This window comes from Indicator indicator, chromosome 29 (genome assembly GCF_027791375.1).
Source record: "Indicator indicator isolate 239-I01 chromosome 29, UM_Iind_1.1, whole genome shotgun sequence".
In the NCBI taxonomy this organism is placed as follows: domain Eukaryota; kingdom Metazoa; phylum Chordata; class Aves; order Piciformes; family Indicatoridae; genus Indicator; species Indicator indicator.
This window is the reverse complement of record NC_072038.1, coordinates 7799553-7925695: the sequence shown is the minus strand read 5'-3', so window position 1 is coordinate 7925695 and position 126143 is coordinate 7799553. Positions and strand designations below refer to the sequence as shown.

The 126143-nt window shown below is 56.9% G+C and overlaps 5 protein-coding genes across 5 annotated transcripts; 4 read left to right on the top strand and 1 right to left on the bottom strand.

The window, feature by feature from the left end:
- Positions 1–2147: 2147 nt before the first annotated feature.
- On the top strand, positions 2148–5261 carry ACTG1 (actin gamma 1). Its single transcript, XM_054393846.1, has 6 exons — positions 2148–2196; positions 2590–2722; positions 2819–3058; positions 3369–3807; positions 3959–4140; positions 4229–5261. The coding sequence occupies exons 2-6, from the start codon at positions 2600–2602 to the stop codon at positions 4370–4372; spliced, it is 1128 nt and encodes a 375-aa protein (XP_054249821.1). The 5' UTR covers positions 2148–2196; positions 2590–2599; the 3' UTR covers positions 4373–5261.
- Positions 5262–9506: 4245 nt separating this feature from the next.
- BAHCC1 (BAH domain and coiled-coil containing 1) lies at positions 9507–32915 on the bottom strand. Its single transcript, XM_054394044.1, has 26 exons — positions 32738–32915; positions 24769–24948; positions 23539–23661; positions 21435–23144; positions 21254–21359; positions 20927–21135; positions 20648–20806; positions 20065–20258; positions 19391–19748; positions 18538–19299; positions 17141–17325; positions 16879–17015; positions 16572–16673; positions 15432–15534; positions 15125–15326; positions 14689–14853; positions 14254–14579; positions 13826–13933; positions 13479–13744; positions 13306–13381; positions 13118–13226; positions 12884–13006; positions 12621–12794; positions 10711–11861; positions 9832–10068; positions 9507–9743 (listed from the first exon to the last, which is right to left on the bottom strand). Exons 1-26 carry the CDS (start codon positions 32913–32915, stop codon positions 9537–9539), a joined length of 7650 nt encoding a protein of 2549 aa, XP_054250019.1. The 3' UTR covers positions 9507–9536.
- Positions 32916–45874: 12959 nt separating this feature from the next.
- On the top strand, positions 45875–84157 carry SLC38A10 (solute carrier family 38 member 10). The gene is made up of 17 exons (XM_054394073.1): positions 45875–46177; positions 46223–46444; positions 47705–47822; positions 51583–51628; positions 53505–53598; positions 54819–54962; positions 56645–56769; positions 60038–60140; positions 60928–61110; positions 62965–63076; positions 63186–63292; positions 70045–70198; positions 77189–77356; positions 78059–78517; positions 79105–79212; positions 82079–82258; positions 83001–84157. Exons 1-17 carry the CDS (start codon positions 45875–45877, stop codon positions 84155–84157), a joined length of 3783 nt encoding a protein of 1260 aa, XP_054250048.1.
- A 3957-nt stretch (positions 84158–88114) lies between these two features.
- TEPSIN (TEPSIN adaptor related protein complex 4 accessory protein) lies at positions 88115–92357 on the top strand. The gene is made up of 13 exons (XM_054393897.1): positions 88115–88156; positions 88487–88559; positions 88754–88845; positions 89013–89106; positions 89306–89373; positions 89520–89598; positions 89982–90053; positions 90253–90459; positions 90563–90737; positions 90957–91070; positions 91267–91345; positions 91462–91596; positions 91881–92357. Exons 1-13 carry the CDS (start codon positions 88115–88117, stop codon positions 92355–92357), a joined length of 1707 nt encoding a protein of 568 aa, XP_054249872.1.
- Positions 92358–94715: 2358 nt separating this feature from the next.
- CEP131 (centrosomal protein 131) lies at positions 94716–111182 on the top strand. The gene is made up of 26 exons (XM_054393744.1): positions 94716–94892; positions 95487–95572; positions 96844–96958; positions 97117–97235; positions 97746–97859; positions 97970–98119; positions 98497–98614; positions 99379–99495; positions 100951–101119; positions 101263–101363; positions 101485–101667; positions 102268–102459; positions 102605–102742; positions 103556–103681; positions 103782–103898; positions 105395–105424; positions 106503–106605; positions 106902–107091; positions 108295–108402; positions 108557–108674; positions 108819–108893; positions 108973–109115; positions 109197–109374; positions 109479–109675; positions 110956–111016; positions 111108–111182. Exons 1-26 carry the CDS (start codon positions 94716–94718, stop codon positions 111180–111182), a joined length of 3300 nt encoding a protein of 1099 aa, XP_054249719.1.
- Positions 111183–126143: the final 14961 nt, after the last annotated feature.

The following is a 126143-nucleotide window of genomic DNA, read 5'->3' as shown; positions in this document are numbered from 1 at the left end:
CGGGCACCGGCGCTGCCATGTTTGGGCAGGAGGAAGAGCCGGGGCTAGGACCCGGCACCGCCCTGGCCACCCCCCGCTCCCCGGTATCGATGAGATCCTTCCCCGCAGCGCCGCATTCGTCCCCACGGTGTGTCCTGCCCGAGACCCACCCATCCGCAGTGTCCGTGTCCACGGGGATGACCTGAGTCCTGTGGCTGTGGACCCCGAGGCGTCCCTGCCGCTGTGTGCTGTGTGCTGTGTGGAGAGGGTCCAGCCGGGGGATGTGACTGCACAGTCTCCCCGCATCAGACCCCCAAGCAGATGTGCCAACACCCACCCAGCCACCAGCCCCGAGGTCTGGCTGGGCTACAGGGACGCTGAGCCAGATCAGTTACAGGGCATTGGCATGGGAATATGAGACCCCTTAGGCTGTGCCAGGACCCCTGCAGGAACCACCATCCCTTTGTGACCCACTCAGTGCCACTACCCTCCACCCTTACTCTCCTAGGCTGCTGCATCCCTGACACGCCTCCATGCCACCCATCCCAGCTCAGCCGTTGGTGGTACCAGGGCCTGTCAGGGAAGGCCTGAGCATGTGGCTCTGCATCCCTGAGCGATGCTGGGAATTCCTTGGAGAATGGCAAGCTTCACCTGCTGTTCCTGGCGTGGATGCAGGTGATGGGAAGGCCACCAGTCACACTTCCATGTGGCCAACTGGCACAGGAGCCACGCTGGGTGATGTGGGTCTCTGGTGTAGTGCATGGCTACATGACATGGCGTATGGCTACCTGGCACAGTTCTAGCGTAGTGCACTGGTGTGAGCTATGCCCATGACACGTAGCAGCAGTGTGGGGCACATAGCCCATGGCACTCCCTGACAAGGCTGGAGCAAGGCCCCAGGCTGGTAGGGGCTGCTGAGGCCGCGATGCCTGCTGGGTGATGTGGTTCTGGGTGAATCAATGCAGTTGGGAGCTATCCACTGGGGATGCCATCCCCAGCCAGGATGCTGTCCGTGGGGTGCACAGCACCAGTGGTGGGGAGTCAGCACCCTCATCAGGTGCACAAAGCTGCAGCAGAGTTTTTCAGGGTGCTTTGTGCTGCTGGCTGGTGCTGTAGGTGGGTTGGCACTGCCAGGTTGTGCTGTCTGAAGGGTGCAGGGTGCTGTCTGTAGGGTGCAGGTGCTGCACTGGCTTCAGGGCCTGTTATAGATGGTGGCAGGAGCATGGATGGTCAGGGGGTGCCCATAGCCGTTCAATCCACATGCCAGTGCCCTGTGAATCACCTACGGAATGCACGGTGTTACCCATGAGGGTATGATGGCTGCACAACACTCTCAGGGGCAGCAATGCCAGACTCTGGGGCTGCAGCCAGGGACAGTCTGAGGTGCACTGCACTGTCTAAGGGGTGGTGGGCACTAAGGGTACCCAGCCCCAAGGGTCGCCCAGTGCTGCCCACAGTGTGCAGGTGCTGTGGGTGGGGGATGCAGGTGCTGCCCAATGCAGTGGGTGGGGGTGCCCGATGCTGCATGGGGGATCCTGGGTGCTGTGGGTGGGGTGCAGGTACCAGGGGTGGGGGATGCATTTGTTGCCTGAGTAGTGCCCGGTGCTGCACGGGGGTGGCTGGGGGTGAGGTGCACACACCGTTGGTGGGGTGCACATGGAGTGGGTGGGGTGCACGTGCTGCCCAAGGGGTGCACGTGCTGCCGGCGGCTGTCCTGCCCGCGGTGGGGGGAGTCTGGTGCTGCCCCGGCAAGCGAGATGGGGGGGATGCCACCTTCGGGGTGCGGGGCCAGGCCCGGTGAGGCCCGCGGGGTACAAGGCACTACCGGAGGGGAACCAGGCGCTGCCTGGTGGGATTTACGCGGTGCTTGGCGGCGGGGTGCCCGGGGGGTGCTGCCGGGATGGGGTGGGGGGGTCTCCACTGGGTCCGGGGGTCACTATCGCCCCCCCCACCCCCCTAGCCCCATGCAGGTTCCGGGGTGCCGCGGGGCGGAGGCAGCCCGTCAGCCACCCCACGTGGCCGGGTGCGCGCCAGCCAATCAGAAGGCGTGTTTCTGAAAGATCTCCATATATGGCGATGTTCTCGGCCGGGTGGGTGGAGCCGCCGCCCCCTAGGTATAAAAGCGCGGGGCTGGGAGCCGGCCGCTCTCACTCAGCCGGCGGCAGCGGACCAGGCGGCAGCGTTTCGTTAGCGCCGAGAGCAGCCTCCCCCGCACAGGTACCTGCGCTGGCGGCCTTGGGGCCTGGGCCTGGGCCTCAGCACGGCTGCCCCTTTTCCTCTACAACCCCCGGGGGGGGGGCGGCGGCGGCGGGCACGGTCCTACTCGGGATGGGCTGCGGCCGTGGCGTCTGCGTGTGTCCGGTATCTCCCCCGCATCGCAGTGGAATGGTCTCGCCTGTCGGAATGGGCCCGTGGTGGGGTGGGGAGGACGCGGCGCGATTGGTGGCGATGGCGGGTGACGTCAGCGCGCGGGAGATTCAAACGGCGGCGCGGGAGGGTCCATTCTGCAGGGGGGGTTGGACGGGGACGGGCGGGCCTGGCCCATCGCCAGCACGGCCTCCGGGAGTGGCCGCTCTGACCCAGTCCTCCGCCCCCCGCTCTCCCCCGCAGAGTCTCCGCCATGGAAGAGGAAATCGCCGCTCTCGTTATTGACAATGGCTCCGGTATGTGCAAGGCCGGGTTCGCCGGGGACGACGCTCCCCGTGCCGTGTTCCCCTCCATCGTCGGTCGCCCGCGGCACCAGGTAGGCGGGAGGAAAAGCCAGGGGAGGGGGAGGAAGGGGAGGGCCGGGGCGGTGCTGCCGGCTGGCGGGCGCTGACTCAGCTTTCGGCTTTCACAGGGCGTGATGGTGGGTATGGGGCAGAAGGACAGCTACGTGGGGGATGAAGCGCAGAGCAAGAGGGGTATCCTCACCCTGAAGTACCCCATCGAGCACGGCATCGTCACCAACTGGGATGACATGGAGAAGATCTGGCACCACACCTTCTACAACGAGCTGCGTGTGGCTCCCGAGGAGCACCCTGTGCTGCTCACAGAGGCTCCCCTCAACCCTAAGGCCAACAGAGAGAAGATGACGCAGGTACTGTCCCTCACCCAGCAGCTGTGCCTGACTTTCATCTTGTTCACAAATCTCCTTTTGTTACGACATCTTAAACCTGAGTTTTGTTTTTATTATTTTTTCTTTTCTCCCGATGTATTTAGGGTTCTGTACATCTGGCATTTCTTCCTTGACGCCTCAGGTTTCTTTCATTTGTGTTTTCTGCCTGCATTCTTTGGTTTTTTTCCTTCACACACTGGTTGTTTTTGCATGTCAGCATGCGTGTTCTAATGTTGAGTGCAGCTGACCCAGCTCGTTACTCAGTGCTAATTGATTGTTCTCTTCCTTTCAGATCATGTTTGAGACCTTTAACACCCCAGCCATGTATGTGGCCATCCAGGCTGTGCTGTCTCTGTATGCCTCTGGTCGTACCACTGGTATTGTTATGGACTCTGGGGATGGTGTAACCCACACTGTGCCCATCTACGAGGGTTATGCTCTGCCCCATGCCATCCTACGTCTGGACTTGGCTGGCCGTGACCTGACAGACTACCTCATGAAGATCCTGACAGAACGAGGCTACAGCTTCACCACCACAGCTGAAAGGGAAATTGTCCGTGACATAAAGGAAAAGCTGTGCTATGTTGCCCTGGACTTCGAGCAGGAGATGGCCACTGCAGCCTCTTCCTCCTCTCTGGAGAAGAGCTATGAGCTGCCTGATGGTCAGGTCATCACCATTGGCAATGAGAGGTTCCGGTGTCCAGAAGCCCTCTTCCAGCCTTCCTTCCTGGGTAGGTGTGGGCCAGGCTTGGTGGTACCTCTGTGGTGTGGGGTTGGCATGACCAGGAGGAGGTGTGGGGTTGGTGTGACCAATAGGAGGTGCTGCAGTGAGTGCTAATGAACCTGAGGTACTAACAAGCCTTTGACTCTTCACCTCCCCAGGCATGGAGTCCTGTGGCATTCATGAGACCACTTTCAACTCCATCATGAAGTGCGATGTGGACATCAGGAAGGACCTGTATGCCAACACAGTGTTGTCTGGTGGTACCACCATGTACCCTGGCATTGCTGATAGGATGCAGAAGGAGATCACAGCCCTGGCACCCAGCACAATGAAGATCAAGGTAAGAAAACAGCTCCTTGGTGAGGGGGGAAGGTGGAGGCGGTGGAAGTCCACAGACTGCTCTGACTGCTGCTGCTCTCCTCTTGCAGATCATCGCTCCTCCTGAACGCAAATACTCCGTCTGGATTGGTGGCTCCATCCTGGCTTCGCTCTCCACCTTCCAGCAGATGTGGATCAGCAAGCAGGAATATGATGAGTCTGGCCCCTCCATCGTCCACCGTAAATGCTTCTAAATGGACTGCCGGTGGGCACGCAGCCCAGCCGTGCCCAGTGTGCCCACCACCCGAGTCGTCTCACTCTAGTGTATGTTTGCCCAGGCAAATCGAGACACCTCATGCTAGCCTCATCAAACTGGAATAAGCCTTCTGTCAAAAGAAACTTGCCCTTGGAAAGTCTGTACCTGATGTTAGACCAATGTCAGCACTGGATGGTCAAGCTGTCACTTGATGATTTTTTTTGTTTAATTTTTTTTTCCTATTTTTTTATCTTGTTTATTCAAGTTTTAAGCATTTTCCCTGAGCAAAATACTCTGTACAGCTCCACTCCTGGGCCTGGGGGAGAGAGCCTGTGCTGAGCAGGGCTCCTGCAAGCTCCTGACACTGACAGTGGCCTGTCCCTTTCTGTGCCGGGACCGGACTGGTGTGTACAGGGTATTTTGGGAGTCAGACTTCACCATGCATCCAGTGTGGAGTATTCCAGGTTTTCCTTGTCGAGGCTGGTAGGAGTCCATCAAGAATTCACTTCTGTTGCTGCCGTTCTAGCAAGGTTGGGGAAAAAAAAACCCACACAAACATATCATGTCCTCCGAGCCTTACAAACCAGCTCTTCTTCATTCTCCTCCTCCTTCCCACCCCCCTCCCAGGCGACATCACCACGGGGCTGAAGTTACTCAACTTTTGAGTTGCTGAAACTTTTTTTGCATTTACACCTGTAAATTTACACATCATTTTAATTTATGTCAGATTTTTTTCTTTTTTCTTTTTTTTTTGTACGTTGCCTTAATGTTCTCTCACCTGACGGTAGGAAACCAAAATTTGTAAACTGTCATCTGAAAAGTTGAGAAAATTCTAATGCCCGACAACACCTCATTGTGTAAGGAAAATAAAGAAAAAAAGCGCTGCAGTAAACCTCCACCCGTGGTGCCTCTCTCTGTGTGGCTGGGAAGGGGACAAAAGGAAGGGGTGGGGTCTTATGGCCTGGGGCTTGTCCCCAGTAGGTGACAAATGGGAGACGACTTGGCACAGAGCTGGTGATTAGCAGAGCCTCTGGGTGAGGCTGTGATAGCACTTCTGGGATAGAAATAGTTGGGTGACATGTCTGGGATAAAAATTAGTGTTTAGGTGCCAAGGAAGTGGTGGAGAGGTCATGATTGGTGATGCCCTCCTGGCCCTTATCCCTGTGCTGCCATCCCATCCTAGGATGCTGCCAGAGGAATGGGTTTGGCACAGCTCTGCCTGTTTGTTAGTGCTGTTGTGTAGGGCATAAGTGGGGGTGTGGGGTGGGAAGCTCCTCACAGCCTGGCACAGGGCTTGGCACTGGTCTGTGGCATTCCACAGCTGTGATGCTGGTGGGGTTTGGGGCTATGGGTTCCCCCAAGGTGTAATCTTTGCCATGGGGAGGGTGTGAGTCCCCTGGATCCAATGCCCTGTGGCACTGCCAAGACCCTCTCTCTCCCTGACACCTGCTAATTAATAAGCACCCTAAGATTGGGCATTGTGGCAGTTATCTGCTGTATCTGCTGCCAACATGGCACCATTCATCCAGGCCCTCACCCAGCTCACACTGGTGTGACACTCAGCCGCATGGCATAGCTGGGCACAAGCTGCCATGTCCTGGTGCTGGGCTGGTACTCTGGGCTTCTCTTGCCCCATTCCCAGGCACACTGCCCAGCCTGGAGACACTGGGCACACAGCACAATGGGGATGCTGCCCATCAGCCTGTCCTGGCACAGTGGTCTCCAGCTCTTCTTCCTCTTCACTATGAACCAAGGAGGATGGGGACACTTGCTAGGAGTGCCATGTGACCCTAGCTGATGGTTTAGGGGTACAGGGGGAGGGCTGAGGGTGTACCCCTCCTGTGTGTGGCAGTTACAGAGGTGTAGGATAAGGCCATGGCTGGGCATACTGGGTGTTCATTGCCAGGGGTGAAGCAGCCTGGGCCAAAGCGAGTGGGTGCAGACCTGTGTGCTCCTCAGCAACACCCCCAGCGGCCTCTTCCCCTGCTGCTGCCTGGGGCACAGCGTAGGAGTCCCCTGGGATGCCTGCATTCCACCCCCCATCACCAAGCACCATGCCCAGCAGTCTGACCGTCTGTCTGTCCATCTCGGTGCACCCGTCTGCCCAGCCCTCCCTGCACCTGTCTGCCCGTCTATCCATCCGGCCCCGCAGCTGTCTGTCCCTGTTCCATCCCTGCACCAGTCTCTCCATCCCTCCATCCCTGCATCCATCCCTACTTCCATCCATCTATCCGTCCATCGCTGCACCTATCCATCTGTCCATCTCTCCATCTGTCTGTCCAGCTGTCCATCCCTCCTTGCACCCATCTGTCCACCCGTTCATCCCTGCACTGTCCGTCTGTCCCTACAGCCGCCCAGCCCCTCTGTCCTCCCAGCTGTCCGTCTATCCTTTCTGTTGTCCGCCTGTCCATCCACACACCCCCATCTCCCCCAGCCCTCTAACAGCCCCAACGCCCCCCGCGACCCCTCTCCTCGGGTTTGTCCTGTCCCAGTGTGGCCACCAGGGGGCAGCAGGGCCCCGCCGCGTGACGCGAGTTCGCGCGGCCTCAGCTCGGGCGGTGCCGGGGAGGAGGGGGCAGGAAGGGCCCCACTCAGACCCCCTCCAACCTCTGCAGCACCCCTGTAAACCCCTCCTGCAACTCGTCCCCGCCCTATTGCGTCTGTGTGTTCCCGCACTCCTGTGTAGCGCCCCCATCCGCTGCACTCCTGCTCCCCGCAAGCCCTGCACACCATGCAACCCCCCCCCCCAAACACCCACGCCTCGCCCCGCAATTCTACCCACCCCCCCCCCATCCCGTCACTTACCCGGCGCACATGAACGCTCCCAATCCATACACACCTCGTCGCAGTCCTACAGCCCCCCCCCCCCCCCCCCCCATTCACACCCCCGTGACTCCCCCCATCCCTCCCCGCACCCAGGCACGCCCCTACCGATCACCTCCCCCCCCCGCAGCTGCTGGCAGGAGCGAAAGGGTTAACAGCACCCGGCTGCTGAGAACAAAAGGGCTCCCCGCCAGCTAATGAGAGCCCGGCTCTGCATCCTCGCACCCTCTGATTGGCTGCTGCGAGGCCAATGGCATGAGAGCTCTGCCTGTCCGTCTGTCTCCACGTGGGGTGGGAGCGCTTCCTGCTGCCTGCACCCTTCTGCCTGCATCCTGCCGCTGCTCTCTACATCCTCCTCCTTTCATCCTGCTGCCTGCACCCTCCTGTTGCTTACTCTCCTGCTGCCTGCACCCCACTGCTGCCTGCATAATAGTTCTGCCTGTATCCTTCTTTTGCCTACCCTCCTGCTGCCTACATCTTGCTCTTGCCTGCATCTTTCTCCTGCCTGCACCCTCCTGTAGCATTCTTCATACCCTCCACCCATTCCCAGCCTCCTTTCCTCCTCCCTGCCCCTGCTGGCACCCTCCTCTTGCCTGCATCCTCCCCCCACCTCCCACAGGCTCCTGCATCCACCCTCCCCATCCTTGCATTGCTTCTGTAACCCCTTCCTCCTGCCTACCTTCATCACATCCCCCCATCCCTGCTTGGCTCCACCATCCCTGCCTTCCTGCATCCCCTGTGCCACCAGGGCTGGGTGCCACCAGGACAACGTGCCCAAGGTTTCACTCTCACCGCATTGCCCTTTGGCCTTGGCACCCTGCCCATCTCCTGCATGCACCCAGCTGGGGAAACCTCACTGGGTGCCTGGGAGGTTGCTCATAACTGGGAGGTGCAGAGTCCATTCAAAGATGACTGTAACTGGGAGGTGCAAAGTGCAACTAGGGGTTCCTGTAATGGGGGGAGGTGCCCGTAACTGGGGGTGCAAAGTGTGAATGCTTGTGACAAGGGGGTGCCCATAACTGTGAGTGCAACATGCAACAAAGGGTGCTTGTTAACAGGAGGGTGCCCAGAACTGGAGGTGCAAGGTGCAATTAGGAGTGCCTGTAACAAGGGGGGGAAGGAGGTGTGCCTGCAACTAGGGGTGCAAAGTGCAACTGGGGGTGCCCATAACTGGAGGTGCAGGATACAGCTGAGGGTGCCTGTAACAGGGAGGGTGCCTGTAATAGGGGGCTGCTTATAACTAGGTGTGCTTGGTCCACCCCAGGAGGGAAACTGAGGCAGAGCAGACCTGGCACCAGCAAACGGTTCATATATTTATTCATAAGCCAAGTTATCAATAAAAAAGTTCCATACTAAAAGGCCTTTACATAGAGTTTGCTGTTCATAAAACCTTTGTGTTTTTAATCCTTTTTTTTTTTATTGTTCAGGTTTGTTGTTGGTTGTTTTTTTTTTTTTTCTTTTCTTTTTTTTTTTTTTTGGTGTGTATTTTGTTTCATGTTGGTTTTTTTTTGTTTGTTTGTTTAGTGTTTACACTGGAAAAAGCCCACCCCCACCCCGGGGCGCCGCACGCGGCCTGTACACATTTACAGCGCGGGGCAGCGGCGGGCAAGCGGCGGGCAAGCGGCGGGACGGGCCAGCGTCCACCGGCACCGCGGCCGCCCCGCTATTGCACTGGGACCCCCCTCCCACCCCCACCCCAACCCCTCCCCTTGCCAGCTCCCCTGCCGCGTCCCCCCCCTCCTAGAGATAGATATATACAGAGCTCCCCAGCTGTCCTTGTCCCAGCCAGGCTGGGGGACACAGTGCACTGAAACGGAAACGCGACCCTCCCGCCCCTCCTCCCTTACCTCCCTCCCCATACCCACCCATATTATTATTATTAATGTTTTTTACATTAATTTTTTAATGGTTTTTTTTGTTGTTGTTGGTTTTTTTCTGTTTTGTTTTTGTTCGGGTTTTATCTCTTTTTTTTCCTTTTTTTTTTCTTTTTTTTTTTTTGTTGGTTTCTCTGTTTTCCATAAAACTTCCCAGAAGAAATACAATATTTACAGGCAAAATAAATAGATCAACACACCTGATTTCTGCTTTACCTGCTGGCAAACAGTCAGAGGTACTAGGGAAAGTATGGCTTGTAGGGGAGCCCCCTCCCCCCCTGCCCCTGCGCCCCCTGTGATGATGATGATGATGTTGATGTTGCCCCCCCACCCCATTTACCCCATCCCTGGCCATCCCAGGGCTTTGCATAATAGCCAGGAAGGAGTCCCACGGTGGAGTAGGGGGGTGCTGACCATCCCCAGTGTCTCCCTCCCCGTGTCCAGGGTGGGTGGGTAATGGGGGGGTCAGCAGAGGATGGGCACCCCGTCGGCAGTCACCAGCCGGCCTGTGGTGGGGTCATAGGTGCCTGCCAGGTAGTAGAGGTCCTGCCGGTCCTGGTACTTCTTGTTGCGGGTCATCTGCTCGTAGTGCTCCCGTCCCACCACCTGGCACTTGTGGGAAATGGTCTGCACGTCGTTCTCATCCTCATGGCATGACTGGTACAGGGCATTCTGCAGGGGAGGACGCACAACACAGCATCACCAGCTATCCCCTCCACCACGCCACCCCCTCCCCCAGCTTCCTATGCCCACCCCTCACCTTGCCATCGCTCTGCCGCTTGCCCAGCTTGGTCTCTTCGGGGTGGTAGAACCACTTGACCTTGACCACCATGTTGCTGCCCCAGGATTCCCACATGCTCTCTATGCGCCCAATGTAGGGCAGGTTGGGCCGCCCGGCAGAGAGGAAGACGGCGCAGTCCCCGATGCGCAGTGTCTCCTTGCCCCGCACAATGGCCTTGTAGAACAGCTTCCGTGCCTTGCCCTTCATGCCTCGACGCTGGAGGGGGACACAGTAGTGGGGTCAGGGACGGTGCATGGACTCTCAACCCCACCCAACCCCAGCCTGCCTGCCCAACCAGACCCTCCCTCCCAGTACCTAGGGTAAGCTGGGTCAGGATGGTCCCACAGCACCTACCCCAACCTGTGTGCCCTTCAGGCACCCTGCCCTGCGCACCCAAGTGCCAGAGCTGATGTGAGCAGCATCCTGCACTGGGCACCCAGGCACCACACCCACTGAAGCCATGCTGTGCACCTATCCACCGCTGACCTGAGCACTCCATGCACATAAGCACTCTTCCCCACAACCCCTGGCACACTATCATGCATCCATGTGCCCTGCACCCATGCACCCTACCCTGGGCACAGAAGCACCCTGCATGTATATTGCCACACATACCCAGGCCCATGCCCATGCACACAGGCACCCTGCCCCCACGCATGCTACCATGCACCGTGTGCCTATGCCCCTGCCCCAAGCATCCATGCTCACTGCCACGCTCCCATGTTCCCTGTTATGCACCCACACAACTGCCCCATCTCCCCATGCACCCTGCCATGCACCCTTGCCCCAGGTGCCATGCCCCTTCCTTCCCCTTGTCCATGCTGAGTGGCAGGTGCCCATGGTGGGCACTGACTGTACCTGCGTGGGATTCCCTGACCACCTCCAGAGCTGGCGCGCGGGCAGGAAGGCGGAGATCTTTGGCCGGTTTTCCACCGAGGGCAGGCGCTGCCTCCGGGAGAACTCTTTGGCTTTGGAGAAGCTGAGGGCTTCCTTGCGCTTGAGCTTGGCCTTGGGGCCGGCAGCGGTGGCCTTGGTGAGGAAGCATCGCTGCGGTGTGCCGCTCTTGGAGCGCAGAGCCTCCGGCTGTGCCAGCAGTGCTGGCACCGGGTGGGAGAGGCAGGTCTGGAGCAGCAACGTTGAATCCTCGTCCTCAGAGCTGTAGGAGGAATCCTCATTGTCGGAGGAGCAGAGGCTGGAGGTGGAGATGGAGCCAGAGCTGGAGGAGGTGGAAGAGCCCGAGGAAGAAGAGGACACGGAGAGGCGGGTCATAAAGCGTGAGGACACGTCGGCACCCAGCCCTCCTGCCTCCTCGTCCTCATCCATGTCCGAGTAGGAGCTGTGGCAGTCACTGTCGCAGTTCAGGGTGAACTCGGCTTGGCCTGAGTATTTCCGCAGCGCCAGCCCCACGGGCAGCTGGTGCACGGGTGCCCGCCCCTTCCTATCCTTGCCCGCCAGCGCTGCATGGGCATAACCATGGCTGGCCAGCGGTCGCTCCAGCTTGGCCCCAAAGTCCTTCTCAGCCAGAAGCAGGGCCTTGCAGTTCTTGTTTTTGGGGGACGTCACCCCTTCATGGTCCAGCTTGACCAGGTATTCGCTGCCTGTCTTCCTCCGGCCACTCTTGCCCATTTCTGCCTCCAGCCGCTCGGCCTTTTTGGAGCGCAGGAGCTTCTGGGCAGCGGGGAGCACCAGCCCGGCCCCGGCTCCAAAGGAGGCGTAGGAGCTGGCAATGCGGCTGAAGGAGTCGGCACCAAACCCATTGCCAAAGACAGGGGCAGTGAGGTGGTGGTGGTGGTGGTGGTGCACAGGGAAGATGGTCTCCTTGGTCCGCAGCTTTTTGGTGCTGCCGTTGACCTGGAAGAGGTTCTGCAGCATGGCTGTGCCTTTGCTCGATGCCTTCCGCTTCGTCTGTGCCACCGCTGACCAGCTGAGCAGCTGCCCGCCCCGCCGGCCCATGAAGGGGTCGCTCAGCAGCGGCGCTTTGCCACTCGACAGCATCTCCACAGATTTGCCTGCCAGAAAGCACAGAATTGGTTTGGCTGGAAAAGACCTTTAAGTTCCAGGCATCACCTCAGCTCTGCCAGGTCACTGCTAAACCACATCCCTCGGCACCACATCTGCACAGCTTTTCAATTCCCTCCAGGGACAAGGGCTCCACCACTGCCCTGGGCAGCCTATGCCAGGGCTTGACAATGCTTTTGGGGAAGAAACTGTTCCTCATGTCCAACCTAAACCTCCCTGGCACAGCGTTGGGCCATTTCCTCTTGAACTGTCTATCCATCCTCACCTCATTACAACCTCCTTTCAGGTCCCTCCTGAGTATCCTTTTCTGTAAGCTAAACAACTGCAGTTTCCTCATCTCCCTTCTCCATTGGTGAGATGGGGTCATAAGGAATCAGCAGCCATGAGGGAGGACAGTCAGAGGCAAGGTTGTTCTGGGACTGTTCCCATCCCTGCATGTCCTTCAATGCAGCCTGATCTCCCTTCCTCATTGCTGCCATGCTCTGTGCTACTTCCTTCCCCATCCTTGCTCCCTTCCCTGCACCCTGCCACACTCCAACCTCTGCACGCCATCTTACTCTGCAGCCCCTACCTTGCCTGCGTCTCTGCCTCCTCTACTCCCCGACGCCTGCAGCTCAGCCCCCTTCCCCACATCCCAGCATCCATCCCCACACCCCAGCACCCTGCGATCCCTCACGTCCCTGCTGCTGCCACCACCTTCCTCAGGCATCCCACAGAAGGTGGTCCATAGGTGGCACCCCTCCCCATACCACTTTTCTCCTTGCTGGCTGCCTTCTTGCCCGAGCTCTTGGGGGGCTCGGGGCCATCATGACGGTCGGGGCAGAGGCTGGGAGGCAGCTCACTGGCAGGGGGTCCCTCACCACATGACCGCTTCGTCCTCCGGCATGAGCTGGAGACCAGCAGCGCAGGGGATGGCTCAGTGCCTGTGGGCAGAGTGTGGGGTCAAGGCAGGCCCTGCTACCCTCTCTGCCCACCCCCTCCAGCCCACAGCACCCTGCCCTGGCCCCCTCACACTGGATTTTGAAGTCGGGGGGCAGCAGGCGGATGTTGGAGACAGCGATGTGCCCCGTGTCGCCATCATCAAACTCCACCATCACCGCGTCAGGGTCATCCTCCTCCTCATCGCTGGAGGAGCCTGCAAGCATAAGGAGAGTTGTTGCAATGTGATATAGGGGTCCACAACGCCTCCCAGCCCCAACCATCCACCCTCCAGGTCTCCTGCAGTCACCCCACAGGCCCTTCTCACCTCGCACCACATTCCCTGGGTAGAGGCACCGGGATTTCTGACTCCAGTAGGCACAAACACGAGTGCCTGGTGGGAGGCTCCGCCGAGACTGAGGCCGGATGTCAAGGACCTGTGAGGAAGTGACACGTTGGGCTCCAAGGGGCACCACTGCCCAGCTGGCACCCTCCCTGGCCTCCCACCCTGCTCACCGCCTCCTGCAGCAGCTGCTCCTGTGAGTAGATGCGCTGCCGGTTCCCCCGCTCGCCCTCGATGATGATGCTGTAGCTGGAGAAGGGATATAGAGGCGGGGCTCAGCACCCACCCAGTCACCTCAACATCCTCACTGAGGGCAGGGACCCCCACCCTGACCCCCTCAACTCACATGTCAGGGGGCTGGATGGTGCGGACACTGCCAGCATAGAGCAGACTGTCCTCTTTGGGGATCAGGATGTGGAGCCCATCCCGCAGATCTTCCTTCTGGATGGCACAGGCATGGGGCAGAGGGGAGCAGTGACCCCCCCGCAGCCCTCCTGACAGGCAGCCCCCTTCTTCCTCCTCCTCCTCGGAGAAGCTGCTGTTGTCATCAAAGTCAAAGTCGTCCTCCACAGTGAAACTCTCCAGCAGCTTGCTGACAGCCCGGCCCTTGCACTGTGGGACAGGAAGCTCAGGGTGGGTGGGGGGCACAGGAAATGTCCATGCCAGGGTGGGAGCCTGGCTCATGTCTCTCACCTGCTTGGTGGCCACTTTGCTTTTGACCTTGGCCAGCTTCTTTCCCTTGCTCAGGATGGTCTTGGCACTCCGGGGAGAGAGGGCCAGTGACAGTGCTCCACTTTTCCGCTGTGAGAGAGGGGCCAGAGCAGGCTGATGGTACTGCAGAGTGCAGACCCCAGTCCTCTGGGGCCCACTGCCAGCCCAGTCCTTATACCCCATCAGCCCATCAGTGCCCCTGAACCCCAGCACCCTCAGTTTGTCAATTATTGTCCCCCAGCTCCACCAGCACCCACATCCTGCACAAAACCTGCACCCATCCCTCTGCACCCCAAGGACCCACTGGAGAGCCTCTCAGCCACACCAATGCTCCTAGCCCCTGCACCCATCCATTCTTCTTGCCCTGCCCAGTCCATGGGTGCCCCCTACCCTTTGCCCTGCACGCTCACCCTCAGGGCTGACTGCAGCACCTTGCTCTTGCGTGTTGCCTTCTTCAGCCTCTCGCTGGCCAGACGAGCCCCCTCGTCCCTTGCTGCAAAGTGCCGCGGCTCGGGCCCAGCAAAGAGGCTGCTGGCAGGGGCCAGGGCACTGGGACCAGTGGTGGTTGATGGCCGGGGGCTGGCCTTGGCCTTGGCCTTCAACTTCTTCTTGCCACCCTCCTCGCAGCCGCCTGCCTTCCGCCGCACTGGCGCCTTCTCCAGCTTGCCAGCCCCCGGCTTCACTGGCCGCTGTTTGATCTTCACCTCACCCTCGGGGCTGCCCAGACGGCAAGGTCCTGCTGTAGCAGAGATGAGGCTCAGGGCATTCCCTGTGTGCCCACCCAGCCCTGGTGTGTGCACTGGGTGGGGTCCCTGTCTCCCGTGTTCCCCCAGTGTCCCTGTTACCTAGCAGCCCCTGCCTTTCTTTCTTCTTCTTTGCCTTTTCATTGGCCTCCATCTTCACCACAGAGGACGGGGAGGGTCCCAGCACGGCCACAGGCACTGAGGGCGGCAGGGACAAGCCTGGCTCATCGTCACCATCCTCGCTGTCAGTGTCCCCATCATGCTCATCTGCAAGAGGAGGCAGTGATGACGGACTCTGTGCACCCAGGAGTGGCTGCTGCACCCCTCTCCATGCCTAGAGATGCTGCTTCCCCATGCAGGACAGGATGAGTCAGGGTCCTTTGTGACCCTTTGCCACACACCACCACCCAGCACTTGCAGCTGGATGCATCACTCTGCTCTGGCTCTGCAGCACCTGCTCTGTACCCCATTCCTGTGCGAGACCCCACACCTCTGTCCCTGTGCTGGATCCCAGATCCCATCCCCAAGCCAGCCTTGCCTTTGAACCCTGCTGACTGCCGGGGATCAGGTTCTTGTGGCTGGTACTTGGTAGCCTTGGAGCTCTTGGGTCGGGACAGTTTCTTCTGGATGCGGCCACCAGGGTTGGGGTCTTTCCGGCGGAAGGGGCTGATGCCAGCGGGCAGCCCTTTGCTCTTCACCTTGTGAGCCACCTTGCAGGCCAGCTTGCCCGGCGAGCTGCTCTTCTTGCATCGCACCTTCTCCTGGGGGGACAAGGTGGCTCAGAAGGCGCTCAGCAGCCCGCAAGCCCTAGTGTGGTGCTGGCCAGTGGTGGAGCTGGGACTCACCGGGGAGCTGAACGTCGCCTCAGCCAGTTTGCTCCTCTTCTTCTTGGGCTCAGGGTCCCCTCGCAGCTCAGCACACAGCAGGGACAGGCTGGTCTTCACCGCCCTGGTGAGGAGTGCAGCGTGGGCATAGTGCCTGCAAGACCCCACAGAAGGATCCTGCTCCCATACAGATGGATCCTGCACCCCCTAAAGGAGTCCTGCACCCCTGACTGGACCCTACGTCCTTAGCTTGATTCTGCGTCTTTTACTGGATCCTACATCCTTAGCCAGATGTCAAATCCGTGTCTGGTGGATTCTACATCCCTCAGACAGATCCTGCACCCCTATCTGGATCCCACAGCCCTGTCTGGATCCTGCAGCCCTGCCTGGATCCTGCATCTTTAGCTGCATCCCTTGGATGGATCCTGCTCCCCCAGGCCATCACCACCAGCCACCATATCTCCCCTCCGCATCCCACGCCACCCCCACACCCCCCTGCAATAACCTTCACTTTCTCACTAATGTTTTGTGACATAAAACCTAGAGATTAATTTTTTTTCCCCTTTCCCTTCCGTCTTAATTGAAGGAACCATTTAGCGCAGATTTAACTGTTATTACTGACGGGGAGGGGGGAGGAAGGGAGGGAGAGGACTGGGGGCCGGGCACGCACACACGCTCTGAGCGTGTTTGGACTCGCTCTGAGGATTTATGCAAATGGCCCTGTCGGGAGAGGCAATTTGTAGCCGAGAAGGACAATTATACAGGGCCCGGGAGTGGGGAAACGGCTGCGCCGGGCGGCTAATGGGTAATAATAAAGCGCCGGCAGCACCGAACGCCGCTGCAGCGTGACCGATGGCTTTATACGGCGCAGATAAAGAGGCTTTTATGCAACGCTGCTCCCGCAGCCGGCATGGGAGGAGTGGGGGTGGGGGTACACATGGTGCTGCCACCCAGCCGAGCCCCCTCCCAGGCACAAGCAGGAGCACATTGGAGCAAGCAGCCAGACCTACCCCCACCCCCGGGAAAAACGTGGCTGCAGTGTATAAGGAAGGGGTCTTCCAAGCACGGCCACCTCTGTAGCAGCATGAGTGGACCCCCCCCGCAGCAGGGTTGGTGGCCCATCCCCAGGGACAAGGAGGACACGCGGCGCCGGTCACTCACTTGACCTTGCGGCTCTCGGCCCTGCCCAGAGTGCTGGAGTGCTTGCGCTTCCTTGGCCGGCCCGGGCCGCGCCGTGCCGGGCTCCGGGAGCTCTCGTCACGCCTGCAGCCGTGGCAAGACCGGGGGCACCCTGAGCTGCGCAGCCACCGCAGGCGGTGCCCCTCCACTGAGCCGGGCTGAGGATGGGCCCAAACTCATTGCATTGGTGGCCACCACTGCTGTCCCTCCCCAGCCTCCTCATAGGCCACTGCCCCCCTGCCCTGCCCTCCCAGCCCTGGGACCCCTGCAGGATGGGATCAGGACATACTCATGGTCATGCCGCCTCTGCAGCTTCACCAGCTCCCGCTGCTTCTCCTTGTAGCGGCGCTGGAGCTCCGCCAGCCGCATCCGCACCTCCACCTCCTGCGTGTTGAGCTGCTCAATAGCCGCCTTCAAGGGGCAAACCTGGAGGGCCGAGAGGGGGTGTGGGCGGGCAGCTGGCCAGGACCAGCAGCCTCAGTCTCCAGGGCTGAGACCGAGCACAACTCATCCCTCCTCCCGCTCGCGCTAACTCGCAAGGAAACACTCACGGCCTTGGTTTTGGGCGTCCAGGTGTACTTGCGGCGGGGGATGCGGGTGCGGGGTGGTGGGGAGGTGGGCAGGGGGCTGAGCGCAGGGGGGCTGCCCTCCCGGCTGGCCGCCTCCACCAGTGACCAGGCGGCTGCCACCGTGGCCAGGTTCTGTAGGTTGAAGGCCAGCAGGTCCTCGTCCTCCCCTGCTGGGACAGGAGGTCAGCAGGGACAGTGGGGACATGCCCTGGACCCCCATGCTGACCTATGCATGCTCTTGTGTGACCAGCACACCATAGTGGCACCAGAGCCATGTGGGGTCAGAAAGGGGGTCTGTGGGTCAGGGGTTGCGACAGGGCACAAGGCCATGCCATGGGTGCTGTGGATGAGTGAGGTGTTCTGTGGGCTGCTACGAGGGATAGTGAGTGACAAGGAGATGATGCACAGGGATGGTGTCACCAGGCAGCTGTGGGGTCGAGGGGCTGGTGGAGCCAGGATTGGGCACACAACAAGAAGGAACTCATCGACAAGCACAGCCAAGCTTGGGAGGGATGCAGTGATGTGCCCCATATGGCTGCCCCATGGGCATATGGGGCCCCACTGCTACCCCCTGCCCCCCAGTGTCACAGCCCCACACCACAAGGCCATGGGCAGTGCTGAGCACGCAAGGCCCCACCACAACACACCCGCCACAATGCTGGGGACACGCCAGGACGGCCAGCACGGCCATGCCGGCCTTCCCTGCCGGGGCCCCTGGGATTCCCTGGGGAAGCCGAGCCGGGAGGGAATCCCGGCGCCTGCCTGGAGCCAGTGCTGGAGCTGAGCCCTGGGCTGTGAGCAGGGCCTGGCTGCCTGGTACTGCATCGCACCACAGCACCAGCACTGCCAGCATATGGACAGCCCTCTGTGGCAAAATGCTATGCAGTCCTGCTCTGAACATGCACTCCCCAGCCCCCTGATCCAGAAATGCACCTGCAACCTCTGAGACTGACACAGAAATGCCCCCCAGAGCCTCTCACTTCAAAAATGCACCCATAGCTCTCTGCTCTAAAAAACCACCCCCAGCCCCCTGCTCTGCAGCAGAATATGTGTACTGCCCAGCCCTGGTTATGCAAAGCAGCCCTGCTCTCATGTTCAATGCACCACCCTTCTCTTCTCTGTCTCACATACAGAACCTGCTGCAGCACCCTGGGTAGGAGACACCACAGCTCCTAATTGCGGGCAGGGGGGCACCAAGGGGCAGGGGACACCAGGAGGCCAGAATGCCATGGGGCAGCGAGAAATGGGAGTACAGGGTCTCACGGGGCAGTGCATACCGCGAAGCGCTGTAAAGTCAGGGTACTGTGAGCACTGGGATGCACCAGGAACCATGGGGTACCACAAGGCAGGGGTGTCAGGGGACACCAGGGACCACTCACCTCCCAGGGCCAGGTCACAGCGGCGCCGGCGCAGCTCCAGGTCAGCCAACTCGCTGAGCAGGGCAATGCCAGGGATCCCTGAGGCATGGGGGGCAGGCGAGGGAGGGGCTGGAGGGGGCTCCTCGGGTGAGCCCAGTGCTGGCAGCTCCCCCAGGCCAATGCCAGCAGCAATGAGAGCCTCCAGCCCGCCCAAGCAGCCCTGTCGCCCATTGGAGCCTTCGCCATCCTCATCGCAGCTGCCCTCTGGCTCTAAGCCATCGCTTTCGCCTTCCTCCTCCTCCTCCTCCTCCTCCTCCTCCTCCTCCTCCTCCTCCTCCTCCTCCTCTTCTTCCTCTTCTTCTTCCTCTTCCTCAGCAGTGGGGGGCAGTGGGGAGGCCCCCACCATGGGCACCAGGTGCTGCTGCTCTGGCAAGCTCTGCTCCGGCGCTCCCTGAGCCGTGTCTGGGCACACCCCAAAGGGCTTCTCGGTAGCTCCCTCAGCTGGTGCCGATCCCCGCTCTCCACAGAGGGGTCCCGGGGTGAGGAGGAGGTGGTGGTGATGAAGCAGCACTCCGGGACCCTCAGCCACTGCCCCACTGGCTGGCAGCTCCCGTGAGGGGCCTGACTCCTGCAGAACCTCACCGGTGGGGCTGAAGGTGCGGGATTGCTCCGGCTCAGCTGGTGGCGAGCCAGTGTGCATAGTGTCGGGGTCAGCTGGCTCGGCCGAGTGCGCCTCAGAAAAGCCCATGGCAGTGGCAGGGTAGCTGTAACCGGGGGGCAGGTCTGTGGGGAAACAGCTGACCCTCAGCAGGGACTCCTCGGTACACACCATCACCACAGGCGCCCTCCCTTTCCTTCCCACCCCTGCTCCTACCTGGTTCCAGGGATTTGGGGTAGTCGCGGGGCGGTTGCCCCTCTCCACGCTTGTCCTCAGCATCGCTGCCCTTGCTCTGGACAGGCAGGGGGCTGTTAGCTGGGGAACGGGGGGTGACAGCAGAGCTGGTGGTGGGGCAGACAGGTAAAGTGCAGGGGGCTGCAGGGAGGGTCACAGGGCACTTGGCTGGGTGCCGCAGGGCCGGAGAGTGGCAGCAAGGGGACAGCTTGGGGGGCCCGGGGGCTGCTGAGGACAGGCCCTTGGTTGGAGGGTTTAAGGCAACTGCTTTGTGAGAGGGTTTGAGAGGCTTCTCAGGACCCCCATCCTCCAGCTCCAGAGGCTGCTCCTCCGGCTTCCGCTGCAGGAGACAAAGAAGTCAGCACGTGCCACTCTCACAGCCTGGTCCCTGCCCAGTATCTTACAATCCTGTCCCATGTCCCAGCCCTGCATACCACAGCCCCCCCCCAGCACCACACAGCCCAGCCCCATGATGCAAGCTGTGCCTAGCTGCCCATCCCCAATGACTCCATCCCTCAGCCCTACATCTCACCCCCAGCCCTACAGTCCCACACCCTACAGCCCAACCTCAATCCCACCCTGCATCCCCAGTCTAGCCCCACATCCCACCCCACCCCCAGCCCCCCAGTCTCTCTGTGCCCCCAGCCCCATGGCACCTGGATGTGCGCCTGGCGCTGGATCTCGAGGGCCTGTGCTGCTCGCTGCTGCTGCTGCAGGGCGTAGAGCTCCTGCTGCCGCAGGAACTGCGAGCGTGAGTACACAGGCAGCTGCCCCGTGTGCTGCAGATGGGTGCTGGGTCCCCGGCCTGGGTACATCGGGGGCCACAGCGATGCCTGGTCCATCACGTCGGCTGCCGATGGCAAGTGGTCAGACAAGGACCTACCTCAGGCTCACCCTGCAAACCCCCGCAGTACTGGCCCCCCACCCTGCACCCCTGGTAACACTGACAGGAGTACCACCTCCCACACTTGCATCTCCAGCACCACCTGCGGGGACCCATCTCCCATCCCTGCATCATCACGAGCACTAAAAGGAGCCCCTACCTCCCACCCCTGCACCCCCAGAATCACCCAGAGGGTCCACATTTTTTCCCCTGCATCTCTGGCAATACCCACAGGGATCCCCTTACCCTCCCCTGCACATCCCATCCCCTGGCAGCACCAACAGGGATCCAGTTTCCTCTCCCCCCACAACCAAACCCCGAGCAGTAGCCCCAGAACCCTCCCATCCCAGCCTCACCCAGCGTGTGGGGGGTGCCGTGGGCTGGGGGCTCAGTGGGCAGGATGACGAGCTGAGCTGGGGGGTCCTGGGAGAGGGGGAAGACAGGCTGCATGGTGCTGGGCATGGAGGTGGGGAAGGCAGGCGGCAGGTTCTGGTGCAGCGCAGGGTGGCCGATGCCTGCAGGGTGGAGGGGGGTAGTCTGTCAGTGCTGGGGTTCAGTGAGTAGCACCCCACTCCTGGGGGAGGGTCAGCACTCAGGCCTGCTCCCACAGCCCCCCATCTGCCAGCAACACTGACCATAGGAGTGTCCCCCCATCCAGATGGAGGGGCTGCGGGTGCGGGGCAGCCAGTGCGTGTGTGCTGGGTGGGCATGGGTGGCAGGGTCCCCTCCGAGCTGCCCTGTGGGCAGCGATGAGCCCCCAGCTATCATCAGGTGGGGGGTCAGCTCCCCAGGGCATCCCCCGGATGGGTGCATTCGGGCAAACTCCACTAGATCCTTGTTGTCCCTGCAGGAAGAGAAGAAACATGAGGTGTGGGGCAGAGTTCCAGCACCAGGCAACATGGACACTCCCTGGCACTGGTGCTGGGCCCCATGGGGACTCCCAGCTCCATCTCACTACTTACTGGAGAAGGAGCTCTCGCCCTGCCAGCCCCAGGCGCTCCTCGCAGAGCCGGCCCCGCTCCTCCTCTGCTTCCAGGTCGATGAGGTGCATGGGCCGTGCAGTGCCCGCTGTGCCAGGGACATGACGTTGGCATCAGCATGGCACCACCACACCACCACCAACCCCCCCAACCCAAGCCCTACCTTTGATGCTGGCAGCTGCCCGTCCCTGCCGCCCAGGGCCGCCGCTGCCGTAGGAGGTGTCAGGTCGTCCCAGCGTGTCCTTCTGCCGTGCCACAGCCACAGCGATGCCAACAGGTGGCTGCCGCACCTCACCTTCGCCAGTGGCCAGCCCATCATGCTCCCGGCTGCGGGCACAATCTGGTCGCTCCAGCTCCGGCTGCCCCTTCCCCGGGGGAAATTTGGCATCTTGGTGGGCGCAGCTGCCTTTGACGCCCCCCAGCCCAACAAAGGGGGGGCCCTTCTGCCCCCCTAGCAGCGCCTGGTTGCTGTATTTCAGCAGATTCTTCATGGCCGAAACCTCGTCCGGGGCAGTCGGTACCTCCTGACCCAGCACCGGGCCCTGAGTCATTAATGCAGCCGGCTGCAGACTCGTGCTGAAGGGGTCCAGGTAGGGTCCCTTCCTCTCCTCTGCCACACCAAGTGGGGGTCCCTGGCCCTGCACACCCCAAGGGGGCAGGTGGGGCCCACCATAGCCCAGGGCACTCAGCTCCAGCGGCTTGCGCTTGCCCTCAGGGCCAGCACCGGCTGCCTCTGTCTCGAGGTGCTGCTGGTGCCGAATTCGTGCCACCTTTTGGGTAGCTGGTCCGGAGGGAGGGTCTTTGGGGGGGCCCTTCTCTAAAGTGCAGCAGGAGGGACCAACCCGGACACTCAAAGGGTCAGGGCGGGCAGCACGGGAGCAGTCGGGTGGTGGTGGGACCTCGAAGTAGCCCTTCTCCAGAGCACCCTTGGGCGCTGTACCCCGGCTGGCAAAGGGCGGTCCATCGGCTGCTCCCCCACCTAGGTACTCCAGCCCCTTCAGCCGGGCACTGGGACCCCCCCAGTCCAGTCGCCGCTCAGCAGTACCCTCTGCCTTCAACGGGTGATGGAAGGGGCCACCATAAGTGACTGGGGGCTCCGTGCCCACCTCGCTGTGCCGTTCCTTGGCCTCAGGACGCTCAAGGCCACCAGCCTCAGCAGTCACCTGGAAGGAGCGGCTCTTGTCTGTGAGGTGCCCCACCGAGGGCACCAGTGTGGCACCGCTCAGCTTCAGCTCTCGGCCAGCTGGCTCCGGCAGTGGGCACAGCATCTCGGGGCCAGCGTGGAGCTGCAGGCAGGGGAAGGAGCCGGCAGTGGGGCCGAGTGTGGCTGGTCCAGTGGGCACCGCGTAGGAAACAGCGTGGTGCAGCATCTGACGTCGCTCCACGCACTCGCCATAAGGCTGGGGCATCTCGGGGGCACCTGGCTCCCGCTCGCCCCGACATGGCTCCTTGGCACTGCAGCGGCCGGTGCGGGGCATGGCACTGCCAGCACAGCTGGGCAGCACAGCACGGCTGGCATCGCCCTTGGCACCCAGCAGGCAGGAGGTGAAGTGCTTGGGACGGCCGTCACCGGCCCCTCGGGTGGGGAGCCCCTCTTTGCAGTGCCCCTCTGGTGGCACTGACAGCACCACCTTGTGTTGCTCCTTTGGGTCCTCCTCAGGTGGCCGCTCCTTGGGGTCCCCCTTGCCCACCTTCTCTTTGCCCACCAAGAAGCGGTCGTAGTCCTTGGGGGTCTTGGGCAAGGATCCAGCCTCTCGTTCCCGGCTGCAGGAGCCAGTGGGGGGCCCAGGAGCAGCACGGGTGATGCCAGGAAAGCTGTGGCTGGTGGGAAGCAGGGCAGGTTGGGCAGGCAGGTTGCGCAGGTAGAAGTTATCTGGAAAGGAGAGTGATGGGTGAGCCCCTAGTGGTCCTCTCACTGAACAACGGTGAGGGTCTGGGCACCCAGGGCTGCAGCCGTGCCAGTGCTGGCTGCCCACTAACGAGGGGAGGAGCGTGGGGGCCGGCAGTGCCTAATTAACTCCATTTCCCACCCAAACAATGTTCCCTATTAAGCGCCTGCCACAATATTGTGAAAAGCGAGAGCAGTGGCTGGGCTGGGTGCCCACCACCCTGTGCCCGCTGGCCCCACTTTTCCTCAGGGACCTGACACCAGGCATGGGCACAGGAGACAGGCACTGAGCCCCCTGCCCATGCCAGGCTAGGGACATATGCCGCTGCGGGGAAACCCAGTCAGCCCAGTGGCACTGCAGTGCCATGTTGGGACCTGCCTTTCTGGCTCTCGTAGAAGCGGTGCTGGCCATAGAGGACGTTGCTGTTGCTGTGATGATCCAGGTGGCTCATGGGCAGGAAGGTGGAGGCCAGGCTTCCAGAGAAGCGAGGGTACGCTGGGGCTGGGAACACAGCGGTCAGGAGGGGTCAGGGTGTGCTCACAGGCACACAACTCCCCATGGCACCTCTGTGCCGTGGCACAGCATGCACACCACACACCAACCCAGCCACACACCACGCTGGCCATCAATGGCAGAGCCTGTCACCCACTCCAGGACATGACCCTGCTGCCCTCCCAGAGCTGCTGCTGGGCTAGGACCCCACAACGTCATGGCAGCAGTGGCTGTAGAGACCTGACAAACTCAAAGCAGCAGTGGCTGTATGCTGGAGGCTCAGCACAGCCCTCACAGGCCGGCTCAGTGGCATGCTCAGGCTGCCTGTCCATCAGCGGTGGGCTGCTGGAGCTGTGTGCACTGCCTGGCCCCCCTACCCCCCCCCCGCCCCCACCCCGGCACGCCGTGCAGGCCCCAGCACGCCAGGAGCCAACTGGCAGCCGGTCAAACTACCAGCTGGGCTGGCTGCCAGGGCCCCGAGCCAATACCACCTCCCTGCTCCTTAACTCTGTCGGCCCTTGCTCTGGCCGCTGTGCTGAGGATGGGGACACGCTGGTGTTCTAGGAGGTGCCGGGGGCAGGCCCCTGCTCCCCACCGTGTGGGGTGTCTGTTTGACTGGCCCCAGAGGTCACCATGCAGCAGCTGGCCCTAGCATGGGGGTCCCTGCTGTGGGAGGGGAACCAGTACCCCCCAGTTCATCACCAGTGACACAAACTGGCCTGGGCTCAGCCCAGCTCCTGGCACACAGGGCAGGGGTCTACAACCTGGCACGAGCATCTCTGCCTTGTGTTCCGATTGCAGGATGGCAAGTCTGGTCCCCATGGATGGCAAGTCTGGTCCCCATGGATGCCCAAGGGGATCTGTGGGCTTGTGGCTCTCCCCAGTGCCACCCTGAAGCTTGCTGCATGCCAATTGCGTGCCCTTGCCAGCCAGCTGCCATGACCACCCCACGTGCCAGTGTCTGGGAGGTTTAAATACTGCCCACACGGGCACTCTCTGGATGTCACCTGCCAGCACCAGGCAGAAACCCATCCGCATCCTGCCCACCCCGCAGGGCCACCCTGTCTGTGCACCCCCAGGGTGCTGCCACCCATCCCTTCCCTGACGCCCACTCACCTTCATGGGAGTGCGAGAACCAGATCTGGGAGGTGCTGGAGTGGGGCCCACGGAACGCTGGCTCTGGGGGAGAGGCAGTGGGGCCGGTGGGGTGGCTGGGTGCTCCAGAACCCAGGCTGCCACTCAGGAAGCCCCCCATGAAGGAGGAGGTGGGAGCATTGCCCATCAGGCTGCTGCTGGCTGCAAGGAAAGAGGAGAGTTAGGGGGGCTGCCTATGTCCCTGCTCGCATGCCCACCCCATCACCATCCTCACCCATGCACACTCGTGTGCTCATGCCAGCTGCAGGGCTGTGCACAGGGCATGATGTGTTTGCACATGTCCTGGGCACACATCCCCTGTGCACATGCACACCTCTCCTGTGCACACACCCCTCGTGCACACAAAGCTCCTGTGCACGCCCACCCCTCATGCATGCACATCCCTTGTGCACAAGTTCCTCTAGTGTACATGCACTTGGTGAGCAGGCCCACTCCTCCTGTGACACCACCACCCCCCCATGCACACCCACCCCTCATGTCTCCACAGTCCCATGGGGCTCACACACACATCAGGATGTGTGAGCCATGGCCAAGTCGTGAGGTGCAGTGGTGCCATGCAATGACCCCATGTCCACGCCTGGGCACACACATGTGCTGCTGCATGGGAGGCTTTGCGCATCCATGTGGCTTCCCATGATGCTGCTACCTCCCCACCTACGGCTTGGAGCTGCTGTGGGACATCCCAGGCTACTCGCTGGGATGAGCCCAGGCTGTGCCATTCCAGGGTCATCCTGCTGCCAGTATAGGCAGATGCTGCCCACAGCAGCCAGAGCCCCCCAAGATGGTGGCAGAAAGGCTGGGGACATGGGGCCAGCCAGTGATTCCAGTGCTGGCTGGGTGTTGGGACAGGGGCAGGGTCACACATGTGTGTGCCCACGCATGTGTGCACATGTGTGCAAGGAGGGGCAGACCTGTGAAGAATCATAGGGCAAGGGGGGCAGCCCTCGCCCTGACCCTAGCAGCCTCCCCCGCAGCTGGGGGGGCCCCCACACCCCATCCTGGACCCCACCCTGGCTGAACTGTGAGGTCATGGTGGAAACATCAGAGCTGATGGCCAGTGGCCCGGTAGGAGCCAGGGAGGGGATAGAGCTTGCAGTCCTTGCTGCGTGGACTCGCTCCCCATGTCCCTCTGTGTGCCGCCACAGGCTGGCGTGGCTGCAAGCCATGTGCCCGTTGCTCGGCATGGCCCGGCTCGGCTCGGTGTGGTGTGAAGGAGCCCAGGCTGGCCAGCTGCCCGGCCAGGGCAGGAAGCAATGCTTTGCTCTCTAAGCCGGCCCACGCTCCCCGGCTAATCCCTCCGGGATGCCTCTGGGATGAGTGTCGGGATGTGGTTTCAGGCAGCTTGCTCCTTCCTGTGCTGGCCGGTCGGGGACTGAGCCCGGGTGAAGAGGCCGCATGGGCCAGGGGCACGGCTACGCCCTGCCATGATCCTGGGAACCGGATGCTGCCCACCCTGTGCCGGCACACACTGGGACCCAGCAGCCTGTTACGCTGTGCCAATGCACCCTGGAGGAACCTGAGCCTGATGCCGCCCACAGGCAACCACCCTGGCACAATCCAGCCCCGGTCGTGCCGGGGGACCCCACGGCAGGGCGTGGAGCCGGCAGTGTGCCGGGCGGCTATGCCGGGCAGGAAGCCGAGGTTTCCAGAACGAGCCTTTTCTGGAAGCTGTGAAACAGGCTGTAAAAAAATAAAATAACCCCCCCTCAGTGGCGGCGGGGCTGTGCTGGCGCAGAGCATCCCAGGGGGCTGGCAGGGCCATGGTCTGGCTCCCCACACCTCCCACCCGCTGACTCATGCCCACTGGCACGGTTGGGTCCCCTGGCGCACACTGGCCCCATGGCTGGCCTGGCCGTTCCCACCCGCCTCACACGCACCCACGCACATCCTCCTGGACCCTCACATACTTGTCCCCTGTCCTGTGCTGTCCCTGCTCAGCATGGTGTGATATGCCACGAAATGGCTCAGCATGGCACGGCCTGGCACAGCGCAGCCTCTGCCCACTCTGGCCACAGTGCCAGCGAGAACAGCAAAGGGCCCCTGAGACCGTGCACAACTTATCTCACCCATAAGCAGGCAGTGCCAGAGCTGCCAACACAGGGCAGACGAGCAGCAGGATCCCACACCAGAAGCATCACCCTGGGAACCCCCTGGCTGAGCTCCCCATGACCAGTACTGTGAGTCAGCCCCACCAGTATCACTCCCATCTCTGGCTCTGGCACAGCTGGCAAGAAAATCCCACATGCCAGGTGCAAGTGGGGTGGGAAGGATGGTCACAGCCATGGCCGCTAGCCCTGGGCTCTGAAGGCTTCTGGGCAGCTTCACACCCCACGTTCATGCTGGGAACTCTGGCAGCTCTGGCACAGCCACACAAGCACTGTGCTGGCCCCAGCCACCCTACAACCATGTGGCACAGCCCTGGTCACACCACACTCTGAGTTGCACCCTGTGATGTGGCCAGGCAGAAAAACTGAGGCAGGGGAGGGGCTGGTGGCACCCTAGACCCCCAAACGGGGCTGGGGAGAGGCAGCAAGCAGAGGAGAGGGTTAAAAGAGAAATGAAGCCACTGCCAAACCTCAGTGGAGGAGGGGGGCAGCTTCGCCTTGGTCCCAAATTCAGAGCATCACACATGTGACGAGCATGCCAGGTCTCAGCACAACCACACTAACAGAGCCGGGGGAGATGAGGGCTGGGGAGGGGAGAACACGGGTGTGACTTGTTGGGGGGAGCAAAGGGTGCTCCCCTCCAAGCTATTCTTTGCCCCAACACCAAGTGCAGCACAGACGGGAACGTGTTGGGAAGATGGAAAGTTTCCCTGACCAGCAAGCAGGGTCAGGGTCGGGGGGGGTGCTCCAGCCCTGCTGTGGGGTTATTCCAGCACAGCTGCTCGAAGCCCCACAAGTTTCTGGGCTGGGGAGCAGCAGTAGGGTCCCCAAAGTGACACTAGTAGGAATGGGAACAGGTCTTCAGCTCCTTCTCTCCAGGATGCCCCAGCTGCTTGCCATGGCTTCAGGAAATGGGGGGGTTGCACCCTGCTATTTAGGGGCTTCATTTCAAGGAAGGGGTCAAGCAGGGGCTGGAGCCCCTCGGCCACACCCAGGCAAGGTGATGATGGCATCTGCGGTGGCACGGAGGACGTGCATGGGGCGTGGAGTTGAGTTACTCCCTTGGCTATTTCGGGGCTGGAACATTCCAAGCGAGGCCAGGGCTGCACGCGGAGACACCAGGAGCTGGCAGGGACCCTCCTGCCCCATGTCCCCACAGCTGGGCACCCTACGGAGGTGCCTCCCAATGATCCCTGAACCCAGCACAGGATGCAGCCCCCAGGGCCCTCCCCACCAAGCGCTTTGCAACCCACGCAGCCCCCTTTAAATATCTGACAAACATGAAATAAGTGTAATACAATTTCCTCGGCGTTATAATTTAAGATTAATCCATATTGTTATGGCACTAAATAAATGCTGTAATATCGGAACGCGGTTCAAACGAGCTTGACAGAGCGCCAGAAGTACAATTAAAACGTTATCCGATGGGTAATCACGCGGCAGTTGCTCCGTGCTAAGTGCCACTCGCAAGCTGTCGGCCTGCCACGGAGGGAAGGGGAAGGTTGGAGCTGCGAGAGGGCTGCTGCACGCTCCTGCCTGCCTGCATGCTTGCTGGGGGTTGTGCACTGCTCTGGGGCCGCGTGTGCACCGCTCGGAGCACACTGCTCGCACGACTTGACACCCACACGCTCCCGCGGCCGGGGCAGGCTGCTGGGTGCATGCTGCCTGCACACCCAACACACGACTTGCACACTTGAGGCACGATTTGCACACCTAATGCACGCAGCTTGCAAAGCCCAGGGGCCATTTTGGGAGCAGTCAGAGAGATGAGCTGAGCTGGGGCCATAGGGAATCTGGAGAAGGCCAAGGGGGTCCCAGAATGTCACCCCCATACAACCCCACAGGGATTTGATGTCCCTAAGCATTGTGGATCCTCCAGGGATCTCTTCAAAAGCTGGGGCCTATGGTGACACTCTAGCACATGTAACCCTGAGGGAGCAATCCCAAGGGGCTGCAAGCACTCATCCCATCCCTCCTGGAACTGGGGTAAACCAGCACCCAGCAGGGTCAGATCCTACCCCAGGGTGGTGCTTGCAGAAGCAAGGATGAAGGCAGGGCAGCTGGCAGGGCAGGCATGGCAGCACAGAGGGAGGGATGCAGACAGGCGGGATGCAGGCAGGGCCGCAGGCAGGGATGCAGGCAGGGCCACGCTGCGCCCATCTGTTTCATTTTAAGGGAGCGGATAGAGAAGAACTCCAAGAATGAGATTATTGGGTGAGTGTTTATTTACTGCAGGGGTGGCGGGCGGGCATAGCCTGTGTGAATCTCTGCAGAGTCACCGAATCGCCAAATCCTGCTATTTTTGTTTCCTGCTGTAATTCCCCACTGGGTTACCCTGTACTGCTGCCATCAGCGCCGAGAGAGGAACCACAGTGGCAGCAGGGGCAGGAGGAAAGCACACTCCAGGTTGGGCGTTCCTGAAGGGTGCCTGGCACACAAAACCTGGTGGTGGCACCGCCGACAGCAGTGTCCCCAACCCTGCCAGAATGGGCACCTGCCCAGGAACGCAGGGACAGGAGACAAAGGCAAGGTGCTCACAGTCTGGGGTGCTGAGACACCCCCACCCCACCCCCAGTTTGAGGTGATCACCAGCAGTAGCCAGAGCTCACAGCAGTTGCTGGGACGGTGCCATAGAGCTCCTCAGGCTGCCCATTCCTCTAGGCCCCAGCACACAGCGGCATCTCCGCACGGATCGTTAGCAAACAGATGAACCCACTCCGCGGTGATTCCACAGGATCTAGGGGTCTCCGCATCCCGCTGGACACGTGCGTGTGTCGGCTACCCCAGCACAAGCGTGGCTAACGAGGAGCAGACAAGTTAATCTCAAAATCTGTTTTAACTTTGACACCTACTTTTTAAAATGCAGCACATGCGGCGGCGCGGCCAGGATGACACGCAGTGCCAAGGAGGGGAGCAGGGAGCCCCCCTTGCCACAGCTATGCCGGAGCCATGCCGTGGCCTCCCAACCCCTTGTCACACCCCATGTCTTCAGTCATTAATGAGGAAGCTGCAATGTGGAGTGGCTGCAACGCTGGCATCCAGCCCTGCGTCGCCACCCCGGCTGGGGGCCACCATCCCCACCTGCCCCCTGCCATCACCACCCCAGCCATGCTGGGGGACCGTGCGGCACCCGGCCTGCAACTTAATCCAGGGAGGGGAACAGCTGTGGGAGCCTGGCTGGCCACCAGCACCACGCTGCTAGATCACCACCCGTCCACCTCTGCCAGCATGCACACCTGCAACAGGACACACACCCAAGTCACCACAGCTGGGCTGCACACCTGTGGTGGGATGCGCACCCACACCGCCACAACTAGTTTGGGCACTTGCACCAGGATGCAAACCAGCACCGGTTTGCAAAGCACCACCACTGGGGTCCGGTTGCACACCAGCACCAGCATGGCCACAGCAAAATCCGGTGCTTGTGCAAGGCTCCCCCAGCACTATTCTACGTTGCGATGCACCGAAGACTCTGCTGCAGTGACAAACAGCCCGCCACGATCCTAACTATATATTAGTCCATAAAAACGTCAGAAGGGCAAAAATTGAGGCCCTTGTGTAAAGCACAGGCATGGCTGAGCTGCCGCCAAAGTTTTCCAACCCTCTGTGCTGTGGCTAGGGTCTAGGACCCCCAGCCCCACTCGGCATGGGGCTCAGCGCAGGCAGGACGGGTTGGTGAGACTATAGCCCCCAGACCACGTCAGGAAACGGAGGCTGCAGTACGGCCTGGGCTGGGCTCCCAGCAGCTCCGAGGGTCCCTGAACCCCCAGCACCAGGCAGGGCAGCAGCTCCCTGTGCTCCGACCCCCAGCGCTGTCTCGTGCCATCATTTGCATGGTCCTGGTGCCAAAACCAGACGCAAACTGGAGCATTTGTTTGCAATAACTGCGCAGCCCTGAATTATGGCTTTAATAAAATCAAGCTAAACAGCTTTTATCTCCCCTTCCCAGGGCGGCCTCCGGCCCCCAGCAAAGGCTCCTGGGAGGTGTAGTCCAGCCCAAGGCCGGGAGCCATTTGGGGGAGCGTGGCCGGAGCCCCCTCCAAGCCAACAACGGTGCCCCGCGGCTGCCGCGTGCCGCGTCGTGCTCGCCACCGCCACGGCCGCCCGGCAAACCGCGGGCTGGCTTTATTTGCTGGGTGGGGTAATTATCAATCATCGGCGTTAATTACCGCTCCGCACGCTGCCACAGCTCCTGGCCCCATGGCACGGCCGTGCCGTGGGGAAAATGGGGCGCCAGGCCCGGGGACACCTCTCCTGCGGGTCCTGCCACCGTGCTGGGCGCTACATTATCATTTTTATTCACTCGAGCAACGTTCCCGGACGCGCCTCCGAGTGCGGCTTGCCGGGATCGGCTCCGGCTGTGCCGGCCCTGCCAGAGCAGGGAATATTTTTAGCTCTTTCTGTTGTTGGGTTTGGCTGCCTTTTTTTTTTAAATTCCCTTTTTTTTTTTTTTTTTAAGGCGAGTTTTTGCCGGAGTATTTTTAGCCTGATCCATGTTATTTTAACAACCTCCGTTGCATTTGGGCTCCCATGTGTCGCCCAGGCCCCAGCGGGCGTAAGGGTCCAGCCGCCGCCGCTGCAGGGACACCACCACGCCGAGAATCCAGCAGGAAGCCAACAGCCCCCCAAGTGCCAGCGTTCCCTGGGGGGAATCCCCTCCCAGCCACCACGAGTCAAAACAGAGGTCGAGTCCCTAGCCCAGTCCCCCACCCTAGGGTTGGACACTGAATCCTAGTATAGACACACGCACTCCCCCCTCCTCCCCAAATCCTGGAGGAGGCCAACAGTCATACCGGGGGGGCCCGGTCGCAGCACGAGAGCCGCCGCCACAAAACGAAACCGCTCCGGCCACGGGCTCGATCCATAGCCACCTCCCAGGCACCCCCCAGTGTCCCACCGCTTTCCAGCTCCTTCGAGGAGCCATGGGCCCCCGCCACCCCCCCGCGCCGGCCCGGCCGTGCCCCCCGCCCTAATCCACGCACTAATTGTAATCCCATTAAAGCAGATATAATTTTATTAGTATTCACAGCTCATCAAGGCGGCGACAATAACCGGCGCGGCCGCTGTGCAGCGGCGAGAAAACCGCCTGTGCCGGCGGGAAGTGGGGGGCCCCGGCCAGCATCGTAGAGTCGGCACCGGATCTGGCCCTAATCCTGCTTCAGCTCCATCCTGGAGCTCAGCGGCAGACAATCCAGCTCACCGTTGCGTGCCCTAACACCCCCTGAAGTCCCCACAATCACTTTGTGGCTGTGCATCCCACTTCGGGCACCCCGCACCCCACTTCACCCTTGCCCAGCCACAGCCGAGTGCCCTTTGCCAGACAAAGCTGAGCGGGTGAGCACACCGTGGATGCCGGCGGAACGGTCGGATCCTGTGAAACCCACCACGGTGCCGGTGCAGCTGGCTGTGCCGCTTTGTCCGTCTGCAGCACGACACCAGGTGCTGAGGCGACCGCACGCGCTGCAAACCCCTTCGCACCCTAACACTTCGGCGCTTTATATAGAGCCGGGGGTTTGCTGACCTTTCCCCGCCGTCGCCGCACCACGGCACCGCCGCCGTTGCGCCGGCTTCACGCATAACGGCCTCCTTGTTCACCCAGAAAGCGCTTCCTTGTTCAGGCACCGGTATCTCGCTGGGCCAGCATGGGGGTCACGCTCCCAGAGAGTAAGGAAATGCCCCCACCGTGTGCACGAACCCTCCCCGCCGCTAAACCCACTGGGCGTAGTGACAGCGGGAGCAGCACAAAGAAGCCAAGCCCCCGCGGCTGTGCTGGACCCCACGTCCCACCCGGTCCCCTGTGCCGCGGCCGCCCCGGCGCCTCTGACCTGTGTGCGTGGCCATGGAGATAGGCGCGGGGAAGTACTTGGTGGGCTGGAAGTGTCCAGGGGGCTGCACGGCACCGTGTGCCGAACCCGCCACACGCCCCGTGCCGTGACGGTGGCCCAGGCTGCCTCTCTCTGACAGCAGCCGCGGCGGTGGAGGTGCGAAGTCACGGCCGTCCATGCCGGGGGCACCCACCCACCCGCTCTCTGCCCAGGGCGGGCACGGCGGGACACCGACGGGGCTCCTCGGGGCGGCCGGCGATCCTCAGCGCCGCGGCGGGCCGGGTTCGGTGGCGGCGAGCCGCGCTCCGTGCCGAGACTCCCGGCTCATCCTCCGCTCCTGGCGCAAGGGAGAGAAAGAAGGACGTGAGAGCGTGGCCAGGACGGGAGGTTACAGTACCCTGTGTCCCCAGGGACCCCCTGCATGCCCCCCCGCGCCATCAGTGTGCAAATCTCCAGTTTCTCCAGTATACAACCCCCTTTTCTCCAGTATTCCCAGTACACAGCTCCTTTTTTTCTCTCCGGTATCCCCCGTGCCTGGCCCCCCATTTCCCCACCATCCCTGGCGCACTGCCCCCCCATTTCCCCAGTACTCCTAGTTCGCAGTCTCCAATTGCCCCAGTACCCTCCGTGCACAACACCCAGTTTCTACAGTATTCCCCGTGAACGACCCCCAGTTTCCCCAGAACCCGCCCCCTCCCCGTTTTCCGGGTGCTCCAGGAGCACGGCCCCGGCCTTCCCGCCCGCCCCGCCCCGGTTCTCCCCGGGGCACGGCCGCCGCTCCCCGGCCCCGCTTCACCGCTACAATGCTTGCTATTCTGCCCTCCGCTGCTCGGGCCCCGGTTCCCCGGTTCCCCGGTGCACGACCTCGTCCTTTCCCTGCTGCTCGGGACCCAGTTTCCCGGTTCTCGGCTTCTTTATTTTCCCGGATTCTCGGCTATTTTATTTTCCCCGGTGCTCGGGTCCCATTTTCGCCCCGAGGCACCGATCATATTTTCCCCGGTGATCAGACCCCAGTTATCGCCGGTTTCCCCGGTACACAGGTCCTGTTTCCCGGCCCCGTCCTTTCCCCTGTGCACGGCTTCCTCGTAGTCGCTGGTGCGCGGGCCCCGTTTCCCGTTTCCTCCTCGGTGCATGGGCCCTGTTTCCCGCTGCCTTCCCGGTGCACAGACCTTCCCCTCCTCGGTTTCCCTTCTCCCCCGGGTTGCAAGGTCCCGGTTCCCCTGTGCACGGCCCCGGTATCCTCCTCTCCCGGGTTGCACGGCCGCCGCTTTCCGCTATTTCCCCGGTGCTCGGGCCACCGCTCTGTCTTTCCCCGATGCCCGGCCCTGGTACCGGAGTCCCTCCAAGGCAGCGACAGCCCGCCCGGTGCGCCGGGCCCGCGGAGGCATTGTTCTCGGCAACGCCGGGGCCGGCGGGGCCCGATCCGGCGGGGAGCCCGCGGCTGCCGGGGCCGGGCCGGGCCGCGGCGAACAAAGGGGAGCGGAGAAGCGAGCGCGGCCAGGGACCCTCCCGCTTTCCTCCGCGGCGCACCCGGGGCCGGAGCTCCACGTCCCGGTGAGGACGGGGTGAGCGCGGCCGTATTATCCCGGGGGGGGAGGCGGAGGGCAGCGGCGGGAGAGAGAGATATCCCGGCACAGTCCCAAAACGGTGCGGGTTTGTAAATAAAACTGCGGGAGAGCGATATGAAAAAAGGAGGTCCTCGGGTAAAATAAAAACAAAAGAAATAACAACAAAATTTTAAAGGAAAATAATTGAAAGCAAAAATACTTAATGCAGAAAAATATTAATGCAAAAAAAAAAGACTCGACTAAAAAAAAAGGGTTTAATAAGACAAAATTTTAGGGGAGATCAAGAACATTTCGAACGCCCAAAAATATCTGAATGGAAAAAGACTAACACACAACAAAAATTATTCACTGTAAAATAATTTAATGTAAAATAAAACCGCAGAAAAATATTTTAATGTTAAAAAAACACTCAAAAAATAAACCGCGCAAAAGGGGAAAATATTAACGCACAGAAATATTTGAAAGGAAAAAAATAAAAATCAACGCGCAAAAATGTTTTAATTTTTTTAAAAAGTACAAAAAAAAAATCATACGCCCCAAAAATGGCAAAAAAAAAAGCCAAAAGAAATTAAAATCAAAGAGGAAAAAAAATAAAGCCGGCTTAAAAAAAAAATATAAATACAAAAGCGCCCCAAATCACAATAAAAAAACCAAAAACAACAACCAACAACAACATCCCCCTCCTCCTCCGCCTTCTCCTCCCCAAGCACCATCCCGCAGTTACTTACCGGTGGGGTGTTGCGGGGCGAGTGCGGTCGGTCCCGCCGGCAACGGCGGAGGCGGCGCGGGTCGGCCTTGGCGGGGGGTGCAGCAGCAACAGCAGCAGCAGCAGCAGCAGCGTGCTCCTGCCGGTGCCCGTGCACTGCCCATGCACCGGCTGCTCTTGCAGCAAAGGGAACCGGAGAAAGAGGAGGGGGGGAAGGGATGGGGGGGAAGGAGGAAAAAAAAAAAAAGGGGGGGGGAAAAAGGAACAGGGGGAGGGGGGGGGCTGGGGGGGGGTCCCCGCCGCGCCTCCCCGCTCACGCCGCGCACTCCGCCGGGGCGACGCGCCCCGCATGCTAATAAGCGCGTGCCCTCTCGCCGCGAGCGCGCGCCGCCCCCTGATTGGCCGCCGCGCGGCGCTCGCGACCCCCCCCCCCCCCCAACCACCACCCCCCCCGTCCTTTTCCCCCCTCCTTCCCCACACACACACACACACACACAACTCCCCCATTTTCCTGTGAGTGGCGTCCGTCAGCGCGCCACACCCAATAGGCTGGCATTGAGCCCAAGATGCTTAACCAATCAAAGAGAAGCCAGGGTGACGACGCGCGGTGGCGGCGCCTAATTCAAGCCCGGCGGATGAATGGGAGGAGCGCGCATGCGCGTTGAGTGAGCGGGTGCGGGGGGGCGAGATGCAGCTGAGGTTGCATTGCAACGAAGGTGCAATGCAACCCCCGCTGCAACGCAACCCCTCTTCTCCCGCCCCCTCATGCTGATTGGCTGGCCACCCGCCAGCCCGCTGTCAATCACGCAGTGTAAACAAGGCACTGATTGGCTGCAGTTTCAAGGCGGCCCCCAGGCGGGAAGGGGGGGGGACAGCCAGTTTCTAGGCTTCCCCCAAACCCCCACCCCCTTCCCCCTCCCCTACTTCGGGCGGACCCCGAGGGCCGGGAGCGAAGCTGCGGAGATCAAAGGCGGCGGCGAGAGGGGAACGGGCCGGAATCAGGCACCGGCTCTGCTGGCAGGTTGGGAATGGGGGATTTGGGCGGGGGGCGGATTAGAGGCTGGGGGGATATGTGCAGTGTAGCCGAGGCTGAAGTGCTGTGCTGTATGCAATGGAGGGAGGCAATGCGAGGTGGAGGTTTGCTATGGTGGGGACTCAAGCCGCGCAAGGTGAGCACTGTGCATTTTGTGTGTGTGTGTTTAATGTTGGGGGGCCATGCAGTGTTGGAGGCAGCAAAGTGAGAGGGCTGTGCAATGTGTGTGTGGGGAAATGTGCAATACTGGGGGGCCATGTGGTGCGAGGTGGGGACGGTATAATGATACTAGGGGGCTGTGCCGTCCTGGGAGCTTTGCAATGCTGGGGGGTCATGCAGTGCAGTGTTGTAGGGTACGATGTTGGGGACCGGTGTAGTGTGGGGTGGTGCAGTTAGGCTGTGCAGTGGGGGGTCGTGTGTGGAATGCTAGGGAGTCAGGCTTTTCCAGAGTGAGGGGGTGCAATGCTGAGGGGGTCATGTGGTGCAGTTTTGGGGTGAAGTGCAATATGGGGGATGTGCAGTGTTGGAAGGTCGTGCAGTGCAAATTAAGAGGGGGTGCAATGCTGGGGGGATCTTGGAGTGAGGTGAGGGTGATGTTAGAGGGCTGTGCAGTGTGGAGGGATGTTTGTGCAACGTCAGGGGCCATGCACTGCAAGGTGTTGGGGTGCGGTGCTGGGAGGCTGTGCAATGTGTGTGGGGAGTATGCAATGTTGGGGGGGTCATGTAGTGCAGTGTCGGGGGGCTGTGCAATACTAAGGGGCTGTGTGATGCATGGAGGCTGCACAGGGTGAGAGGAGTTGGGGGCCATGCATCCCTGAGGTTTGTGCAGTACCGAGGACTGTGCACCGGGCACGGGATGGTGGAAGGAGAGGAGCAACGATGGGGCCAGGGCCAGTACCGGGAGTGTGTGGCCCAACCATTGCAGGCTGTTGGTTTGATTTTGTTGTTGTTGTTGTTTTTGGTTTTTAATAAAAGGATGTAATTGATTGGAAAGCTCAAATAAATCCAAGTTACTTGTAAAAGCTATTAGATTACGACGCAGCTATTCATTATGCTGGGATGACAATCAAGTTAGGAGGGCAAGCAGCCGTGGGGACACAGCACAGCCCGCGGGGACCCTGCGGCACTGGGCCCTGGCATGGCACAGACAGACCTACGCACTCCAGGATGCATGGACACAGCACGCTCCTGGGGCCAGGACACAAGGACAGCTGCTCGGGACAGCCGGTGGCACCACAGGGCACAGCTCTGGCACATGCACTAGTGTCTGGGGATGGGCAGCTGCCGTGGGGTGTGATGTGCCAGGACACACGGACATGCACTTGGAGGGACACATGTACACGTGCCCAGCAAGGCACAGGATCACACTGTGAGCTTGGAGGCAGTGCACACCCAGCCTTCTCCATGGGCACGGTGTGAAGGCTGCAATGCCAGTGGGCACTGGCATGGTTCTGGCAGAACTGCCTGGACTGAGCACCATGGTACTGCTGGCCCATCACTGCAGTGGAGATTTCTCCTCTGCTGAGGTGAGGAGTTGAGCAGGGGACACACTGTGACCCTCTTGAGGTCCTGCTGCTCCAGCACACCCCCTCCCATCTGCTGCCCCTCTGAAATGCTCTGGGTTTTTTTTTCTCCCCCAATTATTTTCCCTGCGGCATTTCCTGGAGCAGAGCACAGGCTGAGCCTCAACAGCCAGATCCGGGACTCCCCCTCCCTTGGGAAATCCTGCCACAGGGAGCAGGGCTGGCTGCATCCTCACTGCCCCGGGAGCATCCTTCCATGGATGTGCACAGCAGCACCAAGCCGCAGCCCACGGTTACCCCTGTGCTCTGGGAAACGCTAAAATATCCTACTTGGATCCCTCTCCATCTGGGAAAGGGCTCCAGCCTGATAAACAACATTCCGGAGTAGCCCGGCATGTGGAATTGTTGCTGAACAGGAGCGCCAGGCACATCCCAGCGTTGGGATAACAGTGGGTAGTGGATGGCACGTTATTTGGCCACTGGTGGTCGGGCAGAGCTCAGAAACAGTTTCTTACTGAAAGAAAAAGCAAACAAACAAACAAAAAAAAGCCAAACCAAACAAAATACACATCTGGGAGGCTCTTCCTTCCCCTAGTCAGCTCCAAAGACAGGGGAAGTGGGAAGGGACTGAGAAATCCCCCGGTGCTGGGCAGAAAGGGGCTGAGCCTTGTGGAGCTGGGAGCTAGGCAAGCCCCAAGCCTGCGTCCCTGGGCACAGTGGGCAAAGATCCCGCATGGGCAAACCCCAGCCTTGTGGGCAGACCCCCATATGGATAGATTCCCTGTGGGCAAACTCTATAGTGGGTAGGCAGACACCTCCCCCCTCACACCCCGTGGATCCCCATCCCCCGTGGGGTCCCCAGCTGAGCTTGATCAATGAAGCGAGCCCAGTCGAGTGCAATTAAAGCCACTTTAATGACAGCCCCCCTCCCTGCACACCCTGTAGCTGCCTTTGTCCATGTATGGGGACCGAGACCAAAGACAAAGGGCAGTGGGAGGGAGCCCAGTCTGTGAAGCCCCTGTACCTGGGCTCCACAGACCGGGTTCCTTCCCACTGCCCATTGCTGGGACCTTGGAAATAATAATTTTTGCTAATGCAATTGCTGCTGTGATGTGAAAATCCTACTGGAAAATGTATTAGAGCAATTATCCGTCTCACTCCACAGCCGGGTGTAGCATTAATATTCAATTTTGATGTGGAAGTCCTATTATGTTAATGACTTTGGTGACAAAAGTCGATAATGTAAAGACGTTTTTCTTTATGGCATGGCATTAGCCAGGGTGAATACCACCGCCACCACGCTGGTGAAAGCCATGAGGGCAGCAGGCTGGGACCACGGTGCTGAGGCTTTGAGCTCCATACAGTTCATTGCACCTTGGGCTGAGCAGCTTCTTTCCATGGCATATGGTGCTCCTGGTGCTTGGGGCCACACGGGAAGGCTGCACTGGAGCAGTGCTGGCAGCGGGGTGTGCCGGGGCCCCGAGGAGGATGCAGGGTGGATTAGCCGCGCTGCAGCTCATCCGGCAGCGGCACTCCCTCTGCCGCAGATACCCTCCTTTGTTCTCTCCCCAAGCCAGGGGAGATGCACTGGAGCTTCACCGCCTGCCAGAGAGCACGGCAGTGATGGCCAGAAGCTCACTGGTATCCCTGTCTTCCATGGTGACACCAGGGCTATCCCTTGGCCTGGTTGCTGCAGTGCTGCTGCTGCTGATGGTTTAGGCAGCATCATAGGCAGGCAGATGGACAGATAGCTCCTCCTTGGGCTGTATTGAAGCAGCCAGCCCCAGAGCTATGGGCTCTTGCTGAAGGGATGGGGGGAGAGGGATGAGAAGCACAGGTAGAGCCTGGCAAATCCCAGGGCAGAGGAAAAGTGCCCTTTGATCTGGCCATCACCAGATGGGTCTTGGGTGGGAACAGCAGTGCCATGGCCAGCATGAGGCTGAGCCCCCAACTGTGAGTGTGTTCTGAAGTGCTGGATGGGGTTAGAACCATCAAACATGGGATCTGGGAGCTGCCTGTGATGGTGAAAATTGCCATGACCTCCACTTTGCCATGCTGACCACCAACAGCCTGGGAGTGACTCAACTCACAGGCTTTGCCACAAGTGTGGCCCAGCAGCGGGTGGCCCTACAGCACTGGCACATGAATGGCCTGGTGGCTGGGAAGCGGGAAATTTTTCAAGTTCCCGGATACAATCCAGGCACAGGCTGGATTTCTGGGTGACCCTTTCCAGGCCCCTTGCAGCAACTGCAGCAGCTCCCTGCTCCCCTGCATGCAGTGGGTGCTTGGTACAGCTGAGTCCCACCTCACAGATCAGCACATTATTGCATGTCCTGGCCCTGAAGGGCTCTGCACAGTGCAGCTCCAGCTGTACAGGGCAGCTGCAGGCAGTTGGGGTTTGTTGCTCAGATCACTGTCAGTGACACAACAGATCCCTGGACCCAGCCGCAATGGGCAACCTGGACCAGGTAGCCCTGATGCCATCTCTTCTCAAGGCTAGCTCTGACCCATAATACATTGGGACAGAGCCTGAGGGACCCAGTTGGGTGGTGTGGCTTGTCCTCACTGTGGTCCCCTGGGATCTGCAGGGGTAGGAAGGTGCTAGGCCAGAGCCAGCATACAGGGTCTGGCATTGATACTTTATGGCCGGGCTGCTTTGCTTGGGGCTGCTGGGGACACGGCACCTTCCTGGGGACACAGCATAGTGCTCGGACTGTTCTTCACCATGACCATCCCAGCCACCATGGGGTCTGCGGGAGAAAGGTGCTGAGCCAGTGCCAGCACACGGGCTCGAGCACTGACAGTGCATGGCCTTGGGGCTGCTAGGGACCCTCCCGGGGATGTGACCGAGTACGGGGGGTGCCCACTGCACCGTGCCTCAGCTGTGGCCGTCGGCAGAACCGGGCCGGTCCCTGCCGCAGCAATCCGGTAGTGTGGCAGCACCGCGGAGAGCAGCTTGGAGCAGGTGAGGGGCTCAGTCTTCCTGAAAGAGCGGGGACGTGAAGGGAACAGCGGGACCCGCCTGGGCCCGACACGTCCGGGGCTATTCCGTGTCCCCGGGCCCGGCGGTGGCGAGTCAGCGCGCACGTGGCCGGGCCAGACCCCGCCCCTCCCCTCTCCTGCACTCCCATTGGCCTGCCCTTCCCCCCCTCCCGCGCCCCCATTGGCCCCAGCACCCTCCACAAACAAAGGCCGGCGCCCGCGGGGGGCTCAGTGCCCCTCTCTGATTGGTGAAGAGGCAAAGAGGTGGTGGCACCCTAAGGGGCGGGACTGAGCCTGCGCAAGCCCCTCCCCTAGAGCCGCTCCCGATGCCCTTATAAGGGGCGGGTGGGGAGGGCGCTTACCCATTCATGCGCGTCTGGGGAAGGGCACGTGGCTCCTCCCCGTCCATGGCGCGCACTCCGGAGGGGGGTGGGGCCCATCCCGCTCGCGCTCACGGGGCAGTGCGGGAGGACCGGCATGGCTTGGCGCGGTAAGGCTCGGTACTGCTCGGTACGTGCGGGTACGTGTGAGTGTGTGGATGTTATGGCGTCCCGCGTGTTCGCGTGTCGATCCCCATGCAGCATCCGTCGGTGTTTATCCCTTGTGCCGCGGATGTGCAGGCATCCGCATTCCTCGCTGGATGCGTTGCACGAACGTGTGGGTGCATCTGTGCCTTCCGTGAGCGTCCAGGCGTATATTTGTGCTGGGGTTCGGCTGGTGCAGCCCCTCCTCCCCTAGGTGTGTCTCCTCAGTTCGACCCCATCGTGCCCACGGGGACCGTCACCTGCTTTCTCTCCAATCTGGGGACACCCACCCTGAAATCCTCCCCAGGGTAAAAAGTGAGTGCAGGACCCCACGGTCAGGGCATTGGGGTGACGCTGAGGGAAGCCCTGGCAACCTCTTGCCCATCTCCGGGACTGTTTGTGCTGTTTAACCCACGCTGCTTCACTCCTATATAAATCGGTTGGGTAAATCGAGTCCCTCTCCTCCATTTTCCTAATAGTCCCATAAATTTATTTACGTTTCCAATCTGCCAGGTGCCCGCATGACACACGGCCACTTCCAGCCTGCGCCGCCGATACGGATTGAACTTTAGTCTCCCAGCAATTAAGGTGCCTGAAACTGCACTTCATTAATGGTTGTTATGCAATAAAACCGATAAAACTGCCCTTATTTGCAATATAAAAACGCAATTTGTTTTAATTTATGTTTTTAAATACTTGCTGGGTTGTTCCTGGGCTCTGCCAGGCATCTGTCATGAGGGCTGGAAGCAGAGGGGCTCTCAGCTGCTTGGCAGTGTGTGCTGGCCCCCTGCAGGGAGGGGGAGCACTGGATGCCCTGGGTGGGGTGTGGCTGCAGACCCTTGGGTGCACCAAGCTCAGGGCTGTGGTGTGGGTGGAACTGTCCCAGCAAACTGGGAAGGGGCTGCTTCTTGCTCTAGGGCCCCTCAGCCCTGCTGTGCCACCCTCACCCTAGGGTAGCTGCCTGGTGAAGAAGGCAGGGGATGACCCTAGGGGGCTCATGGTCCTGAGGAAGAGCAACCCTTGTGTTGCCATGGGTGCCCCAGGGCACATACACCCTGTCTCCTCCCAACTTGGAGGTGCCACTAAGGCAAATTCTTGGAGAGAAATATCCATGAACCAGGGTGGGGTGGTGGGGCAGGGGTGGGAGCTCCCCACATCTGCATCTTGCTGGGAATGAGATGAGCTCAGATCTTTTCCTGGGACAGCATCACCCACAGGAATTGCAAATGTGCTCTGCTTAGCACATGCTTGTACACGTTAGCACAGGTGTGCACACATAGAAGTCTGTGCATCCCTATGGAGCAGCATCAGACACAACAGCAGCCCCTACCCTGCTGGACCTCCCCGGAGGGGTTTTGCATTTTCACAAAGCAGCTCGGGATTCACAACGAGCCCTAAGCCACCTTTTCTAATTACAGTAATTGTGGCCCAGGCAGCTCTCCAGGGCTCTTTATTCTCTGTGCTCCAAATCCGGGGCGGGAGGAATCTGGGCCATCAGGGCTTCCCGGCAGATCCTGGGAGGATGCTGCCTGCTGGCTCTGCTCCTTTCTCTTGTGTTGACGAAAGGAATGGGTCTTGCTTTGTCCTTTGCCAGCTCCCAAGAACCAGCTGAAGCTGCCGTGCTTCATGCCATGCAGGCTAAGTGGAGCTGGGGGTCCTTGGGGCAGCTGCGCTCTCCTGGTCCCCTTCCTGGCTGGCATCCCTTTGTGATGGTGTCTGGGAAAATGGTCCTGTGCTGCTGGGATAGGTCTGGCCATGGCTAGGACACAGATAGACAGATGGACAGAGACTGGCGCATGCTGGAGGCAGGGTTTGGCCCTGGACTGTTGGTAGCAGCTGAGCTACTTGAAGGCAAATGAGGAGCTGGAGAGAACCATAGTCCTTTGGAATGGAGGACATCTGGGAGCTGTTGTGCAGGAGGAAGGGATGATGGCAGGGAGGAGCTGCTGTTCCCAGGGGGAATAAATAAATTAACCTGGAGGAGGAAGTAGCCCCAAGCACGTGGCTGCAGTTGCAATTATTGGGTGACTATCGCAATAAGTATATTTGCTGGGTCATGGAGAGATCTTTGGGCTTGCGGGAATTGCCTTTTGCAGCAGGTTCTGCTTCAGTCTTTATTTGTCTAATTATTTCATCCTTTCACAGCCCATTTGCTGGGCAGTGGTGCATTGAGCCCCAGCTGATTTGGGGGAGAAGGAGGTGGTTTGGCCAAGGTGGAGGCTGTTGATCCTCTCCAACAAGATGCATGAGGATGTTGGTGACAATGGGCCCAGCTGAGCACCACAGCTTGGGGGAGCAGGGTTCCCCAGCACCCTAAGCAACCCCCGACATGGAGTGCAGCCTTGGTGTTCCAGTCACTTCTCCTCATCAACGTGCATGTAATGCCGATCTAGAGGGCATGGCTGGCCCATAGCACTGCAGGGGCACTCTGGCAGCCAGGGCCATGGACCACCACAAGTGCCAAACAGAGGAATGGGCTTATTGTAGAGGGGATACACGTGCCAACAGCATTCCTGGGGACTGGCACCTGGGCAGGATGAAGACCCAGGTTTGCCCTGGGAAGAGGCAGCTCTGTCCCTGTCTGTGGTGCCACAGCAAGCAGTGACCAGCCTGCAGAGTGGGGCTCCATGGGATCATTTCTGCAGTAGCTGGGAGCTGATGGGTTGCAGATGACTGAACGCAGGTGGTTTGGATTGCAGCGGCACTGGGGATGTGGCAATTGGAAACACATTGTCCCAGCAGCCCCTGAGCTGTCCCCAGCTTGTCCCAGTGACCCACACCAGTGAGTCTGCTTGTGCTGGTGACCCCATCACAATGCCTGACACTCTGGGGAGCACTGGGGTAGAGGAGGTGGAACCACTATGCTCTCCATCATCTTGTGTCCCCAAGCTGGCACTTTCTTATCCATGCTGGCGACAGGGGCTGCAGGGGTGGCAGAGTGGGGGCTGCTTCCCCAACATCCCTGTCCTTCAATGCAAGGGGTCACAGCTGGCCAGCTCTCAGCGTTTGGTGTGGCTCTTGGCTGTTGGTGGCCTCTCACCCGTGGAGAAGCTACCTGAGCCTTTTTCTCTGCCTGTGTGCAGTCAGGGCCATGTATCCCTAATTGGATAAACATGATTTCCCCCTAACTGGTTGCAGATGTCTCCTTGGCGCAGGAGCAAGGTGCTCTCCATTCCCAGCATGGTGAGTGGCTGCCATGGGTACTCTACAGTGGCTCTGTCCTCCTCAGTGGGTGCTCAGGCACCCATGGGTGGGAGATGCTTAGTCCCAGCCCCACACTGGGTGGGTGCCAGGGGAGGGCCGTGGAGTGCTGCCAGCCCTGTAGCATGCACACATGTGTGTTTGTGCACACGTGTGGGGGTGCCTGCACAGGTGCATCTGCACATGTGTGGGGTAAATGTGTGTGCTGCTCCATGCTCAGGGCTGGGGGTGCCAGGGATGGCTCTGTGCGGGGGCTGTGGCAGCTTTTAGGTGATATATATGGGCCTTACTGCATGTTCCTAGAAGCACATGGAACCCCCACAGCTCATAGGGGTTCCCCTCCCCTGCGGCCCTTCTGTCCTGTGCCTTGGTGCTGCATCCCATGTCCAGGCACCACTTCCTGTGTCAGAGTACCACATTCCATGTGGCAGTACCATTTCACATGTCCACGTGCCATGTCCCACATTCAGGTACCACATCCTGTGTCTAAGTGTCATGTCCCATATCTGGACACCACATCCCAGGACCTGGTATTGGAGATTACGACCGTGGCTTCCCCATACTAGGGCTGCAACAGCCCTGAGGGGACCTCTTGTCCCACCTTGGAGGCACCACAGAGACATGGGCACCCTCTCAGCACAGGAAGCAGAGAAATGTAGGTGGTCTGACTGCCGTCAGGCCCTGAGCCTGCTGTGGCACCTGGAGGGAATTAGGCAGCATGTTCACCTCCCTGCAAACCTTTTGTAGGGTAAATTCCTGTGGTTACCCATTGTGATTGCTGCAAATTATACAAGTCCTGCATGTTTGGTTCCAATGGCAGCGCGCTGCTGGCATGTGCCACTCCAACCTGCGTGGCTGTTCTGAGCCCTCCACATCTTTCTTTTTACTTACTTTTTTCTTTTTGTTTTTTCTTTCCTCTTCTCCTGCTTCAGGGATGGGGAGCAGGCAGGCAGGGCTGGGGGGAGATGCCTGCAGCGTGAAGGGAGCCCCCGGGTGCTGGGTGAATGGTTTCTGTGGCCATGTGGATGTCCAGTGGAAGTTGGCACCTGTGGCCAGTAGTACATGGCTCAGGGTGCAGCACTCACAGCTGCACACCATGAGGCCCCTGAGAAGAGGAACATTAGGGTGCTTGGACCCCCTACCAAAAGCAGGTTGTTGCAGGCAGGCAGACCCATGGCCATGCTGGAGTTGGGGACCACACCAGCCAGGATGGGGACCAGACCTGCTCTATGTGTTGCCGTGCACAGCTGGATGAATAGACATCCAGGGCTTTGCTAACCTGAGTGGGGGCCCTATGGGTGATGGGATCCTGGTGTGGGATCAAATAGCTTATGGCCCCCCATGGGCAGCTCATTGTCCAGAATGCCCTCTCTCACGTGCTGTCACTGCTGTGCTGCTAAAGCCTGGAGAGGTTTGGTGCAGCCAAGCAACCCCTGATGGAGAGCCTGGGACCTTTGGGTCGAAAGCTTTAAGCGAGCCAGTGCCATGGGGCTGCTGCTCCCGTGCATTTACATGCATGCATGTTTGTATCTGCATGCATGTGCGCATGTGTGTACGTGTGTGCATGCATGTTCGTGTGCACGCGTGTTCATGCGCCTGCATGCATGTGCACAAGTGCATGTGTCCGTGCATCGGTACACGTGTGTGCACCCCGCCTGTTCCGCTCTGTGCCCGGCTCTCGGGGGTGCCCCTGGCACGGTTTCACCCCCGCCCCAGCTCTTCCCGGAGCAGCGGGAACGGTCCTCCAAGGCGGCAGGCGGGTAGACGCCCGGCGCCGCTCTGCGCCGCTCCTCTCGCTGCCCTGTCCCTCGCTTTCCCGGAAGCGCCAGCGGAGCAGCGGAACACCGGAACACGGAAGTGCCGCTGTGGCCGGTGTCGGGGCTGGCGGCAGGGGCGGGGCGGGGCGGGTCGGTCCTGCTATGGCCGGTATGGGCGGCTGAGGACTTAGCTGGGGGTGCGGGTGGCGGTGGCGGCTGCGGCTGCGAGCCGGGCCCCGCTCTCCGGGACACTCTCTCTCCGGAACGCCCTCTTCCCGCTCCCTTCCTCCGCCTGGCTGCGGGCCATGGCGGCAGCGGCGGCAGCAGCGGGCTCCAACTGGGGCCTGATCATGAACGTGGTGAACAGCATCGTGGGGGTGAGCGTGCTCACCGTGCCCTTCTGCTTCAGACAGGTGAGCGTCCTACCGAAGCCCCGGGCCAGCTTCCCCGGGATGGGGTTCCTTCCCCGGGGCTCCGAACCTTTCCCCGGAGCGGAGGTGCTGGTCCCTAGTAGCTGTGTCCAGTTGGAGGGGCCGGGTACCCGCGGATGTCGCCAAGGCGAGCAAGCGGGTAATGGGGCCCTGCCGGTGTCCCCGTGGGGCTGGGGCCAGTGAGAGACAGTAAGAGGGCCAGGGGAGGTGTTGGGGTTTGCCCCGTGCGGGTGGAAGGCTGGAGCTGAAAGTGATGGGCAGGGCTCTTGTTGGCTTGAAGTCCCCGGGAGCTCCTTGGTGCAGGGTCTGCGTGGCAGGAAAGGGCAGTCGGAGGCCCCTGGTCCGAATTTGGGGGGTGTTCAAGTGTCTCGTGGTGGTTGGTCAGCGAAGGAAGCACTAAAGCTTCAGATAAGACGTCTCTTGTAGCAAACTGTGTTTGTTATGAGATGTCCAAGTAACCATTTAGAATTGTCAGGGTTGGAAGGGACCTCAAGGATCATCTAGTTCCACCCCCCCTGCCATGGGCATCCTTTCTGCCATCCTTGTGAGTAAAAGACAAAAAAGAAAAAAAAAAAAAAGGAAGAATTTACTCATATAATAAACGTGGGTTGGCTTGGAGGTGTTTGCAAACCATCTGCTGAGACTGAGCTGTGCTTCTGCTTGTCCCTCTCCAGGAGCTGCTGCCATCCCCACGGCCACATTGACATTAAATGCAGCAGGGAAAAGGGAAAATTAAGATCTGGCATCACTTGTGCCTGTTTAAAGTCACCTACTTAAAAAGTGTCCAGCATTTAATATCTTCTGCTGCAAATGTGTGAGCCAGTGTGGACAATGTGGGTGATGAGTTCACACTTTCAAATAGTTCTTATCTAATAAATTTACAACAGAGTTTGTTAGCGCCTTGGAGTTAGGAGTGAGAGCTGCAGAGAGCCCTGGGGGTTGACTGAGGGGAGTTGTGTAAGAAGTTCTCCACAAATGGCTCCCAGTTCACTCTTTAGTACTCAAATTGGTGCAGCTGAAAGTTGTGGGAAATGGGCAGCTGCTCTGTGTTGTCCTTGGGCTGCAGATAGAGTAAAACTGAGCTTGTGCATCTTGTTCCTCCAGGCTACTCTGAAGTTGAGGGAACTTGAGGTGAAAGCGCAGCTGGAGGGGTGTGAGGGAGCTGAAAGGTGATCAGGGCTGTGCAGGGTGACTGACTGCCCACCTTGCAATGGTCTTTTCCCTTCTCTTCTCCTGTTTCAGTGTGGCATCATCCTGGGAACTCTGCTGCTGATTTTCTGTTCTTGGATGACTCATCAATCCTGCATGTTCCTGGTGAAATCGGCCAATCTCAGCAAGCGCAGGACTTACCCTGGCCTTGGTGAGAAGTTTCAGCTCTAGGGCTTGTTTTTTTTTTTTTTTTTCTTTTCACTGCAGTTTTACTCTTGACCTCCTAATTTACAACTTTCATACTGGCATTGTTGGAACAGCACATGGTTTCTTGGTGTAGTTTTCAATTTGTGCTGTTTTCCTCTGTCAGACTCTCCCCCGTGTCCTCGGGGGAATGTGAGGGTTTAATTCTGCTCTTGACAGTGAAGTTAATAAGCGCAGAATTGTTTTGACTCTGCAGGGCAGGGGAGGGGATGCCGCACTGACTGATCAAAACCCAAGTTTTCGGGAGCTGGCCTAGTGGGTGTCTGGTGTAAATTATCGGTCTGGGCACGAAAGCCGCGAGGTTCCCCACCCAGTGTGCTGCCGGGGACATTGGGTTCTGCCAGCGGAGAGCCTGGCATGGAGCTCGGGCTGCCTGGATCCATGGCAGGGCAGAGAGGAAACAGTGCACGAGGTTCCAAGTGGCCAAGAGAATAAAAACATCTGCAAGATTCATGTGTGGGTTTGTGGCAGAGTCTTGCCAGTCCCCTTCCTTGGAGCTTGTTGTCTCCATGCTGGCGCCTGGGTTGGCCTCTGCTTGTGACCTCTCTTCTGATTCTGACCCACTTAGGGGACAGGAGGAGGTGGTCAGGATCTAGACCTCTCTGTTGACATGAAGAACAACTGGAAAAGTTTTCTTCTACTCATTTTTCCTTATTTCTCTGAGGGAGGAGAACGTTGGCTGGCATTGCCCTTGGTAAAAGAGCTCAAGAACCACTCAGCTGACTTGCTGACCGTGTTGTTGACAGATGGTTCTCCTCCATCCTCGAAGTGCCCGAGATGCTGCTACCAGGCTGCACATCTTGGCCTCTGCCAGGCTGTATCTGCTAGAAATCAAAACAATCCAGAAGTTCTTTGGTCTCAGGTGCTAGAGAGAAGGGGGAGCCCTCAGGTAACATCTGACTTGTCCCTGTGGCTCCCAGCCCAGCTGCCTGGGTTGCTTCTCCCTGCCCCCTCACAAGACGTCTTTGTGTGCCGCTTCCTCGGAGTACAGAGAGTCCCCTCCACCTTGGAGCATCTCCCGGGAAGGAGAGATCCTCGATGCTCTCCGAAGCCAAGGGGCTCGAATACACAGAGGACCAGTAATGCCTCTGAACTTCCTGGCACACACATGCTGGTGCTGAAAGAAATGCCTCTGCCCTGGGAGAGGTGCCACCGGGAGGGACAGCCTGGAGAGGAAAAGCAGCACTTCTACAACGCATCCTAATGGCTCAAGGTTGAGCAGCTCCACACAGACAGCCTTTGTCACTGCAGGCTTGTGCCCTGGTACATCTGCGAGAGATCCTGGCAGCCCTGGTGGCTGATTCTGTGGGAGGCTTTGGCAGTGCTGAAAGATGTAAGAAAGTTTTGCAAATTAACTTCAGTCAGTCAGTCCCTTCCGGAGGAACACTGGGAGCAATGGTTAAAGCTACAAAAGAGCTGGGGTGGTAACAGGCTGATATCGAGCCCAGACGTCTTCGCCTGGCAGTGCTCTGTCCCTGAAGGGCTTGGGTGTTAAAAATACTTTGCCTTTCACTGATGTTCTCCTGCACTGAGTGGAAGGGAAGGGCCTTAGGCAGATGAGGATGAGAAGCAGGATGCAGCTCCAGGCAGATGTTGACCAAGAGATGAGTTATTGCTTCACCCTAGAGCTGCTGAAAGTGGTCTGGGTCTTTGCAGATGACCTGTGCTGGATACTGACCCCATCGGCAGCATGCTGCAGCCCTTGGCACTGCTCCCTGTAGAGAAAAGTGCCAGAGCACAGGTTCTAGGAACCACACAAAGTGGTTTCTCTAATGACTTAACAGGTTCGGCCCTGCCCAGCTTGTGAGGCACCAAGAGATTTCCTTCCAAAGGTGCTCGACTGTACAAATTATATTACAGTCATCATCTCCTTGCTCCTTGGGAGGATAAAAGATCTAATTTTTCCAGTGTCTTCAGGGGGGACACCTGGCATAACATTTGAAGGCTTGTTCTCATCAGAACATCTCTTCCAAACAGCCGAGGAGGCCAATGGTTTCTCAGCATCTCCAGCAGCTGTCGGGACTATCTGGAGGCACCTACCTCTGCGTGATGTGAAAAGGAGCTCACAGCAGCAGTCCTTCTGGACTTGGCTCATCAGTGGCCCACTCTCCAGGAGGGATGTGTTCTTCTCTTCTGTGTTCCCCCCACTGCCTCGACCTTTTGACCGTGTGACTGGACCTCCCAAGGGCTGTCACTCTTTGTCGTTTTGGTTGGAAAAGACCTTTAAGATCATTTAGTCCAACCATTAACCTAGCACTGCCAGGCCACCACTAAACCACATCCCTCAGCACCACATCTACACAGCCTTTCAATCCCTCTGGGGATGGAGACTCCACCACTGCCCTGGGCAGCCTCTTCCAGGGCTCGACAACCCTTTTGGGGAAGAAATCATTCCTTATGTCCAACCTAAACCTCCTCTGGTGCAACTTGAGGTCATTTTCTCTTATCCTATGGCTTGTTACTGGGGAGAACAGAATGACCCCCAGGGATCACTTTTCTCCTTGTTCTGGTCAGCTCCCAAATGAGGTAAGAGCTGGAGGCTGAAGCCACACAGCCATTTGCCAGTCCAGCCTCTCTGTCACTGAGCCATTGGCTATTCCTGGTGCTACCACACATAGCAGCTATGGTTTATTTTTCTGCTGTGGCTCTCCTGCCATGCCTTTTTTTTTTTTTTTCATTCTGTGGGAGAACATAATGTTTCCTTAATTTTTAGCTGAAGCAAAGTCCAAAGAAATCAGTGTTTGTAAGTTAATATTTAACATAGCAGAAGATGCTTCCAGAAGTGAGTAAAGTTTTGTTTTCTGGCAGTGTGCTGTACCTTGAGAGGAGACAAAGCAAGTCCAGGGTGGTGGTTTTTTATGTTATTCCTCTGCAGTTAAAAACAGGGAATTGGGCTATGTGGTCTGTGCTTGGAACTGGAGGTCTCAATTCCCATTCTGCCCAGTAAGATCTAAAAATACAAGCAGAGTTTTCTTGGCATTTTCTTTTTAAGAAAAAACACAGTGATTTAAGGACTACTGATCATTTTCTGCTACAAGCTACAACTTGAGCATGGGAGGGGGGGAGAGCAAAGGGAGAAAAAAACCCAAAAAAACCCCAAACCTCTTGGCACAGCCCCTTTGGTGTGGGCTGTGAGTACTGGGTATTCTGGGTACGGGATTGAACATTCTGGGCACCATCTCAGCTCTCCCATCCAGCAACGTTAGGCGGCTCAGTTCTAGTGGGAAGATAAAAATAAAAATTGTGAGTTTGATTGAAATTTTGCACTGCAGTTAACTTTTTTTTTTGCCACACAGCCTCTCTTACACAGGCATATTTTTCTCTGCCTCGCTGACTTTTCTTTTAATGGTTGCCATGTGTGATTGCTACTTCACACCACTTTTTTTTTTTTATAAATAGAAAGAAAGGGGTAAAAAAAAAAAGAACTCAAAAACCAAAGGAAAAGAACCTGCTTTCTATCTTTCCCCTCATCTTTGTTCCTGTTTTATGTGGTTTTTCAGTTTGCGGAGGGCATGTCTGAAAAAGAAAGTGGGAGGGTAGGCGAATGAAACAGCCCCAAAACACAGCACTGGTGGGATCCTGCTGCACTACCCTTTGTCACTGTTATTTAATTTCAAACTGCTGCCTGTGCCACGTTCTGGACTTTTCTTTGACTAACTGGAACTTTTTTGTTGTTGTTTTTGTTTGTTTGCTTTTTCTTCCGTCAGCATTTCACGCCTATGGAAAAGCAGGAAAAATGTTGGTGGAAACAAGGTAATCTGCTACTTGTTTAAAGCTTGAATAGTTTGCTTTTCTGTAATGAAAAATCTGGCTCTGTGGCCTTGATGCATGCTCTCGCTCCTTACCCTCCCACCTTCTCTGCTCCCAGAAGTCTTCCTTGCTGCCTAGAATTGGAACAGGAGCCCAAGTGAGATTCCCTGAGTGCAGCTCACAGGTGCTGCCTTCAGTATATTCAACCCCCATCTCTTCTTGTTCCTGAGACAGGAGTGTTTTCCAGACAGCAGGAGCACAGAAGTCAGGCACTGAACTCCTCTCCCGCTCTGCTGCGTGTGCTGTGAAATCACGGGCATGTCGCTCGTGGCCCTTTTCCAGGGGTGAAATCCCTGCCAAGATTGCTGTGAGTCGGTGGGAGGGAGAGCTCTCAGCACCTCAGATCCACCCTTTAGCTGCTCTGGTCCTGCCTGCTCCTTCCTCTGTGAGACACCAGGCACTGGGAGATGCCTTGTGGGGGAAATCCTGTCTCCATTTCAGACTGTGCTTCCTCAGATGAAGGAGGAAGCTCCTCCGCAGGTCTCATTCAAGCGGTCGTGGTGGGCGAGGGGACATCATTGCAGCTTTTTCCAGAAGAGATTCTTTGGTGGAGGCGGTCTTGAGCCCGGGCCAGTCCGTGGTGCTGACTCCTTCCCTCTTCCCAGCTGCAAACTGCTGCACAGCACTAAAAATACACAGAATATTTCTCAGATGTTACTTGTCCGTGCAAGCAATTGCTGTAATTGCCACAGGGATGTTGTATAATTGCAGCTGGGAGGGAAAGTGGTCCATGCAGTCACGAATGGGAGGAGAAGCAGTTCACAGGACAATCTTTTCATTAAAGTGTGGTCCATTTTTTGTGGAAAGAAGTTTGAGGGATAATTTGGTATTGAGACTTTCATGGTAGGCCCTTGCTGGGGGGCATGAGGCTGAGAGAACCTCTTGCTGATCATTTTTAATGATTTTTTTTGTAAGAAAGAAAGGACTTCTGGCCATCTCTAGGGTTTGTTTTTTCCTGTGGCTCCAAAGAGCCATTAAACCTATGCATGGGCTGTTACCAGAGCTCCACCTCCAGCCAAGCTGTTAGGTGTGGATGGAGATTCTCTGGTTTTTATTTGGCAGGGGTTGAATGCAGAGCTGGTGGCCTGCCCTTTGCAAACTTGAGGATGAAAGTGTGGTCCTCCCCTCCAGCACCAGCGGTGGAGCACAGCCTCCTCCTATGGCTGTAAGAGCGAGCTCACAGCTCACCGTATCCCTGTAGACAGAAAATGAACTTGCCAGATGTATTTTCAGCAAAATTCGGGGCTTGTCTCCACCATGACTTGCCAGAAGGTTGTGTTAGCAGGTGGGTGTGTAGGCCTGGCACACTTGAAGCCAGGCAGGCTGAGGCTGCTCTACCTCTGAACACAAGTGAGTGACTGCACAAGGTTTCGAGTCGCTTTAAATGTACCTTTCAGCTGTTTCTGGTTAGCTCTTCTGGATGTTCCTTGATAAAGAGGGGTGCAGCAGGATCCTAACCAACCTTCAGCTGTTGCATGCAGAGTGTGTAGCTCTTGAGACTGTGTCAGTTTTGAATCTTTGTCTTAATCCCTCACCAACAGCTGCAGTGTCTGTAGGATGTGTCTTGCTTCAAGCTGGGCACATAGTGGTGTTGTCACTGCTTAGTGTTCTCACTGCTTCCGTGTCATCAGTGAGGGCTCTGTCACCGTCTCTAAGGCAGCCTCAGAGTTAGCAAAGCCTCATCCTCTCTCCAGGGCTCTGCAGAGCACAGATCCACTGGGAATGTAGCTGCTGACACCCCACTGCTCAGGAACAGGAGCTGTGTTCCAGGGTTCCTGCTCCAGCCTCCTAACCTGGGTGCATTCTGTTGTTTTTGCAGCATGATTGGGCTGATGCTGGGAACTTGCATCGCTTTCTATGTGGTTATTGGTGATTTGGGATCCAACTTCTTTGCCCGGCTGCTTGGATTTCAGGTAAATGAATCCTCACTGGATCACATCTATAGTGCAGACAATAGCTCCAAGTGTGCCTAAGGCACAGCAAAGAGCATCCTGCCTTAGCAGCATGCTCGGCAGCCCACAAGGCATCATGGGGTCATCTCATGGTGAGCTTTAACGGCATGCCTTGCACACAGAGCATTTGGCTCTCTGAAGTCCTGCAAGCTCAGACATATGGTGAACAATCAGCTGTGTAAAACCTTCAATAAGGCACTTCCAACAAAGGAATTCTTTTTAACTTGGTCTCTTATTAATTCTGGAGCAGATTCCTGATGCTTCCTGTCTTAATTCCTGCCCCAACGGGTAGTGACAGACGGTTCCTCTGTCTGGAGCTCTCAGCCCCTTGCAGCCCTCTGGTTCAAGAGAGATTTTTTTGTTCTGCCCCTTGCTGTTTTGGTGGCTGAAGTTACAGTGAGCCTGCCTCCTCTTTAAGATAAAATAAGCTGTGTGAGGAGCCCAATGTGGGTTTGGGGTATGTGGTGGTGAGATGTGCTCCTGGTGGACAGGAGGCTCTTGCTGCTCTTCTGGAGAGCCAGCACAAGGGCTGTGTGGGGAAGCAGAATGGACATATGGAAGGATTTTTGGCGGGGCTGTTATCTGCTCTGCCTGATGCTGCTAAGCTCTGATTAAGGGACTGTGAAGTTAAAAAGATGTGTTGTGGCTGCAGCCAAATTAGGTATTAAATATTTCCAAGCATTTCAGAGTGTTCTGCTATAATAAATACCAGTGTGAGGGTTTGATTAGTTTTCTGGATTGGAATTTTCAAAACTTCAATCTCTTGTCTCCTAAGTAAGTTTAGTTTTTATGTAATTGCATGAAACTACCAAAATAGCTTGTGTTGGATTAGAATTTAAATACATTCCTCCCCCCCTTAAGCCTCCCCACCACCCCCCAAATACTTCCACTTCAGGATGGACCTGTCACATAGTGTGTAGAGCAACAGTGGCACCCAGTGACTGTAGAAGCTAATCACAGACCCAGCCAAAGAAATGTCAAGTTTTCAGAATCAGATCTTTTAAATACCAACAGAAGCAGAATTTCAGACTTGAGATTGATCCTGGCTTTGCATTGTTCTCACTCTGGAAGAATTAAGCATATGGGGGGGTTTGCTGATTTGCTGGGATGTTCTAAGTGGCCTCCACTGTGACACTCAGTACAGACACTGTGAGTGTTCTGTACTCAGATCCCTTTTCCAGGTGTCAGGCAGTTTCCGGATAGTCCTGCTCTTTGCTGTCTCGCTGTGCATTGTGCTTCCACTGAGCCTCCAGAGGAACATGATGGCCTCCATACAGTCCTTCAGTGCCATGGCTCTCATCTTCTACACAGTGTTCATGTTCGTGGTGAGTATCCATGCTGGGAATGCCATTTTCCTATGACTTTAATGCAGATGTTCCTACTGGGACATCTTCCAGGTGCAAGCCTCAAGTTTAAAATGCTCTTCCTGATAATTAGTGCTGGGCACAATGAGTGATCTGGGTGCCCACACTCAAGGCGGGGAGGACCAGGATTTAGAAACTGGCCAGTGGGTCTGTGAAGCTGTTACAGAGCTGGGGACTGAGGTGGCACAAACAGTAATAAACCACTAATCAGGTTGTGGTTTATTCTGCTTGTTGATGCCTTATAATTTAGAGCTCTGAACTTTGAATCAAAGGATGGAAGATGTGGTGAAGAGTGCCTGGAAGGGCTTTCAGCATGTGTTGGTGTTTTGCCTTGAAAACCTCAGTGCCTCTAATCTGCAGGGGAAGCAGCGCTGGTTCAGAACTCCAGTGTATACTTTGCCTGCTATTCTGCTGCTGGTTAATGCCTTTCAGGCTGCAAGTAGTTTTGTGTGTTAGACACCAGGGCTTGTGTTTCTTCAGCATTGAAAGCTTTGTAATGTCTGAAGTCTAGGACATGGTGTTCTTAGATATTTCTAGAAAAGTTTTTCTTTCCTGAGGTGAATGGATTCTGGACCATTTAGATTCAGCAGGCTAAGCTGAGCATTACCTAAAGCTGTTTGGCTTGGCCAAGCCCCATTGTGTAGCACTATTTCCTGAGAGGTGGAGACTTGCACTTGCCTTTTAATGACTGCAAGTTTCACCTCACAGATGCTCATGTGGTTTGCTGGTGGAGCCCCAGCCCTGTCTCTCCCAAATTTCAGGACTGAAAGAGCTGAGACGAGAGGAAGAAGGGAGGTGTGGAAATTCTTTCCACTTAACTTTTTTTAGTAGGTTGTGCTGGGTCATGCCTCTGAAAGAGGCTGGAAGCCGCACATGAGTGTTTTACAGATCTGCCCTGTTCCAGGAGCTGTGCCTTTAAGAAAACCACAACATTTCATGAGAGTTGGCGGAGCTAAAACATAATCTCTGGGGATTAGAAAACCCTCATTCAGGCGATATTATAAACAGGCATTCAGACATATTTACCTTCTGTTTCCTGTGCAACCCAATGCCTGCCAGTTTCACTGTCAATGGCAAAAGAGCTCCCTGGCCTCGCCTGGGTGCCTCACTCCCTCCCCGTCTTCCTGAAGCTTATTCTTGTCTATGGTGAACTGGTGTTGAGTGGCTCTGGAGTAGCAGTGTGCAGGTGGGATCCTGTTATAGGAACCTTTTTCTCTCTTCACTGAACAGGGTTCTCCCAAGGCAAACATTGCTTCCCATTAGAGTTTGAAAAGGTGTTTAAAAGAAGGCAAAAGAAATTGCTGGGAAGGAGAATTCTCCCAGTTAAATGGAAATAGGTTCATCCTGGTGCAGGCTGGGATGTCTGATGGTGTCAAACAAGGGGGGAATGTCATAGATCTTTTAAAGTACACCCTGGGGTATTCAGTGACAGGGGGGCTCTTGGAGGTTGCTGGGAGCTTTAATCAAGTGTGTGGGTGGGGAGCTGGGGAGTTTGACTAATGGAGGTCAGGCGGTGGTGGGCAGTATAAGCTGTTCCTTGCAGAGCTGCCACACACTGCCTTTTATCCCAGCACCGGTGTCAGTGGCTGCCAGGAAGCCGTTTTGGGTCGGATCTTAACCCCTTTGCTTTCTCTTGGCTGCAGATTGTGCTTTCATCCTTCAAGCACGGCCTCTTCAGCGGGCAGTGGCTGCAGCGAGTGAGCTACACCCGCTGGGAGGGCATTTTTCGCTGCATCCCCATCTTTGGCATGTCTTTCGCCTGCCAGTCGTAAGTACCTGCCACCCCTGCCTCTGGCAGTTGTGGTGCACAATGAGTTTCTGTGAGGGCAGAGGGTCATGAGGATCTGCAAGGGATAGATACCATCTGGTTTCCTATTTTATTTTAATCACAACACTTTGCAGCTCACTGAAGTACAGCGTTGGGTTGTGATCCTTTTGTTACCTAGGAGGAGGGAGGGAGTTATATTTCACTCGGGAGTTACTGTACCTGAGCAACACAAGATCCTTTGGGCCAAACAGATACTCAACAGAAGGCACACTGCTTCTGGTACAGCTGCAGAAGTGATGAATTGCCCCTCTTTCTGGCAGGGAATGATTTAGTGCCAGGGAAGGCAGCGGGGGCTGTGTTGCTTCATGGCCTCAGGGCCCCCCACAGAGCAGTGTGCACCAACGGCTGCTCTCCTACCTCCCTGAGATTGGGTGAGCGCACTCTGAAGATCCCACAGTCATTGACTTTGGAGGCTTGTCTGCTTGTTTCCACTTACCTGCTTTCAATGAGGGTTTCCCTTGGCACAGGGAGCACCCAGACCGGGTTATTTTCTCATGTCTAGCAGCATTACCTTCTGCACCAAAATGGCAAGTGAGCAAATACGTGCCTGGCCAGAGCAGCCACCGGCTTTAAATAGAAGTGTAAATCCAAACGTGGACACGGAAAAGACCATCCTCATTTGGAAGGCTGGCAGAGCTGGGCTTTCCCCCCTCTGTAGCTCTAGCAAATGGGTAGCATGCCAACAGCAAATGAATGCGACAGATAAAATTTGTTCAGACTGCTGTGTTTACACCCACACGCAAGATCCAAATCATCATTTTCCACTTATCGGCGCTCTTGGCAGCTCGGTTTCTACTCGAACACGCTCCAGTCTTGCTGTTTAATGTCTCCATTACAACTGGCAAAGGGAATTGGAGTCTTTTACAGCTTTACCTTGTTAACACTTTAGAGTTTTTTAAATTCCTTTTTTTTTTCTTAGGGTAGCCACACAGTACCCAGCACAATTTTGCTGGGATTTGGAAACGCAGGGAAATTATTTGGTCTGGATCAGTCTGCATGTACCTAAATGTAGGCTCCATTACAGCACTTAGGTGGCAAGCTGGACCTAAAGCTACACCTTTTTTTTTTCCCCAAGCATCAGGGCAATACACTGTCCCCTGCTCAGGCAGTCTTTAGAAGCACATTTTTCTCAGCTAGATAGGTTGAATTTTGCTAACCCTCTGAATTTATAACTGATAAATAATTCTAACATAAAGCAGAACTCCTTTTTCCTTCAGTAAGTACATACAGTAAGGACAAATAAATACACTGTTATTCTAGCTTGAAAAACTTGACCTTGCTTTACTTGGGAGTTCAATACCCTTTGCTCTTCCAAAGCAGTCCTGTTGTGGCTGAAGTTGCAAAGTAGGTCGCTCCTCTCCAGTGGTGCAGCCTGGAAATTCGTGGAGCTGAGAGACAGGAGCGTGAGGACTCTGGAGTTACCTCTGCTGCAGCCTCCTTGCATGACCTCGGTCCAACCCCTGGACTGTCTAATTAAGGAGGATTCAGTAGAGTTTTCCAGGAGAAAACTTCTGATTTCTAGAGGTGGTTATTCTGGTGCAGATGGATGCAGAAATGCTGGATTCACAGGGATAATAAGAGTCGGGATGTTGTTTGTTGCCTCTGCGAAGCATCGGTTCCCTGTGAGTGCTGTGCTCAGAGTGCCCCTAGGAGGTGATGCCCACAGCAAAGAACAGACACTCTGTGGTAACTCTGGCCATCTTCGAAGTAAGGCTGTTACTTCTGAGGCTGCCCTCAATGCTTGTGCTGACTTGCATGCTCTCTGCTCAGGATGAACCACCTGCTTGTGCCCTCTTTGAGGTGCGGTGTAACAGATAAGTCAGGGAAGGATCCCTCATCCTTCGCTGGCCTTCAGTCCAGTCATTGTGCTTAAAAATAAACCCCAGACATGTCAGGACATGCTGTCTCTTGCATACTTTGGGAGGTGGTCAGGAGGGCATCATGGTGGCTTGGGCAATGCTGTGCTGGTCCTCCAAACTCAAACTGACCCAATAGGTGCCATTAGGTGATTGCAGGAGGCCTGGGTGCATCTGGGCTTTGCATGGTACTTTTGCCTGTATTGCTGCTGCTGCTCCAGCAACGACACAAACCTGGCCTGGCTGTGTCCTCTTACACACTGCAGAGCCTCCCTGCTTCCCTCCTGTTGTCTTCTTCCTGGGCCTGGATGCTTGGCTGGGTCTTTGCTCTCACAAAGTCTGGGGTATAGTCAGTTGATCAGGAGGAGCTCATTGTGTTGCAGGGAGGAATCTGAAACGGGGATCCTAAGGAAGCTGATCTCACTCCCTGCCAATAAATGGCTGTCACGGTGCTGCATTTGCAGACCCTGACAGGTTGCTGCGGGCCCATGTGCTCAGCTGCCTTTGTGCAGAACTGCCTGATGTTGAGGGATTAAGTGTTAGGGATTTTTCTGCTCGGCCTCAGCTCTGACACACTTTCTGCTAATGGCTTTCTGCCCACTGGAGCTGGGGATACCCCCTTCCCATCTAGCTGGATGCTCCCACCCCCGCTTCTTCTCTTGAGAGTTACTTCAGTAACAGGAAGCCAGGATGTAGCCACTTGAGTTAAAGTAACAAGAGGTTAATGAGTTGCTAAAATATTCACCTGATGTCAAAAAGTACATTCCACGAGCTTTCCAAGTCTGTAAATACCCCAAATCCCATGTAATTGGCTCTCCCAGCTTTCTATGAACCCAGCTCCAGCAGCAGTGCTGAAATATGACAGGCGCTGCATTTAGTTTTGTTTGTTTAACTTTTCTTTTTGACAGTGCTGATGCTCTAACCTTCTTCCTGCTTCTACTCTGTAAACACTGCGTTGCTTTAATTATCAGCACGGAGAGCTCCAAGAACAATAATCTCCAATGCTCTGCCTGGCCTGGTGCCACTGGTGTTTCACTGGAACAAACGGTCATTCATTTTGCAACACTTTTTGAACCAAAATGTTTACATCACACGTTTAGCTCCACGTGGTGGGGTGGGGAGAGAAGGAATATTTTTGCAACACTTAAAAGTTATGAGTGTTCTGAAATCTCTTGGCATTAGCAATCTAAATTGTGGAATAGCAGCGAGTGTTTATGCTCCATAGGGGGAAGGTGTCAGGGATTCTTTGCTGCTGGGCTGAGGCAGAGAACATGCTGGAGTTGGTTTTTTGTTGTGGTTTTTTTTCCCCTCTCTGCAGAAGGTTTCCTTAAATAATTTACCTTTTTCCACAGTCAGGTCTTGCCTACCTATGATAGCTTGGATGAGCCATCTGTTAAAATCATGAGCTCCATATTTGCTTCTTCCCTAAACGTGGTCACCACCTTTTACATCACGGTAAGAAACTTCCCCTTCTCTTTCCTTGCCAGAATTCATGCTCTGAAGGGGCAACAGGGATAATGATTTATCTTCAGTTGGGGCTGGTTTCTGCTTATCTGTATTTATTTTGAAAGATAATGATTTCATTTGCTGAAAGCAAAATGAGATGGGAGATGATGAACCAGGCAGTGCAGGAGGCATTTGGAGAGTTAAGATTTTCAGCATGGCACATTTCCTTGGGCAGGGGCATAGTGGAGACCCAGCTCTTCCATGTGCCTGCCTTCCAGGGCTTAGCCTAGAGCTGGAGATGCTGCCCAGAGGTTAGGAGAGCTTCTTTCAGCCTGTTGAAATTGGAAAGATGTGAAGGAAGTTATGCCTCATAAAGCACCAGTTAATAAAACCAAGTTAATAATTCCTGAGGAGAGCCTTGCCCTGCGAGCTAGGCTGTTGGAAGAGGCCAGTCCCTGTGCCTAGCAGCAAGCATAATGTGGCAGCTCTGTGCCACAGCCAGTGGCAGCATTCCCTTGCTGCAAAGCCTTCCATGGAAACCCCCTGGATTTGGTGAGAAACTTGCCTCTGCTGTTAGGAGGGTTCCACTGTTCGTTAACTGCCTGCCTCAGCTTTTAAGGGGGCTGCAGCTGGGCCTGCTGGCAGGTTGCTGGTGGAGGTGGCCCCACACTCCCTCCTTGGCTGGCTGGTGCCAGTTCATGGGAGGTTGCTGCCCTCCACCCTTTTGTAAAGAGCAGATGTGAAAATGTGCTTTGGTGTCAGCCGCTCCCCTCTCACCTCTGCTCCCACCGGCCAGGTGGGCTTCTTTGGCTACGTGAGCTACACTGAAGCCATTGCTGGGAACGTCCTCATGAACTTCCCCTCCAACCTCGTGACGGAGATGATTCGAGTGGGATTCATGATGTCGGTAGCCGTGGGGTTTCCCATGATGATTCTCCCATGCAGACAGGCGCTGAACACCCTTCTCTTTGAGCAGCAGGTAAGATCCTCTCGTGTGGCTGCCTTTGAAACGTGCTTTTGGAAGGGCTGCTGCGACTTTGGCTTCTGCTGCTGGCTGCACACCTGGGCTACAAATGTGCCTTGGTTCTGCTAGACTCTGGTAACAGTTGGGTGTTTCTGACCGGTAGTAGGTACTGGGCTACCCAGAGGGACAAACCTGTACCTTGCAGTGAAATGGTAAGTGCCTGGTGTGGTAATGGTGCAGCAAGAGGCCTGTGGCTCTGCTCTGCAGAAGGGTTAATCCCTGGTACTCTGAGGTTCTTGTCCTCTCTGCAGAAGAATTTTGTGGGCAGAGGTGCTGGAGTTGCCAGCCTGGAGCCAGCTATTGCTCTGCTGCTCCCCAAGTCCCATGGCTGCCGCTTCCCTGCTCCACTGGGGATTTCGGCTGTGGTGCAGAAGTGTTACACAGTTCAGACCGAGGCAGTTCTCCCCCCTTGGAAAGAGAGAGAAAAATGTGCTTTTGGAAACAGAGGAGCCTCCTTATTTCCTGCTGCTCCAGCTGGCATCCTTTTGCTGGCCAACTCTGCATTTAGCTCAAGCTTCTGTTCCTGGCCTCAGAGCCTAGCCCAGCCTCTTTTCTTCTTGCTTCTGTGTATGTCTGCTCATTTCTGCTCTTTTTATCATTATTCTCATCCTTGCACCTCTGTTACTAGCCCCTTGAGCAGCCTTCTCCCCTGCGGGTTCAGCTGTCCCTTTCCTCCAGTGCCTGCCCTGGCTGTTGGTGCTGGGCTGGTGCAGAAGCGTGCGGTGGAACAGAGCCTTCTCCCACACGTTCACCTTTCCCAGGGTCAGATCTTCAGACAGTCTTTGTGACTATAGTTGGTCTGTCTGATTTAGACTGTAAGTCCCTTGTGGCAGTAGCGTGTTCTCCTCTGTGTATTGTACAGCACTAAGCATGCCGATGGTATTCAGTAAATAACAGTAAGAGATTGTGGGAATGTTCTGAGGCCTTTGTGTATCTGCATAAATAGAAACCTCTTAGGGCAGGAAATAAAACTTGAACAATTTATAGCTCTAAATCCTGCCACTTCTGCCTGTGAGAAGCCCCTGGCTCTTTTCTCACATCGAGAGGGCCTGAGGATGGGGGAAGACGATCGGAGAAAGCCAGCGGGTGCAGAGGAGTGAGCTCTGGAAGCACTCGGGAAGTCTCTGGTTCTCGCCTGGGCTTGGCTCCTTGCTCTTTGGGCTCTGAACATGTCGCCTTGCTTTCCTCTCCCATCTGTGCAGCCAGGAGAGCAGGGATCTGCTGGTTCTCCAGGGCCTGAGGATTTGCTGGGTCCTCCTGTTTGGAGAGTGGAGATGGGATGGGAAGTGCAGGGTACCTGGAAACCCTCCAGGATTAGCAGCTCCCCAGCAGCACTGATCCTCCTCTCTGCCGTTAGCTGGTGTGTCTTCCATCTGGTCAGAGGAGCTGATTGTGGCATAAGGTGGCCCTCATGTTCCCCCTGGAGGACACCAAGCCAGAACTCAGCCCCTGTGACCACTCTGCCTCCTCAGCTCTGCTTCTTTCTCATGCCCTTGGCCTTGGGGCTGCTTGCCGAGGCTGGGCGGCTGCAGTGCTGGCACAGAGACTGGGATACAGCTGCACAGTTCACATTTGGGGCAGGATGGAAACAGCAGCTTTGGCACTGTGCCCCTCATCACTCTTTGTTTTAAGGTTCAAATGCAGTTGCATATTCCAACTGCTCAACTCCCTGCCCAGCATTCACCTCTGTGAGACCATAGTATGGAGGTCATGAAGCTGCTAGAGCTCACTGGGGCAATTGCTTGGTAACTGTGGGATTGTGATGCAGGAGCTAAACTCCTTCTCCCTCTCCTGCCCTTTCTCTTCCAGCAAAAAGATGGCACCTTTGCTGCAGGGGGTTACATGCCCCCACTTCGGTTCAAGGCCCTGACACTGGCTGTTGTGTTTGGAACCATGGTAGGAGGCATCATGATCCCAAACGGTGAGTGAGGCGCTGGGGGTAAGGGCCATTTTCTCTGGTCTCTTTTATTTGCCTGGAGGCTCAGGCAGCCTGGAAGGGGCCTTTGCTGACTTCTCTTCTTCTTTGCCAGTGGAAACAGTCCTGGGGCTGACAGGTGCTACGATGGGAAGCCTCATTTGTTTTATCTGCCCAGCTCTTATTTACAAGAAGATCCACAAGAATGCGCTTTGTTCACAGGTCAGTGCTGATGCTGCTTGACATCCCCCTAAGCCCTCTCCAGAGCCTGGGAACATAGTTAATTTGGCTGCAGCAGAGAAACTGCTCAGCACCTCCCTCCAACTTCCCACTCCAGTCCACCCAGTACAGGTGGGAGCTGTTCTGGTCAGCTGCCGTGAGCAGCATCGCTTATGGGCATGGAGAGAGCAGCAGAAGAGGTGGTGTATGCATGGCCTGCCCCATGCTGGAACACCAGCTCTTTTTATCCCTCCAGCAGCAAGTGAAGCATTCATTTGTTGCATAAAATGCTGCTTCCAGTCTGTCTTTGGGTTCTTTATCCACAGGATGGGAAATCTAGGCAATCTATAAAACCTTAACAGACCTTACATCCCAACCTGCCTGGGCTGGGTAAAATAAACACCATTTCTTAGCGATGTGGTTCTTGCTGCTGACCCTCAGCATTCTGGTTTCAACCAAAATAATAATAAAAAAAAGGAACACACACATAGAGGTGTTGCTTCAGGAACTGATTTTTGAAAAATCAGGGTTGTTCAGAGGCTGTTAAAGAGTTTAGCTTTTTCCCTCTTGCTCCAGTTTGAATTGGCCTCCTCAGGGACTGAAACAAAGTGGCTCTTTGCTGGGCTCTATTTCTCTGCTGCTGCTGCAGCAAATAGTGGGCTTTTGTAGGGCTGAAATTAACGTGGTTTTGTTTTTTTCTAACAATAAATTAATCCAGTGCCTTGTAGCAGGCTCTGCCCCAGCATGACCAGTCACGACAGTGCTGGGCTGGGAGGAAGTTTGTCGGCAAAGTGCGGAGTCAGCAGGGGGAGAACACCAGATTTTTGTGGGTCCTACAGAGCTAATGGCTTTTGCTGTGTTTAATGACTTGTGGGTTTGCAAATGTACATGAAGTTTTTAAGTAGGGTGTATTTTCTTTTCTTCTTTCCTGTGCATTCTCTAACACAAGGAAATAGTCCAACTTTCCAGCTTTCACTCTGAATTCTTACACTTTGGTCCTAACTTCTTTGACTGAAACCCCAAGCAGGAGTCTGAATGCCAGCCTGAATTTTTTTTTTCCAGGGAAACAAAGAGCACTTTCAAGAATTGCTTTCTATTCTGGCTGAGCCAGAATGTTTCTCTGCAGTGCCTCAAAACTGCACTTAGGATGTGCTGAGCTCTGGGACTGGCTGCCCAGAGGCGACTGTCAGCTGCCTGGGTTGAACATTGGGGGCCCTCACAATGCTTGACCTGAAACGCTGGTCACAAGCCGGTTTATCCCACAGAAATCCCCACAAAGGAATAAGGGCTTATCGAAAGCATCAGCCCTCAGGTTACCCTGGTGTTTCAAGGGGCTGGTAGCAAGCTGTCCAGCCTTCTCCTGAATGATCCATTGCCTGTCAGGTTTGCATACTTGCTTTGACCGATGCTCTGAAGCGCTGCAGTGAGGGCACACCTGCCTGCAGAACAGCGCTAGGCTGCCGAGTGCCTCCCCACCTCCACCACTAGAGCTGAATCTGGGCCCCACCCTCTCTTCATTCCTCCAGGTCTTCTGCAAAGACTCATTTATTCTTTCCCTGAAGCTCCTTCTTTGGTCTCCTCCTTCATTCCTGCTTTTCTTTGATCAGGCTCTCCACTCCATCAAAACGTGCTCCTGTGAAAAGTGGCAGTCAAGGGGGAGAAGGAGCCAGCCCTGGGCATAACTGTCCCTCCCTGCTTTTCCCTGTCTAAACAATGTTCTCCCTCCCTCCATCATCCTTAGTTTTCTTCCAAAGCAGCAGACCTTCTCAATGCCAGCTCTTCCCTCTAGCCTGAATTAGCTTGACTCTTGCAGTGCTGCTGAGAACAGGCCACCTCTGACATCCAGCAAGAGCCTGTCTTGGGCAGCTTATGGGGCTGGTGGGGTAGGAGGTTTGGATTTACTGAGTTGGGAAGATGGTGCAAGTTGAGGCTACAAATGGGGAAATTGCACTAAAAGTGGGGAAGATGGTTACAAAGGGAGGGATATGGGCAGTCCCAGATGTTTGCTGGCCAGTGAAGAGCACTGGTGACTTCTGCCAACTGAATTGTTAATTATCATTGGCTGGGGACAGCAGCTTGAACTTGGGTGGGTTCTATGAAGACGATGAGGACTGGAGCATCTCATATGAGGAAAGGCTGAGAAATCTAGGACTGTTTAGCCTGGAGAAGGGAAGACTGAGAGGGAATATTCTCAACCCTGATCAATAGCTAAAGGACAAAGGTCAAGAGGAAGGGGCCAGACTCTTTCAAGTGGTGCTCAGAGACAGCACAAGGGCCAACAAGGAGGTTCCACCTGAACATGAGGACAAACTTCTTTTCTATGAGGGTGCTAGAGCCCTAGAGCAGGCTGCTCAGAGAGATTGTGGAGTTTCCTTTACTGGAGAAATTCAAAACCTGCCTGGACATCGTGATGCTGGGCAACCTGCTGTAGGTGACCCTGCTTGAGCAAGGGGATGTTGGACTGGATGATGTCCAGAGGTCTCTCGCAACCCACACTGTGATGGGATTCTGACTTTCTGTTGCTTGGTTTTGAAAGGCTTGTCAGGTTGGAAAGACAGTCAGGTAATAGAGCAGTTAAAAAGCTTGAAGTCAGGCATGCAGCACTGCAGATGAACTGGGGAGACCATCCCCTTTCTTGTGGTTAAGCTTCAAGTGTGTTCCTGTAAAGGTGCAGGTCTGTGTCCTGCTGCCCTCTGGGATCCTTGATCTGAGGCACAGAGTGAGGTTTGGCAGAGTGCTGCTGAAGGTCGCGTTAAGGTCTGTAAACAGAGTGTTTAACTTCGAACAGGAAGGTGTTGGCTTCCCACTGTTGACACAAGCCTGTCTGAGAGGCCCCTCCTAGGGAGGCCGGAGTTGCTGTTGTCCCAGATGGGGAAGAGGAGCTGCGGAGAGGATGCTCGAGGTCAGGAAGTGACCCCTCGGTCTTGCTCCTGTGTGGGTGGAAAAAGAGATTCCCCTCTGCCCTCCCCTGGTAGCACGGCGGCCAGCACCCTTCACCGCAGGCGCTTCTGGTGGCTCCGGCCTCCCAGCACAGTCTCTCTGTCACAGCGCAGCAGAGGAGCGCAGCAGTGACCAGGGCTCTGCATTCCTTCACCATGACTCTGTCCTTCCGAGTGCTCCATGTGCAAAACAGCCACGCTCTGGAGGGTGTCATCACCCTGCACAAACGCAGTGTTTTTGCTTCCTGCTGATGGCTCAGGCGTGGTTGGAGGAGATGGTCTGAGCTCAGGACACTGGTGTACAAAGTTCAGGTTATCTTCTGGGAGGAAGCACGGCCGAGGGAGGGCGGCCAGCAGAGGAAGCGGCAGCGTAAACTTCCTCTCCTGGGTTCCCGTCTGTGCTCAGAGAGCTCCTCTCAGGAGACAGGTCCTTGCCTTACTGACCTGCCTTGTGGAAGAGGCTGCAGCCAGAGGGGTTTGCATGTCCTCTGTCTGTCTCCGTGTTGAGAGGTGCTTCTGGAGAGGGTCTCTGCTCTCAGCAGGTTCACTTTTCAGAGGTGTGGTGGAGATCGTTCCTGTGGGACAAGGCACTGGCTTGTAACTTCTCTGCAGTATTGTCCCTTTCCTTGCTCTGTGGTCTCAGGTGGTTGGACTAAATGACCTTTGGAGGTCCCTTCCAACGCAAACTGTTCTATGATTCTCAGCTCTTCAACTGGACGCATTGTGGGTAGGTGGCTCCTCCGCCTGTGTTTGGTTCCTCATGCCAAAGGGTCCTTGCACCCCAGATTCCTTCTCCCTCCATTGCCAGATCAGGCTTCATGGTCCCTTGAGTACAGACTGCCTGATTTTCCATATCAGAAGTATCCATGGAATTAAGCCAAACTGTGAACCATTTTATTCTAGTCTGCTGTTGCTGCTGAGGAGGACAGCAGGAAGCTGAAGGTGAGGGGCAGCTTCTGGTTCCTGGACAGCCCAGCCCAGCCCATGGACTCTTTGTGTGTGCCCATACCTGCTGCTCTGGGAAGCTCACAGATGAATTCCAAATGTTAACCAATCAAAGGGGTTTGAATCTAACTCAGCCAAGCCCATGGCTCCCTGCTAAGCTAAGAAACAACAAAAATCCTTTAAAAACATTTTGTGTTTTTAGCCATTTCCGTACAGTTGCCTTCTCTCTCCCACATTGCTCCTAGTTCCTGTGGCACCAGAATAGATCGCCTTTATGGAAACGTTCTTCCTCTCCACTGTTGTTTCTGGAAGATGCCAGAACAACCTTCCAGTCTCCAAATGCCTTTCTGCTGGGACTGTAGATTGTGTGAGGGGAGGAAGTGGCTGAGCTCCAAGCTGAGGGCAGCAGCGTAGGGACCTGCTGACTCCGCTCTTGGCCTGTGCTGGGTGGCAGGATATCTGCTCTTTGTGCACCACATGGCAAGGCAGGGAGCAGATTTTACTTCTGTTTCCTTTGCAAGATCTCTAAGGTCTGCCCTCTGCTCCCTGGCCACGCTGCTTGCCCCTTGCCCAGAGATGCTTCGTGTCCCACCAACCAACCTTTTTCCCTTGTCCCACCAACCAACCTTTTTCCCTTGTCCCACCAACCAACCTTTTTCCCTTGTCCCACCAACCAACCTTTTTCCCTTGTCCCACCAACCAACCTTTTTCCCTTGTCCCACCAACCAACCTTTTTCCCTTGTCCCACCAGCCTTTTTTCTTTCTGAAGGTGTCTGTCTGTCTGCAGGGTTGTGCTGGGAATGGGGTCTCCTGGGCCCAAGGCTCTGACCATGCTTGCCTGTATTTTGGGGCCATCTCTTCTCAGCATGAGGAAGCAGAGGAAAGTGTCAGCCTCTCCTCTCTCTCCTAGGGATGCCAATGGTTTAACTCCTCCTTTCAATTTCACTTCTCCCTTTTATTTTCATTTTTCTCCTTCTTGCAGCTTCCAGTTGTAGCAGTGCTCCCCTGTGGCTTTTCCTGCTTTCCCTCACACTGAGCAGTGTCCTTTTGTTGTGCTTTTTCTGACTCATGATGTAAACGCCCCAGGGTAAGGATTTTGGGGGAAAGAGGCTGAGTCTCATGGGGTGTTTTCCTCTCATGAGCTGATATTGCAGCCCAAAGCCAGCATCACCAGTACTCTGGGAATTGCTCTGCTCTGAGAAGGGGCTGGGCAGCTTGTCTGGTTCCTGCTGGAGAGCAGCAAGATCATGCACCATAGCAGCAGGTTTCCTTTGTAGCTTGAGACTTTCATACAACTGCCTGGTGAAGCATGCAGGGTGAGTTTTTCTTGGTAGGCACATGGTAGAAAACGTGGTGGCCTCTTCCCCAGCAGCCAGCACACCTGCAGCAGGAGTGAGGACTGGCAGAAGTGGAGGAGAAGCAGCAGGGTGTTGACTGCAAGTTGAGCATCGTGTGAGGTGGCTGTGAAGTGCAAGGAGAAGATGCAGTTTGCAGCATCATCTTGGATCCTTTGCTGCTGGCTGTGGAGCTGCAGAATAAGCCAGATCCTGGTATTTTGGACAGTAGAATGTACTTAAAAAAAAAAAAAAGAGGAGGGAATTGCTGCATCGTAAATAGCAATTTGCTGCAAGCTTTCAGCTTCCCAGCACTGCAGAGGTGTTGTCTGGTTTGCATATGATGGTTCCTGTTGCTTCCATGGTCCATTGTGAAAAGGAGTTTGTGGGAAGACTCAGGTTTCTAGTGCAGGGTGCTGCTGCTTTCCCTGCTTCCTGCAGCACAAACTCTTGCTGGCTTTCTTCTGCCAGTTGTGCACAGCATTGTGGATGCATTGACGTGCAAACGAGGTTCCACAGGAAGCTCTAACTGTGACAATTGCAATGATTAAATGGGTAAAAAATAATATATTAAGGTATATATATTAGATCTCCCCAGCCGGCATTGTGGGCTGGCAGTTCACTGGCTCAGCTCTTTGAGCTGGTTCTGCTCTTGTCTGCAGGAGTTTGGCAGCCCTGGTACCCAGCACAGTAGATGCTCCCCTTCCCCCCTGGTGCTGCTGCTGCACAGCATCTTGCTTCTCCTTCTTGAGTTACCCTGTGAGTTGCTGGTGCTCTCAGAGACGTTTTGGGTTTGTGCAGAGAGTTTTGTAATTCTTTCTTAGAGCTCATGTGGAATTAGATCCTTTTTGTTCACTTCATCATGAGATAAGGTGTAGAAATGTTCTTTGTTTTTTTTTTTTTTGTTTTTTTTTTTTTTTGTGGTCACTTTTGAACTAGGGAAACTCCCTCTGCAAGATCCAGATTCTGTCTTTCTATTTTTTATTCTCTTTGGTCCCAGCTTTCTAGAAATCAGTGAGCTCAGTTTCTTGAACACTGGCTGCCAGGCCTTGTCTGTAGGCACCTTATTCTTGCTTTCAAAAATAAGAATATTTTAACAGGTCCCTGGAAACCTTTCTAGGCTGTAAACAGGTTGGGCACCTCTGTTCTTTGCCAGGCCTGATTTCTTGGTATTCTAGCTGCTGGAAATGAGTCTTTGCAGATGGACTCAAGTCTGCCACATGCATTTTTCTGTCTTTACATCCCGTCCACTTACTTTTGAGCCCTTCTGATACAGGAGTCAACTTTTCAACAGCTTCCAGCCTCTGAAATTCATCAGTTTGTCTACAGCCAAATACAAACCTCAGCCAAAAGCTACTGGGTTTTTCTTTTTTTTTTATTTTTTTTCCCTCTTAAATTTCTCTCCTCTGCCTCTTACTGACTTGTGTAGTTGCACTGAGCTTTGAATGGTCTGGAGACACCATTTGCATGAGGAATGCTCTACGGAGCAGTCCTGCTTGTTTTGCTGTGCTAACTGGAGCTCTGGCATGTTGTGCAGATGATCCTGTGGATTGGCCTGGGGATACTGGTTATCAGTACATACACCACCCTGTCTGCAACAGAGGACACCCCTGTCAAGACTGATGTGGTGGACATGGAGCACCTGGACCGAGAGGAGAACAGAATAGACCAGGATTCTGTCAAAATCCCAGGTATCTGTCTGCTTGAGTTGTGCTTCCTAGTCCTGCTGCCAGCTCCACCTCTTGGAGATTTAAAAAAATAAATAAATTAATTTTAAACAGTGTGGTGGAAGCAGGGTCATTTCCAGACAGCTCTGAGCATCTTTGCAGCTCTCTGGAGACTTTTTTTTCCAAGGAAGGGGGGGGACTTTTTCCCAAGAAAGGGGACTTCACCCAAGAATGGCTGTGGCTTTGCCCTCTGGAAAAGCCTGGTGCAGCTCTGGAGGTACTTTGTGGGAGTTACTCTGTTAGGAAGGGAAAGGAAAGTTAAGATGTGGCGCTGAGGTCCCTTGTAAGGATGGAACACAGTTGTTCTCGTTCAGGCTGATAAACACAGCTCTGTGAGCACAGCCCAGTGCTGACTCCACGCTGGCCACCTGTATGAGGGGTGTGAGTGGCCAAACAGGGCTGCTTTCACCATCTCTGCCAGCTCATTGTCCGCCCTTCCAATAAGGAGCCATTCATTGCACTCCAAGGTATGTAAATTTATGGGCGCTGACTTTTTTTTTTTTTTTTGGGGGGGGGGGTTGTGAAGATATAAATTTGGATTGGGTTTTAGCTCTGACAAAGGCTGTGATTATGCCTCAGCTTTGTTTACTGGTTCCTGTTATTTATTATTTGTTTACTGTGGCTGTTGATGGAATTATGGCTGATCCCTCCCTTCCCCAGCTGCAGGCTTGCTGCACAAGGCCATCGCTAGCAGGTGTCGCCTGACCCCGGGCTGCCCCTCATCTCTGCCTGTGTCCTGTTCCTTTATTTTATTTTCCTTTGGTTCTGCTCCTGCACCCCCCCTCCTTTTTTTTTTTTTTTTTTTTAATTCTTTTGGGGGGCCTTGAAATATCCTCACAGAGACTGAGAACGGAAGGGAGAAAGGGGCTGCGTCTTCTGCAGATTATCCTCCCTGCTGGCTGTGTTCCTGCCGAGCAGCTTTGAGCATCTCCGAGACACCGGTGCTGCCGTTGATAACATTCACTCTGGGGTTGCTCCATCCCTGGCAGTGGTGGGGTTTTAGGCATTTTGCTCTTGGGTTCACCCTTCTTCGGACGCTGGGATGCCCATGAACTCTGATCAAAAGATGCTCTTGATCCCTCCATCAAGCACACTCAGCAGGGCCGGGCGTAGGGATGCAATTGAATTCTTCCATCTTGGTTAATTTTGGAGCAGTAATGGCCAAAGAACAGCTGCTTCTTTCAGGAGGAGCTGCTAATGACACGTGTCCCTGTGACTGGGAAAATAACATAGTCCCATAAAAGATGGTGTCCGCTGGAGTTTGCTGATTCTCTTGTCTGCTGCTTCTCGGCTTGAACTGGAGTGGCAGAGCAGGATGCCTGCCTCTAATCACCGCCTGGCACAGCGACTCCTTGGTCGCCCTCCTGTACCCACTGTGTGTGCCCGCAGCTTGTCAGCATTAGCCCTTATTGCCTGGTACTTGCTGCTGGGTGAAACAATCCTGCCTGGGAGGAAGGCTGTTTTACTGCTCTTGGTTTGTAAACTTCCCAGGGAGGAGCTGTGCAGCCCCTCACACACATCTGCCCAGGAAAAGCTGAGCTGCCCACCAGGTCCAGCGTGGTTCCTTTGTAGCAGAATGCTGCTAGATCTGGCCCGGGGAGTGGAGCCTGGCCTGGATGCTCCATTCCATGGGAGAAGGAAGGGAGATGGAGCTGGGCAGAGGAAGTGGGACCAAGGATTTCCTGTTATGGTGCATTAGGAAGAGTGTGTTCAGAAGGTCGAGGGAGGTTTTCCTCCCCTCCACTCTGCCCCAGTGAGGCTACATCTGGAGCATTGTGTCTAGTTGTGGGACTCCCAAGTTCAAGAGAGACAGGAAACTACTGGAGAGAGTCCAACAGAGGCTATAAAGACGTTGAGGGGACTGGAGCATCTCTCCAGTGAGGAAAGGCTGAGAGAGCTGGGGCTGTTTAGCTTTGAGAAGATAAGATGAGAGGGGATCTCATCGATGCTGATCAATAGCTAAAGGACAAAGGTCAAGAGAATGGAGCCAGACTCTTTACTGTGGTGCCCAGCAACACAACCAGGGTGGTAGGCACAAACTGGAACCCAGAAGGTTCCATCTGAATATGAGGAAAAACTTCTTTCCTGTGAGGATACTGTAGCCCTGGAGCAGACTGCCCAGAGAGCTTATGGAGTCTCCTTCTCTGGAGAGATTCCAAACCCGCCTGTATGCGATCCTGGGCAGCCTGTTCTGGGTGACTGCTTTAGCAGGAGGTTGGACTGGATGATCTCCAGAGATCCTTTCCAACCCCCAGCATGCTGGGATTTGGTGCTTCTGTGACCTCGCACAGCGGCTGGTGGATGTGGGGCTGCCCCGGCAGAGCTGCTTCTGTGAACCTTGGATCTGTGCCTCCCTGTGCCTGTGCAGGATGTCGGCTTGACTAGCAATGAGAAGCGTTAAATAGTGCCCTTCTTCCCCCCGGCTTGTCTCCCCCCTCATCTTCGCCCAGCTTGTTTTGCAGGGGCAGGAGCCTGCAGCCTGGAAAACACCACAGCAGCTGCATCCTGTCATTGGAGGGGCGCACAGGATGCGGGCTGCCCCACATCACCTGGCTGAGGGCACATCTGGTTCGTATTCCTCGCACAGGGCTTTAGCAGGAGCACACAGCTTCTCCCTGGGCACCAACGCTGGGTGCTCAGCCCCTTCCCTGGGCAGAGGGAGTCTCCATTCCCCCTTTTTCCACTCCACCTAAGCTGGGAGCTGCCTGGCCAAGGCAGACCCAAGAGGGGGGGTGGTGGTGGTGCATGGGGCCTTTTCCCAGCCCTGCCTTCACCGTCTGACTTTTGCCTGTCAGCATGTGAGAGGAGTTTTATTGGCCTCTTTGATGTTTCGGAGACCAGAACTGTACAGACTTTCATTAAAACCCTGCCCTGTGGGCCCTGGGATTATGAATATTAGAACATTGCCCTTTTATGTGCACACGTATTGACCAGCGAACTCTGAATAGTGTTTTTACTAACGACACCCAAGTGCCCATTACAGCCCCTTGCCTGTATTGCTTGAGGTTTACTGTCAGCAGCTCTTCTGGAAAGGTATAAAACCCCTTTCAGAAACGTTCCGCTGCTCCACGCGGCGCGCGCGCGGATGTTAAAAGGTTGCTAAGCTGCCTGTGAAAGCTCATGAAGGCAATTATCCAGTTAAAAAAAAAAGTAGGGGGGGGAAGAAAGAAAGGAAAAAAAAAAGCTAATTAGGCAATTTCTCTCTGTATTTGAAAGCACCCTAGAGGGTCTCATGGGGTGGATTAAGATTTTGTAATATTTTTCAGCTCCTTACTTGATCGTTGCTGCTTCTTTTTCTCTCCCTGGTGTTGTGCAACGTGGGGTAACAAAGACCTGATTGAGTCTCCTTGTGCAAGATCGCCCTTGCCCTGCTGCTCCGGGCAGCCCCCATGCCGGGGACCCTTTTCCATCCATCCATCCATCCCATGTGTGTCCTCCTGGGTGTCATGGGCTGTGTTATGTGGGCTTGGGAGAAACTTAGCTCTGCGGCTGGCTTCTTGGCTGCCCGCGGGGCACGATGCCAACAGCTCCTCCATCCCTGCTTGTTTGCCCCCCAAAAAGGAGACCTGCCTTGGCCGCAGGCTGTGTCCCCTGCCGGTGTTATTAGCCAGAGCAGCCCCGAACATGTGTGAGACGTGGATTATCCACGGCTCCTAATCGCGGCAGGAACAGCTTGACTCTGCTGCAGCTCTCCCTGGTGCTTTGTGCGAGCGAGCTTTTAATAGTGCCTGTGACACAGAAAAGGAACTATCAGCCTCTTGTAATTTGGGTTCGTTTTTACTGCTGGTGCGTCAGGAGACAACTGTGAACTAATTTCAGTGATGCCATTCGATAACCTTGTGAAATCTGTCACCGTTTCGGGCGGGGATTTGGGGAGGGGTGGGGAGCAGTCCTGGAGGCACAGCTGGGGCCGGGGGGCCGCATGGGGCTCCCCAGGGACAGCTTGTCCCTGCTTGGCATGTTTGAGGGCACCCGTTTGCCCCCATCCTTCTGCTTCGTTTTCCTTAGCACGAGCTCGTGGATCCTGTTCTGTTGCGCTGAAATGAGTCTGGAGCTGGATCCTGATCTCGTGTTTCTTGTCAGCCCTGGTCTGATGCTTTGAGCACTGCTCAGTGTTACAGAGAGGGTGGTTTGTCTGTGAGCTCCCCGCACTGTCCCTGGGCAAGTTTGCTGTATTCCCATTGGTGCAGCAGCAGGGGAGCATAGCAGGGCTTGTCTTACTGCCTTGGCCAAGAGCAGGGTGTGTGGACACCGTGTTTGGCCATGGTCATTGCTGTGGTGGGCCAGCATGATAGGAGAACCATGTGAGGGGGGATTGAATACCTTTCCAGGACCACTGCTGCTATCCAAACCAGGAGCGGGGAGCCTGGGCGGTGGGGGGAAGGGAAGCTTTTAGGTTGCTAATCATGAAATTTTATTGCAGCTCGGAGAGGCTGTTGGCAAACCACAACAGACACACGCGCGCACGCACACACACAAATCAGTTGCAGAGAGCCCTGGCTCTCCTCCGCCGCCCCGCGCCAAGTGTGAGTGGAGCTGCTGCCGAGCCTCACGAGCTGGGGCAGCTCGGCAGGACCCACCAAGGCAAAGCCAACCCCCCTCCTGGTGCTGCCTAACACGCAGGTCCTCTTGTCGTCAGCCAAAAAGCTTTTACAGCCTTGCAGCCCTTGCCTGTAAAGTCCAACGCCGCTCATAAAACATTAAGAGGCGCAGCATTACTGTAACGCTCTCCGAAGGGACCTGGAGGGCGACTAGACAGCTCGAGCGATTATTACACATCCTGAGCAAGACTCTGCTCTGCAAACCACATACAACCCCGTATAGATTTCCATGCAGCGTGAGAGGTCGTTAATTCACGCCCTGATGATGAAGTTAATTTTGTTTCCTGCTGAGCAAATGACGGCTCAGAGGCAACTTTTGTCTTATTATGGCGTGGAGGCTTTTTTTTTTTCTTTTTTTTGGTTTGTGTTTTGTTTGTGTTTTGGTCTTTTCCTTGCATTGTTTGCAGCGCATGCCTCAGCTGCTGGATTTATGATGGATGCTTCTCCCAGTGGTGGGGCCTTCCCCAGCCCCCTTGCTTGTGTTCTGAGGGGTTTCACCTGCTGCAGCCTCCTCTGGCTAAACCTTGCTGTGGTAGTTGTCGTTTTAACTCCCTGTTTCCCACTTGCATGGAAAGCTTCTCCCACTCTTCCTTTTATATTTCCCCTCTTGAACATCATCTCGCTGCACGGCTGCCTAGGGTCTGTCCTTCCCTTCTAGGTTGTCCTTCCCTTCTGCCGTGGGAACTGCTCTGCCCACATTGCCGTTCTCTGGATCCTCTGGTTTCAGATGTGCTGCAGTCTTCTCCAAGTGCAGCCATCTCCCGCCTTCATGAAGCAATTAATGACAAACTTTTCCTCCGATACAGTAAATAATTTTTTGCTATGAGGCCAGGATTTAGCTGGGAACATCCGCAGCCATATCGAGCACTCCCCTCCCTGGCCTCAGCCTCATGCTTCCCAGGGCCCCCATCCAGGGCTGGGCACTGGTTCCTGCAGCCCATTTTTTTTTTTTTTTTATCCTTCTCCTGAAAGGAGGAGTGTCCTGCCCTGACTTGCTGAACCCTGGGAAGTCCCTCAATGGAGAGAAGGACCCTTGGGTACTAGACTTGAATTTCTCAGAAAATCTGAGGCCTTTTCCCCTCCCACCATCATTCCCCAACCAAAGGAACTTGGAAAGCTGGCCAGCTCCAGCACACATCCCTTCAACTGGGAGCTCGGGAGTCCAGGTTTCTGGATTAGTGTTGGGTCCTCCTAGCATGGATCCCTCTGGGCCAGGATTTTGTACTTATTTTGTTGTTTCTCTTCTCTCCCCCCCCCCCCCCCCAAATCTTGGGTAAGGCCCACGCAGCTGAAGTTGTGGCAGTCTCTTCTTTCCCATGAGTTCATCTTGTAATAAATCACACCAGCCCTGCAGAGGGGGAGGAGAAAATTGAAAGATGTTTATAGAATTAATTCCCCAAAGGAAATTGTGTGGGGGAGGGCAAATGGGGGGAAGAGTTGGGAATTATTTTATATCTTTTTTTTTTTTTGGTTACAGAAGAGAGATTATTTTTTTTTTTTTTTTTTTTACCCTCCCCAGAGTTTGCTGGGTGGGAAAAATAAATCTGCAGAACAACTTCAGTGCTGGGAAACAATTAGATTTCCTCCTCTTCTAAGGAAGAGTTCACTCCCTGTTTGAGCTGCGTGGGTTGTCTTCTGCCACCCTGGGGTCGGAAGGGACCGTTCCCATCCTGTGAGATGGGCCACGAGTTCCACGTGGTTACTCCAGTGCTGAACCCTGTAACTGCTCTGACTGGGATGTGTTTTCCAGAAACATCCCACCTCCTTGCAGGAGAGTTGGGGGAGTCCCCTGTCTCCCTTGGGAGTTTCCTCTAATGCCTGTTTAATCCTTCCTGCCTCCTGCAGGGTCATGCAGCTCTCCACCCTCCTGCCTGTCCTCTTTGCAACGTTCAAAGCACAGAAAGGAGAACACAAAAATAAATAAAAGGAGGTTTGAGCCACTTTGCAGCACGCAGCCAGTGCGGGGGGGGTGACGGGGGGAGCTGCAGCTGGACCCCACCTCAGTTTCTGCTGGTGCTCAGGGGGGTCCAGCACAGGGAGCTGGGAGGATGCTACCATCTGCCGGCATGGGCTCGCAGCGGCAGCCAGCTCCATCCCAGCCCTGCCTCGCCGCCTGGCCTGGGCTTCTCTGCCATAAAAACAAGCTCCATAAAAAGCCGCTGTAGGGAAAACAAACAGGAGACCCTGGAACAGAAGCCCCATCCACTGCGTGGTGAGGCTGGAGGGGAGATAGCTGCTGGGCTTGTGTTGCTGAAGGGGGTTGTGGCAGACAAAGCAATTGCCTTGATCCTGCCGGTGGAGTGATGGTGCAGCCGTGCGTAACCTCCTGCAATTAACCATCCTGCCTTTGCAGACCAGAAGCCAGCAGTGGAGCAGGCAGAGGATGGCCGTGACAAACCGAAGCTGCTGGAAGAGAAGGAGATGGAGCAGCCGCAAATTAAGGTGCCCATGGAGGTACCCAAGAGAGAGGAGGAGAGAGGAAAACAGGAGGAGAAAGTGCAGCTTGACCGTCCTGATCAAGGTAAGGGGTAAGGCTGCCAGCTTTGGAGCTGGGAGGACTATTTCAGATGAAGATCTCTGCTTGTTACCTTATGGACCAAAGGCAATTTAGTGTTTGATGCTCTCAAGGCTCATTAGGAATGCAGCCCCCTGACAAGAAAGGAAAGGCAGGGCTGAAACAGAGCAAAGTGCTGGGTGTACTTTGAACCTGCTGCCTGCTACTTGCTCCCATCAGTCTCAGGCTCCCAACTCCTGTCTGTTATAGAATGGTTTGGGTTGAACTGTTACAAGTTACCTAGTCCAAGCCCCTGCAGTCATCAGGGACATCTTCAACTAGAGCAGGTTGCTCAGAGTCCCATCCAACTTGACCCAGAATAATTCCAGAGATGGGGCATCTACCACCTCCGGGCAACTTGGGCAAGTGTCTCAGCACCCTCACTCTGAAAAATGTCTTCCTTCTCTCTAGTTCAAATCCCTCTCTTTTGCTTTAAAACCATCTCCCCATGTCCTATCACAACAAGCCCTGCTAAAAAGTCTGTCTCCACCTTTCTCAACAGCCCCTTTAAGTACTAAAAGGCCCCAAGATGGCTCTTCTCCAGGCTGAACAACCCCAACTCTCTCAGGCTGTCCTCACAGCAGAGGGGTTCCAGCCTTCAGATCATGTTTGGGGTCTCCTCTGGACCTGCTCCAACAGCTCTCTGTCCTTCTCTGTGATCCACACTAGGGATTGCCCTGCCCGTGGGGGAAGCCCATCGCCATGAGCCGCCTGTCCCACATGATGAAGTGGTCGTGGACATGGGCCGGGAGCGGGAGGAATCCGAGGAGAAGAAGCCTGCGCCTGGGGGAGCCAAGGATCGTCTGCTGGAGGAGCCAGCCGGAGTGAATCCACAGAAAGAGGCACTTGGCCCGAAACAGGGGAAGGAAGTGATTGCTGGGAACCAACTGCGGGGAGGGACTGAGGAGCCTGCTAGGAATCCAAAGCACGTCCTGGAGGTGCTGGTGCAGCAGGATGGCAGGCCGCCATACAAAGAGCTGGAGCCAGACAAACAACTGGGGGAAGCCAAGGCACAAGCTGCCATGCCGGACGGTGAGAAGAAAGCTGAGGCTGCAGGTGACAGGGAGAAAGCAAAGCTCCAGTTCCCCAGGAAAGCAGAGGAGGCTGTGGAGAAGGAAGCTGACCCTGGTAAGCTCCCTCCACAGCATCTCATCTGAGCAAACTCTCCTCTCTTGGCCTGCAGTTCCCTCCGGAGACCGGGCAATTTGGTTATTCCTACCTAGATCCCAGTGCTTCCTTTTAATTTCACGAGATTAGCATGTGAGCGTGCACAGCCCCTTCAGCAGCTGTTGAGGAGAAGGAGGAATCTGGTGGCTTTGACAGCTACTGTAATATCTGTCAAACAGTTGTTTGCTAGCTCACTAAATGTCAGGTGCCATGCTGTTCCTGTGCGTCTCCGAATCACTGGGGACATGGAGCCAGGAGATCTTGACAGGTAACACATTGCTAAGTGCCCATCTAAAAGCCAGTTAGAACTGTTCTTGCATTTTAATTGGCTGAGGTAGTTAGTGCTGGCTTGCTGCCACCACTCTATAAGATTGTTAAATATTTTTTTTTTTTTTTATGACTTCCCTTGCAGTCGTTGGGTTGAATGTAAACTGCACCGGCTCGGGCGGGCAGGGACGACAACGGCATGGAGTCAGTTCAGAGAACATCTGCTGCTGGAGCATCCTTACTGACTGCAAAGGTCTGCTGATCCGTTTGTCTGTCCACAGGTGAAAAGCAGGAGCTGCCCCTCCCGGAGAGAACGGATCAGCTGGAGCCGAGGGAGGCCCAAAATACCGAAGAGAAGCATCAGGAGAATGTGGAGAGCAAGCTGGAGGGTGAGCCTGGGTCCTGGGGTGTGTGGGGAGGGGAAGGTGCTGGGCTGCGGGTGCAGGATTTCTCTCTGCAGGAGCCTGGTGCCAGCCAGCACGGCTCTTGGCTCTTGCTGGTGCATAGCTTCAGGCTGCAGTCACCTCTGCCGCGGCAGCAATTAGTCCTGTCTCCAGCGGGCTCACGCCTGCAGCACAGCCGAGGGCATGAGTCACGCTGGCACCCAGCTGCTCCTCAGCTTCGCGGTGCTGCCTCGGCAGGAGAGAGGCTAAAGCGAAGCTGTTAGGCTGGTGCAAAACTGGAGGAGCTGGAGTGGGGAAGTGGGTGGGCATCACCCTGCAGTTGGGCTGTAGCACCACAGGGAGATGTTGGAACGTACCTGTGCTGGGGAGCAGTGGCAAAGCCCCATCTGCACCTTCCATGAAGTTGGTGCTGTGTGGTGAGCCCTTCCCCAAAGGGAGTTTGTTGCCTTCTGAGAAGGGTTGGAGCCTGAGCTCAGGCTCACAGCCTGTGTGTGGAGAGGTCCCCCAGCTCCTTGCCCCTGTCCTGGTCCAGAGGTGATGGGCACTTGCTGTGATGGGCCATGGCTCCTGGGGAGCACACCACCCTTCTTTTTGTGGTTACATCTGGGTTTTCTAATTGCTGTCTTTCCATTCTATATTGCAACGGGACTTGAGTGTAAAAACTGCTGGTGGGCATGGACTCTCAGGACTCCTTATGCTTTGACAAGGAAGAAGGGATCTGTATTTCCATGGGGTTTTCTATCTTGCTCTGTGTGGAACTTGCTGGGGATGCTCTCCCATGAGGATGTCACTGAAGGTGCTCTGGGCTTGTTCTGCTTCTCTGCTCTGAGCTGAACTTTGTGCCCAGAGGTTGGGGGAGGGTGAAAAGGCATCTTGGGGGCAAGGTGAAGGGCACACAGCTCCTTGGGTGCTCCCTGCAAACAGTTGCCTTGCTGGGACCGTTGTTGAGTGCCGCAGCTGTAGCTGCCCTGGGCTCAGGTACTTTCATTTCATCGCTGCTTAAGATGTTTTTGTGAAGAGTGCTGTTCAAATGCAGCCAAAGCACCGGCTGGGATCGGCTTTCCCTGGGATCAAAGGAGGAGCCAGGAGATAGCCTGGCCCTTTGTTTGTGTGGCAGAGGTGTGCTGCACAAACACAGGAGATAGGGCTGTTTGCAGAGCTCTCGGCGAGAAACACTTTGATTTGGCACTAAACCTCTGCCTGCTGCACGCTCAGCCCAAACATTCCCATGCCGAGCTGGGGACCTGGCAGGCCCGGAGAGCGAGATAGCAGCAATGGCTTCTGTTTGCATTGTTTATTCTGAGCAAAGTGCGAAAAATAAACAGATCTCCAGAAGTCAATGGCTCTCTTGAAACGGCCAAATTCCTCCTTCTCTAAAAAGAGTGGAAGGGGAATTCCAGGGGGCCCTTGGCTAATCGCACCACAATGTGAACTGGAAATATTTCTCTGTAATCACCTAGCAGGTGATTAGTGGGCTGGGGGGGGAGGTGGTGTTTGCTGGAGAGGGATTGACCTGGGCAGCAGCATCCCTTTTCCATTGAAATGGCATTTTCCAGGCTATTAATTCTGACGTTATTTCCTGTGGGGCATAACAGTCTGGAAACACCTTGAGCCCGCTTGCTGGCAGGGAGGCTAGCGACACGCAGGGTCATACCCCACCCCCAGGCATGATGTGGTGTGGTGGGGCTGTCTATCCTGGTGCAAAAGAGGCAGCAAGGTTCCCATGCAGACCTGGGACTTGTGTTTGATCTGTTGAGGTGTTGCTTGTGGGGAGTGAATCAATGTGAGTCACTTCTGCCTGGCCCTGAGTGGTCGCTGTGACTGGGTGGCAGCAAAGAGCTGGTGGGCAGGATTTCCTCCTCTGACGTGGCAGGGGGAGCTCAGGTTTGTTGTGGTTGCTGAGCTCGGTAGGAGGTGGGGTTGCCTTCCTGTGCTGCTGTGGTTCCAACCTGCCCAACCACCTGGTGCTGCTGCCAGTTAAACCACCAAGGTCCCAGCCCTTTCAGCATGCCCAAAGCCAGAGTCTTCAGCAGGGTTGTTTTGCTGGGTGACTTCCTGCTGTGGCCCACACCAGACCTTCACTTGGCTGAGCCAAGAGGAGAGTCAGCAGCAGCCTCTCATCAGTCTGGCTGTAGCCTAGGCCTTGACCCCCGAAAAGACCCAGCCTAGCATCCATACCTCAGTGCTGGGTTGATGTTTGTGTAGGTCCCTGAGGGTGCTGTGCTTTCGCTGGCTTCTTCTAGCTCCTCCTAAGACAGCACATTGACTTTCCAGGCTCAGTTTAGCTGGGATGAAGTCTCTGCAGTGTATTCAGAGGGATGATCTGTGTTTGAGAAGCCTGGCTTATCTTAAGAGCTGAGCTGCAGCAGTACTGGGACTTCCCCAGGCACTGCAGGCAGCCTGGTCTGTATGGGCAGCCAAGACCATCGCTCTTGACCAGCGTCTGCTGGTCCTGTCCTCTTCCAGCTGCTGTGCTGAGCAGTCACTTCATCCGTTCCTCTACTGGCACTCCAGCAGACCTGCTTCCCTGTACCTCTGCTTCATAGCCCTTCTCCCTGAGCAGGTTTTGATCCTTCCACACCAATCTTGGGAGGTCAGTGTCCTGTGTTATCATGTCCAGGTTTCTGGCCACCATCCTCGGTGCAGGCACCCTGGAGCTGTGCCATCACAGCCACCATCAGTGCCAGCAGCAAAGCCATGCTGCGTCCTCTCCCTCATGGCAAATGGGCAGTTTTGGCAGAGTAGCACCTTCCTGCTGTTGAAAGCCCCTCCAGCAATGAGAGGTGGTTAATGAGGGGTTTGGGTCATGGGTTTTTAATGTTGTGGTTTTTTTTTTTTTCTCTTTTTCTAGAAGCAGGGCAGGCAAAACTGCTCGATCATGCTGTGCTGCTGCAGGTGATCAAAGAACAGCAGGTTCAGCATAAGCAGCTACTTGACCAGCAGGCAAAGCTGCTGGCTGTGATTGAAGAACAGCACAAGGAGATCCACCAACAAAGGCAGGAGGAGGGAGGAGAAGAGAAGCCAAAGCAAGGTAAGGACATCACTAAAGAGTGTGACCTCTCTGCAGGCTGTTTGCTGCTCCAAACAGCTTCAGTAGGGTCTAGAGGATGTCTTAGGAGGAGCTGCTGAGGGAACTGGGATTATTCAGCTTGGAGAACAGGAGGCTCATGGGAGACTTCCTCGCTCTCTACAACTCCCTGAAAGGAGGTTGGAGACAGGTGGGGCTTGGTCTCTTCTTCCTGGGCACAAGCAGTAGGACAGGAGGAAATGGCCTGAAGTTGTGCCAGAGGAGGTTTATGTTGGGCATTAGGAACAACTGCTTCCCCAAAATGGTTGTGAAGGCCTGGGACAGGCTGCCCAGGGCAGTGGTGGAATTCTCATCCCTGGAGAGATTTAAAAGCTGCATGGATATTGTGTTGAGGGCCATGGTTTAGTGGTACCCTGGCAGTGCTGGGTTGTCGATTGGACTTGATGTTCTTGGAGGTCTTTTCCAACCTAAATGATTTTATAATTCTGTGATTCAAAACGGGACTGGGAGAGATCCAAGTCCTTTTGGCATGTGGCAAAGTCAGCTCTGTGAAAGCCATTCCCACATCTGACCCTGGTCTGTGAGGTGGGGGATCCCTGGTCCCTTTGTGCAGGGATGACTCCGTCCCTGATGACTCTCCTAGTTCTGCCCCGTGCCCATCGCTGCTGTGCAGAATGCGGTGGCACGAGAAGGGAATCCCTCGCTCATAAGAGAAACCTTTTACATGTAAATTTTGGTTTCACAGCAGAAGCACAGCAGGAGCCTGCAGTGCCTCTCTTCAGGAGCAAGGAGGACGAGGGCCTTGGGGCCAAGCACGAAGTTGCTGCAAAGGCGCTCAGCAAGGAGCTGTTGGAGCAGCCAGCCCAGGGCCTGGGCAGGCAGCCTGCTGACTCCACAGAGCAGCACAGGGCAGCTGTGGGAAAGCTGGGAGAGGCTGGGCACAGGCATGAGATTCCCAGGGTTCCTCCCAAGGAGCAGAAGATGCTGCCACAGGACAATGACAGGGCTGCTGAAAATCCTGCCGAGAACCAGGATCCCCTTCACGGGGATGCCCAACATGCTCCAGCAGCCAGAAACCACCTGGAGAAGCCCTTGGCGGAGGATTTAGGAGATCATGAAGCCAAAGCTGGAAGAGATGTCCACGAGAAGAAGAATTCCCTGAAAGACGTGGAAGCAGCTACAGCTCCCATCCAAAGAGAACAGCTGGGGGCTGCCAAAGTTCAGGGAGTAGCAGGAAGGAGCCTGGAAAGAGACTCAGGAGTAGACCTTAAAGCCAAAGCACCGAGTCAGGTGGAGCTCAAAGCCCCGGCAGCTGCAGTGAACTCCGCCAGTAAAAGGAACATGGCAGAGGGCGAGCAGCACCTACGGGAGCATCGCAGAGGAGCAGATGCGGAGGTGGCTGAGGGTGCTGGCAGGCGGCAGCAGGACCTGGCTGCCAAAGGGGAGATAAAGGAGGAAGCTCCTCAGGAGAATGCGATGGAGGTGGCTCAGGACCTGCAGGGAGGCCAGCGGAGCAAGCAGAGGCACGGGGATGGAGTGGCCTCAAATGATGCTGAGAAGAAACCAGGCCCTGAGAATGCTCCTGCCCAAAAGCCTCAAAAGGGAGCAGCTGCCCAGGGGAACCAGAAGCATGACCATGACGTCAAACCGAACCGGGACCTGAAACTGCAGGCGGACCTGGACCTGCGCCGGAGGAGACGGGACCTGCTGCCTCCCGAGGAGGAGGAGGAGGCTGCACAGGGGGCAGAGGTCCTCATTGGCCTGAACCCCCTTCCAGATGTGAAAGTGAATGACCTCCGGAGCGCTCTGGAGACAAGGCTGAACCAAGTTGCGGAGGGGGCTCAGCAGGTGGTCCACAGCCGGCAGATCAAGCAGATGACGCAGGCGGACGGCAGCCTGTGAGCAGGGTGGTCGTGCTCGGTGGGTGGCTGCGGGTGTTGGCCACAGGCAGTGGAGCTGAGGAGCTCCGGAGGGAAGGTTCACGTTAGCCAGCTGGGTTTTTGGCTGCTGCTGCTGCTCAGGCGGTGGTTGGTCTAAGCCAGCAGCACAGTGCTTGGGCCCACGGGAGCTCCCTCGAACTGTAAGCACCATCCAGGGCTTCTCTGATGGTAGCACCTCCCTTGCAGGTGGCTGAGGAGATGGCAGCCATGAAAGAAAAGCTCCCACTGTCCTCCGTCTTTCAGAGGTTGCCATCTACCTTGGTTCCCTGCCAGGCCAGCTTTTTCAAGGACCTTTTTCAACATCCAGTTCATATCAAATTGCCTTCTCCATCCAGCTATCCCCTTCAGAACTGAAAAGGTCCTCCGTGAGGTTTCCCTGCCTGCTTGGAAGAGCTTCCTTGGTGCTGCCCTTGGTTAATGTGCCTAGGCTGTGTGTTCAGGGCTTTGAGGCAGAGTCCTGGGGATGTGGGACAGGGCAGAACCAGGATCACACCTCTTGGGAAGGGCTTTATTCTGGAGAAGCATTGAGTCATGACTTGTGACCGGCTTAGCCAATTGCTTTGGTGTTTCTCCTGAGAGGGGAGCTGTTAGTCTTGCATGTGTAGGAGATAGTTGTGGTTTAGGAACCTAGTTCAGTAGAAAAGCTGCCTTAAACGGGCACAACGGCTGCTGTTGTGCCTCCTCTACTCCCAGGGATTTCATTTGGTTGGCCACACACTAGCAATAACACAGAGCTTTGCTCTCGCCTCCCTCCCCGGATGCTCAGCTCTCATCTGTGCTTTCAGGCTTGACTTCTCCTGTCCAAAGTGCATTATGAAGCTGCAGACTGCCCCCACCCCTTTCTCAAACCAGCTTGATTTTTTTTTTTTTTTCTGCAAGAGGTGACTAATTTGGGAACAAAAGAAACGTGGCTTAGAAGGGTGGGCTCGGGGGCTTGGCTCATACCTACCTCTTCTCTCTGTAACGTGGTGGAGCGTGTTTGGTTCCTGTGTCCTTCCCAGCCCCCCTGGGCGGTAGTTGACACCCAGAGATGTCCCTGCTCCACCCCTGGAAAGGGATTTTTACGAGTGGGGAAGGGAAGAACTCCCATGAGAGCCTCGCTTCGTCTTGAGCTCCCAGACAGTGATTCATCCCTTTTGTGTGGTTTTTGTTTTGTTTTGTTTTGTTTTTTAATTTATTTTTTATTTTCACATCCTGACTTGAGAATGTAAGAAATAGAATCCCAAAGCTCTCACTTAGAACAGGTGAAACTTCCCAGCCTGCAGCTCCAGACCTCATCACTGTGGTGGTTTTTATATCCATGAAGTGTCTTTAGTAAGCTCCTCGTTGAGTTGGTGTCGGATGGGGACCTGCAGAGCCAGGGGTGGGTCAGTATGGACACATGGGGCTGTCACATTGGCTCTGCTCGCTCTGGGATGTGTGCCTGCCTGCTGCTCGAAGGATGTTGTTGTCTTAATTTGCCATTAAAATGACACAGAGCCACAGGGGTGACAGCCATGGACTGGGACATACTTCAGGAGGACCAACCTGCACTACTCTCATGGCCTTAACCCTCAGCACTGCCCCATGAGCTTCTCCATTCCGCTGTCCTAAAGCACAAACAATGCAGCTGGGAGTCCTGGAGCCACTCCACAGCCCTGGCCCTCAGGGCAGGGATGGCAGCAGCTGCTGAAGCACATCTCCAAGGCTGGAGCAGGGAGGCTTTGTCCCCTGTGGCATCAAGCAGCCTTTCCAAAGCGAGCAGCAGCTGGATCTGCCCCTTCCTGCCCTTTGAGCCTGTTGTGGTCTGGTTGGGGCTCTGCCAGGCAGGGTGAGGGTCAGACCTGTCTGTGTTTGTTGGTGTTGAGTTGTGTGTGTGAACACAAAGGACCAAAGATGCTCCTGACATTCCTCAGCTGCTGGGAACAGTCTGTGGGTACCTCCAAGCCAGGCTGAAAAGCCAGCAGGAGCTGTGTTGCCTCTGCCCATGGCCTAGAGCTTGGCAGGAGACCAGAGGGGAGACTTGAGCTGGTCAATAAAATAAGCTGAAGCATTTTGGTCTGAATTCTCCTTCTTTTAAATGAAAAAACAACAACAACAAAAAAGATCTGTAAGCCTTTCTCAGTCACAGCTTCCTGGCTAGGCAGCAGTGTCTGCTTCACTCCTACCCGCAGGGAATGACGCAGCTGAAGGAAATGAGGATTTTGTGCTTTCTTGGAGATTTGCTCCTCCCTGCTGCCAGGGAAGAGGAAGAGAGGCTGTCTGTGCACACAGGGCCTGCCTTGGGGAGAAAAAAGTCTAATTTGACATTCAGGGGATCAAGCAGCTGCAGCAGCCCTGCTACCAGAGCAGGAACCTTCAGACGGGGGCTGTCTTCCCCAAGCACCCTCTGCCCAGCTGTTTGCAGATCTCCTGACACACTGGGGCCAGTGTCTTGCCTTGGTTTCTGCTGCTGCAGGACATTTTGCTGTTGAGCAAAGCTGGAGCTTGCAAGCAGGGCTGAATGTAAGACTGCAGCTGGATGAGAGTGGCAGAGAGCTCCATGAAGTGTAGGTTAAAGCCCAGGGGGTGTGAGGAACAAGAAGAAACGGCCTGAAGTAGTGCCAAGGGTGGTTTACATTGGATATTGGGTACAATCTCTTCACTGTGAGGGTGGCGAAGCACTGGAACCAGCTGCCCAGGGCAGTGGTGGAGTCCCTCTCTCTGGAGGTTTTTCAAAGCTGTGTAGATGTGCTGATGGATGTGGTTTAGTGGTGCGCTGGCAGTGCTGGGTTAATAGTTAGACTCGATGACCTTAGGGGTCTCCTGCAACCAAAACAATTCAATGAGGCTGCTCTGCCCAGGACGGGGAGCGGGTGGGGTTCTCGGTAACTGTTTGGCAGCTCGGGACCACTCATCCCTCGGCTGCTCTTCCCCCGGGGCTGGGGGCTCTGCCACCAGCCTCCCTGCTGCTCTTTATTCTGTAATTTAAGGACAAATCGGTTTGGATTTTAGAGTTTTTTATTTGTCCGAAGCTTCTCCAAGCCGGTGCACGGGGTGAAGGGCTCCGGGTCCGTTCCCGCCATTACTTTGGCGTTGACTTCGCCTGCCAAAGAATCGCAGTTCAGTTCGGGGTCCCCGTGGCCGGGACCGTTCCTCTCAACTCCCGGGACCTACCGCCCGGTTGAAGCAGTCCCGTAGCGCCCGGAACTCCTCCAGGCAGGCGTCCCGCCGCAGCTCCGCCGTCCCGCCCGCCGCCGCCGCCACGCACCGGCCGTAAGCAGCCACCTGAAAGGAACGACACGGAACCGGAGAGAGTTCGCCGGGCATCTCCCGGAGCCGATCCCCACCCTGGCCCGGCCCGGCCCGGCCCAGCCCCACCTGCTCCCCACAGCCCGCCAGCAGGGCGGGGAACCGCCGCAGCCGCGCCCGTGCCCGCAGCCAGACACCCTGGCCCGACATCGCCGCCGCCTCCTCACGGCCTGAGCGCCGCCATCATGGAGCCACCGTCATTGGTCGCTCGCCACGCTCATCAAAACTCCGCCCGCTCGTATTGGGCGTCGGTGGGACTCCCGCGCCTTTGGTTCGTCGATACATGAAGCGGAACGCCTATCAAACTATACTGGCTTGTGATTGGGTGATGGCGAAAGGTAGGTCCCCTCAGCCTTCTCGGGTTGGCTTGCCGAAAGCGGGGATTTGGTACCCGCCTCCCTAGCCATTTGCGATTGGTCCCTGGCTGCTGGTAGCTCTGATTGGCAGAGATGAGGTTGTTTACTTCCCGTGTCCCGCCCTGTTGCTGCCGGCCTCACTCTTGGGAGCCACTTCCGCCCATAGATCCACCCTTCCTCGCTGATGACTGGCCAAGGCGCAGTGTCTGGCAAGCTCATTGGTGCTCAGCAGCGTATGGGGGGTGGAGCCGTGAAGCTGCTTTCGGGCCGGGCACAGTCGTGCCGGCAGTGTCATGGCGGCGCCGCTGAGGGACCGGTTGAGTTTCCTGAGCCGGGTACGGGCCGGGTTCGGTTCGGGTCGGGTTCGGGGCGGGGGGCTGCCACCCGTGAAGGCATAGCTGCACCTTTCACGTGTGCCGTCCGAGGTCGGGGCCTCGCGGTCTTGCCAAGGCAGCCCTGCCCTGCCCTGTCACTCCTGTACCAGGGCCGTGCCGTCAGGTGTTTCGAGGGCTGTGGTGTTAATGCAGCGGTGTGAGCTTACTGGGGCAGTGTGCGGGGCTTCTAGAGTGGCCTTGCTGGGCTAGGAGGGCGAGGCTCGGTCCTGGGTAGGGCTGGACCCCGGTGCAGGCCCAGTTTCTCTCACGTCATCCCTCCTCCTTTTCCAGCTGCCGGTGCTGCTCCGAGGCACGGCGGACGACGACGTCCCCTGCCCCGGGTACCTGTTTGAGGAGATCGCCAGTATCCTTCTGGGGAGTGCAGAGGGGCAGCGGGGAGTGGGGAGGGATCCAGGGGCCGGCTCACGGGGCCTGGCTGGCTGGGGCAGGCCTTTAGGTCTGAGCAGGGCCCTGGGGCAGATGAAGCTGAAGGGAGCGAGGCTCTGCCCCCTGATACGGTCCCCGTGGGGAGAGCAGGATCCCTAACCCCCACCCCAGAGATCTCCCACGAGTCACCTGGCAGCAGCCAATGCCTGCTGGAATATCTCCTCAACCGGCTGCAGAGCAACTCCTGCCATGTCAAGCTGAAGGTAAGTGGTTGGTGCTGAAAGGGGATGGCTGCTGCGGGGCTCCCCCAAAGGCTGCAGAAGAGCCCCAAGGCCAGGGTGGTGGGCAAGAGCATGGGCATTGTCACAGGACCCGGGGCTGGCAGGGCAGCCACAACTTGGTCTTCTCAGCCTGAGCCCTTTGTCTTCAGGTGCTGAAGATCCTGCTGCACACATGCACCCAGGGCTCCCCCCAGTTCATCCTGCAGCTGAAGAGGAATGCCTGCTTCATCCGGGAGGCAGCAGGTAACAGGGCAAGGAGAATGAGGAGCAGCCCTGTGTGGTGCTGGAGAACTCAGCCTGGCTGTGGGGAAAGCCCAGGACAGCTTCTGCCTCCAGGGCTGCTCCAGAGGCTGAGTGCTGGCCAGCATTGGGGTCTTGCCCCACTCTGCCTTGTGCCTGGGAACTGGCTATTCTCCAGGTCTCACAATCTCATGCCTTGCAGTGTTCTCTGGGCCCCCAGATCCCCTCCATGGCAACAGCTTGAACCAGAAGGTCCGAGCAGCTGCACAGGTGAGTGCCAGCCCCTACAAGCAGCCTGCTGGGATCCTGCCAGGAGTGTCAGGGCGACTTTTCCCTCCAGCTCCCAGCTTCATGGCCTGGTGAGGGTGGCCAGTGCTTCCCAACTCTGTCCCCACACTTTCTGTCTCTCCTGGCAGGACTTGGCCAGTATTCTCTTTTCAGATACACCACTCCCACAGCCTGCCGTGCTGTCTGCCCGTCCCCTGCCTCCCACGGGTAAGAGCAAGCCCCTCATAACCCTCTCATTGTCCCTGGGCTGTGCTGGCAGTGTCAGGACAATCCCTTCAGCTGGAGCTGTGGGTGGGTGTGCCAAGAGTCTGCTGGTCAGAGGGGCTGTTGGGGTTGAGGGCAGGACGCTGCCAGTCCTGGTGATGATGCCTGGGTGCTGTCCCTGCCCCACTTGGCACTGCTTGCTGGGGATGTCCTGCAGCTCTGGCCAAAGGGAGAAGCATGTCTGGTGGAGTGAGTGACACTGCCCTGGTTCCAGCTTGTCCTGGTTGCTCCAGGCACTTCCCTGTACTTGCAAGAGGGAGGAGGAGCAGTGAAGTGGCACACCAAATGTCTCTGCTCCTCCTGAACATGCCTTGTGCCTCCCCCAGGCATGGGCTCCAGCCCCAGCCCCTGCAGCTCCTTGCAAGGATTCGGCTTCAGCGGTGAGAAAAGCGGCCCTGGTGAGTCCTGGCTCTGCCCTCACCACACCTGGGTCCCCTGCTTGGTACTGCCCTGATGCCCCAGCCCAGGGGTCCCTGCCAGGGCTGTTTCTCTCTGTTGGCAGGTCCCTACCATCCCATCATGACACCCCGTGGGGTGTTGGGGAGCTGGGCTGGGCTCCCCAGAAAGCTCCTGACTCACCTCCTGTCCTCTGTTCAGCATCAACCGGGGAAGCCCTGCTCAGCACCATCCAGCGAGCAGCTGAGGCCGTGGCCCATGCTGTGCTCCCCTCCTCAGAGGGGCCCCAGCCTCACCACGGGGAGCTTCAGGAAGATTCCTATGAGCCTGTGCGAGCTCCTTCCCCTGCCAGGAGCCCACCTGGGGCGGTGAAGCCACCAGCAGCCACTGTGGCCCGCAGCACCCGAGGCAGGTCCCCCCTCTGCTAGGCTGAGGTGGCCGATGGCTGCTGGCAGGGCTGAGTGGGGAGTCCCAGAAGGTGCTGGGGCTCAGCATCTCGCTGTTCCTGCAGTGAGGCACCAGCCAGGGCTGGCTGGGGGCGGCTGGGAGGAGGCAGACAGTGGGCACAGCTCCCAGGACTCCTCGCAGGGGCACGGTGAGCTGAGCCGCACCTCGGACTCCTGCAGCAGGTCAGGCAGCGACAGCCACTCCAGGGCCAGCCGGGAGCTGCCCCAAGGGGCTGAGAGGTGAGAATGGGGGTGTGGGGGGATCCCCTTCCACCTCAGGACCTTTGGAGGGGCTTCCTGCACCTCCAGGAATGGTGCCCTTGTGTGTGGGCACAGCCCTGAGCAGGGAAGGTGATCTGGGAGGGGTTCCTGCCCACAGGAGGGCAGTGGGGTCTGTTCTGGGACCCCAGGAGGGAGCAGGGCCGGCCCCTGTCCCCACCAAGGCATCTCCCTGGGCAGGGTGGACACCGACAGCCTGGGTGACTGCCTGCGGGAGGTGAACCTGGTGTCAGCACTGACCCACGGTGCCAGGGTCTTCCTCACCAGGGAGGAAGCACAGCACTTCGTCAAGGAGTAAGTGCTCGATGTGGAGTGGATGTTCCCTGTGGGACTGGGTAGGGAGTGCTGCAGGGGCTTGGTGGGGCAGCCTGAGCCCTTCTCACTCCTCTGGCTGCCTTGGCCTAGATCTCCAGGGCCAAAACTGCCAGGCAGGAGGGCTGCTCCCACCTGCACGGGGCTGGTGCGGCCATAACCCCTTCCTCTTGGCCAGGTGTGGGCTGCTGAACTGTGAGGTGGTGCTGGAGCTGCTCAGCCGGGCTCTGGAGGACCCCACTGACAGTGTCCGCATGGTGAGCATGGGGCAGGCCCAGTGTGCTGCCAGTGTGTGCCCGCCCTGGGCTCTGGGGTGACAGGGTGTACAGCGTTTTGATGCCTGCCTGGCTCAGATGCACTCTCCTCCCTGCAGAGGTCCATGTGTGCCATCTCCTCACTCATGTGCTCTGACTTGCTCTCCCTGGATCAGATCTTTGCTGTGACTCGGCAGCACCTCCAGCAGCTCAGCCAAGGCAGCCCTGGCCCCGTCGCCAACCGAGCAACCAAGGTGACTCCTACAACATCCCCATTTCCCTCTCCCTGGGGCTAGGGACTTCCTAGGGACTGTCCTGCCAATTCTGGGGTCACCCAGCTCTTGGGAATGGTCCTGTGCATGTCCCAGAGGGACAGGAGTTGTCCACCTCTCCCAGAGCATGATGCTTCTTAGGAGGTGAAACTGAGGTTTGGGAGGGGACACCAGGGTTGATGCCCAGCACTCGGAAAAGGTGCCAGGGCTGAGCTTCCTTCCTGATGCCACCCCCACTCCCACCTGTCCCACTTTTCTCCTCCCAGATCCTGCGGCAGTTTGAGGCTCTCTGCAGGGGCCAACCTTCCCCAAAGAAACCAGACCCCTCCGCCCTGGCCATGGGCTCAGCCCGGTGCCCTGGGGACCTGCTGGCAGACATCCCAGCCCTGGCAGAGAGCATCCTCATCCCACTGAGCCCAGCCCCGCTCCCTGTGCCTCCCTCACCCTGCAGCGAGGAGCAAGGGCTGGAAGCGGAGACCCAGGAGCAGCCCAGTGCTGCGGTGCCAGCCTGTCCCTGTGAGCAGGAGGTGGTGAGCAGGCTGGCAGGGGACACTCTGGGCACACCTACACCCTCCCACACCCTGTCCCTCTTCGCTGGTATGGAGCTAGTGGCTCGGCCTGGCACGGTGCTCTGCTCGGACTCTCTGCTAGAAGAGCCACGGACACTGTCCCAGCCCCAGGACAGACAGATGGACACAGAGGGCAGCCAACAGCCCTCGGCCTTTGCCTTTCTCAACATGTAGCTGCTGTTGGGCTCCTGGGGGCTGCGGGGCCTTTGCTGTCCCTTGCTGTGACTTGTGCCATGGTTCCTCTGTAGGAGATACCAGCAGCAGAGGTCCCAGTCCACCCCAGCTTCCCTGTGGGAAAGCAAACAGGAAGCCCCATGCACCTCAAGGGGAGTGCTGGGGGGCTGCCAAGGGGACATGGGGTGTGAAGTGGTATCGGGGCCCAGGGTTTTGTTAAGGTTGTAATGTCTCTCTCACTGGCTTTGCTGCCAAAAGACCCCATTTCCTGGCACCAGCAGCATGCCATAGCTGTTGGCACCCCTTGCTCCCCAGCTCTGTGACGGAGGCGGAGCTGAGGGGCAGTTTGGAGACCCCAGTACAGCAAGGGTTGCTCCTGGGGGTTACCCATTGCCTCTGCCCTCAGCTCCAGCAGCTGTGGGGCTGAGGTGAGAGAAGTCATCACCCCAGTGGGGCTGGGACCCACCAATAAACCCCAGCCTTGGGTCTAGGAGCTTGGTGACTTCTTCCTGCGCCGTTGTTGCCGCCTGTCCCAGACCTCTCTCAGCCCTACGGATCCCCCATCCGTCCACAACTGGGCTTGTCGCAGAGCTCCTCCTGCCCCAGAGCTTTCCCCACAACTGCCCCTGCCCCACAGGTCCCCCTCCCACTCCACTTCCCTGCTGAGCCTGCCCCATAGTTCCCTCCATGGCCCTTATAGGAGAGGCCCCGCCCGTCCCCTTCCTTTGTCACGCCCCTTTCGGCTCCTCAACCAATCACTGTGACTTCCTTTGCCCCGCCTCTCCCTTTCTATTGGTAGTTGTATTTCCCCGCCCACTAACGGGGCGGGGGTTTGACAACGGCGGCGGCAGCGAGGGGGCGGCTTGAAGCGGGGACTCCGGGACCGGGATCAGGGGTACGGGGGCGACTAGGGCCTTGTAACGGGGAGCTTGGAGGTGGGGAAGGACGAGACCAGAGTCTCGGGTGAGGCCTGAGGCCGGGGCTGAAGTTCCGGGCCCAGCCTCCGCCTCGCTGTAGATGCTGGCCCCTCCATAGGCCTGGAGACCTGGGCCTAGGGGCCTGGGATTCTGGACCTTGGGGACATGAGTGGCTTGGGAACTGGGCGATTCTGGGAGGGCTGGGCCTTGGGATCTGGGTTTGGATTAGTTGCTTGAGGGCTGCGGGATCTGGGGATCCTGGGTCTTTGAGGCATGGGGAGCCTGGTGGATCCTGGTCCCTGGGATCCTGGTGGCCTGGACCTTAGGGGCCTGGTCTGTGGGACCTGGGGGCACAGGCGCTTGGGACCTGAATCCTGAGAGTACCTGAGGCTCCTGGGCCTTGGGATCTGGGCGTCATGAGCTTTTGGGGCACGGGGAGCCTGGAGAGTCCTAGTCCCTGTGCTCCTGTAAGTCTGGACCTCGGGGACCTGCTCCGTGGGGTCATGAGCAACTTGGGATCTGGGGGATCCTAGGATGGCTGAGCCTTGGGAGCTTGGTCCTGGAGCCTGGGTGTCCTGGGCCTTTGCTTAGGGCTGGAACCTAAGGGGGTGGGTCTGGGAGGCCGAGGCCTGGATTCTGGGCCTTGAGCTCTGTTGTTGTGGTGTGAGCCTGGTGGTTTCCATCGAGAGGCTTTTGTTTACCCATGTGCTTGGAGCCTGAGGCATTGCCAAGGTCTGCGGTAGAGCCCCGAGGGAGGGGGAGTGAAACCAGACCTGCTGGGGAGGATGGGTTTAAGGATGGCTTGGTGATGTTGCAGTGGCATTTACCTAGGGAGAGCAGCAGCTCCTGGCTGAACTCTGTGGCAGGAGGAGATGCAAAGGGATAAGGTAGGAAGTGTACCACCTCCTGAGCTGGGAGAGGGGCTTGTCTCTCTCTGTTTCAGCAGAGAGGGCACAGCTGCTTCTGAAGAGCTTCCCAGTGGAAATGGGAAGCTCTTGGTGGGAGAAGGACACCTCAGGAGCTGCCCAGTTGCTTCTTCAGTATGACTGCCCTATGCAGGGCACTGGGTGAACTGAACTCCTGGCCTTAGCAGAAGGGGCCATAGTCTGTATGGAGTGAAGGAACATGCTGTGAGTGTCCTGACCTGTAAATGGGGCAGGAGGGTGTGGGATGCCTGGGACATTAGGTCAGAGCAGTGAGGAGGTGACTGCTGGGCTTGGGCACTGTGAGGATTCACCTGGGACCTCTCCAGGGGCTGGTGTTCAGAGTTCCTTGCCACATGGAAAGATGGAGGAAGGTGGTTTGTCCTGCATGAAAAGGGTTACAGCTCTGTGTGCTGCTGCTGCTTGCAGGACACAGCTGGGAGCACGCAGCTGGATGCACTCCCTGTGCCTTCTCCTCTCTGTGCGGTGCTGCCAGGGTCCCTTCTCCCAGCTCGAGCATGAAGAGCACCCGCAGCAGCTCCTCCTTGCAGGGTGGCAGTGCTGGTGACATGGAGCTGATCCTGACTGGCCTCCCCGCGCCGGTCTCACGGCGCCCTGGCAGTGCCTCTCCTGCCAAGCACATGGTGCGCTCCGTCTCGGTCACTGCCGGCGGCAAACCAAAGAGGAACACACTGGTGAGTCCAGGGCTGGAGAGGGCCCTTCCTTGCCCTTCTCTCCTCCCTCTGCTGATTTCCTTCTGGAAACCCCTGAGCTCCTGCTACCTTCTGCTGGATGCTGTGGTGTTTTCAGCCCCAGGCTGCTCCTTGCTGAGCATCCACTGCTCCTGCTGGGCTCAGCTGAGCTGGGGACTTGGGGTGTTGTGGAATGGAGGTTTTTGTGGGTGCTTTTTCGGCAGTGAATGAGATCCAGGTACTTTCTGGGCTCTGTTCAGATCCAGCAGCAGTCTCTGCTTTCATTGTTGAGTAGTGCCTGCTGCCTTGGCAGCCTTCCTGCACGATCCTTCCCAGGGCAGGTTGACAAACGTGGCCTTTCTCACTGGGGAGCTCACACAAACCAAGGTGTTTCTGCTGGCTCAGCAGCAGTGGGGAGCAAGGTGTCATTGCACTGCCTCAAGGAGAGGCTGGCAGCATGGGGATATCAGAAACACCGAGTCAGGGATGTGTTGCAGGCGGGGGTAGCACCACCAGCAGTGCTATTTTAGGATGCCTGACATCCCAGCCCTGCCTGCCCATTAACATCTCTGCTGAACACAACCTTCTCCTCCACAGGAGGATGCAGGATCTCGGGCAATGAACAACCTCCGCAGGTCCAACAGCACCACCCAGGTTAACCAGCAGGTCAACAGCACACGTAGGTATGGCTCCAGCCACTGTTGGCTGTCTGTCCTGACTGTGTGAAACCACCCCCTATCCATCTGACCTCTCTGTCCTGTGATGCTGTAACCAGAGCCTCTCAAAAATGTATGTTAAGCTTTCTCCTTGAGTGTTGTAATGTGGCCTGAGAAAGTCAACGTTCGGAGTTTTGTTTGGGGTTTTTTTGAGGGGTGGAAGATCACCTGATTAGGATTTGGGGAAATGGAGTCCGTTTCTGTGCCTGGGAAGCCTCTGTCACACAAGACACTCAATATAGATTACAACAACCCCTCATGGACCTTCTGGACTGTGTCAGGAAACTAAAAGTTCTCCTGCCTGCAGTGACCTCTAGGGCTGTCTCTGAATTGGGAGTTTCATAGAATCACAGAATCTTTTGGGTTATAAGGGGCCTTTAGAGGTCATCTACTTCAGTGCCCTCTTCTGTTCTCTTGGTACCCTGTGCCCATCCCTTTAATAGAACTCTTCTGCCTGTGTACATCTAAAGCTGAAGTCCAAAGCTTTGTGTGGAAACGAATCGCTGATAGATTTCATGGCTGTGCAGTGAGTCTCATCCCTTTCCTCCTCCATGTCATGGTGGCAGGCAATAGGTAGTTGTGCCTCATCTCTGTGCCGTGCGTGTTGGCCGTGCTCTGCCACAACTTCTGCCACAGCTTCTTGCTGAAGCAGCTGGTGTGAGATGAGAACCTGCTATAGCTGTCCTGGTCTGTGTGCCTGCTTGCAAGGTTAGCTCCACAACACAGGTTCCCTCCTCCTCTCTGCACCTCAAACGTTTGGTTCAGTTTTAGGGCTCTCACTACAGGAAGGACATCGAGGTGTTGGAGTGTGTTCAGAGAAAGGCAGTGAAGCTGGTCTGGAGCATAGTTCTTGTGAGGAGTGGCAGAGGGACCTGGGGTTGTGTAGCCTGGAGAAAAGGAGGCTGAGGGGAGACCTTCTCACTCTCTACAACCACCTGAAAGTGAGGTGGGGCTTGGTCTCTTCTCACAAGGATGAGGGAATGGCCTCAGGTTGTTCTGAGGGGAGGTTTAGGTTGGTCATGAGGAACAATTTCTTCCCCAAAAGAGTTGTCAAGGCCTTGAACAGGTTGCCCATGGCAACCCTGGAGGTGTGTAAAAAAGGTGTAGGTGTAGTGCTGAGGGCCATGGCTTATTGGTGACCTGGCAGTGCTGTGTTAATGAGTACTTAGTGATCTTAAATGTCTCTTCCAACTTAAATGATTCTGTGATTCTTTGCCTTCCCTGGGTTTGGGCTAAAGCTCAGAGCAGACAGGAGACTTCCTGACCTTCTTTGAGAGCAGTTCTGGGGGCAGAAAGAAGCCAGCAAGTCTGAGCAAAACCTCCCCAGAAAAGAAGACTACATGGAACGTCTTGGTGAGGATGGGGATGCCCTGGGGCGGGTGGGCTGTTGGCTCTGCGTGGTTTCTTGCATGGGGTAGAAACTGGCTGGTGAAGGAAGAGGATGGTCAAGGAGGTGGCTTTGGTTCTTGCCTGCATTTGTACCTGTGGCTCACCTGCTGGCTCCATGGCAGGATGATCAGCCACGAGTGGTCCCAGGCCCCTCCAGCTCCTGCGGCGCTGAGCCACCAGCAGGGATGAGGAGGAAAGAAGCTGCTGTGCTTCTGGCAGCCAACTTCACCGCCAACAACAGGTAGGAGAGGCTGAAGTGGAACCAGTCTAGTGCTGGGAGGAACTACACTGAGAAAACAGCCAGGCAGAAGAGGAGGTGCTGGTGCTCTGCCTCTGCCAGGGCATGAGTGTCAAGTGCAGGGCACGGTGATGATGGTGTGGCCAGGATGCATCTGGAAGCTGCATGGGAGCTTGGTGGATGCATGGGAGAGGCTGCTCTAGGAAGGGGAACAAGTAAAACCTGAAGCCTTCAGGGCCAGGAGAGGCTGAAGCCAAGGCTGTAGCAGAGCCTGAAGAGCAGGCTGCCAGGTCTGCTTGGGCTGTGTGTATCTGGCTGTCTGCATGTTGAGTAACAGCTACTGAGGAGCAGGCAAGTTGCTGGTGGGGCCTTACCTGTTCCTTGCCCTGGGAAATGCTCCCAGACAGTCGTAGCTGGGTTGAAGGTGACAATGCAGGGAGCAGCCATCACTGCTGCATGTTGTCCCCTTCAGGCCCAGCAAGTCCTAAATGCCTCATCTTCTCTCCACCACAGGAGCAACAAGGGTGCAATGGGCAACTGTGTCACTACCATGGTGCACAACAACTACTCCACCACTGAGAAGGGCCCTGGACCCAAAAGCTCCAACCAGGTGCCCAACTCCCTCAAGTAAGTGTGGTGAGATCCTAGCCTGGAGCCTGTGCTGCCCCCATGCTCATGTGCTGAAGCAGCACAGGACAGGGCAGGATGGCTCCAAGTAGCTTCATCTTCTTCCTTAGCAATGTTGTTAAAGCGACCTCAAATGAGGATGGTGAAGGTAGCAGCTTTGTGAAGTCTCAGAAGAATTTCTCCAGCAACAACATCATGACCCACAACAACAACAGCAGTCTGCCCTGGAGGAAGGAGGTCACCGAGGAGGAGGCAGAGAGGTGAGGAGAGCTGGTGCGTGGTGGCTGGTGGGCAGAGGCAGGAAGTTGGTGCCAGGCGGAGGGGTGAGCTCCAGGGGAACTGCTGCTGGTTTGTTCTTGTCCTGGGGGCCTCTAGATCTGGGAAGGGTCCCTCTTAGTGCACTTGCAGTGGCTGATTTACCCTCCTTGTGATTTGGCTCCATGCTTTGAGTTGTCCTCAAAGGTGCAACTTCCTTCCACCCCAGAATTCAGCCTGGGGAAAGGCCTCATTCAGTCAGGGTGTGAGGGACCAGAAGTCTCGGTGCTGTGGGCAAGCAGCCTGCTCTCTGCTGCCATGGGCCGGGGTTAGTGTGGCAGGGAGGACCCTGGGGCCACACTGACCCTTCCTCTCCCCTCAGGTTCATCCAGCAGGTGAACTTGGCTGCCGTGACCATCCAGCGCTGGTACCGACGCCACTCGCAGCGACACAGGGCAGCTGCAGCAGCTCTGGGGCGCTTGCTGGCTTCCAAAAGGGAGGTGAGTCCTGGCCACCCCCTCACAGCACCTACCCTTCCAACACCCCTGTCCCACTCCCCTCACCAGCCGGGAATTTGAGTTCCTCCACCCGTGACCTGAGCTACTGGAGACCAGGAGGCTTTGCTTTTCTGTCTAGCCAGTCTCTCACGTTCCAGAAAGCTGGGGAGGGTCCAGTCCCTGCAGGGACGTGTTGGGGGAAAAAAGGCTGAGTTTGGTTCCAGGCAGGTTCAGGCTGGAAGCCCTTGGGCTCAGCACTGCACAGCTCCACTCTACCAGCTCCCCCATGAGCCGCAGACGCTTGACTGTAGCAGCACAAATCCTGCTGAGCTCTTATTGTTTTGGACACGCTGGTGGCCGGAGGAGGGAATACCCTGTCTGGGCTCATCACAGTGAATCACTAACGACTTGGCTCATTAGGGAGTGCCATTGTCATCTGCAGCTATTTGTGTTGCTTTGTGTTTAATTATTTATCCCAATACCGAAAGGCTCCGCAGCTCTTGCCTGTCAGTCTATTTTTAAACCTCCTCTCCTCAGCAGTTTCAGACCTAGATGACTAAAAATTGCATTTAGTAGCTAAAGAAAAAGAAGTTGCTCTAAAGTGGAGCTTTTTCTGGGGGTGCTTTACCTTGCCTGGAGGAAGGGAGGATTGGGAGGATGGAAAGCCTGGAGATGGGATGAGCTCAGGTGTGGTGTGCACTTTCTGCTTCTCTGCTGTGGGATGGTGGAGAGCTCTCAGTAACATTTTTCACTCTCCTCTCTGGAAGGAAAGGCAGCAACGCATGGAGGAAGGGAACATCCTGGATTTGCAGGAGAAGAAGGAGGAGGAACGGCGGAAGATCCGAGAGGAGAAGGCGCGCCTGGCCCGACGTGCTGCCATCCAGGTTAGGGATGAGGCAAGGACCTTGTGGGTTGGCTCGGACCACTTTGTTGGCATCTTCCTGCGAGGCAGCAGAGGGGCCCCTCCTCTGCATCTCAGGGGGCTTTGCATGGAGCAGAGTTCGAGCCAGGCCTGGAAACGGAGTGCTCCCTACGGAGATGGAGGTGCCATGGAGCCGTTCCCTGCTGTGTTCCTGCCAAGCCGTGGCAGCTCGTTTGGAGCCTGAGAACACAGCGCTGGTTTCCATCTAATTTTAGGGAAAAGGGTGACCGCATCGAGACAGGGGGGCTGGAAGTGCAGCTCCTCAGAGAGGCCAAGGACAGGAGCACCCTGGGAAAGGGACCATCCTTGGGAGCGGTGTCCCCCAGGGTGGGCTCAGCACCGCCTTGTGCCCGCAGGCAGGAGCACCTCACCATCTGCACCCTGCTCCTGCAGCCAGAAGGGGCTGGGTGCTGCTGGGGCACAGCTGAGGGCCTGGCACAGACCGTGGGGAGTTGCCTGCTGGCTCGCAGTGCAGCTGAGCAGTTTTTTAAACCCCCAGTTTCTCTTTGCCCTAAATGGAATCATGTTACATCGGGGCCGGGGGGTGGGTCAGGGGAGAAGCAGCTGGAGGAGGCTGCAGCAGCCTTGCAAACGTGAGCTTGTGCCTTAAGTGACTTCCCAAAGCTCGGCTCAGGCAGCGCCGCTGTGCAGTGCGGGGCCCTCGGGATTCGGAGGCCCCTCTGGAGCAGCAAAGGACACTGCATAGGGGCGTGTGAGCTCTCCCTCTTCACATGGGGAGCTGCTGAGAACATGGCCACCACCTCCCCTGTGCTCCAAGGAGAGCAATCATTCCTCTGCTCTCCCTGTCCCTGGAATTATCCTTGTCCTCAGCACAGGAGAGATGTGGACCTGTTGGAGTGGGTCCAGAGGAGGCCACAGAAATGATCAAGGGGCTGGAACCTCTCTGCTGTGAGGCCAGGCTGAGAGAGTTGGGGGTGTTCAGCCTGGAGGAGAAAAGGCTCCAGGAAGACTTTCTTGTATTCAGTATTTAAAAGGGCCCATAGGAAAGATGGGGACAGACTTCCAGCAGGGCCTGTTGTGACAGGATGAAGGGTGATGGTTGGAAACTAAAAGAGGGAGATTTAAACTGGATATGAGGAAGAAAATTCTTACACTGAGGATGGTGAGACTCTGGTCCAGACTCCCCAGAGCCCTATCCCTGGAACCATTTTAGGTCAAGTTGGAAGGGGCTCTGAACAACCTGCTCTAGTTGAAGATGTCCCTGCTTGCTGCAGGGGGGTTGGAACTAGATGGTCTTTAAGGTCCCTTCCAACCCAAACCATTTTGTGGTTCTCTTGTAAACCCTTCAGCAGCAGGTGTGTGGGTTGTTGCTGTCTTCCAGGAGCTTGCAGCACAGATCTGTGTCAAAGCACACCCTGTGCTGGGCAGGATGCTGATGACTTCTCTGTCCCTCCAGGAGCTGCACCAGAAAAGGGCCCAAAAGGCTTTGGATGCAAAGCGCTTGCCGGAAGAAGAGCTTGCACTGGTGAAGGAGAGCAGAAGGGGAGCAAAGAAGAAGCCTGCCACAGCAGCTCCTGCAAGGAATGGCAGTCCAGCCAACAGTGTCACCAAAGCCAACAATGCTGGTGGGTCCCTCCTGCAGGTTGCTTGTGCTTTTGGAGCAGTGTGAGATGGGGAAGGAGAAGGTGGGGGAATGGTTCTCACTCTGGGAAGCTGCTTTGAAGGGACTGGTTGTGGCAACTGCCTGAGAACTGTCTGGTTTCTGCAGAGGCCAGTTTCCACTCAGTACCTGCAGAGCCAGAAGAAAGCTGCCCTGCAGACCTCAGCTCCATGCCCTCGCAGGACCCTGGGGCAGAGGACAAGCTGCAGGTGGGTCTGGCTTTGCCTCCTGGCACCAGCTGCACTGACAGGGCAGCTTTGGAGCCTTCACTGAATTCTGGAGAGATCTGGGAAACTCTTTTACTGCAGGGTGTGTTGTCTTCTCCCCTAGGATGTGAGCTCCAGAGAGACAGGTGGTGAGGATCTGGAGACAGTGGTGACTGCTGTCAGCAGGACTCAGTCCAAGGTCACACTCAATGAGCTGCTGGACACGCTCAGGCTGTTGGAGGAAGAGCCAGAGCTGCTGCCCCCACCAAAGCTCTTCAAGAAGGAAAGATATGCCTGGATAGATGAGGTAAGCAGAGGGCCAAGCTGCTTTCATCCACCCTCAGCCAGTGACAGCTGCCTGGTGAGAGTGGGTTCCTCTATGGGCTGCCTTCTCCCAGAGCTTGCTGAGTGGTGGAAGATGAGAAGTGTGGGTGGTCCATGGCCAGAGAAGGCCGTGGGAGGGTCTGGGGCAGTAAAGAAGTCATAGAATCACAAAATCATTTTGGTTGGAGAAGACTTTTAAGATTAAGTCCAACCATTAACCCAGCACTGCCAAGTCCCCACTAAACCATGTCCCCAAATGTCACATATACACAGCTTTTAAGTCCCTCCAGGGATGGTGACTCCACCACTTCCCTGGGCAGCCTGTTCCATTCCAGGGCTTGACAATCCTTTTGGGGAAGAGTCTGAAGGCAGTGGAGGCGAGTTTGGTGCAGCCAGGGCTTGGACATCCTCAAGAAGGATTAAAACTATGAAAGGGCTGTGATGGGAGCAGGGTTAGCACAGAGGATAAGGCCAGTTACTGGGCTGCAGTGGGAGGACTTGGCTCCAGTGATGGAGAAGAGCCAGCACCTCTTCTCCCAAGCCTTCCCCTGGGTGCTCATTCCCAGCTGTGTCTGTCCAGCAGGAGCCCAGCTCCAATTCCCTGACTGCAGATAACTTGGAGAAGTTTGGGAAGCTGAACCACTCTCCAGGGGTCCCTGAGGATGGGGCCCTGCTCTCCGAGGCCAAGCTCCAAAGCATTATCAGTTTCCTGGATGAGATGGAGAAGTCAGAACAGGAGAGGCCCAGGTCAGCTGCCTCAGCCACTCAGCGAGAGGTGAGAGCTGGCAAGAGTCTGTCTGGAGATGTGCTGATGGAGAGGTGGGGAAAGACCCTGGTGGGAAGGGTCTCCTATTTGCTTGTCCTGCTTCCAGGTAGTCCCCACATCCTTTTCATGGTTGCTTTTGTTCCGTGGTGAACAGGGTCTCCTCTCAGAAGAGGAGCTGGCTCACTTGGAGCAGGCGTCGGCTGTTGCCACAGAGGTCACCAGCTCCATCATGAGGCTGAAGCTGGAAGTGGAGGAGAAGAAGAGGACCATCAGCCTGCTGCAGACAGCCCTGGTGTGTGAGCCAGATGTGTGTGCTTGCTGGGCAATGAAAACCAACAGCCCTCAGCAGATGTTTCTGGGTGCAGTGGCTTTGAAGCACAAGATCAGGGCTCTGCCACTTGGGCTTCCCATCTGTGTCCCCAGAGAAGTATGGCAGTGGAAGGCTGGAGGCTGCTGGCTGTGCTGCAGTCCCAGCCACTGTTAGTGCAGCAAAGATCTGCCAGGTCCTTCCCAGTCTGATGTGGCTTTGCTCAGATTTCTGCTTGCTGACCCCTGATTTCTCAAACTCCCCCCCCTAGCAGGTGCCTGACTAGTCCAGGAACCCTCAGTCAGGACTTGGGCTGAACCTTTTCTTCCTGTCCCACAGGGGTTTGGTTGTTTTCAGATTCACAGAATTATTTTGGTTGGAAAAGACTTTTAAGATCACCAAGTCCAACCTCTACACAGCACTGCCGGGTCACCACTAAACCATGTCCCTCAGCACCACATCTACACAGCTTTTCAATCCCTTCCGGGATGGGGACTCTACCACTGCTCTGGGCAGCCTATTCCAGGCCTTGACAACCTTTCTGGGGTGGAATTTTTCCTCCTGTCCAACCTAATCCCACCCCAGCACAACTTGAGGCCATTTCCTCTCATCCTATCGCTCGTCACTTGCTGACATCAAGGCAAAAGGTGAGTCCCTGTGAGCAGCAGGGACTCTGATTCAGCTCCATTCCTCCTTGTCCTGGCCCAGCAGTGCCTTCCAGGTTCAGTAGTTCTCTCCTGTACACATACTGGGACTGGTGTAACTTCTCCCTCCAATGTCTTGTGGCTCTTTCAAAAGGCTCAGCAGAGGGACCTGACTGTCCGGCACATCAAACAGACCGAGAAGGAGCTTGGCCACCAGCTCAAGCTGCAGAGGGAACAGTATGAGGCAGCTATCCAGAGGCATCTCTCCTTCATCGACCAGGTAATCTCTCCTCTCAGCTCAGACTGATGCTTCTGAAGCCAGAAGCTGAAGTGGCTCTACCCTGCCTGGCCACCTGATGCCTCTTCTTGACTCTGCCCAGCTCATTGATGATAAGAAGGTGCTGAGTGAGAAGTGTGAGGCTGTGGTAGCTGAGCTGAAACAAGTGGACCAGAAGTATGGCAAGAAGATCACGCAGATGCAGGAGCAGCATGAGCTGGTGAGGGGATAGGGAAGGTGGGAGGCAGAGAGAGACATGCCATGGCCAAAGCTGTTGGTTTTGGTCAGCTGGGGCCTCTGCCCAGAGCAGTACAGTCTGTCTCACCTCAGTGGGGTCTGATTGTTTTGAGGAGCCCTTCTTTATGCATGGAAGGCCCATGGAGCTTTTCCCTGGCTCCCCAAGTGGCTGCTATCCTCTGCTGCCCAAAGCCAAGTGTGTGGGACTGACCAGGAGACAGTGTCAGCTCCTAGGGGCTCTGCTTGGGAAGAACCTTCCCACCCCTCCTGCCATGGACAGAGCTCTCTCTTGACTGCAGGGTGACTGGGGGTCTTGCTTTGGCTTATACTGGCACCAACCTGATGCCACAGAAGAGTCTGAACCTGTGGCTGTCCTCCTGAGCTGGGTGACTTCCAGCCACCTTTGCAGGAGCAGGAATGCTCTCAGAGCTAATTTAGCTCTGAGATGGGGGGGACAGTTATAAAGGACATGGAGTGTTGTGCCAGAGGAGGTTTAGGTTGGACATGAGGAGCAATTTCATCCCCAAAAGGATTGTTTAAGCCTGGAACAGGCTGCCCAGGGCAGTGGCGGAGTTCCCATTCCTGAAGGGATTTCAAAGCTATGTAGCTGTGATGCTGTGGGACATGGTTTAGTGGTGTCCTGGCAGTGCTGGGTTAACGCTTGGACGCAGGGATCCTGAAGGTCTTTTCCAACCAAAACATTTCTGTGATTCTAAGTGCTGCTGGCTCACAGCTCGGCCCTGGGGCTCATCCAGGCTCTGCTCACCCTTGGCCTTGCAGCCAAGCTCTTGCCCAGGAGCAGGTCAGATGTTTGCAGCAGTCTGAGCCTGTTCAGACAGATGCCCTCACGCACAGGACTGGCCTGGCTCGTGGTGCTGTGCTCTTGAGGCCTGAGCCCAGCCAAGAGGACGAAGCCAGCACAGCACTGCTGTGTGTGGTGCCTGGAGGGGCCCCTTCCTGTGGAGGGATGGGGCTGGTTTCATTGTTGCAGCCTGCATGGGGCAGAGGAGCTGCCCCCATTCTGTCTCACTCCCTGCTTGCAGCAGGGCAGCAGTGGTGGGAATGACCCCTGAAGCCCTCAACATTTGCTCTGCAGCCCCTTTGCTTTCCCTGCTCTTGGTGAGCTGGGATCCCAGCTTGGCCAGACAGCTCCCTGCTTCCTCTGTGTGATGGGAACAGCTACCAAGTAACATTTGTCCCTGTGGGCATCCTCTGGCCAACGGAGCAGACCCTTGACCAGGTAGCACACTCCCTGGCAGGGCTGGCTCTGCCCTTGGCCCAGAGCTGTGATGGCTGATAGTGCTGCTGGGCCTTTGGTGCATCCCAGTTTGGCTGTGCTTCATCTCCCTGTCCACCCTTCCCATTGCTCTCTGCACACACAACTGCTTGATTTTTGTCCCTGTCTCCTCCTGCCTCTCCTCCCCTCCCTGACTCTGTCATTCCACCTCTCTCTCCATCCCCTCCTTTCTTTCTCCCCAGGTCTGGCGCACTTTGGGCCCCTTTTGTGAGGTAAATGTGGTCTTTGCTCTTTTTCTGTACCTTGCCCTTCTACTCTTGGATCTGCTCCAACTCTGCAGCTGCCTGCAGGCAGCTGGGCTGGGAACCCCTCACTCAACAGCTGGGTCAGCCTTTTGAAAGGTTTCACCCCATCTTCACCCCATCTCCCCAGGCAGTGTGCTCAGCTGCTGCCTTCAGGCTCTCCCTGTCTTCCCAATGGGATTTTCCTGCCCCTTTTTTTTACCTAAAAGTGAGTCCCAGGCTGTTCAGGCAGCTCCCTGCTCTTCCCTGCTCCTCTCTGTGCAGCGACCATTGGGTGTCCAGGCACACACTCATCCTCCAGAACTGTGCCATGTCTCATGTCCTGCATGTGGACATCATCTGCCTGTGCCAAAATGGAGCCATTTGTGGCCAGGCTGAGCCTTCTGTCAGCTGCTGCCTTTCTCACCAGAAACCCCAGGGCAGAAGTGGGCAGTCAAGTGCTTCAACCAGCTTTTGCCAATGGAAGTGCTGGGAAGAGCTCCACTGGCAGCAGGGCCTGGTGTTTTTCCAGTTTTTTTGCTGGAGAGGAGGATGAGAGGTAAATACAGGCAGAGGAGCTGAGCCTTTGAAGAGTTTTGGGTTGTTGCAGGTGTGGGCCTGTCCTCCTGCTGGAGGGTCTTTCATGCCAGGGGCAGGGAAGCCTGGAGAAGGAAGTATCTTCACACATGACCCTTCATGTGCTGACAGGCAGGCTGCCTTGCACACGAGGACCATCTGCAGCCCCAAGTCCTGTCTCCTCTCTGTAGATGCTCTCATGTCTCAGCCAGCAAAATTATTCCCAAGGGTTTTTCTCTTTTCCTCCACACACAAGGTCTGAAGGGCAGCAGCAGCCCCATCCCATGAGAGAGGAGAAATCACTGAGGCAGAGCATGCAGCTGCTTCTTCGGACTGGGAGAATGGCTGGCTGGGGCTGTGCAAGGCTTCTGTGCACAGCTCAGGCTGTCTGCTCTCACCTGCATCTTCCTTCTGGATGGCCCAGCTGCCAGGATAATGAGGGGGTTTCTCCCTTTGCTTGTCTTCTGAAGTTTTCCCCTTTGCTTCCATACAGGAGATTAAGAAACTGAAGGAACTGATGAGTGCAACTGAGAAAATCAGGCGGGAGAAGTGGATGGATGAGAAAACCAAAAAGATCAAAGAAATCACTGTGAAAGGTAGGGGCAAGTTCCCTTGGCGCTGGCCACAGTCAGGCAGGGGCAGGGGTCACTGTGCCTGCAGTGGCTGCTGGCAGCTCGGGGAAGAGCTGCTCACTCCCTGCACCCTGTGTTTGGTAGGGAGAGATGCTAGAGGTCAAGAAAACCCCCTGCATGCTTGGTGCTCCTCATCCTTCCCAGCCCCTCTTTGCCGAGTTGCTGTGTTGGCAGCCTCCTAGCCAGTTGGCCACAGCCAAGGGCAGCGGCATGGGGGTCAGGAGAGCCCCAGGGTTGAGTTGTCCTTCCTGCTGCCTCAGGGCTGGAGCCAGAGATCCAGAAGCTGATTGCCAAGCACAAGCAGGACATCAGGAAGCTGAAGCTGCTGCACGAGGCCGAGCTGCTGCAGTCGGACGAGCGCGCGGCCCAGCGCTACAGCCGGCAGGCGGAGGAGCTGCGGGGCCTGCTGGAGAGGGAGAAGGAGGAGCAGAGCCTGCGGGCACGGCAGCGGTGAGGGGAGGCCTGGGGGTGCTTGGGGGCTCACAGCATGCAGGTGGTGTCCAGCACTGCTGGCAGCTTCCTGATATTTGCAGCAGCCCAGGTGGCCAAGGAAGCCGAGAACATAACATCATAGAATTGTTAGGGTTGGAAGGGACCTCAAGGATCAGCCAGTTCCAACCCCCCTGCCATGGGCAGGGACACCTCACACTGGATCAGGTTGCTCAGAGCCACATCCAGCCTGGCTGCAAAAACCTCCAGGGATAGAGCTTCCACCATTTCCCTGGGCAACCTGTGCCAGTGTCTCACCACCCTCCTGGGGAAGAATTTCTTCCTAACATCCAATCTGAATCTACCCATTTCTATTTTTGTTCCATTCCCCCTAGTCCTGTCATTACCTGACACCCTAAAAAGTCCCTCCCCAGCATTCTTGTAGGCCCCCTTAAGATACTGGAAGGCCACCATAAGGTCTCCTTGGAGCCTTCTCTTCTCCATCCAGGCCTTTATGAGAAACAGTGTTGGTAGTAGGACCAGGGCAGGATTGGCCTCCTGTACTCAGCACTGATGAGGCCACACCTCGAATACTGGGTTTGATTTTGGGGCACTCACTACAGGAAGGACACTGAGGTGCTGGAGCATGTCCAGAACCAAGCTAGTGAAGGGTCTAGAGCACAAGACTTGTGAGGAGTGGCTGAGGGACATGTGGTTGTTCAGCCTGAAGAAAAGGAGACTGAGGGGAGCCTTCTCACTCTCTACAACTTCCTGAAAGAGGGTTGAAGAGAGGTGGGTCTTGGTCTTTTCTTCCAAGAAACAAGCAATAGACAAGAGGAAACAGCTTCAAGTTGTGCCAGGAGAGGTTTAGTTTGGACATTAGGAACAATTTCTTCCCTGAAAGGTTTGTTAAGCCCCAGAACAGGCTGCCCAGGGCAGTAGTGGAGTCCACATTCCTGGAGGGACTGAGAAGCTGATGTGGTTTAGTAGTGACCTGGTAGTGCTGGGTTAACTGTTGAACTCTATGATCTTAAAGGTCTTTTCCAGCCAACATGATTCTGTGATGTTATAATATCCATGGGGAGCAGCCCCTTTTTCTCCACCAGCCTGAGGTGGGAGTCGCTACTGAACCAGAGGTTTCCTCTAGCATCAGTCCTGACTGTGGAAGGGGTGAGTCAGGGTGAAGAGGCAGATGAATGTCCCTGAGGCTGCTGTGCCCCACAGGTGTGAGCAGCAGCTGGAGCAGGAGGAGCAGGCACTGCAGCAGCAACGGCGTCGGCTCTATGCCGAGGTGGCCGAGGAGAAGGAGCGGCTCAGCCAGCAAGCGGCCAGGTGAGAGGGCTGGCAGGGTGGCCAAGGGCTGGCAGGGTGGCCAAGGGCTGCTGGGGCCATCTTCTATGGACCAGGCTCCAGGGGTGCTTGAAGGGGGCCAAGTGGGAGCATCCTGAGGCTGGTCCAACGGGAGCTGTGGTCTGCATGCGGACAGGCAGAGAGCAGAGGTAGAGGAGCTGCGGCGGCAGCTGGAGGCGAGCAGCTCGGCTGTCACCAGGGCACTGAAGGAGGAGTACACCAAGGAGAAGGAGGAGCAGGAGAGGCGACATCAGGTCAAGTTTTCCCCTTGCCTCTGGGCCCTGGGTTTGCAGTGATGGATGCTGGCACCACAGAGCCCTGTGTGGTGCTGAGCACTGGAGTTCTCCTCTCAGCCAGCACTGTGGGGACTGAGCAGTTGTTGCCCTGTCTCTCCACAGGCAGAAGTGAAGGTGCTGAAGGAGCAGCTGGAGATGGAGAAGCAGGCCTGGGAGGCAAACTACATGAAGAAGGAGGTAACAGCAAGGGCTGCCCTTCCCCAGAGGTACCACCCTCGAGAGAGACTGGGGCAAAGTTTGCCCTCTCTGTCCCCAGGAGGCCTGGCTGCTCTCCCGGGAACGAGAGCTGCGGGAGCAGCTGAGGAAGGAGAGGGACAAAGAGATCGAGCTGGTGATCGAGCGCCTGGAGGCCGACATGTCCTCTGCCAAGGAGGAGTGTGAGAGAGCAGCAGAGAACAGGTGTGGGAGAGTGAGGAGGGAGCCTGTGAGACCTTGCTCCTCATGGTTTAGTCTCCTTCCCCTGTCCTTTCCTCTTGCTAGGATTAAGAGGATCCGAGACAAGTACGAGATGGAGCTCCAGGAGCTGGAGAGATCTGAGAGGAAGCTGCAGGAACGCTGCAACGAGCTGAAGGGGCGGCTGGCAGAGCTGGAAGGGGAGAGTGTTCGTCTGCAGGGCCTGCTGAAGCACAAGGAGCAGGAGGTGGAGGAGATCCAGAAGGTGGGTGAGGAGCAGAGCCTGGGGATCCAGCTTCTCTTCCTCCATCCCCATGCATTGCCCTGTCCCCATCAGTGCCTTGAAGTCACCTCTGTGTCCTGCTGCAGGTGAGGGAGCAGCTGGCCCAGGAGCGGAGCAGCCTGGCCGAAGTGATTCGTCAGGAGTTCACTGACAAGCTGCTGGGGACCGAGGAAGAGAACAAGCGACTGAAGGTGGAGATGGCAGAGATGAGAGCCCGGCAGCGCATGGAGCTGGACAGGGTAGTGCAGGAGAAGGACCAAGAGCTGGAGGAGGTTCACAGGAGGTGAGGCTGCCCCAGGCTGGGCTCAGCGCTGTGGCTGTGGGTGCAGAGCTAGCCCAGGCTGTGTTGCAGGAGTGTGTCTGCAATGCTGCATCCTCAGGCATGGCTTCCAGTCCTGTCAGGACAAAAATGGGCAGCAGAGTCTCACCCGAGCTGGCTGCCTGCTCAGCCTATGTGAACCCTCTAGCCCTTGTGACTTCTGGCCTGCTCTGTGTCATCCTGTCCCCAGGGATGCCTGAAGGACATGACTGCTGGGGTGAGCAGTGGAGCACAGCTCCGTGAGTGATTCCTCCCAAGCAGGAGCACTGTGAGCCAGCTGGGCTAAGCTGAGCTTTGCCCTGGGTAGCACCAATACCTGTGACTGCAGATTTGTTGCTCCAGAGGGGCTTAGCAACTGATTTTCCTTTGTGAGCATAGGGGAGAGAGCAGCCAGCTTCTGGGTCAGAGCTTGGCCAGCAAGGTTGAGGGCAGCTGAGACATCCCAAAACACACCACGGCTGTCAGCTGCAGGGAGCAGGGCTGTGCCATGGGACTGTGCCATGGGGCTCAGCTCCGTCTTGTGCTCAGTGGGAATGGTGCTGGGAGCTAAGCTCAGCATCAAGCAGTGACTCAAGGTTTCCGCTCCCCTTGGGTGTGCCTGTGAGGGAGGCATTTTGCAAGTGAAAGGAGGATCAGAAGAGGAAACAAATCATTTCTGTGCAGGGTAGAGGTGTTCCTCTGTTGGTGTCTGTGCAGAGCTCTCACCACCAGCTGTAAGGAGAGGCTGTTGTACCAGCACATGGAGCTCATTGGCTTTCCCAGAGACTGCTGAGTGATTCCCACTCAGAGAGCCAGGGTCAGAACTTGAGTATGAGATAAGCAGGATCCCCTTCTCGCCTCCATCCCTTACGTACAGCCTGGCAAAGGCTGGGAAGCAGAGCGTCTGGTGCTCTGACAGCTGTGGGGAAGAATCCAGCCATGAGGCAGCAATCACGGGCTTGAGAAACGGGAAGAAACACAAAATCCCTTCCCTGTGGTCCTGTTAATTAATTAAGTCTTGTGAAGCTAATGTCCCCTTCTTCCTACAGATGACTCAATCCAAACTACAGAACTTGCCAAGGGAATAAAGGCTCTTCTAGGCCAGAGTCAGTGCTGTCTGGGTTGGGGGAGAGGTGCTGCACTCCCCACCTGGTGCTGAAATTGCCCTCTTGGGTCATGGGGCCAGCTGGAGATGGGGATTTAGCCCCAGTTTGGGGCTGGGCACCAGGGTGAGGTCCTCAGCCTCTCTGTGTCCATCTACTCAGGGTGAAGAGAGCAGTTGCGAGGAAGGAGGAGAGCGTGAGCAGCCTCCGGAAGCAGTACGAGGTGAGTGAGGGGGTGCAGCCCCCCCTGCCCCTGGGGCTGCAGCTCTGCTGTGAGGTGCAGCCATCTCTCCCTCTCCTCTGCTCTGATGTAGGTGGCTGTGCAGAGAGCTGACTGCCTGAAAGCCCTCCTGGACCAACAGCGAAAGCAGCTGCTGGCTACCAAATGACCACCACCACCCTGCTGTGCAGGGCTGGGGCTGCTCTGGACACCCCTGGATGTGGAGCTGGGGTTGGACTTTCCCTCCCCTCCCTCCACCCTCATTTTTCACAGCCTAGTGACAGTGCTGTGAGCCCTGCTGGGACACTCAGCAGTCTTCAGGTGTTGTTGATTGTGTTTTAACAATAAACCTGGGATGGTTTCTACATTGGGTTCTGTTCCATCTGTGTCCCCAGGGCAAAGGGGAGGTCCCTGCCATGCTGGCATCCATGGCTTCTTTTTCTTCACTGGTGCATTTGTCCCCCTCCACTCTTATCCATGCCAGGGCAGAGGCTGCTCTTCCTTGTGGTGTGACCTGCATCCTGAGACCTTCCCTGTGGTGGGATGCGTGGGACCTACAAGTCAGGGCTCAGATGGGTGACAGGAAACTCCTCTTAGGAGCAGCTTCAGAAGCAGCATGATCAGCAAGTGGAGAGAGGAGATTCTGTCTCTGCTCCACTCTGCTGAGACTCCACCTACAGTACTGGGTCCAGCTCGAGCCCTCAGCACAGGAAAGACATGGACCTGTTGATGGCCACAACAAATGTCCCCTCTGCTCTGAGGACAGGCTGAGAGAGCTGGGATTATTCAGCCTGGAGAAGAGAAGGCTCCAGGGAGACCTTCCTGTGGCCTTTCAGTGCTTAAAGAGCTGATCAGAAAAATGGGGACAGACTTTATAGCAGGGTTTGTTGTGACAGGACAATGGGTGATGGGTTTAAACTAGAAGAGAGAGATTTAAACTGGATATAAGGAAGAAATCTTTTACATGTGGGGTGGTAAAACACTGGCCCAGGTTGCCCAGGCAGGTGGGGGATGCCCCATCCTTGGAATCATTCCAGTTCAAGTTGTCTGTGGCTCTGAGCAACCTGCTCTAGTTGAAAATGTCCCAGCTCACTGCAGGGGAGTTGGACTAGCTGACCTTTAAAGGTCCCATCCAACCTAAACCACTCCATGATTTTGAGGTTTGAGGCTGAAGACTCCATGTTCCTGCCAGCCCAGGAGGGGTGGGTGGGGGTGGGTGTGGGAGCTGTCACCCAGCAGCCCAGGCACCCAGCTCCCTGCTTTGTTTCCCTTCTAGAGTGAAATATCCAGGACAATGTGGGGAGGCATGGCTGGGGCAGGATGTGATCCCTCAGCCTCTGCTACCTGCAAATCTCTCAGCACCCCATGACAGCAACGGGAAATGCCTGGGCTGGGCCCTCACCATCTGTTTCCTCTCGACATGGAGCATGCAACTGCTCCTCTGCTGCCTTTTCCCTCTGAGGAGGCTGAGACTCAGTGATGGGGGTGAGCAGATGTTTGCTCATTGGAGTCTCAGGGTGTTCCCCATCCGTCCTGGGATGTTTCCCACCTGGGGCTTCCCTCCACCCCTAGAAGTGCTGCCAGAGCCATGGGGTGAGGGGTAGAGGGGCTCTTTGTCACCTCAGTGATCTGTGGAGGAGCTCAGCCACTTCCCAGCATTTGTCCAGGCAGGGACTTCTGGCTGCAGCTTCCAAGAGGAATGTGGTCCCAAGGCACCCATGGATGCCATCAACCCAAGAATGCTCCTTAGGCCTACCTGTTCTTTGGCACTTGGCATGGGTGTCTGGGGCACAAGTGGCTCCTCCAGCTCCAAAGTGCTGCTGCCTGCCTCTCTTGACCCTCCAGCCCCAGACAAGCTGCAAGGTTGGTGTGAGGTGCCTAGCTCAGTTCTGCTGGGAGAGGATGGGCACCGTGCTTGTTTTCTCCAGTTTTGCTTTTCAGCTGACTTTCCTGAACACTGCTTCTGTCCTCTGCCCCCTGCCAGCCTCCACTTGGGCCACCCAGAGCCCCTTGCTGGTGTCTTCTGCCCTTGGCCCATCACAGCCCCTTCTAGGTGCTGCTGTGGTGAAATTGACTAATCATTCAAAACGCGGCATGGGAGGAGGGGATCAACGCCCCCGACTGCCTGTCCCGAGGGGCTTGTGCCTGTGTGCAGCCCTGGTGTGGCTGGCTGTGGGGTGGGCACCCATGCACAGGCCCCTGGGTGCTCCATGTGCCTGGCACTGCTCCTCTCCCCTGGGGCTCAGCCCTCCCCTGGGGCTCCAGCCCTGCCCCTCTCTGGCATCGCCAAGGCTAATTTCTAGGCCAGTGCCTGGCTCAGGCATGAATAAATCAGCTGCGTTGCATAACTGGGGATGCAGATTTTCACCGGATGGCTGCCCGTGCCACGCTGCTGTGCCCACAACGGACCCCACCACCTCCCTGCACCCCGGGGGGCCCCTGGGATTGGGGCTGTCAGCCACGTGGCAAAAGCTTTGTCCTCATCTCTGCCAGCCAGAGGCGCAGCGGGCAGTAAGCAAGGGTGTTGGTGTCGGTGCGGACCGATGCTCTGCCAAAGATTCCCAGTTTTAAGGAGCTCCTCTCCTCGGGATTAGGTAGGATGAGCAGAGCCTGGGGGCTGCTGGAGAGCCCGAAGGAAGGAGATCAGGAGCACAGGGTGCTTTTAGCAGCCGCCGGGCAGAGATCGTGGCTCAATCTGGTGTCTGCTCCAGAGGGGATTAGCTGCAGCCCCAGACGAATCAGCCGGGAAGCCAGAGCAAATTGGCAGGATCCGTGCCGGGTAATCTCCCCTGCTAATTGGGGCTCACCTGCTGCGAGCCTGCCCGATGCGCAGCAGCACTGCCTGCCCGAGGAGAGGACGTGGGTCGCGCAGGTGCCACAGTGTGCCTGAGGGTCTATCCAGGGTGCGACCATCCCCACCACAGCACGGGCTGCACCCCGGGTGGTACCTGGGTGATCCTTGCTGGTGTTTTTGGCCTTGATTCTGATTTGGCATCTTCTCTTTTGCAGAAAATTCCAAGGAACCAGGGCAAGAGGAGGGTGGCGGGTGGCTGGGAGCAGGGAGTGGGAACAAGGATCCCAACATGTCTCAGCTCTGCTCTGGGCCTGTCACCTGGGCAAGGAGAGTGCCTGGCTATGGGGCTGCCATGCACAGGGTCCCAGATGAACTGGGGTTCCTGGGTTTCCCCACAGAGGGCAGAGCAGCACAGCTGGGCTGAGTGGACTCACACAGCATCTCATCCTTGATCTCACCCTCACCCCCATCCCATTCCATCCCACCCCAGACATGAGGTGTGCTGGGCTCTTTCATGTCGGGGACACTGGGCACTGGGGCCACTTCCTCAGGCAGCTGCCCTGCCACCTCAAATACCACAGCTGGATGAGTTTGTCCCCTTACACTCACCAAAGCCACTGCTGCCCTTGCCCAATGTTGGGAAGGCCTCGAGCTCTTCCTTCTGCCACACTGTTGGGACTGCTTGTGCTTGAGGTGCCAAGGGCAGCTGGGATGGGTGGGTGCCTGGCGCGGGCTACAGGACAGGCTGGTAGGCACCAGTGAGGGCTCTGTGCAGCCACCCACACTTGTCTGCATCCAGCCTTGCCATGACTCATTTAGCACCAGCTCAGCTGTGCAAGGAGCAGGACTGGCACAGCAAACCACTATGTCCAGGGCACAAAGTGAGCAATAGGGGTCAGTGGTCCTCTGCTACCCTTCACAGAGGGTCCTTAGGGTTGGAAATGCTCCAGAGCAGGGAAACATGGAAGCTGGGGAGCAGCGAGCTGTCTTCTGCTCAATGGGAGCCTGTTTATTCTCCCAGAAGCCTGCAATCTTTCCAGCTCTGTATCTATTTGTGGCGATGCGACATGTGCCGCGTGGTGTTCTTTGCAAGCTTGAAGTCTTGTGAAAAATTAATCCTGTATGCAAAATTTGGCTTTAAATATTAAAACTGACTGTGGGGAAGCACCAGCCCTGCGCTAAGAGCTGAGCCCTGCACAGGGTGGGATGTTGTCCCACAGTGGTGGCTCCGAGCTGGGGCTCACAGACATGGGACAGGACCGTTCCACCATGACCCTGAAAAAAAGTTTTATCTGTGTCCTGGCTGGTCTTTGGCCTGGGAGCTCGTGAGGGTGATATGGGACTGTGTCACCATTACCCCAAAAGTCCAACCTGGGTGCTCTCCAGGCTGGGTGGACTCGGTGACCAGCTGCACTGCAGCTTTTCTGGGGTGCTGGTGAGGAGCTGCCAGGGGCTGTGGGTGAAGCTGTGGGCTGTCCTCTGCCAGAGGGCTGGGTCCATTTAGGTTTTAGAGCATCCCATGTTTGGAGGAGTCAGTCCCACATGCTGGGACTGTGGTGTTGAGTACATGAGGCCAAGCTGTGTGGCCCTGCAGCAGGGCAGTCCCCCAAGCCCATGGGCACCCAAGGTTCTGCTGGAGGAGCTTCGCTTTTCCCATCCAGGGCTGGACCTGGGGGCTGTGAGAGCAGAGATTTTGGGTGCAGGGGATATCCAGACATGGTGTGGGGTTGGAGCTGTGGGGTGCAGGACTGCACTGGGGGTGCTCATGTGAGGCTGATGGGATGAGGGGCAGAGCCACTCATCTTGTCCCTGGTTCACATCACTGGTTCCCATTCTAGGTTCCATCCCGGGTCCCATCCACAGTCTCGCCCCGGGTCCCGGGAATCCAGCGGTGCCCGGTGCGAGTCAGCACCGGAACAGCTCCGCGGGGCCCAGAGCTGCTGCCCCTTGGGGAGATCCCGGCTCCCTTCTCGGGGAAAACCGCGTCCCCGTTCCCGGGAGGGGGGGGGTCCCGGTAGATCTTGTCCGCACCTGCCGGACCGCGGGGAGGCGGCGGCAACGGCGCGTCCCGGGGGAGCGGCGGGTCCCGGTGCGGTCCCCGGGGCTGCAGCTCCGCCACCCGCCGCCCCCGCCCGCCGGAGCCCCGCTCCTCGGCGGCGGCAGCGGCGGCGGCGCGGCCCCTCCCCGGGGCACGGGGCGCGGGGCCGCGGCGGCCGCCATGGAGGAGGAGCCGCCGCCGCCGCCGCCGCCGCCGAGCCCAGCGCGGGGCCAGCGGCAGCCGGCGGCCGTGAGGCTCCCGCCGCCGCCGCGCCATGGGCCGCCTCGCCGCCGCCGCTGCCATGTCGACCGCTTTTCTCAGCCCCAGCCTCGCCTTCAGCTCCCACTTCGACCCCGGTAAGTGCCGCAGCCCCGGTACCGACGGGGACCCGCATGCCCCCTCCCCTTCCCTCGCCGAGCCCTCGCCGGTACCCTCGGGGGTCCCCCCCGGGCAGCTCCCCGCGACTTGCCACCACCGTCCCGCTCTGGTCCCGGTTCAGCCTCGCACCGGTTGCCTGTGCCGGTGCATCATGCTGTGCCGGTGCATCATGCTGTGCCGGTGCCCCGAGCCATGCCGTGCCGGTGCACTGTGCAGCACCGTGAACGCAGCAGCCCCTCATCGCCCTCGGCGCCTCGAAATGCCCCTCGATGGGCTCCAGTTTGGCCGCTCTGAGACAATCCCGGTGCGGCAGCGGGACCCGGTTGCCGCAGCTGCGCGGCGTTTTGTTCCCCGGTGCTGGAGGGAGCGGAGGAATCGCGGGGGCTGCGCTGCCTCTGAAGGCATCTTCGGGATGGAAATGGAAAAACAACAACGGGTGTGATGGTGAGCGGGAGGAAGACGGTGCCAGGGGCTGAGCCCCCGCTGCCTGGGGTCCCTGCGTTCCCTCTGCCTTGCGGGGGCTGGTGGTGGCCCCATTGCGCTTGGAGAATCTACGGGGCTCAGTGGGGTGCCGACGGACGGCGAGCAGGCATTTTGGGGGGCAAGCTGTTATGTAAGGTGCTGCGTTATGGCCTCGGCCGTGTCGCAGCTGCAGGAGGATGCTGCAGACGCTGGAGCAAAGCAGGGGTTGGCTTTTGTGCCTGCGTGTTTTGGGGCTGCAGTAGCAGCAGCCTCCCCCTCGCCGCTGCCTTTTGCTCCAACGCTGCCAAACGCCGGCAGCTGCTTCTTGCCCGGCGTCCCTCCCGGTGTGGGCATCGCACCCACGCAGGGCATCGGGAACCCTTCGTGCCCATAGAGAAGCCACTGATGAGGTGCGGGAGCGTCTGCTGGGGCTGGCATCGTGCTGGGTACCGGCCCTTTGTTTACCAAATGAGGGAAAAACGCGTGTCAGGGTCCGGCAGCTGAGCTCCTGCACCTCTCCCACCACCTCCTCCATCACCGGGACCAACGCGAAGTGTCTCCAGTGCTGGACGCGGTGGCAGCGGAGGCTTTGGCTGTCGGTGTTGGGCTCCTGCATCCCTCCCAGCTGAGTCCCGGGTCCCTCTCTCCCTCGAGAGCCCTGGGACTGGTGGCTGCGGATGGTCTGAACCTATGGAGCGATTTAAAAATGAAGCATGGCCAAGATTCACCAAACCGTGGCCCCAGTGCCAAGAGACTTTGTTCCCAGCCTGCTCAGTATTGATTTCTGCTCAGGAGGAAACCTCTTTATTTGCATCTAAAATGCGGTAGCGCTGGGAACAGAGCCCTGTGTACTGTCCTCAGCTGCTGGTATGATTCTTTTCTCTGGGTTTTCATGAGGTGCTCCATTTGCTGTGCTAATCTCATCAACCTGGGGATTGGCAGGGCACCTTTGATTTAAAAATCCTTCTGCAAGAAGGTTTCCATTGCAGCCCCTCACTGTGCTGCTGCATGCCCAGGCCCAGGGCTCAGCTGCTGCCATACAGCTGCCACCCATGGCTCCTGCCAGGGAGAGGAGTTAAAAGGGGGGAACAAACCATGGTCTCTGTTTTGTGGCTTTGTTGGTTTTGTCTGTTTGGCAGCACCTCCTGCGGGTGCAGCATCGCTGTCCTCCTGCTCCAACCTGGTTTCCTTGGGGTTTGCTTCTGCCGCTGTGGAACAGGAGGAAGCGCTTTGCAGGGCTCAGTGGCACAGCTACATTGTGGCACCGCTGCTGGGTCCCAGGACAGGCCCAGGCTTCACCAAGGGGAGCAGAGACGGTCCTGGCGCTGTGTGCCTGAGTCCCCTGGGGAGGGACAGTGGGAAGTCACAGCCGCTGTGGCAGGGCTGAGCCAGCAGCAGGGAACAGTGACAGTGGTGTCACCTGGGGATGCCAAAGGGATGTGCTGGCCTCAGCAACCCACACTCAGCCTCAGCTTGTGTTTTTGGTGAGGCTGCTTGGCTCAGTCATTCGATGTGCCCATGCCTGGTTGTGCCAGCTGCCCAGGCCAGTGTGTACTGCTTGTGGATATGCTCACTCCCAGTGCTGGGAGCTCTGGGGAGGGCTTTGTGGTTCCCATGCACAGGCCAGACTTGGAGAGGCTCCTGCATGGTGCATGGAGCACTGGAGCCACTGGTGGCAGAGCACCAACTGCCCTGCTGGTGAGAGGCACTGCTGCACCACCTGCCCAAATACTGGAGCTCAGATTCTGGAGGCTTCCCATGGGAATTGGGTGCCCATTCCCTGCCCTGGAAGCACTGTGACCTGTGGCAGCCTATCTGAGCAGACACTGCTTAGAGGTACCAGACAGAAGTGCCATGTCCTGTGTCACCTGAGTGGGCAATGCTTTGCTCTGGGGTCAGTGGCATCCCCATCCTCTTACTACGAAGCTGATGGCAGCTGCTCAGGGATGTGAGGATGTCTCTGTTGGGGTAAAAAAGGCTGCTCCCCTCCTTAGCCCATCTCAGACCCAGGAGTGTGCTTTGAAATCATAAGAAACATCCCCTCTCCCACCACCTATTTCTTCTCCATTTTTCCCTCAGCTGCCCTGACCCTTCTGCCCATCCCATTCCATGCTCTGACTGCAGGATTCTGCTCCTGGACCCTGTGGTTTGGGGTGTCATGTGCTGGGACAGTGTGTCTGTGCCAGGGTCAGCCAGGGCTTGAGGCACTGGGGAATGAAGAGGGGTCAAGACCAAGGGAGGGTCTCCCCAGCCCTGTGTTTTAGGTCCTGACTGGCACATGCTGCCATCCACTGCCCCAGGCCATGTGATAACAGCAGCTTGGTGAAGTGCTGTTGCTCCATGTCCAGTATCATCATTCACTGTTGGGATTGGAAAAGGTGGCAAAGGGCCTGTAACACCCAGAAGGACCCTGGCAGCCCGAATGGGGGGCAGGTACCCACTGTGCTCTCACCCTGGCACCAACATTGCTGCCAGATGCTGGCAATGCGTCAGAAGGAAGGAGGGAACGTTCCACTGGGGTCCATCTCTTCAGATTGGTGGGCAGCAGGGATGGGCACACAGGAATGTGGGCGAGTCCTGGTGCTTGCGGGGATGCTGGGAGTAGGCAGTGGCAGGCTGGCACATGGCAAGACCCCTACCCTGGCACAGCCTGGCAGCTGGGCTGCTGTGGGAAATGGTGCTGGCACAGCACTGCAGTGCAGCTGGGCCCCACTCTGCAGGGGAGTCTGCTGCCCTGGGGGTGCTGCTTCACTCCCCCCCTTCTTCCCTCCTTCCACCCTTCCTCCACGCGCGGCTCCCTCCCCACCCCACGCACACAGGCGGTTGTGTTCTGGACGGCGACAGGGATCCCTGTCAAAGCCAATTAGGAGAAATTAATACGCTGGGGTTGAAAGGGCTCCACGCTCCCGGGGCTGGGACGGGCTGTGACTCACAGGCTCCCTGCCCGAGGCTCCCGGCCCTCCCTGGGCTGCTGTGTCCTTCCCACTCTACAACTACCTGAAAGGAGGCAGTAGCAAGGTGGGAGGTCAGTCTCTTCTCCCAGGAAACAAGTGATGGTACAAGAGAATATGGCTTCGAGTTGCACCAGGAGAGCTTTAGGTTGGACATTAGGAAAAATTTCTTCCCCAAAAGGGTTGTCAAGGCCTGGAACAGGCTGCCCAGGGCAGTGGTGGAGTCCCCACCCTTGGAGAGGTTTAAAAAAGACATGTAGATAGGATGCTGAGGGACATGGTTTAGTGGCAACCAGTGGCAGTGCTGGGTTAATGGTTGGGCTCAGTGATCTTAAATCATTCTATGAGTCTATGTGCTGGAGCAGTCCATAGGCTCTACACACCCTGGCACTGCATGCTCCCAGCCAGAACAGGGCTCCAGCATCCACCTTACCACGCCACACAGCTTGCCTCATCCTGAGCCTCACCACCCTGGCAGCACTAAGCAATGCGGGGCAGAACTGGCACCACCGACCCAGGGCTGTACTGGGCACCTGCATGCACAGCTGCATCCTCTCCACTGACACAAGGGGTCTGCATTTAGCTGCATTAAGGCAGGGCGGGGCTGTAGCCAGCTGGGGTGGGGAGGTCTGCCTTTAGTCAGGGGCCTGCCTAGTCCTGGCTTCCTGTGGTCAGAGCAGGCAGAGCAGACAGTTTGTTCTTCCCAGGTTTTCCTTGCTCGTGTTATGCTGCCTCACCATCCTGCAAATTCCCTGAGCTGGAAAATCTCTGCCAGGTCAGGCAGCACCTATGCTCTGGTCAAAGGGGCTACTGGGCCACTCTTGTCCCGCAGCTGAGCTGGTTTCTACCCGGAGTTCTGCCTGCATGGAGGAATAGGCATCCTGTCTATGCCCTGCAGCCACTGCTCCTGGCCATTTTCTCCTGCCCTGGTAAACACCCTAGCATAAGGTGTTGCCCATTGAGGTAGGCTGAGCTGGGGGTACCAGGCTGGGGTGGGCTGGAGGGTGGTGGTGCTGATATAGAGAGGAGCTGAGCTGTGCTGACTCAGCATGCCCTGTGGCAGGAAAATAAATCTCCTCTGGGCATTAATCCCCGACAGCCTGGGGAAGCGTTCGGTGGAGCGTGCTGCATGGCTGTCTTTGGGCAATTACTGCCAGAATATCATTTGCCATCGAAATCTGAGGGGTGCTCCAGCTAGGGGGCACGGAGGACAGGGGGAAGCATCATGGGTTGCATTGAAGCTGGTACGTGGCTCATGGTGGTGCTTGGGTCTGGCTGAGGGATTGAGTGGGCACCGGGCTGGTGGCATGGAAGGGCTGGACAATGGAGGAAGGGGAACTGGTCCCAAATTTCCTTTCTATCCACTGTCCCCCAGCCCAGGATGAAAGCAATAAGAATCAAGGGGTCCTGCTTTCCATCCCTTCCCCTCTGCCAGCTGTGGTGGGCATCCTCCTCCGCAGCCTGGTGCCAGCAGCCGTGTTAAGCAGTTTGTTTTAATTACTGGAGCGAAGGAAAATTCCAGTGTAGGCAAATGCAGTAAATGGAGCAGTGCTGCCTGCCTGGCTGGGCAGGGACTGGCTTTCCCATGGGTGCTCCCAGGCTCCTGGCTGTGCCAGGGTGTCCTGCTGCTAGGCCTCTGTGTCAACCTCTGTGGTTCTTCATCTCTCTGAAATAGCGGTGAGGTTGTGTGCTCCTCCCAGCACTTGCCAGCTCTGGTGGCTGCACCCCAGGCCAGTGCTGGGGAGCAGGGCTGGGACCTGCTCCCTCTCTTGGGTCATTGCTGCTGCCATCGTTACAACAAAGTATTTTTTTTTCCTGGACTCTTCCATCTCTGTGTTCCTGTGCACGTGGGTGATGGGTGATTTGAGTGCCACGGAGCCGGCTGAGAGCAGGTGCTGGGATGGCTGGTGCTGAGCGTCACTCTGGTTCGTGCTCTGAGTATCCTTGATGCTGAGCCCTGCTCTCAGCTGGGGTCTGGACTGTGCTGGTCTTCCTGGGCTGCAGTCAGGAATCTCTGAGGGCATCCTGGGAGTATAGACACCTGATGTCCACTCGAGCAAGTGGCCCTGGCAGCGTGGGATGGACACTGTGCCTGGCTGCCATGCCCTGACAGGGCCTTGCAGGGCCCTTGGTACATGGGGCTGGGACCAGCCACTGTGGACCTGGAAGGCTCAGGCTCTGCCAGCACCATGGCTACAGCAGCCATGGAGGATCCCATTGCCAGCAGTCCCCACGGTCCCTTCCACAAGGCTCACCCAGATGGTGTTTGATGATGTGCCCTTGGTGATCCTCACGGTGATGGCACCACGTGGCCCTGAGGTGTGGGGCATGCAGGAGGGGAGGCCCTGGCTTTGCTGCTGGAGCAGCCTGGGGCTTGGTGGCAGCAAGGGGTTCCCTGTGGCGTGGGCAGAGCCCCTCCAGAGCTCACGCCAGTCCCCACGCCAGGGTTTCTACCCAGCTTCTGGAGCATACCTCTGCCCGCTCGCCCCTTGGCCACGTCTTGCGTGGGGCCCTGCTCCTCCACCGCTCTGCTTTGGAGCCGGAGCTCCTGGTTTCATAACGCCGCGGAGCATTTCTGATAAAAATAGGCTGCCCTGCTCCGCGCTGCTCCTCTCCCACTGTTACGTAAACGCTGCTCTGGCGACAGCCTTGCCTTGGCCGATGCCACACGCTGCCAGCACTGGGACAGCGCTGCCATGCTCAGTGGGCAACCCCAGCCACCAACACCGCTCCTGCCACGCTGCTGGAGGGGTCTGCACCCAGGGAGGGGTGGGTGCTCCCACACTGGGCACAGAGGGTTGTTCCCAGTCCCGCAGGGCAGCAGGTTTGCTGTGGTGCAGCCGTAGCATTCCTGCCAGTGTGGGAGACTTCACAGACCTGATTTAAAACGCCAAGCAGGAGAATTTTGGTGTGGATAATCAACTGGCTCTTGCCTTGCATGCCTTTTTTTTTTTTTTTTTTTCAGATGTCATGGTTATTTTCTCAGAAAATGGAGAAAGTTGGTGATGGTTGGGCTGTGCTGGCTGGAAACATAGCTCTGCAGCAGGGCAAGCTGTGATGGAGGAGCTGGATTTTGTGTTTCTAATCAGGCTGACATGCCTGGTGCCTGCACAACAATGCTGTGGCTTGGTCTGTACTTATCACAGCCTTAATTTTGATTTCATCACCTTAGAAGAAGATGAATGATCTTTTTTTCTTTTTTCCTTTCCTTTTTTTGTTTTCTTTTCCATCTAATTATTTTTTTTAACTGCTAATTCATCCCGAGGATGATAAAACCAGAATTAAGAGGCAAGAATCAATCCTTTTAAAACACTTCTGCACTGGTTAAGTAAGCCCACATTAAAAGATACATAAGGAGAACAGATTAACAAGGCATGCCTTGCATTTGAAATGAACTGATCCATTAATCACCAGAGAGGGTGCCCAAATGGCTCTCTGGCTCTCTTTCTGCTGGGAGAAGGTCTCCAGGTCTGGATGGTGTGGAGTGCAGCTTCCTCATGTCCCACTTTGAGCCAGTGACACCTTGATGGAGGGTGCTGTGGATACTGGCTGTGTGCTGGGCTCTTTGGTGGCACCGGTGGGTAGTGCCAGCCCTGACCCTGCTCCTGTGGCAGGAGAGGTCTGAGCTCAGGAGCACAGTAGTCAGGGCTATCCTGCTTCTTCCCTCCTGCCTCAGTTTCCCTCTGGGGGCTGCAGACAGACTGTAAGGAGCAGCCTAGCATTTGTGTGCTAAATGGCAGCGGATGGTTTCTTGCCGCCTGGATGCGTGTGGGTGAGCAGAGCACTCATCCCGTGGGGTGTAAAATTGCTTTCCTGGAAGCTGCCCATGGACATGGGGATTAACACAGTATAAGAACCGAGGCTGTGATGGGATTGCTGCTGGGGCAAGGGGGCAGCTGGAGGAAGACCTGCTCCCTACCTAAACCCAATCCTGTCCTGATCCCTGCCTGAATGCTCTCTTGCTTCCTGCCCTTCTTCCTGCCTGAATTTTGCCCTGTTCAAATGAATCCTCTCCCAGCTGGGCAACTGCTGCAGGGTGCTGCACCCTGGCACAGGAGGTTTGTGGGGTGGCAAAAGAGAAAGGGGAGATATACAGGTCAGGCACCTGAGGTGATGAAGCATCTGCTGCCCTGCAAGCCCTCACCTGCCATGCAGCCCATCAGCAGTCCCTGGGACAGACACACCGTGTGAACTATAGGCAGGGAAACTGAGGCACAGGACTGTGGCATGTACCTTGTCCTGCAGAAGCAAGGGGTGACAACGTGCTGTGCCCTGCAGCTTTCTGCCCTGGGCAGAGCTGTCGCATGTGCTCTGCCCTCTTGGGGGAGGGTGCTGGGCAGCACCTGGGTGGGTGGGCAGGAGCTGGGTGCCGCCTGCCCGTGGCTGGCCCCACGCTCATGCTTCTTCGTGAGCTGGGAACCCTGAGCCGCTGCCGGGCTCTGCGGGAGCCCCCGGCTCGTCCCTTCCGTACACGTCAGCCACGGCTCGTCGTGCCGCGCTCCGTTCGCCGCCGCGGAGAGAAGAGCGGCGGCCGCAGCATTGCCCAGCCCGCAGAGCAGCCCGGCAGCAGCGTGCCATGGCCGGCGGGGAGGCCGCGGGCACCCGGCAAACGTGAGTCAGCAAAGGGCAGAGCGATGCTCCGGAGGCTGGCAGCATCGTGGCTGGCAGAGCGAGCACCGGGCGTCGTGCTGCAGGGCCGAGATCCCATGCCCGGCTCTCCTCCAGCCTTCCCCCATCGCCGTTCGGAAACAGCGACCGGGGCTGGGAAACGGATGGGGAATGCAACAGGTTGGGGGGGCTCTGCCAGCCGTGGGGTGTGTGCGACGGCAGGTCTGTGGGGTGGGAGAGCAGTGCATGCCCCACTGCACCCCGTCGCCCCTCGCTGCACCTTGCTGCACCTTGCTGCGCCCTGCTGCGGTCAGCATCCCTCATCTCTCTCCGTTGCCGTTCTGGGGTTGATGTGGAGCTGTGACAGGTGCCCCTGGGGCGGGAGCTGTGCTGCCACCAAACCCCACCTCTCCCTACTCCACATGGGTGGCCGGGGTAAGGGGGTTGGTGCTGCCTTGCTGCGTTGGTCACTGGCCCTGCTGGCCCTGCGTGCTGGGGGCTGCTCGAGTGATGCAGCAGTTCCTGCTGGCCAGAAGGGAGGATGCACCGAGCTGGCCGTTCTCAGCCTCACCACTGCGGAGAGGCTGGCCCTGCACTAATGTGGGAGCAAACCCTGTGGCTGGGTGAGTCCCACAGGACGTGCACCGCCGTGGAAGGGGATTTATGATGGTGACCCTGCCACCTCCCCCACTCTGGTACCTGTGCCAGTGCAGTGTGCAGGCATCAGCCATGGGGTGTGGGCCCCCATCCCAGCACAGCTACCACTATGCTGTGTGGACACCTGCATCCTGTGTCCACCTGCACCCCTGATGGGCTCCAGTTAGCTCTGAGTATCTCAGTCTTGACCCGGGGGCCATCGTGGCAGGTGGACCTCCAAGCAGGCTGCTGGGGAGTGGTTCATGGTTGGCACAAAAGTAGCAAGGCTGGAGGAGGACATGGAGCCGATGCCAGGTGGCCCTGCTCCTGGAAGAGTGGAGAGTAGAACCTCGGGATGAGGTACAAAATGTGATGGACCACCCAGCTTCTCTTGAGAGCCCTGGGGTCCTTCACATTGCATACATCTGGCTGTGTTCCCTGCACCCTAGTGCTTCCCGTGCTCTGGTGCTCCACCTGTCCTGGTGTTCCCTGCACCCTGGAGCTCCCTGTGCTCCAGCAGCCACTGCTGCAGGCACATTTGACCTGGTTTTGGGATGATTTGGTCTCTGAAATGATGCCATGTTTCCCATCACCATACCAAACACCTGGGCTGTGGCTATAGGGAAGGGCAGTGGTTGCTTGCCCAGGCAGCTGGATGGTGGCAGTGGGTCATGATAGAGGTGGTGTCCCTTTCCCAGCACAGCAGCCTGCCCAGCCTGGGTTGCTCACAGCTCCCAGCTCACTGGTGAGTGATGGGGAAACTGAGGCAGGAGGACACACTGGCTTAGAGAGTGATTGGTTTGTGAAGCTCAGTTTCCCGAGCTGCAGCCGAGGGGTGGCTCAGCTGACGGTCCCTGTTGGAAAGGCTTCTGTCGCCGCTCTCTGCTCCCTGTCGACGTTCAAAAGGCTCTTTTCAGTGAGTCATTTTCTCTCTTGCTGTCCCACTATCCAGGGAAAATGGTGACATTCGCGGTACAAAGTGTGTTCACCATGGAAACCAGCAGAAAGGAGGGGGAACACCACCCCCCGCTCCTCCCAGGTTCGGCTTTGCATCCACAAGCTGTAGAAGATGGCTCTTGAGCTCCTTCGTAAGCACCAGAAAAGAGTTTGACGTGGTCTGGGCTGTGCTGGAGCACACGGGACTGATGTGTCCACTTGCTGCCGTGCCAGGAGTTAGGGTGCTCCGTGCCCTTGCTGGGCAGTGCCTGGGAGCAGCTGTGTGCTGCTGGCTCATGCCAGGGTGGCAGGACATTCCCCCCCGCC

What these genes read in the sequence shown, in the direction of transcription:
- ACTG1 (XM_054393846.1), top strand. Translation starts at nt 2,600, where the DNA reads ATGGAAGAGGAAATCGCCGCTCTCGTTATTGACAATGGCTCCGGTATG. An exon ending in TCGGTCGCCCGCGGCACCAG is followed by an intron (nt 2,723 to 2,818) that starts GTAGGCGGGAGG and finishes CGGCTTTCACAG; the next exon opens with GGCGTGATGGTGGGTATGGG. An exon ending in CCAGCACAATGAAGATCAAG is followed by an intron (nt 4,141 to 4,228) that starts GTAAGAAAACAG and finishes CTCCTCTTGCAG; the next exon opens with ATCATCGCTCCTCCTGAACG.
- BAHCC1 (XM_054394044.1), bottom strand. Translation starts at nt 32,915, where the DNA reads ATGGACGGCCGTGACTTCGCACCTCCACCGCCGCGGCTGCTGTCAGAG. An exon ending in GGCAGCTGCCAGCATCAAAG is followed by an intron (nt 21,360 to 21,434) that starts GTAGGGCTTGGG and finishes TCCCTGGCACAG; the next exon opens with CGGGCACTGCACGGCCCATG. An exon ending in GCAAAGTGGCCACCAAGCAG is followed by an intron (nt 13,745 to 13,825) that starts GTGAGAGACATG and finishes CCTGTCCCACAG; the next exon opens with TGCAAGGGCCGGGCTGTCAG.
- SLC38A10 (XM_054394073.1), top strand. Translation starts at nt 45,875, where the DNA reads ATGCATGTGCACAAGTGCATGTGTCCGTGCATCGGTACACGTGTGTGC. An exon ending in AGAATGCGCTTTGTTCACAG is followed by an intron (nt 63,293 to 70,044) that starts GTCAGTGCTGAT and finishes CATGTTGTGCAG; the next exon opens with ATGATCCTGTGGATTGGCCT. An exon ending in GGATTCTGTCAAAATCCCAG is followed by an intron (nt 70,199 to 77,188) that starts GTATCTGTCTGC and finishes CTGCCTTTGCAG; the next exon opens with ACCAGAAGCCAGCAGTGGAG.
- TEPSIN (XM_054393897.1), top strand. Translation starts at nt 88,115, where the DNA reads ATGGCGGCGCCGCTGAGGGACCGGTTGAGTTTCCTGAGCCGG. An exon ending in CCTGCCATGTCAAGCTGAAG is followed by an intron (nt 88,846 to 89,012) that starts GTAAGTGGTTGG and finishes CTTTGTCTTCAG; the next exon opens with GTGCTGAAGATCCTGCTGCA. An exon ending in CTTCATCCGGGAGGCAGCAG is followed by an intron (nt 89,107 to 89,305) that starts GTAACAGGGCAA and finishes CATGCCTTGCAG; the next exon opens with TGTTCTCTGGGCCCCCAGAT.
- CEP131 (XM_054393744.1), top strand. Translation starts at nt 94,716, where the DNA reads ATGAAGAGCACCCGCAGCAGCTCCTCCTTGCAGGGTGGCAGTGCTGGT. An exon ending in ACCGAGGAGGAGGCAGAGAG is followed by an intron (nt 98,120 to 98,496) that starts GTGAGGAGAGCT and finishes CTCTCCCCTCAG; the next exon opens with GTTCATCCAGCAGGTGAACT. An exon ending in CCTCAGCCACTCAGCGAGAG is followed by an intron (nt 102,460 to 102,604) that starts GTGAGAGCTGGC and finishes CGTGGTGAACAG; the next exon opens with GGTCTCCTCTCAGAAGAGGA.